At 38.5% G+C, this 144,179-nt stretch overlaps 1 protein-coding gene across 1 annotated transcript; it reads right to left on the bottom strand.

The window, feature by feature from the left end:
- Positions 1-62,429: 62,429 nt before the first annotated feature.
- Positions 62,430-117,404, bottom strand: TRHR (thyrotropin releasing hormone receptor). Its single transcript, XM_082434326.1, has 2 exons — positions 116,485-117,404; positions 62,430-74,122 (listed from the first exon to the last, which is right to left on the bottom strand). The coding sequence occupies exons 1-2, from the start codon at positions 117,271-117,273 to the stop codon at positions 73,715-73,717; spliced, it is 1,197 nt and encodes a 398-aa protein (XP_082290452.1). The 5' UTR covers positions 117,274-117,404; the 3' UTR covers positions 62,430-73,714.
- Positions 117,405-144,179: the final 26,775 nt, after the last annotated feature.

The following is a 144,179-nucleotide window of genomic DNA, read 5'->3' as shown; positions in this document are numbered from 1 at the left end:
TTTTTTCCTTGAAGAGATCTTTCATTCTCCTTGCTTCTCTGACTTTCACTATGTAAACAATTCCCAATCAATTGCCAGCTCTGATCTCTCTCCTGGGCTCAGGCCCTCCATTCCCAACTGACCAGTGAACATTTAGCTGTTCAATGACCACATTAAAGCTCAGATGTCTACAGCTGAATCCCCATCCTTCCAACCTAACATTTCAATGGTACCGTTCTCGAACTTACCTTCACATGAAACTGCAAATTCACCCCTGAATTCTTCATATTTCTTCTCACCTCTATCCATTAGTCAGTTGACCCTGTTGCTTCTTTAAAAAGTCTTTAGCAGCTTCCTGTTCATGCTGCTTTCATTCTAGTTGCAGCTCTTACCTTGCACGTGAACAGCGACAATAATTTCCCATCTGACCTCCTCGTATTACATGTTTTCCTTCTCCAGACTGTTGTATTACTTCCACCATAATTAATATCCAAAAATAATGTGGGCAGTTTGAGATCAACCAGGAGAAGTCATGACCAGAAGGGGTCTGGTGGATCAATGTTGCAGACAGCCAGTGAGAGGTCAAGTTCAAAGAGGCATAGGGTGGGTAGAAAGATCAGTGGGTTTTATAGGTTAAGCAGGGAAGAATTTGAAGCTCAAAAGATTCTTGAGCCAGAAATGATCAGGTGGTCAAGCACAGTTAAGTTCTAGAAAAGGAGGATCTTGAGTCTCAATGTCAAAAATGGTACAAATGACCAGGAAGAATAGCTATTATATCCTAAATAGATGGCCAGCTCCATTAAGTCTGGAACTATTTGCTAAAGGTGATGTCACCGTCCCCTCTTATCTAGAGCATCCCTCCCATACACACACAGCTGTCATCCCACAGCAGAAGGTGTTTGTCTCAGTCCTGTTCACTTCTCACAGCTGCTGCTGGATTACCCTGGACCTACTATAACCAAAGAGTAGTGAGAGAATTGGGCATGAACTTTGACCTTAAACAGATTAATTTTACTGGTCTTACCTAGAGGTCCCCCTGTAGGTGGTAATTCCTAACTCAGTAGCTCTGACTCCAACCTAATTCTCTAGCTCCATCCTGCTATTACGCAGTCTTTCTGTCTAAACGCTCTCCTACTCTACTTTGTCTGTCAAAGTTTATCATGTTGATCTGGAGTCAGACTGCATGGGTTGAAATCTTTGTTTTACCATTACCTCGCTGTGTGATATGAGAAGATTACTTAACCTAAATTGTAATATCCTCATGCGTAAGAAAGTACCGTTGACCCTTGGAGAACACTGTTTGAACTGCATGGGTTCACTTACATGTGGATTTTTTTTTTTCACTAAATACGTACTACAACACTACACAGTCTGAGGTTGGTTGAATTCCTGGACACAGAACTGTGGATACGGAGGACTGACCATAAGGTTTTATGTGGATTTTCCACTAAGGCGAGGGTGGGTGCCCTTAACCCTTGCTTTGTTCAAGGGTTAACTGTAATGATAATAGTACCTGCTTCATAGGGGATTTGTATGCATTAAATGAGACAATAAATGAAAAGCATTTAGTACCTTTCCTGGGACTTATTGATGATGTAAATAATAAATGTTAAGCTGATACTAATGCCCAAACTTCAGCCACCTTTCAAAGTCCAAATTAAAATACTACTAGATAATATACTGCATTAATTAAGAGTGTGGACTCCGGCTTTGCATCCTAGCTCTGCACTTAAACTAGACATGTAACTTTGTATGCTTAAACTAGACATGTAACTTTGTGCAAATTTCTTCACCTCTGCAAATGGTGATACTATTTCCCACTTCATATGCTTGTTACTGGGCTCAGGTAGAGGCCGAAGTCTGACCATGCAACACGATGTGACTATGTTGCCTGAGAACTGCACATTACTACATTATTAACTAGTGTTATGTGAATTGCTGCATCATAAAAACTGAAAGGCATCAGCAAGATACTATCGTAAAATGGGAACTGCTAATAGATATTGGACCTGAGGAAGTCCAGATGCACAAGGAAACTGCATAAGCAGATGGTTCAGACTCATCTGTTTCTATTGCTTTGCTGCCTCTCTCTCAGCGCATATTTTTAGCCTCAGAATTCCCAGGACTAACTCATGAGGGAGGAAAAACATGTGGGCCTGACTTACTGATATACCTGCCTGGGATATTGGCACCAGGCGGGGGTGAATGCTGTTGCACTACAGCTGCACTTAAGGGAGGCTCCAAAAGACGGTGGTGAAAGTGTATATACATCAAGCCAATAGGCATAACTTTAGGTGAGACTGATTGCTCACTTTGTCTGGAAAGAGAGTGCCTGCATCATAGATCCCAGCTGATTTGTGGGCAGGAGCTAATGGGCTGACCAGGTGATCAGGCACTTGGAGACACAATTGGAAAATTGAGGATATGGAAAGATAAGTACATAGACCTCTTAGAAGGGCTTCTTTCTCTTCCTGGAGTGAACATTCCAGGATTCCCCAGGATTTAACATGACTTCTCATCTTTCAAAAGGACTATGTTTAGAACCCTGGCAATTCCCTCAAACGTCTGTTAGCTTTCCTCTGTTAGTAGTTCTGCTCAATGGAAAATAGCAACAACCCCAAGCGACAAAACCACCATGTACTTGGATCCTAAAGGTTACCCTTTCATGTAAAAATCCTTTTGCAGCTGAAGGGCTTGCAGAGGGTGAAAGAAACATGGACTGCGTAGTGGCAGAAGGCAATTTTTGCCTCTTGATCAGCTCTAGGAGTGGGGACTGAAGCAGCTGTCTTATGTTAATTAATAACTTAACAATCTCTCTTTTTCATTCTACAACCTAATATGAAAACTAGGGTTTTAGATTTCAGGTAGTAGTCTAACCAAATTGCTATCGACTTATGATGGAAGTTGATGGAAGTTTACTCACCTGGGTTGAAGATATGAACTTTTCAATTGCATAAATGACAAAAGTAGTAGCCAAAGAGCAAAAGCACTTTGATGGGCATCAGCAATTTGTTTTTCCAAATCTACACCCTTGTGCCCCCTCTTCTATATCCGAAGAGGCTGACCTGTCCAGGTTATATTCTCAGTCAGAGCTGTAAGTAACAGAGTCCAAATCCAGTGTTTTATCCACCGTATCATACAGAGTTGTATCTGCCTGAAGATGCCTTTGTTTTCTTAGCTGAAGGATAAGAGACCTAAATTATTTGTGGTGGAGCAGCTGAGGTACCCGATGTCACTATCCATTAGCTGTGGAGGCATCTAGTGGCAGTGGTTGTCAGGTTCTACGACGGTGGCCAGAGGCAGAACTGTTGTATAGCTGTGTCTGGGGGTGATGGCCTGTATCCTTATCCCTGATGCTTAGTGTTCAAGGCCTCTGGGTTCCAGCCTAATTTCCCAACCTGCTCCTCCAGCTTTCTGTCAATTCTCTGAGCCACTAAGTGTCTTTCAAATTGGATGCAATAAACCAATTTTTTTGTTTTAGCCCACCAGATACAGCTTATAATTTAATTGGTCGAAGGGCAGTGCCAATAAGCAAACGAATAAGCAAAAGGAATATCGAAAAAGCGATAATTGTATATAGAAGATTGAAGCAGGTTTATTGAGAGGTTATTTTATATCAGGTGTCCTGGGAAGACCTCACTAAAGAGATGACACTTAAGATGAGATCTGAAAGATAAGAAGGAACCAGCCATGTGAAGATTATGAGGAAGAACATTCCATAAGGAAGAAGCAGCTACTCAAAGGCCTCAAGGTGGAGAATGAAATCAGCATGTTAAAGGAACCAAAGATAAGAGTAACACGGTCTGAGAAATGAGAAAGAGCAGGGAGGGAAGGATTACAGGGCTTTATAGGCCACGGTGAGGAGGTTTTTAAAAAGTGTGATGGGGAAACATTGGAGGGTTTTAGGTGGGAGAGTGATGTGATTGCATTTCTATTTTAAGAACAATCACTTGGGCTACTGTGTGAAGAAAGGATTAAAAGGGGACAAGAGTGGAAACAGGGAGATAATGTGAATTAGCATCATAGCCTAATGATCTCTACTCAGAAGGTTCAAGAAAATATAATGAAGGAATTATTTATCGAAAAATGGGGAAATGGGGGCGGTTCAAGTGTTCCAAGGTTCAAGGGTGCAAGAAGAATTAAAGATGACTCTGAGATTTCTGGCTCCACCTGGAGTATTGATTTATCACATTTAATCATAATTACATTAGTATGTTTGTCTTACTAGCTGATTAAGGGCAGAGACTGGATCTTATTTATCATTTTCTATCTAGTTTCTAACCCACTGTCAGAGTGGACACAGAGTAGGAAGGAAAGAAATGCTGCCAAACGAGCCTGTGTGCACTTTGAGTAATAATAATAATTAAACAAGTACTCTCATCTAGTTATAGAGGCAAGTAGTAGAGACCATTTAAATACCGCTTTCTCTTTTTCTCATTTATGCTTCTCCTTTTTCTTTACCTTCATGTGTGTCATTTTTTTTTAGATGTAAAATAATTAAATGTAACAGGAGAAAAGAGAATCAGATATTAGATGTAGGAGTAGGAGCTTCTTTTATTCTTTGCAGGAAATTTTTTGTTTTGCTATTTTGCTTTTTTCTTTAGACTGAAAAGAAAATAAAAAGAGATAAAGATGGGGGGTGGGGCTTCCCTGGTGGCCCAGTGGTTGAGAATCTGCCTGCTAATGCAGGGGACACGGGTTCGAGCCCGGGTCTGGGAAGATCCCACATGCCGCGGAGCAACTAAGCCCGTGAGCCACAACTACTGAGCTTGCGCATCTGGAGCCTGTGCTCCGCAACAAGAGAGGCCACGATAGTGAGAGGCCCGCGCACCGCGATGAAGAGTGGCCCCCGTTTGCCACAACTGGAGAAAGCCCTCGCACAGAAACGAAGACCCAACATAGCAATCAATCAATTAATCAATAAATAAAATAAATAAGTCTTTAAAAAAAAAAAAAAAGAGGAGCCTTTAAAAAAAAAAAAAAAAGATGGGGGTTGGAGAGGGAGAAGGGAGCTGTGGGGCTGAAGTATAATCTGAAGTGAAGACAGGCATATAGGGGAGAAAAGAGGAAGGAAAAGGGGAGCTGGGATGAAGAGATGAGGACAAGAATAAAGGCCACCTAAGAAAGGCTGGAGGCACAGCAAGGCCAGATAACGGGTCCCTTCTCCCCCCAGCCCTGTCTCCCACTCCTTCCCACGACTCCATTGCTACTCCTACAGTCCTACACAAAATCCCTAACACACCAAGAACCTCTTGGGTATGTGCAGGTGGTATATCTGGATGAAATGACTAAGTTAGAACAAACAGCTTTTCAATTTTCATTTCATAGCTTCAATTTAAATGTTCCTGTTGTACTTTGTGAGGTCTAAATATAGTCAGCATATCTGTTCTACAGCTTCTCAGTTATTACGTGTAGATTTATCTCCATGAGGGCCATGCTACCAGCTATCTCCCCTGGGCACCCTGTGGAGGGTATAGTCATGTATGTGGGAATAGAGAGAGTCATGCGAGACTGGTAGAAGTGTGAAGGTCATATACAGCTAGAACTCCTATGGACCAGAGATGAATCCTTTGCTCCCTTCCCCCACCATTCTGTTCCACTGTAAAAAAAAAAAAAAAAGAAAGAAAAAGAAAGAAAAAGAAAAAAGGATATTTATAATCCAGGTAACAACGTTAATGGCTGTATTGCTTGACATTCAGTTGTGGAAAAAATATTCTACTCTAGCTATATAGCTAGAATCTACTCCGGCTGAAAATTTATGTAGTAAGAATTTTATTCTAGGGTATCAAATGGCTTAAGAATTGCTGGGAGGGATAAAGCAACAAATTCTATGCTGTGCTTTTATTAGGAAAGAATCCCAAAGCCCCACGCAAAACTCGGCTTTTAGAAGTGTTGCTGCCTTACTGTTATAACAGTATTTTTAACCATCTTACCCTATCAGTACAGAGGAATGATCTTCTACCTTGCTTTCTTTTGCCAGTTCTATCCTGTGTGTAACCTCTTTTGGGGCTGTGTGGCAAGGTAACGCATAGTGGTTTGTAGCTTTGGCTTTGGCTTTGGCTTAGGAAGCAAAACTCTATTTTAGCAATTATCCCTTTATGCTGTAATTACCTATTTGTTTTATATAGCTCAAATTCCTCATAGATAGTGAATAAATCTTACTTATTTCCTAAACGTCAGCACCTGGAACATAGCGCTCAATATTTATAGAACACATGAAGAAAGGAATTTTATTTTTGCCATTATTGAAACTATGGACAAGCCTGACCAATACGAAATTGTACAGGCTTGATTCCCTCCCACTCCCTACCAAATGTGCATAGTTATATTACTGGGTATGCAACAAAATGTTTGATTGTGATGAATGCTATTATAGTTAAGGCATGTGGCTAACATTTGCTGCAATAAACAAGGAATGACTACTTAAAAAAAAAAAAAAAGTGTTGCTGCCTTTTCTGTGATCAGGAAGCTGTTGTTTTCAGCCCAAACCACTATTGCTACAGTCAGGATAGCCTACAGTCAGGAAGGTGTTGCTACTGCTGCCAGAGATAGAACAATACCACCTCTTAAAATCTGTACTTGTACCTGGAAAATGGATGCCCGGTATGTATCATTCATGAAGGTAATGACTGGACACTGAAACCTCTTCTAATATAGCCAATGGAGAAACAAATGTCTCCACAATCTGGGTTGACAGCAAAAACAAAAGCAACAACAGGAGCAGGGGAGGAAAGAAGGATGGCATGCTCCTTACTTTTGACTTCCAATTTTAGGCAAGTTCACCTTATTTCTGAAATTAAACCACCTCCAGGTCTTGGCAGTGATTTCTTCTATCTGACACCAAAAGTACAGTCAATAAAAGCGAAAACAGACAAGTGGGATTACATGAAACCAAAAAGCTTCTACACAGCAAAGGAAACAATCAGTGGAGTAAAAACACAACCTACAGAATGGAAGAAAACATAAGGGGTTAATATCCAAAAAACGTAAGGAACTATTACAACTCAATAACAAAAACAAAACAACAAACCCAAAACACCAAATAACCCAATTTAAAAATGGGCAAAGGACTTGGATAGATATTTATCCAAAGAAGACATACAAATGGTCAACAGGTATATGAAAGAGTGCTCGACATCACTAATCATCAGGGAAATGTATATTAAAACCACAATGAGATATAACCCCACAGCTATTAGGATGGCTATTATTAAAAAAAAAAAAAAATCCCCTCCCCCTCACAAAAAATAACCAGTGTTGGTGAGGTTGTGGAGAAATTGGAAACTTTGTGCTCTGTTGGTGGGAATGTAAAATGGTGCAGCTGCTGTACAAAAAAGTATGGAGTTCCTTTAAAAACTAAAAATAATTAAAAAGTAAAAATATGATCCAGCAATCCCATTTTGGGATGTTTATCCAAGAGACTTGAAAGTATACTATTACCTTAAAATGCAAATAGTAATAGTTTAAGGATAATATGTACCATGCGTGTTTATAGTGAGTAGTCAATGTGATAAAGCACATAAAGGGCCTAGGACACTTAATGTGCCAGGCACTTAATAAAATAGTAATTGCCTTTTATCCAAGAAATATAGAAGTTTTATTCCTTAGAAACTCAAAGCTTTTTGCATGTATCATGTCAGCTATTTTCATGGGTAAGCACATCTTTTAGTGCTTACCCACGGACCTAAGACATATGTCTTGTTCACTGTTGAACTCTAGATGTTTGCTAAACATTCACTGAATTAATGAATGCATTAAAAATTGGATAATCAAGGGGAGTTCCCAAGATGGTGGAGTAGAAAGACCCCGAGCTCACCTCCTCTCATGGGCACACCAAAATTACTATTTACACAACAACTATTGATGAAAAAAACTGGAATCTACAAGAAAAGATCTTCTACAACTAAACATACCAAAAATGAACCACAATGAGATGGGTAGGAGGGTTGGAGTCACAGTATAGTCAAGACTAACACCCCTGGGTGGGTGACCCACAAACGGGAGAATAATTACAATTGCAGAGGTTCTCCCCAAGGAGTGAGGGGTCTGAGCCCCACATTGGGCTCCCCAGCCTAGGAGTCCTGTGCTGGGAAGACAAGACCCCAGAACACATGTCTTCAAAGCCCAGCAGGGCTTACTTTCAGGAGACCAAGAGGACCGTGGGAAATAGAGACTCCACTGTTAAAGGGTGCACACAGAATCTCACACGTTCCAGGTCCCAGGGCAGAAGCAGTAATTTAAAAGGAGCCTGGGCCAGTAGGCACATGAAGAGATGCTCCACATCACTAATTCTTAGAGAAATGCAAATCAAAACTACAATGAGGTATCACCTCACACAAGTCAGAATGGCCATCACTGAGAAGTCTACAAATAACAAATGCTGGAGAGGGTGTGGAGAAAAGGGAACCCTCCTACACTGTTGGTGGGAATGTAAGTTGGTGCAGCCACTGTGGAGGAACAGTATGGAGGTTCCTCAGAAAACTAAAAATAGAGCTACCATATGATCCAGCAATCCCACTCCTGGGCATATACCTGGATAAAATTATAATTCAAAAAGATACATGCACCCCTATGTTCATAGCAGCACTATTCACAATAGCCAAGACATGGAAACAACCTAAATGTCCAATGACAGATGAATGGATAAAGAAGATGTGGTACATATATACAATGAAATTTACTCAGCCCTAAAAAAGAACAAAATAATGCCATTTGCAGCAACATGGATGGAGCTAGAGATTATCATACTAAGTGAAGTAAGTCAGTAAGAGAAAGACAAATATCATATGATATCACTTATATGTGGAATCTAAAATATGGCACAAATGAATCTATCTATAAAACAGAAACAGACTCACAGACATAGAGAACAGACACGTGGTTGCCAAGGGGGAGGGAGGGAGGGAGGGAGAGGGATGGACTGGGAGCTGGAGTTTGGGGTTAGTAGGTGCAAACTATTACATTTAGAATGGATAAACCATAAGGTCCTACTGTATAACACAGGGAACTACATCCAATCTCCTGGGATAAACCATGATGGAAAAGAATGTATAAAAGAAAAATAAAATAAAAGGAGCCTGGGTCAGACCTACCTGCTGATCTTGGAAAGTCTCGCAGAGAGGCAGGAGGCAACTGGAGCTCACCCTGGGGACATACACACTGGTGGCAGCAATTTGGAGAAACTTGTTCTACCATGTGGACACTGATGCTGGGAAGCACCATTCTGGAATCTTCCCTCTAGTCCTGTAGCCTCAGAACCCAGCCCTGTCCCTGCCCACCAGTTTGTAGGCACCAATAATGGGATGCCTCGAGCCACGCAACTAAATGGGAGGGGACACAGCCCCACCTAACAAGACCCCCTGAGCCCAAATTCACCCCTGGACATGGCCCTGCCCAGCAGTGCACAGGCACTAGGCCTGGGATGCCCAGGAGCCTGCAGCCAGAGACCCTTTAGCTCTAAATTTTATTCCACTTCCCCTGTAGAGGTTTATGTTAAGAAAACATATATTATGCTTAAAATTCTTTTACTGATCCCCTATCATACTTGTTTTAAATAAAACTATGTGTATAAATCTAAATTAAAATATTTTATTATATTGAAACATATGTTCTGGATCATGTTATCACTGCATTATGACTATGCAATTTGATCAGAATAATATACACATATTATAATTTTTGACAAAGACAATTTAATTAGGCCCTTATATGATGCATTTTACTTTTTTCCGCCGATTAGTTAATGTAACCCTAGATGAATATTATTTATTGCTTGAGTGGCATAGGGAGGGTTCAGCATCAGTTCACATAGATAAGTAGATGAGATGGTTTTTGTTAAAGTGGTTTTCCTTTACTCTTTGAATACTTTCTGAGTTACATGCCAAACATCTCAAAGTGGTCTAGCAGCAAAAGTCATTTTTAAAGCTCTATTAGCTGAATATTCTATTAGGCCTGCCTTCAATTTCGTTGAGAGCAAAGAATTGAAAATCAACTCACTTGCAAAGATTTGTTACCCAGTTGTTGTAGACATTCATTTTTTCAGATTTTGGGAACTATACCAAAAATGCTTTACCAATACTTTTTAAATGGCTATTTATTATATTTGTTAGTTTTGCACTTGGAGGCATATAGTTTAACCCAATACTCTCAGAAAGAACTGGGACATGAAATAGTAATAATTTCAATATACGTTGTCAATATAATAGCTTGATAAAATGCTTGTATCCACATGACATATGCTTTAAATATATTTTTGTTAAAACCTGGGGGCTTCAAGTTTAGTTCATTCAATTACTTGAAAACTTCCACTCTGTAACCTAATTAGTAAAGTCTGTACTTACTGACAAAAATTTGTTACAATTGATGAACCAATATCAACATATCACTAACCACCAAAGTCCACAGTTGATATTTGGATTCACGCTTGGTATGTACAACTGTAGGTTTGGACAAATGCATAATGAAATGTATCCTCTACTGTAGTATCATATATCACGACCCTTAAAATCCTCTGTGCCTATCTGTCCTTCCCTCCCCACTAACCCCTAGCAACCACTGATCTGTTTACTGTCTCCATATTTCTGCCTTTCCAAATGTCATGTAATTGGATTGATACAGTGTGTAGCCTTTTCAGACTGGCTTCTTTCACTTTAATAATATTCATTTGAGTTTCCTTCATGTATTTCTATTTTTTGATAGCTTTTTTCTTTTCGGGGCTGAATAATATTCCATTATGTTGATGTACTGCAGTTTATCTATTCACCTATTGAAGAATATTTTGGCTGCTTCCAAGTTTTGGCAATTATGAGTAAATCTGTTATAAACATCTGTATGCAGGTTTTGTGTGGAAATGTTTTCAACTCCTTTGGGTAAATACAAAGTATGATAGTGGGATTGTATATGTTTGGGTAAGAGCATATCTAGTTTTGTAAGAAACTGCCAAAAGGTCTTGCAAAATTGCTATATTAGTTTTTCTTCCCATCAGCGATGCACAAGAATTCCTGTTGCTCCACAACCTCACCAACATTTGGCGCTGTCAGTGTTCTGGATTTTGGCCCTTCTAATAGGTGTACAGTGGTATCTCATTGTTTTTTCAATTTGCATTTCCATGTCGATATATGATGTGTCAATTAAAGTCTTTGGCTCGTTTTTTAATTGAGTTGTTTTTTTCTTAGCATTGAATTTTTATGTTTTGGGTAACAGAACTTTGTCAGATATTTCTTTTGTAAATCTTTTCTCCCAGTCTGTGATTTGTCTTTTTATTCTCTTGGCAGTGCCTTTTGCAGAGCAGAAATTTTTAACTGTAATGAAATCCACTTTATCAATCTTTTTTTAATGGATTATGCCTTCGATATTGTATTTAAAAAGTCATTGCCAAACCCAAGTCATCTAGATTTTCTCCTATGTTATCTTTCAGTTTTATAGGTTTGTACTTTACATTTAGGTCTATGATCCATTTTGAGTTAATTTTTGTGACGGGTGTAAGGTATTATGAATCTTGATTAATTTTTTTTGCACATGGATATCCAATTGTTTCAGCACCATTTGTTAAAAGACTATTTTTTTCACTGTTGCCTTGACTTTGCCCTTTTGTCAAAGAACAGTTGACTTTATTTATGTAGGTCTATTTCTAGTGTCTATTTGTCTATTCTTTTACTAATACCACACTGATTATTGTAGCTTTATAGAAAGTCTTCAAGTCAGGTAGTATCAGTCCTCCAACCTTGTTCTCCTCCAAGGTTGTGTTGGTTATTCTGAGTCTTTTGACTCTCTACACAAACTTTAGAATCATTTTGTCAATATCCACAAAATAACTTGCTGGGATTTTGACTGGGATTACATTGAATCTATAGATCATGTTGGGAAGAACTGACATCTTTACAGTACTGAGTCTTCCTATCTATGAATATGGAATGTTTCTCCTTTTATTTAGCTCCACTTTGATTTCTTTCATCAGTTTTGTAGTTTTCCTTATGTGAATCTTGTACATATTTTATTAGATTTATATGTAAGTATTTCACTTTGGGGGTGCTGATGTAAATGGTATTGTGTTTATAATTTCAAATTCCATTTGTTCATTGCTAGTATACAGAAAAGCAATTGACTTTTGTATATCAATCTTCTATCCTAAAGCCTTGCTATACTTGCTTATTAGTTCCAGAAGTTTTTTTGTTGATTCTTTTGGATTTTCTACATAGATAACCTTGTTATCTGTGAACAAGGACAGTTTTGTTTCTTTTTTCTCAATAAATATCCTTTAATTTATTATTATTTTTGTCTTATTGCATTAGGTAGAATTTCTAGTGTGATAGGAAAGGAGTGTTGAGAGGGGACATCCTTGCCTTGTTCCTGATCTTGGCAGGAAAGCTTCTAGTTTTTCACCATTATGTATGATAATAGGTTTTTAATAGATATACTCTCTCAAGATGAAGAAGTAGCCTTCTATTCTTAGTTTACTTAGAGTATTTGTCATGAATGTGTGCTGGATTTTGTCAAATGCTTTTTCTGCGTCTGTTAATATGATCATGTGACTTTTCTTCTTTAGCTTGTTGATGTGATGGATTACATTAATTGATTTTTAAAAACTGAATTATAGATGATTTACAGTGTTGTGACATTAACTGATTTTTGTCAATTCCAGTCTTTCATACCTGGAATAAATTCTACTTGTTCATGATGTATAATTCTTTTTATTCATTGATGGATTTAATTTGCTAATATTTTATTGAGGACATTTGTATTCATTTTCATGAGAGATACTGGTATGTGGTTCCTTTTCTTATAATGTCCTTATTTTGGTATTAGGGTAATACTGACCACATAGAATGGGTTAAGAATCATTCCCTCTGTTTCTGTCTTCTGAAAGGGATAAAGAACTGGTATAATTTTTTTCTTCAATATTTGATAGAATTCACCATTGAACTTGTCTGGTCTTGGTCCTTTTTGTTTTGGAAGTTTATTAATTATTGATTCTATTTCTTTAATAGATATAGGCCTATTCAAATTGTCAATTTGTGTGTGTGTGTTTGAGTTTTAGCAGATTGCATCTTTCAAGGAATTGGTCCATTTCATCAAGGTTCTTAAACTTGTGGGCAATGTTGTTCATAGTATTCCTTTTATCATTTTTATATCTATGGGGTCTGCAGTGATCATCTCTTTCATTTCTCACATTAGTAATCTGTGTCCTCTCTCTCTATCTTTTGCTTGTTTAGCCTGGCTAGAAGTTTACCAATTTTATTGATTCTTTCAAAGATCTGGCTTTTGGTTTTTTGATCTTCTGTTTTCAATTGTATTAATTTCTGCTTTAATATTTATTACTTCTTTTCTTCTCCTTCTAGGAAACTAGAAAAAGAAGAGCAAATTAAATCAAAAGTAAGATCTTTTTTTCTAATATATGCATTCAATGCTATAAATTTCCTCTAAGCACTGCTTTTGAGATATTCCACAAATTTTCATAAGTCATGTTTCAAAATATTTTCAATTTGTCTTGAGATTTCTTCTTTGATACATTTGTTATTTATAAGTGTGTCATTTAGACTCCACGTATTTTAGGATTTTTCAGATATCTTTATATTATTGACATTTCTAATTTAATTCCATTGTGGCCCGAAAGCAAGAAAGTATATGATTTCTACGTTAAAAAATTTGTTAAGATGTGCTTCATGGCTTGAAATGTGGTCTATCTTCATGAATGTTCCATGTTAACTTGAGAAAAATGTCTACTTTGTTGTTGTTGGATGAAATAGTCCATAGATGTCATTATATCTAGTTGATTGATGCTGTTGAGTTCAACTATGTCCTTACTGATTGTCTGCCTTCTGGATCTATCCATTTTGGATAGAGGGGTGTTGAAGTATACAACTATAATAGTGGATTCATCTATTTCTCCTTGCAGTTCTATCAGTTTTTGCCTCATGTAATTTTCACTTTGTTGTTAGAAGCATAAATATTAAGGATTGCTATGTCTTCTTGGAAAATTGGCTCCTTTATTATTATTTATTATGTAATGTCCCTCTTTATCCTTGATAACTTTTCTTGCTTTTAAGTCTGCTCTGTCTGAAATTAATATAGCTACTCTTGCTTTCTTTCGATTAGTGTTAGCGTGGTATATCTTTCTCTATCCATTTACTTTTAATACTTATATGTCTTTATATTTAAAGTGGGCTTTTTGTAGACAACATATCCTTTGGTCTTATTTTTTGATTCACTCTGACAATCTGCCTCTTTTGATTGATGCATTTAGATCAGTCATTCAAATTGATTATTGATGTATTTGGATTAATATCTGCCATATTTGCTATTATTTTCTATTTGTAGCCCTTGTTCTTTGCTCCTTTTTTGTCTTCCACTCTTTTTCTGCCTTTTAAATTTTTAATCAAGCATTTTATATGATTGCCTTTCCTTTCCTTTTTTTTTAGTGGTTGCCTTTGAGTTTGCAATATGCACTTACAACTAATCCAAGTCCATTTTCAAAAAACACTATGCAATTTTACAGTGTGAGTGGCATAGTAAGTACCTTATAACAACAAAATAATCATTATTCCTTTCTTTCATCTTTTGTATGATTGCTATCATTTATTTCACTTATATATAAACCTACATAAACATATGTATATGATATACAGGTTTAAGTTTCTGACCTGTATTATTTTTATTCTCACTAAAGAACTTCTTTTAACATTTCTTGCAAGGCATGTCTCCTGGCAACAAATTCCCTCAATTTTTGTTTTTTTGAGAAAGTCTTTATTTCTCCTTCACTTTTTTTTTTTTTTTAAGAAATTCACGTTCTTTTATTTATTTATTTATTTATTTATGACTGTGTTGAGTCTTCGTTTCTGTGCGAGGGCTTTCTCTAGTTGCGGCAAGTGGGGACCACTCTTCATCGCGGTGCGCGGGCCTCTCACCATCGCGGCCTCTCTTGTTGCGGAGCACAGGCTCCAGACGCGCAGGCTCAGTAATTGTGGCTCACGGGCCCAGTTGCTCTGTGGCATGTGGGATCTTCCCAGACCAGGGCTCGAACCCATGTCCCCTGCATTGGCAGGCAGATTCTCAACCACTGCGCCACCAGGGAAGCCCTCTCCTTCACTTTTGAAGGATAATTTTACAGGGCACAGAATTCTAGATTGGTGGCTTTCTGTTCTCAACATTTTAAATGTTTCATTCCATTCTCTTCTTGCTTGGTTTCTGAGGAGAAGTTGGATCTAATTTTATTTTTGCTTCTCTGCAAATAAGGTATATTTTTTCTTCTTGCTTCTTTCAAGATTTTTTCTTTAATCTTCTGTAGTTTGAATATGATATGCCTAGGTGTAGTTTCAGGGGGCATTTTTCTTCTTGGTATTCTCTGAACTTCCTGAATCTGTGGTTTGTTTTCTGATATTCATTTGGGGAAATTCTCAGTCATTATTCTTTCAAATATTTATTCTGTTTCTTTCTCTTTTTCATCTCCAGGTATTCTCATTATGCATATGTTACACCTTTTGTAGTTGTCCCACAGTTCCTAGATATCCTGTTCTGTTTTTTACAGTTTTTGTTCTCTTTGCTTTTCAGTTTTGGAGATTTCTCTTGTTTTGGAGACTCTCAAGCTCAGAGATTCTTTCCTCAGTTGTGTCCTTTCTACTAATAAGCCCATCAAAGGCATTTTTTATTTCTGTTGTCATTTTTGATCTCTAGCATTTCTTTTTGGTTATTTCTTAGGATTTCCATCTGCCTTCTTACATTGTCCATCTATTTTTGGGTACTGTTTACTTTATCCATTCGAGCTCTTAGCATTTTAATTAATCATAGTTGTTTTATATTCTTAGTCTGATAATTCCAACATCGCTGCCATGTCTGGTTCTGATGCTTACTCTGTGTTTTCAAATTGTGGTATTTGCCTTTTAGTATGCCTTGTAATTTTTTCTTGATAGCCAGACAAAAGGTACTGGGTAAAAGGAACTGCCTTTAGGAATGTGGTTGTAGGGTGTCAGGGAAAGGAAATGTTCTGTAGTCCTACGATTAGGTCTCAGTCTTTTATTGCCTCTGGACTGTAAACTGCCCAAGTCCTTCTCATTCTACCTCCACCTTCTTAGGTAGAACAGGATGACTAGAGCTGGCTGGAGTTGGGTATTTCCTTTTCCCCAGGTCATTTAGGTTCTGATAAAACCCCAGCAGATTAGGCTTTGGTTAAATAGTTTGTCCTGCCTTCTTCTTGTTATGAAGAACGGTGTTTTGACATATTGCAAAATGGTTCATTCTCCTCTCCATGAGGGGATTTTTCTCAAATATTTACTATGAAAACCTGGTCAAACTCCTGCAGGAAAAACTCACAAGTGTGGCAGATCCCCTCTACGACTGTGTCCCCCTGGTGATTTCTAACTCTCAGACCATCTACTCTAAGCCTCCAGCAATTTGCAATTGCAGTTCTGCTTTTCCTACCCTGGCACTGGCTCCCATGGAGGTTTCAGCTCATGTGTTTCTGCTCTGGTAAGTTTGGATTCTCTGTGTTTGCCTGTTGGTCTCAATGATTTTGGGGGCAGCAGTTTGCCCTGTGACCTCACTTCTCTTACAGATCTAAGAAGACTTGTTGATTTTTCAGTTTGTTCAATTTTTTACTTGTTATTATAAAGGAGTGGTGGCTTTCAAGCTCCTTGCATGGAGAACTAGAAACTGGAAGCTATGTGTTACTTTTTTATTATTTAATTTGTATTAATGCAATGTGATGGATAGCTAAAATAAGTAGTTGGGAGGAGTATAATAAATCAAACATGGTGTGTTTTTAATCTAAATGGGTTTTTAAGCATATATTGTATCAGTTTTGGGAAAGTGTTAAATAAATAATTGTATATAAATATTCAGAACTCTTAATTTTTTTGATATGATGGTAGCATTTTTCCAGGGACCTTACTAAAGAAAAATATTTTTATTGTCAAATTTACCTGGCAACTAACATATAATTATATATTATGTAATAGGGGATAGAAAATATTAACCACTTTATAAGATGAACTAATATACAATTAGAGTAAGTATTTTACGGTCTGATTTGATAAACTATACTTTAATGACCTCATTGAATATTGTACATTAATCTAAAAGAAATCATAAAATCTTTATTTGTGGATGTACTCTCCATAATAACTTGAAAAAATTGAATAGTCTTGGAAAATATTCCAGTTACTCTTAAAAGACTCAGCATCACCAAGCTATACTGCTTTGGCAAAAAGGTGCTTTTCTTTTACAAATATTGTGATATCTGAAAAAATCGTTCCTTTTATAAAAGCAATTTTTAGCTTTTAGTGTTTCTTAACAATGCTCTCTTCACTTTGTTCTCAGATTCTGTCTCAGGGAGTAATGTATGCTTTGAAAAGAGTCTGGGGAAGGGAAGAGGTGAAGACTGCTTACTCTATTATACATGTAATTTTGGAAAATTCTTACAAGGGCCAACATACCACTATATTTCTAATGCCATATACTTTAGTTTTATCAGAAATGTGTGTAGGACAAAGGAAAACAGGAAGACAGAGTCTTGAGTAACCAACAGAGGACACTCTCTACAGTATTTCAATTGTCTTTTGCTGGTGCCCTATATGTTTTTATGCCCCAGAACAATGACATAATTAGATTCAGGATGAGTCATAGGGATGTTTTTCTTATGTAAAGTGGGAGAAGAAAGGGCTATTTTGAAAAGGGAAGTAAGGGAATGGAATCTACCTGATGATAGGAAAAAGTACCCCTGAAAGTTGAGGATCTGAAAAACAGATCCTCTCAAAATTATACCCCAATTGAAGACCACATCTTATACTTCTCCCGTCTCAACCCCACCTTTGTTTGTACCACAGAAATTTTGTTATCTTGACTTTGCTTTCTCAGTATGATATTCCAAACCTGCTCTATATTCTGCTCTGTATGTATTAGCTTCATCCTTGAAAAACAAGGAACGAAAGAATTAGTTCTAGTAATATTCTTCCTCAACAGATAATGTCCATGACCTCATATTCAAGGTCTCTAGCAACACTGCCATCCTTTCTAGTTGTGCAACACGCTGGCCCTTTAAGGGCACCACAGTAGCAACAGGAAACTGCAATATGACTAAATCAGAGTGCTAAGGCAATGACTATAGATTGAGTACTTCTTCTCTAAAAATAATCATAAAATACATGCACGGGCTTCCCTGGTGGCGCAGTGATTAAGAATCCACTTGCCAATGCAGGGGACATGGGTTCGAGCCCCGGTCCAGGAAGATCCCACATGCCACAGAGCAACTAAGCCCGTGCGCCACAACTACAGAGCCTGCACTCTAGAGCCTGTGAGCCACAACTACTGAGCTTGAGTGCCACAACTACTGAAGCCTGTGCACGTAGAGCCCGTGTTCTGCAACAAGAGAAGCCAGCGCAATGAGAAGCCCACGCACGGCAACTAAGGGTAACCCCGCTCGCCGCAACTAGAGAAAGCCTGCACGCAGCAACGTAGACCCAAGGCAACCAAAAATAAATAAATTAAAAATAAATAAAAAATAAATAAATAAAATACATGCACATAATAGCAAAATCAGAAAATACAATAAGAAAGAGATATATACTGTCACTCAGAAATAACAATATTTTGAAGTGTATCTTTTTTCTATCTATCCTTATCTATCTAAATAATAAATAAATAAATAATAAATTTATCTTTGAAGTTATATAATGCAAGGTGTTTTGAAATGTAAGTTTTAGCTCTCCAGCTCATTAATAACATATTTCTACATTAATAAATTCACCACTACAACATAATCTTTAATGGCTGCAGAATGTCCCATTGTGTGATTGGATCACAATTTAATCAATCAGTATACTATAGTTGGATGTTTAAGTTGTTTTCAGTTTTTCACAATTCCAAACACTATGTGATTAACATCTTTGTAGCTAAATCTTCTCATACTTCCTTAATTATTTCCTTGGAAATTACTCCTAGAAGAGATAGTTCTGGGTCAATATTTGAGCCTTTTGATACATAACCTCCAAAAAGGGTATATCAATATGCACTCCCAGAAGCAACATACGAGAGTCACCTTACAAAATTATGTGCTTCACTTGAGGAATGCTAACACATCAAGCTTTGGTAAGGAGTGTATATTAGAGGTAAGAGAGTGTGTAAATTGCATACTGATTCATGTACATGTAAATAATCTTTTCCTAGATGGAAGACTACAGAGACCTTTGGTTTTTCTGCCTTGCTTAGAAGTCTCTTCATGGCTCCTGTATTCATAGGCTTTATAAACAGAGCTTTAAATATCTACTGATTTGTGGCAAACCAGGCAAGATAATTATTCTGCCACACCTGAAAGCATGTCTCGCTCTCAGCATCTAAGTAGTTTGAAGCTTTGATTAGCTACACAATCTGCAGAGTCCTGAAGTTTGGCTTATTTTCTTATTTGAAGAAAGTCTGCCAACTAACTTGAAAGTCAGAAGGTAGCAGAGGCAGATTTAGAGACACAACCTATTTACACATTGCAGAGGAAAACCTGGTTTTGTATTCTGAATCCAATAAATTATTATTGCCTGAAAAAATTCCTACCAATGATGATAATAGACAGGATACTGAGAGAGATTATGAAATTCCTTTTCCTAAAAAGGCACTGAATGACGACTTGAATTGTCATTAATACAGAATTTATTTCTTCCACTGTTATAAATATGTGAAAGGGGCACTATGAAACAAACAATATGAATTGGTAAAAAGACTGTCTGATGACAGAAGGAGATCAGGGAGGCATATGTGTCATAGAAGAAAGAAAATTGGACTTGTATCTGAACTTAAGTTATTCATTTTTTCCCCACCCATTTAACAAATATTTGTTGAGTATTTACTACGTACCAGAAGTTGAACTAGGTGCTTAAATACAATAGTGAGCAACAGACACAATCTTATCTTTACAGGGCTTAGGGTTAGGGAGAAAATGGACATCAAAAAGTAAATACATTTTTAGCTCCAGCAAGAAAAGAGCTTGAAAGTTTTCACTCCCATCATTACAACAATAAAAAGCTGAACAAACTGAACATTAATGACTTTTCTTGGATCCATCAGAGAAATGAAGTCACAGGGCTAGGCGTCATGCTGAAATCTGGAGAGACAGGTGAGACTGGAGAGTCACAGCTGAAATCTGCTTACTGAAGCAGAAGTTAACCGGTATGAATGTTTAAATGGTGATTTCGACAAATCATTTAAGTGCATGAAAATCTTAAGGAAATCATTTAGGAAGTCAGCAGGCGAGAGAGCAGTTGGAGTTAGAATCACAGCTCTAACCCTAACTGGCACTGACTAGGCGGTTTGGCCATGAGTAAGTCACTGACCTTTCCTGCCTCTTAACTTCCTCTCTTGTTAAAGATGTGACATTCAGAACAGAATCCAATTCATAGTTATCTCTTAAAAATATTAAATTTCTACAAATTAGCAATGTTTGTTGTTTCAGAAAATAACCTTGTTGTTTATGTCATAAAAATTGAGAAGTAATTTTCCTGCTTACTAAAGCATCATGTTCTGTTTTGATCTTCACATTTTAAAAGACTTTTTTAGTGCTGAGAATCAAAAACAATGAGGTCTTAGAACCAGTGAGGAAAGCTTAAATGAATTGAAGTCATTTAGCTTACATAAAAAGATTAAGTGATGATTTGATGACAATTTTTCAATGAAAGAAAAGTTATAGAAAAGGACATAGCTAATTATTCTCTCCTTTCATAAAGGTTTTAATGAGAAGTGGCTTAAATTGCTAGGAAGGAGTTGGGAAGTATTGTTGACTGTACCTGTGAGGTGTACTAGCATAGATTATAGAATTTCCATGACCGAAACGTACAGAACTGGGTCAGACAATGATTTGCCTTAAGTATTCTGAATTTTCCTTTGTAAAGACAGGTGATTGGTCCAGAAGGCACCTGGAGGTCTCTTCCAATCCTTTCATTCCACAGGAGAAGGGATTAGTACCTATTGATTCTTGCTTGGTGACAACTGCTTTCACAATGTTCCTTAATCCTTACAATAACACTATGAGTTGGGATAATTATTCCTGCTTTAGAGATAACAGACACTTCTTTCCCCATACCCTGGAAGGAGCATCGTTTTGCAGGTGAAGGGAATAACAACTGGGCCCTCAAAACTGGGCATCTGTTTATGTGCAGTAGTTCAATGGTTTATAGTCGCAGAGTGAGGGGTGCAAAAATAAAACTTCATTCCTCATTTCCGCTTGGTGGTGGAAAGCATCCTTTTGCCAGGCTAAAGAAACTCAGTCATTTCCATTTAATGCTCAGCCTCTGCAGTTTTCTCCTCCCCTTTCTTCTCCTCATCTCCACGAGCAGCATCTGAGATTATGGCCCATGTAATGCCACAGAATGGGGTGATGTGGGGATTCCATGGCAGTCTTCTGACCTTGCTCACCCATCCTGATGGGTGCCTGGTGGGGTCAGCATCTGCTACTGCTGTATCTGTTGATGGTGTAAATTTCCTCCACGGCCTTCAGTTATCTGGGTACCCCCATCTGTGTTAGCCTTATGTCAGCCATGAGCTTTCTTGCAGTCTACTATTAATTTTTATGCCTCTCTTGGGACCTAAGAACTGTTAGATCCTTTGCCTTATGGCTTTAGATCTGGAGGAGAATTGGGGGATGTATCAGGTCTGCTTTCTCTCTCTACCTATCCTATACCCATTGCTCCTCTACTGCTTGGTGCTGTTTGGATGCAGGGCTTCTCTCAGAGGTTTGCAGTCTCTTTGGGCTAAGCCCTGGGAAGAAAGGCCATGTCCCCTCTACCCCATGATTCCTCTAAACTGGTCTGCCGTCTGGGATTAGAACAGGGTGGAGAAGTGTGGCAGAGGCTCGGGTGTTTCACAGGCACATCTAACTCTTTTGCTTTACTTTCTGAGTTCTTGCCAAATTCCCTTTTCCCCCATAGCCCATAAAAGGTTCTGATCACCTGTCTGGGTGTTAGGAAAGCTATTCTTGTGCCATCACACATTCTTCCCTGCTCTCTGTTTTGACTTTTCCAGGCTTTGCTTTTTATTTATTTATTTATTTATTTAATTTACAGCTGTGTTGGGTCTTCGTTTCTGTGCGAGGGCTTTCTCTAGTTACGGCAAGCGGGGGCCTCTCACCATCGCGGCCTCTCTTGTTGCGGAGCAAAGGCTCCAGACGTGCAGGCTCAGCAACTGTGGCTCACGGGCCCAGTCGCTCCGCGGCACGTGGGATCTTCCCAGACCAGGGCTCGAACCCGTGTCCCCCGCACCGGCAGGCAGACTCTCAACCACTGCAACACCAGGGAAGCCCCAGGCTTTGCTTTTAATCAATAAAGATATGCTTTTTAAATTCCCCCCAAGTCTACCAGCAACTGCCCACAGGAAAACCAAGCCACAAAAAATTTATTTTCTCTTTCAATTGTCTGGCTTTTGTAATGGAAAGTTACTGCTTTCAAGACTATTTTGGAAAAAAAATTTCCAAATTTGACACTTTTTTTCTTATTGGTTTGCTTTATCTTCTTTCTCCTTGGGCAATAAACCTCAGGTTTATGATCTATGCGTTTTGTTTTGCTTTAAGTAATTTTGACATTGAAACATAACAAATATATAGAAGAGTGCAAAAAAAAAAAAAAAGCATACAGCTTGGTGGCTTACTACAAAGTGATTACTGGTGATACCACCACCTACATCCAGACATAGAGCATTACCTGCACCCCAGGAACACAGCCCCCTGCCAGAGACTATTCCACCTTCAAAGGTCGCCACTAATCCAACTTCTAATACTCTACCTGTTTTCAAATTTTATATAAATGAAATCATGGAGGATGAGTTATTTGTGTCTGACTTGTTTAGCTCAAATTTACATTTGTGAGGATCATTTCTATTGCTGTGAACAGCAGCAGTTTGTTCATTTTCATTGCTGAATATTCCACATTGCATGTATATCCCACAGTATGTTTATCCACTTCATTGTTGATGGATATTTAGATTGTTTCCAGTTTTTTGGCTGTTGAAAACAATACTTCTCAAATCACGCTTGTAAATTTCATGTGGCACATGGTCTGCATTCTGTCGGGTGAATTCTTTGAAGTGATAGTCTACACCTTTTAATCAGAGTGTTTAGTCTAGATACATTATCATTATTTTAATAGCTTCTTATCTTGTCTTCTTGCCTTTCTCTAATGCCTTCCCTATACTATATTCTTTCTAAAAATCAACTAGACCCTGTCATTTATATTTTTAAACCACTTCAGTTGTAAACTATTGCTCTGGGGTAAATTACAGACTCTACATGGCCTGTAGGGCCTCCTATGATTTGACTTCTACTTCCTGCACCTTTTGCTCTGCTCTAGCCAAACTTTGTTCACCTCTCCTAAATGCGCTCTTTCATGAGCTGTTTCCTCTGCTTTAATCGTTTTCTGTCACCCCTTGTCCATCTCCCTCCCTACCCCTCACCATGATTTCATCTGGCCAACTCCCACTTATTTCTTAAGTCACAACTTGTCATTTCTGAGACAACACTGAAGGTTGAATTGTCAAATTCAGAGCATACAACACTCAAGTGAAACATGGGAAAGTCTGAGCCCATCAACAAAACTATCAAAGTCTGTTCTTCCCATATTAGGATGTATATTAGAACATGTGAAGTTCTCAGAGGTGCTTGATGGATATGCACAAAGGGAGCCATTTCAGTTATGGAACAGCTCCTTTACATAGCCCATTAATACACAGTTACATGATAATTTCTAGTGACCTATAAGTACCAAGTTTAGTGACAATAAGCAAACTTGATAGACCATCTCTTAGAAATGATTCCTCCACTTCCCCCTAGAAAATGCCGTTAGGTCTTCACCTTTACAAAGGGATTTGATTGTGGCAACTCTTGCTAGGCATCCCTTAGAGGAAGAAAATAGATTTCAGACTTGCGGTTAATCTTTTCCTTTCCAACTTCCTAATGTAAGCGTTTCCAACACTCTAAGTCTGGACAAGTATCCCTATTAATGTTTTCATAGTTTCTTGTGTTTCTCCCATCTAAGTGATTTCTGATGTATTGCCCATAACGCCCTCAATACTATGAATTCCATTAAAATGAGGATTATGTATATTTTATTTACTGTTGTATGTCTGATGCCTGGCACCATTGCTGAGACATAGTAAGGCCTCAACAACATTTGTGAATTGTTAGATTGTTTAAATATATCTGCTCTTTTAAAATAAGGTCTTTTGTTTACTCAGTTTGACATTGTTGGTTTTTAAGCTTGTTTGAATAAAGTTTATACATAGTTAACTTTGATGAATGACTCTGGCATAGCAGAAAGAAAAAGATTCATGGGTTTCTTGTATAAACCTTGTCGTAATAATTAGATTTTATATTCTCATTGAATATAAGGCATAATACATCTTTGACCTTTCCAGAGATGTATTATTTATTTCCAGATTTATTTCTGCTGACTTTCTCTGTATTACTGTCTTCTTTTTTTCATTTTCTCACTCTTCTCCATTTTTCTCCTATTTTTCCATCCTCATCTGTTTGCAATTCGTATTTCCTTTTTGTCTTTCTTTAAAATCCATTCCTTTTCTTTAGTTTTTGTCACCTCATAGAATTTAAAAAATCAAATTTCCCTGGCATTTGAATTTAAGATTGAAATAGTAAGCTTCTTGTTTGTAGAATTAGTGGTTTAGATCTACCTTTGCTCCACAAAGGCTGACTTCCAGTTTATCCATAGGTTGACTGATAAGGTTATGATAAGACTGATAAGGTTATGATAAGACTGAAAAGATTATGGGTTCTTGCTATTTCTAAGTTATGCCAAAGCATCTCAGTGAAAAGGGATATATTAACTCATTTACCTGGATTCAAACAATACTTCACTCTAATATAATAATAATAATATTGAGTTTAGGTGACAACTGACATTTTCCTGAAACTAAAGCAGCATTTGTGAAGAGACTATTACACTGACTGCTACTGAGTTCTTTTGAATTTGACCCATGTATACTTTCTTGTGCCATGGAATGGTTCAACTCTGCCGATCCTTTTGCTCTAGCACATTTTTCTATTCAAATTACTGCTAAATCTCTATTCAAATAGCACTTAGAATTTCATTTGGTCTTCACTGAATAACAATGCATCCTTTATGCATTTAGTCCTTATCCCATTAGCCAGTCTTATTAGCAACAATTAAAGTAATACTGTTTGGTGTAAGATGTAATTACAATCATAAATGCAAATATGGGCACTGACATATGACAATAGTCAGCAATAAGGTGGTTATCTGGATGTTTTAAAGTAAGTTGATAATAATTTATTTCAGATAATTATTAAAAAGATACACAAAACTCAAAAATTTTATAGAGGGCTCCTGAGCTCTTGAGACTGTTTTTTGATCCCCAGATGTCCACATCTTTGAGAAATCGTAGCTTCTTCCTTGAATTCTTAGACCAATAATTCTCAAAGTTTGTCCCCAAACCAACAACATCTGCATCACCCCAGAATTCATAGAGATGCAATTTTTGGCCTCACACTGAACCTACTAAATCAGCAATATTGAAAGTGGGGCCCAGAAACCTGTGTTTTAGCCTTTCAGGTGATTCTGATGCACACTACAGTTTGAGATCACTGTCTTAGACTATGAGGAGATACTATCTGCCCTGGGCTAGAAAATAAAAGTAGGGCAGTGTGCTGCATGTATTCTAGAAGATGCACGTGACTTGATGTATATGGCATGAATCATTTAAGGAACAGTATTCAATCTCAATTCTATAGTGGGGCAAGGGTCTTATAAGTTTAATGCAGGAAGAGGGCAGTAATAAAACTAAAATAAAGTTACGATTCTAAGATGGGAAGACCAGGAGCTACTGCTTATCTATGAAGATCAAACTGAGTCAGGAGACAGCAGAGGTCAGAGAGTCTGGAGAGTGTGTGTCAGAGGGAAAAAATGTGAAATCCAAGGATTAAGAGTTCAAAATCAGTGTCTATGGACAAACCAAACTTAGATTCTAAACCAGTTGGAGACAATAGCTGATTGACTTTCTGCTGCCATGGAGAGTTTGGACCAGATAAGACCCTGTTGTTGTGAAAGGGCATACCTTTGTTACCCTTAAACCTTTGGTGTCCTGACAATCATGGTTTAGAGAGATACATTGAAGGCTATTAAATGAAATTACATTTGAGAAAGGAAAAGAATCTTAAGATCAACTGCATCCATGTAGCTAGTACCTTATTCAGGATTCAGTGGGAGCTTCACTTCTCCAGGAAGATTTTCATGACCCTGTAAGGATAGGGTCCTAAGATAAGTACCATGTGCTCCATAGTAGCTGAAGCTCTGCTATCATAGAAATCTCATACTGTAATGTAAGGGTCTTTTACCAACCTGTCCTCTCTAATCATAGTAGATTACGAACTGCATGAGGAACTGTGTTGGGAGTTCCCAAGATTCCCCTACCTTTGGAGATTCCCTAGAAATGTACACGAGACTCTTCATATAGACGTACGCATGGCTAAGATTTATTACAACTGTGTAATAAGGAGACACAAAAAGACGCAGGCAGACTCTGAGGAACCCATATATAATACCTTGAATGAATGAATGTACGTGAATTCCTTATGTTGTCTCTAGCCCATCAGGGGTCACACAGAATGTGCTCTTCCCCCAGCAATGAAAATGCAGCAAACTGTGTGTGATGTTTCTGCCCAGGGAAGCCCACTAAAGACATGATGCCCAGGATTTCTACGGGGAGTTGGTTCCATAGGCATGCTCTGCATAGCACATAATAGAATTCCAGACTGCCAGAAAGAAAACACGTGTGCAGCATAAACTCTCTAGCCATAGTCTAGCCCTTATCAGTTCACTGTTGACTGGGAACACTTGAAAGCCAAGTTTTCAGAGGCCAGACAAGGGTCAACTTTGCAAGTAGGCCTTTCTAAGGACAGCAGTGTCAAACCTACTATTATAGCTCTTTCTGCACAAGGACCATATCTGCCGTATTCCCTGCTGTTTTCCCAGCAACTAGCACATTGCCTGAGAACCAGTAAATCTTCAGGAAATACTTGCTAAAGGAATTATAGACCCATACAGATAAACAACATATTTCTAGAAGCTTTGGCCTGAGTATGGTTGTGTGTGCATGCATACACACATGCCTGCGTACACACATACACATACACACCCACACACACACACAAGGCAAACACTAAAATATGCTTCACAATTTATTGACTGTAAACCTTTCTCAAGAGTTACTTAAGTGCCACAGTGCTATAGAAGATTTGGTTTCTGGATAGTTTGCTATCTGTTTGAGGGTGCAGGTCACTGACTCCCCGGAGCTCTCTGCTGAACTGTCAGAGAATCTAGGGCCTGGTCCAAGCCTCAGGGCACCCTTTAGTGAGGCCTAGGGGTGGGGGTGGAGTGGATATGCAGGAGCATAGGATGGAAACCATCCTCTCTTCCAACCTATTTTTAGGGGTAATAGGTCTCTTCCTTCTTTCCTTTCTTCCCTCCTTGCCACCTGCCTGCCTGTTAATCTCTTGCTTTTTCTCTAATGCATATGGACATATCAGCTTTGGAGTAAAGTGAGTATCCACCTTTGTTGACCATTAGTTTAAAGGCATCCCTGCCAATACTCTCCGGTCAAATACCACCAGGAACATGCCTGAAGTTCAAGTTGGATCTATGACTTATTGACATGAGGGAGAAGACAATCCTTGGGGTGTCTCAGTAAAAGGGTGTTAGGTGAAACTTATTATAGGATTTGGGCTTGTGTTAGGTGATTTGGGGAGGGTTTAAAGAAGCAGAATTTTGCTCTTGATTAGATGCTGTGAGGAATCGGATAATTCTATGATTTTGTATCTTAAAAAATATTTTTTAGGAGGAGGAAAAATAGAGGATAAAGCCATAATTGGTAAAGAAGATGCAGTTACTCATATAAACTGGGAGAGGTAGTTTTTTGTGCCTTGGACAGTATTCATGTTTTGTTTGTCTAGACATGATTACAGAATGGTCCTATTTTTGTCTTAATCCATCCTGGTCACAGAGTGGCCTTGTCTGATATTGACATTCTGTGAAATTGTTTATGTTCAACAGTAGAACACCAAGGCCTGGCTGGGAGTATGAGGCCAGCTCCTGGATATCAAGGACTCCTTTTCTTTTTCTCACCCCCATGGCTGAGCTGGAATTGATGTACAGGGCAATTGATACACTTCTGGGGATGAGGTGAAGAAGTTGTGCTCCTATCAAAAGATAAAAAGTGATGGATCTACTTAACAGGCCCATGAACTCAGAGCTTAGGATGGATAAATGTACCAAAAAGAGAGACTTTATAGACAAAGCAATCAACAATTTGATGAGAAAATGCAATAAAACTACACTAATGTTACAGATTTTTTTGGAGAAGGTGGGAGTCAAAGTTTCCTTCTTTGTTTCTATGCACATAACTCTTCTTTTCCAATCCAAGAGTAAGTTAGTTCATCTTCTTGTCACTTAATAGTTTGCAAAGTGCTTTATAGCCTGTCATTAGAGTTTGATTCTCATAGTAACCTTGAGGCAAGTATTAACTTATTATTATTATTATTTTTTTTACAGATTAATAAACTGAAGCTCAGAGAGGTTTAACAGATTTGCCCCAGAACACAGAATTAACTTACAGGAGTGAGTGACAGAGGATTTGACCTCTGATTCTGAATCTCATGTTCTTTCAAAAGTGACACCCAGCTTCCACTGGGGGGACTTCTTTTTTCTTCTCAAATAATTTAAATAAGTAGCATCAACACTCTCTTTGAGTCACAATCATAGTGCCAACTTACATAGCACTTCCTGTGATTCAGACATTTTTCTAAGCATATAAATTACCTCCTTTAATCCTCAACCCTTTGAGTAGATACAGTTGACCCTTGAACAACAGTGGTTTGAACTGCATGGGTCCACTTATAAGTGGATTTTTTTTTCCAATAGTAAATGCCACAGTACTACACAATTCCCAGTTGGTTGAATCCGAGGATATGGAATCTTGCATACAGAAGAAACTTGGATACAGAGGACCACTTATAAGTTATATGTGGATTTTCTACTGGTGGAGGGTCAGCACCCTTAAACCTGCTTTGTTCAATGGTCAACTGCTTTCATGTTCCAAAGGATGAAACTGAAGCAGAGTGTAAAATTAAGGAAGAAAGAGATAACTTGCACAAGGTCATGCAGCTAATAAGGGGCAATGTCAGAACTTAACCCCCGGTAGATGGTTTCCAATGCTCATGACTTTAACTACTGTGACTTACAGCCACCTGTGCTCTCTCAATTCTTACCCAGTGGGTGATTAAGTTGCTCTTGGGGTGCAGAAATTATGGATCTAACTGAAGTCTGCTATTCTCCTTTAGCCATCTCCTGTCTTCTAGGGTTCACGCTCCTCAAGAATACCTTCTGCCTTTATTAGTGCTTCTCACGCATTATTTCTGATGAGAAATATTTTCAACTTGTTTATCTCAATCCTGGCTGGAGGACAGAGAGAGAGGCAGAGAGGGAGAAAGAGAGGGAGAGATGGGGGTGGGGGGGAGGGAGGCAGAGAGAGAGAGGAGAAAAAGAAAAAGGAGGAGGAGGAGGAGGAGGGGAAGGGGAGGGGGAGGGGGAGGAGGACAAAGAGGAGGCTAAGAGGAGGAGGAGGGGGAGGGGAGGGGAGGGAAAGAAAAGAGATCTCCAGGCCTATTTTTGTAATCTCTTGACCTCTTGCCCTTACCCAGCTTTTTGCTGAACTTCACAGTCTTTGGTAGTGTCTGTTTCAGCTCCATGTTCATTCCTCGACCTTCATGGTGAACTTGACCTTTCTGGTTTGGACTCTGTTCACTAAGATCTGGGCCTGTACTCACTACCTGCTTCTGCCCCCCAGCTCCAGACCACAGGGTGCACATCCTAGAAATACATCTTTCAAAGTTTCCCCTCCTAGGAGCTATGAGGAATGATCTAGATCCTGGGCCCAAAGATCACCTGTGCCTCAGCTCTTGTGGGGCCTCCAATGCCTTTTGCCTCCAGCAAACCTACCAGCTCTTCCTCCTCTGCTACTAAACTATTCTGAAGAACAGAGTTTATGCCTCAAAAAAAGAAGTGGTGCCTTTGTGTCAGCAGCATATAATTTTCCTGAAGTTACTTGGAGAAGCAGCTTCAAAGATGCTCTACTGTGATAGGGATGAGTGTGTGTAGAAAAGAGAGAACTAAGCTCTAGTCCTTGACTCTGTTAGCTGTTCTTGTCCTATCTCTGGTAATCCAGGCACTGGAGTGGGGTTGATCAAGTATATAAAGATCAACTCCGTCCTTCCCTGGACAACAGCCAACTGAAGACTGTTCCAGAATAAGTTTACACGTCAGCAGTGGAAGGACCAACCAGTTGTGTTACAATGTATCTTAAGAAAGCAACAGGACTTAAGTCTTTCTGTAATATTTACTTTCTTTATTTTCTGCTAGATGCTATACTAGGAATCTGTGGAAAAAAGGTGGATATTATTTGGCCTCTGCCATCAAGGGATTTACACTTGAGTGACAAAAACAGGCACATAAACAAACAGATTACAATATGATGTGATAAGTACAAAAAGGGTATATTGTATAGTTCTAGAAACAGCATACAGGAAGAAGCTCTCAGTTCTCTGTATAGGAAGGCCTCCATATGAGGTTGTTTCTAAACTGGGTTTTGAAGGACGAATAGGAGCTGTCCAAATAAACAAAGGGAAGACATTGGGTAGGAGGAAAGAATTAAAACCAGGATCCTGGTCATAATTAAAACCACAGAATGAGGACCTACTTCTAACAGTATTATGGACTAAGGTACTATTAGAGGTCTCTCTGCCACAGCAAAACACTTCCAAAATGACACGTTAAGCTCACAGGAAAGTATGGAAAATCTTAAAGGGCCAGATCGTAAGAGTGAATGCTGAAATCACAGAAGCAGATGAACACAGACACGGAAGCTGCTGCTGCCCTGGGGATAAAAAGTCTTATTTATAACCCAGAGTTTTATGTACCAACGACCACTGCGTGGAAAGACTAAGTTTGGGGTATGTGACTCTATGTTAGACAACATCACAGATTGAAAACTGCTGAGAAAAGCAGATGACTAATTGCAGAGATGGTCTTTACATGCAAATCTCTTTGCAATAAAAGTTTCACTGTATGGATAATCAACATAAAATGAAAATGCTGTGTGACTGTTATGAATGTATATTCAAATTTCTGTCTTATGTGATAGTCGATACTTTTGAAATTATATTGCCAAGTATAAGAACTAGAAAATCTGGGGCTTCCCTGGTGGCGCAGTGGTTGGGAGTCTGCCTGCTAATGCAGGGGACACGGGTTCGAGCCCTGGTCTGGGAAGACCCCACATGCCGCGCAGCAACTAGGCCCGTGAGCCACAACTGCTGAGCCTGTGCGTTTGGAGCCTGTGCTCCGCAACAAGAGAGGCCGCGATAGTGAGAGGCCCGCGCACCGCGATGAAGGGTAGCCCCCACTTGCTGCAACTGGAGAAAGCCCTAGCACAAAAATGAAGACCCAACATAGCAATCAATCAATCAATCAATCAATCTTTTTTTAAGGACTTGATCATTTTTCTTTTTTTTAAATTTATTTATTTATGGTTGTGTTGGGTCTTCGTTTCTGTGCGAGGGCTTTCTCTAGTTGCGGCAAGCGGGGGCCACTCTTCATCGCGGTGCGCAGGCCTCTCACTATCGCGGCCTCTCTTGTTGCGGAGCACAGGCTCCAGACACGCAGGCTCAGTAATTATGGCTCACGGGCCCAGTTGCTCCGGGGCATGTGGGATCTTCCCAGACCAGGGCTCGAACCCATGTACCCTGCATTGGCAGGCAGACTCTCAACCACTGCACCACCAGGGAAGCCCAATAAATCTTAAAAAAAAAAAAAAAAAAAAAAAAAAAGAACTAGAAAATCTGAGAGAATATGACTAAAAGAGGATGAAAATTAGAAAGGTGAGCTAAAAGTAGCCTAACAGTCTAGTCCCCAGTCACCATCAGGAGCTTGGATGGTAATGAATTTATATTTCCCAAGGCCGCAGGGTTTTGCTGGGAGTCCAAATCCTTCCAAAAGCTAAGATAAATAGTAGTTCCCAAGACAACTCTCTGAAGCTGTACAAGTGAACCCTTTGAAGAATTTCCGTAAAATACAAACGACAGTGGTTAAAATAAGGAGTTATTTAGAACCCACAGAGGAACATAAGTGAAAATAAATGAAATGTTAAAAAGTTATAGAAAGTTGCTGCAGAAGTCATTAAAAGAGGGAGGAGAATACAGTCTTTGAAGGATTTTCATATTGTCATTGAATGTATGAGTTTCACAATTAACTCTTTTTGAAGAAAGATATTTATTTGTGCTTGCATTGATTCACTTAATAAACACTGAAAGCCAGATACCATGTCAAAAGCTGGAGATACGAAAATGAACAGACCTCACTGCCTGCGCTTCTGTAATTCCATAGTCTACAGTAGACTACAGTGTGGCCTTCGTGTAACAAATAATTGCAGGGCTGTGAGATAAGTGCTGTAATAAGATATAGTGGTGACACACACAGCCCGGGGTGGATAATGAGAGGGAACATATATTATCTTTTCATCTGGGATGAGCATCTACCTAACGGCCGTGATCTTCCTTTCATTTTTAGAGTGGGCTGCACCAAGTCAGGGAAGGCTTGGGGGCTTCTGACTCCCTTTCTGAGCTTTATCAGTGAAATTTTATACAAGTTGTATTCCTATCTGTGTATATTTCATGTCTCTGTATATTCTAGCCAATGCATACACAATGCAACAGCAAAATAAAAATACAAGGAAACAAAAAACAATAAACAAAGACGCATTCAGGTGTATCAAGGGAATAAATTAAGTAATATGACTTTTAGGGCATGAATCTGTTTTCATTCATAGTATCTTCCTTTTTCTTTGGGCCTGGGGGCACACAGAGAATTATAAAGAAATTACTTTCTCAAGGAGCTGCAGTGTAGAGTGATGATTGAGAGTGTGGGATACAGAACCTACATGGTCTGGGCTCAACCCAGGCAGGGCCACTGACTACTCAGGGATGTCAGGCACAATATTTAACTTAGCAAAGCCTTAGTTTGCTCATCTGAAAAATGGGGATGTAATTGCAATTTTTTTTTTTTCCTTCATAATGTTATTGTGTGGAGGCTTGCAAACAGCTTAATACATGTGATGACAATAATGATGAAGAAAAGCCACCCAAGCTACAGGAGTGGGGTCTGGCCAGGGGAAACATTTGGTCTAATGGCTTTCAAAGTTTTTTAGCACATTAGCATCATGTGGGGCAGGGCTGGCTTCATGGATGTGTACCTGTATGGGGCCTTGTCCAAAGAGGGGCTTCCCCCTTGATTTAATGCTCTGCTGTTGCCATCTTAACATTCTTAAATTTAAACAACAGTCCTATATTTTCATTTGAAAATGGGCCCTGCAAATTATGTAGCTGGTCCTGTCTGGGGACCATTTAAAAATCCCAATGCCTGAGCCCCACCCTGCATCAATTAAGTCAGAATCTCAGAGGCTGGGACCAGAGATGCTTCTCATTTTTTAAAAGCTCTATAGATGAGTTTTATATGTAACAAAGTTGAGAAACAGTGCCTTGATTTTCTAGTTGATTGCTGGCAGTCTAGGGCAGTTTTTGCCTCTGTGGCCTATGTCACCTTGGTGGGGGAAACTTGTTTTAGGTATAAATTTCTATTGCAAGAGAATTAACATACGTTCCTCAACTTTGAATCATGTCTATTACTACACTGCACACACTAGAATGCCCACCAATATAGCTGAGTGATGACTGGTCCTGGAGTCAGACCATAGGAAACTTACTCTCTTTAATCTGTAAAATGGGGCTTAAAATAACACCTATCAATACATCAGACACTTGTTATGAGAATCAAATAATTCATATTAAATGCTTAACAGAAAGCCTGACACATAATAGGTATTCAATAAATGTGAGCTATTATTAATGTTATAACGCCTACAGGTTATTTTGTCTTTATTAGTAACAGGAAACTTTGATGACCTAAAAGATTCCTGTCATGAGAACATCCTTAAGGTACTTGTTTCAAAGTCCATGGTTAGTTATTCTTTAGAGTGTACAAGGCAGTTAGTCCAAGGAAGTACAGTGGCTTGAGGCAAGCCACATCACAGCACATAAAGGCAAGCTGTGAATAATTTACTCATTCTGCCAAGCTGTCAAATTATTGAAGTTTTCCAAAGTACCATCTGACCTGATTTCTCAGACCACCAGCCCCCCACCCCCCCCTTTAAGGAGGACATGGCTAATTGGAAGAGAAAAGACATCCACAACCCTCATGCCCTTTGCACATCAAAACATGCCATCTGTCACCCCTATCCTTAGTCACCACCCCAGCCAACAAAATCTCTCCATCATCAATGACTGTACTCATATTTGTTCCTTAATTATTGATCATTATTTTTTGTTTATTCTGATATCCTTCATGTTTGATAGTAAGATGACAGATTGGATGCTGCAATACACTTTTAGAGCCTCAAGCACTGCTAAGGTGCAGACGGGTAGGTTTTTAAGCCTTAGAGGGGGATGAGGACAAAAAGAAATACAAATGATGTTTTAAGGCATAAACGAACCATAAACTCACAGCTTTAATTCTGCAGTTTGAAATTTTGTTTTCCTATTTTCCTCCATTTGAAGGATTACTTGGCATTTTGCTAGTACCGCAGAGGGAAAATATGTATGAATGCCTTTTGGTAGAGAATTACAAAGAACTGTGTAAATACTAATTTAATTAGAATTCAGCATGGAAGCCAAAAGCCAGAAATTATTTATCTGCCTGACACCTGGTTGACATGCTTACTTGGCACGGTGGTTCTTAACCCAGCAGCACTTCAGGATCACTTGGTGAGCTTCAGTGAAATCATACCTAAACTCTGGCTCCACTTTCGACCAGTTAAATTTGAATCTTTGGGGATGGGGTCTGGGCATCATTTTTTTTTTTTTTTGTCCTTTAAATAGACAATTTTTAAAAAGCAGTTTCAGATTCACAGCAAAACTGAGCAGAAAGTACAGAGAGTTCCCAGCTACCCCCTGCCCACCCTGCGACAGCCATCCCCACTATCAACATCCCGTACCACAGTGGTACGTACATTTGTTATAACCGATGGACCTATACTGACACATTGTTATCAAAGTCCACAGTTTACACTACAGTTCACTCTTGGTGTTGTACATTCTATGATTTGGACAAATGTTTAATGACATGCATCCAACATTGCAGAATCATACATCACTGCCCTAAACGTACTCAGTGCTCTGCTTATTAATCCCTCTCCCCCCACTAACCCCTGGCAATCCCTGATCTGCTTACTGTCTCCATAGTTTTGCCTTTTCCAAATGTCATATAGTTGGAATCATACTGTATGTAGCCTTTTCAGATTGGTTTCTTTTACTTAGTAATATGCACTTAAGTTTCCTCTATGTCTTTTCATGGCTTGATAGCTCTTTTCTTTTTAGTGCTAAATAATATTCCATTGGCTAGATGTACAGTTTTTTTATCTATTCACCTATTGAAAGATGTCTTAATTGCTTCCAAGTTTTGGCAATTAAGAAAAAAGCTGCTATGAACATCTGTGTACGGGTTTTTGTGTGGATGTAAATTTTCAACTCATTTGGGTGAATATTAAGGAGCAAATTGCTGGATCGTATGGTAAGAGCATGTTTAGTTTTGAAAGAAACTGTCTGTCTTGCAAAGTGGCTGCACCATTTTGCATTCTCACCAGCAGTGAATGAGAGTTCCTGTTGCTCCACATCCTCACCAGCATTTGGTGTTGTCAGTGCTCCGGATTTTAGCCATTCTAATAGGTGTGTTGCAGTATCTCATTATTGTTTTAATTTGTATTTCCCCGATGACGTACAATGTGAAGCATCTTTTTTTATATGCTTATTTGCCATCTGTATATCTTTTTTGGTGAGGTGTCTATCTGTTCGGGTATTTTGCCTATTTTTAGATTAGGGTTTTGTTTTTGTTTTTTTTAAATCAGGTTCTTATTGCTGAGTTTTAAGAGTTCTTTGTATGTTTTAATAGTCCTTTATCAGATATGTCTTTTGAAAATATTTTCTCCCAGTCTGTGGTTTGTCTTCTCTTTCTCTTGATGGAGTATCAATTAAAAAAAAATCTCCTCTGGTGATTCTAACATGTAACAGGGTTAAGAACATGGAGCCCCAGCTAGAAATGTGAGGGATCCTTATAGAACCCTCAAGGGCTACATGCTTTAAGGGTTGAGAAAGTACAAAAGCAGTTTTAAAAAACACCCTATTTGATTCTGCTTGGACTGTACCAGTAAGCAAACAATGTTGATGCTTGGTTAAAAAAAAGCACACACAAACATACCTTCAACCACGTAGGAACAAGAACTTCCTCATGCTAAAAGCAAATTCGGTGCTGCTGGTTCCCTGGCCCTGAGGGCATCACGGCAGCAGAACAAAGTCAGTGCAAAACACAGTGTGGCCTCTTCTCTTTCTCACTTTTAGGTTTTCTCCACTTAGCTCAGGCATTTGGAGTCCCCTTGCACACTTCAGTTAGACCTGAGCCTCCGTGAAAGGCAGCCACACTAGCTGTTCCCAGCGGAGCGCGGGGAGTGTTCTTCACTACTGTGCAGTGCAGCCCGCCCCCACTCACTGCTGTGTTCAGCTTCCTGAGGGACCAGATGCTGCCCCCCACAAAAATGAATGTCATCCCACTTCTGAAAGAGACTTCTGCCTTGAATCCCTACCTTTAGAGAACTTCCTGCCTAATATAGAAGGAATTGCAAAGGTCTCCTTTACTCTAATGCCTGAAAGCCTACATCAGTGGAGGACCTGCTTGCAATCTCTGGGGCCCCATCCTGACCCCTGTTCAATTCCGAAACGAAAGAGCCCCCTAAACTACAACGGCAGCTCTTCTACACTGATGCAATATGGGAAGCAACTCTATGAAGGGAGAGAGGGAAGGGGAAAGGACAGAGGTAGAAAGCATTTAATTATTTGATAACCACTTAGCGTGAGCTACCCAATATAAATAATCTGGATTATGCCTGTGTGAAGTCTCTTCTTCACCCAGTAGCCAGTGATCCTTAGTTATATGAGTCAGATCATGCCACCCCTCTTCTCAGAAATCTCCAGTGGTCTCCCAACTCACTAAGAAGAAAGTCCAAAGTCCTAATCATGGTCTACAAGGCTCTATGGGACCTGCACCCCATTGGTCCTGCAACCCTGTCTCCCACTGCGCACTGAGCTTCAACTGCATTGGCCTCCTGGCTATTCTTGGTATGCACCAAGCATCTCAGTTTGTAATTGCTATTCCCTGGGTCTGCAAGGTTCTTCTTCCAGAGGTTGGCATGATCCCTCCCTTCCTTATGGGAGAGACAAGCTGACCCTCCTAATTAAGACACCACCCCATCCACCTCTGTCACTGTCTCTCCCCTTACCCTGCTTTGTATTTCTTCATAGTATTTATATCCACTTGACACATCAGAGAGGTTTTGTTTATTATCTGCCTTCTCCCACTAGAATGCAACCTCCATCAGAGCAGGGGCTTTGTCTTGTCCACAACTGCATTCCCAGTGCCTAGATGGGTGATTATTAGACCTACATTGGTGTCAAGTAAAGTTTCAGAACATGTGCGGAGGGATCTTTCAAATGACACCCCTTAGCAGAACTCTTTCTCCAGAATGCTGAGGACAGCTGTCCAACATTTCCACTTGAATGTCTCAGCATGTTAAAAGACTGTAAGCCACAGCAGAGCAAGGACTCTTGTTTTGCCCACCAATTTCTCCCCAGCACCCAAGACAATGTGGGTCTATGGCCTGTGCTCACTATTTGTTGAATGAATGTTCAGAATTGAACACTTTCCCACCAGCCCAGCCATAAACCTGGGAGACAACCTTGACTTCTCCTCATTCTTCATCTTGTACATCAATTCATATATCAATCCTTGGGGATTGTATCCCATTTACATCTATGAAATATATAGATTTCTCTCTAATCCTATGGCCATCACTCGAGTCTAGACTTCGTAAATCTCTGATTTCCTCTAATTCATTCTTTAGTTGACAGGTTTAAAAAAATTTCTATTAAAGCAGATCTGATCATGCCTTTTTTATTATGCTTAAAACTTGTTAATGACTTCACATTGTGCTCAAGATACAGTCCAAACTCTTCAATATGACTGGCACAGATTGCATGATTAGATCCCTGCTTTTCTCTTTCATATCAAATTCTATACCCCAGACACACTGGCCCAAGGCTCTGTCTTAGCTCTGGACCTTTGCACAGGGTGTTCCTGCTGCCTGAAGAGCCTTGTTCTCTTCTCTCCATCCATACAGCTAACTCCTACTACTGTCTTCACCCCCCTTCGAGATTGGATCATGTGCCTTTGCTGAAGCACCTCCTCAAAACACATGCATTCATTTGTACCCTTGTGAAGGTAAGGGCAGTGCCTAACTTGTTCTCCATTGTGTCACCAGTACTAATCCATCCCTGATACATAGCAGAGATTTAGCAAACTTTTTTTAAAAATAGATCCTTATTGGAGTATAATTGCTTCACAATACTGTGTTAGTTTCTGTTGTACAACAAAGTGAATCAGCCATGTGCATACATATGTCCCCATATCCCCTCCCTCTTGAGTCTCCCTCTCCCCCTCCCTATCCCACCCCTCTAGGTGGTCACAAAGCACTGAGCTGATCTCCCTGTGCTATGCTGCTGTATGTTTCTTGATCAACTGAATCCTGTGTAGGCATAGTGATTAGTGTGTGTGGTGGCGAGGAGAGCATGCTGTGTTGTTTAAGTTTAAACATCTAGTATTTAGAACAAGCCCTGTATTTCCACAATTGTTAGTTTCTTTATATGGACTGAGTAGGGTTCACATATGTATCCCTGGGGCCTAATACTGTGCCTGGCATGTTGTAAATGCTCAGAAAATGTTTGCAAAATGAAGGTTGCATATATTATTGCAGCAGAATTAAAAAAAAAAAAAACCACTGCACCTCAACTCTGGTAAAAAGGCAAAATAGTGGAAAGAATGAGAGCTTAGACAAAGAAAAAAATTCAGATAATTTTGGTTGCTTTAATGTGGACTACTCCTGATTGTAGTAGAAATGGTCTTAATGCCTTAACCACCAAATAATTTCCAGTTTTACCATATTTTCTAAGATATTTGAGCTGTTTAAGGGACATGCAGTATGAGCGTGAATGTGATCTTCACAGGATAACAATTAAATACACACACACACACATCTTGACTCTTAGGAAGGTAATATGGTATAGTGGCTGAGAACCTGAATTTAAGGGGTCAGACAGACTTGGAATAACATACTGATGTGTCATTCCCTACATGTGGGAACTCAGGTAAATTACTTAATCTCCCAAGTCTCAGTTTATTAGATTGTAAAATGGGAATAATGATACCTAAATTTTAAAATGATGTATTGACAAGAGGGAGGAGATATGGGGATATATGTATATATATAGCTGATTCACTTTGTTATGGAGCAGAAACTAACACACCACTGTAAAGCAATTATACTCCAATAAAGATGTTAAAAATAAATAAAATGATGTATTGAGATAAATACTGTATATAGTACTTGATATACCAAGCATAAAGTATTTTAGAAACTGTGCCTGATTATTACTAATTATTATTGAAAGATAATCCAGTTACCCTTCATGTAATTGAATTCCTATTGAGCAGTAGTTCATCCTTTGCTTCAGCAAAGCCCTGAAGCTCTCTAGCCATCCTTTCATCAACACTAACTCGCCATAATACCACCCACAACAGGTCTAATATTTTAAGGATGCAAATGGAATATTGTAGGCCCATTCTTCACTAGTCAACAGAATTTCTGATACAAAAATATCAAAGATGATGCATTCTGGAAGGAGAACTAGGGAACATCTATGGTGATATCTCTAATGGAAATAGTCTTTAAATTTTCAATATTGGGGACATTATGGTGGGAGTTGTAGGTATTTTAATGTAAGCCATGGATTAAGACTTGTTTGGGGGCAGGAGGATCAGGTAGATATTTTATGAACATTCCCTCAGAAGATGAACAGTTAAGAGTGACGCATTGTGCATGAATGACAGGATGCAACACACCATGCTGAACTTTCAGCCTACTGAGAAAACTGGGGGGAAAACACAAAAATTTTCCATATAAAGATGTGCGTTGAATTTTCTGAATCTTAACAGGAGAGAGCAAAGAAGCTGACTTGCCAGAAGGCTTTCTCCAAGTTCCGGGTAATGAGTCATTTAGACAAAAACATCTGTTGCATCTAGAAATGGACTACTGGGAGCAAAAACATTCACTGGAAAACAGAGAATTTGAACCAATGTCACAAGCAGTTTCACAAATAGTTTCCAAGACTAAAAAAAGAGAATTAGATTCAGCTCTCATGGCTACCAAACCAATATTCTGTTGCATCATGCCAATTTTATTGTTTTTGTTCTATTATGAGCACTGATCTTTAAAATTCTCCCGAGACAAACAATCAGAGTGCAATTCTGAATGTCATTCTCATTTGATTACCTGTCATCCAAAACTCTGTTCTCTAAACTTGGCGTGCACATGTATTTGTTCTTCTAAACTACAGTTACATTGAAAATTAGAAGACCAACCCGTCCAAGATCGATTCTCAGTGGCATTATTATGTGATGAAAAGACAGCAGGCTTTGCAGTAAGGTCTAATTTGAATCCTGGCTTGGCCATTGATGAACTGTGGGAATTTGGAGTTATTTATCTTCAACTGAATGGAGTTGCCTCATATGTAACATAGGGAACATAATACCTACCTCACAGATTTGTTGTAAAGGATACATGAGTATCCTCTGTGCTCATTACAGAGTCGTTCTAAATGTTTTCCCTGTAGCTTCCCAAACTCCAGGGCAACTCTCATACAGTCTCCTTATAAATATCCTGGAATGCAGTACAGGGACAAAAAGTGTTTTTGATGGAAAGGCATCTTGCATTGGTCCTTGGACCCCATGGGTAGCCACTGTCAAATTCTGTTTTCCGATGAAAGGTGTTTCAGAAGGGATCTCATGTACTCGATAATCAGCTTAGGAAAAACCTAAAGTTTATTAACTGTTTCATGGTTCATAGAAAACCAAATAATTAAACACTAATACGCCAGTTGTTTATTGACTGACTTCTACGATCTTGGCCCTTTTTACACATCATTTCAACCTTAAAACAACTGGACTTAGTTTGTATTTTGATCACCCTAATTAACAGAGAGAAGCCCTGAGATGCAGAGTTGTGCTCACTGAAAGTAAGTGGCAAATTCAGTGTCCGATTCTAAAACTGGGCACTTTCACTTCATCTCTCTGCCTCCCCAAATAATAGCATCTTTGGAATGTGTAAGTGGTTCAAGATACAGGATTACTTAACACACTCTATCAGTATATTCACATTGTAATTTTAGGAATTTGATTTCCTTTGCTCCCTTCTACGTTCTTTTTCCAACAACTATAAATTGTTTTTTATTACTTTAAAACTTTGATTCCAATCTGATGTCTAAATAAGCCAAATTTATACATCTAAATTGTATTTCTCCCTGAATTCCTACCTTCCTCCCTCACTCCTTCCCCACCTTTTCCTCTCCTTCCTTTGGTCATGTCATTCTATTAAATATTACATATGCATTTACAAATATATACATATATATAGAAATATATCAAAGAACTCCAGATGTCTAGTCAGAAAATGATCCTAAAACAAACATGGCCTCCTTCCTGTTTTACCTATTACTAGTTCTGGCCATTCCACAGTCATTTGTAAAATATGGACATGCATCTCTGAACCTGGACCAATATTTCTTCCATAGCTTCTCCATGGTTGGAGCATGTCTGGTCTAGGCCAAGAGTCAAAACTCCTTCTAATTTTAGACGTATACTCTCTAAATGAAAGAAATGCTATCCAATAAATTGTTTGGCAGTTCTTTTTCTCCTTCTCTTTCTGAGGAAGCAGATTACTACCTAATTTTCTTCTATGTGGAAACATTTCACTAGCCATTGAACTAGAGCCTTTGAGGTTTACTCATAAAATACCACATGAAGAGTTGGAAAACATTCTGGTTTGATCACTAGAAAAAGCCCAAAGGTGGAGACAGTTGCAGAAAGGAAAAGAATGAAGGGTCAACATATATACAAAGTAACTGCACTGAAGTGAAATGAAATGAATTTTAATGAAAAATGGATTCCCATGGATATATATGTTCTGGTTCTGAGTTGAGTTTTTTAGAGCAAAGGAAACTAACAATCCCTTTTAATGATAAATAATTAAGGAAACTTTTATGTAAAAACTTTAAGAAATTAAGACATTAGTTAAAGGAATTTTCTCTTGCCCTTTTCCATGAGAATTTCTGCCTAAAGTGATTTACTTGGCTTACTGTTTGCAAGGCTTCTGATCCTTTATTTGCATTTGGTTAGAAATCCCCTAAAATTATACACTAAAGAATAAGTATGCTATAAAAGTATATACCTAAAAGTGAATATTAAAGGATAGGTACTATTCTAAAGGATAGGTACTATTCTAAAGGATAGGAGAAGGATGATGCTTTAATTCGTAGCATCAACTTATCCTAAAAATGATGGAGGTCATATATGTTACTAGGGTAAAATCCTCAAACACCATATGACACGTATACAATAATGCCCCATATTTCAAAAACAGTCCTCAATCTCCTATCTTCTGCTACTGTATCAGATACCATGTACATGTTATAACCCATGCCTCAAGTTTTGGATTAGGAAATACTACCAAAGCACACGTGGACAAAACAACAACTAAAACAAACAAACAAAAAACCCACAACAAAATCCGTCCATTTCTTGTTTACAAGGGACTCAGTCAAAGGAAAAAAAATCAGGACACAGAAAGTCTGGAAATAACAAGATGACAAAAAATGTACTAGGAAAATATTAACAAAGTAAAAGAGAATGTGGCAATATTAGTAGAGAAAAAATTATATTTCTATGAATTACTATAATGGATCTTTCTGGGATGAGAGTGTTAGATGAGACACAGAGATATTGCATATTTTAGAGGTAAAAGAGATTTTATATTAAACAAGTAGATATGACCTATATACATCTAAATGTATAGCTATAAAATATGTAAGGCAAAATATTAGAAATACAAGAAATGGATATACCTACAATATCCAATTTTTGTAGGATATACCTACAAAAATTTAACAAATTTTTCTTAGAAATTAATTGATAAAGAATAAAAAAGTATATAGCAGATATAAATAATTACCAAACTATATCTAATAAACATGCAGAGAACTTTGTATCCATGAACTGAAAATATACAGTCATTTTTTGTATATATGGATATGGAAAGTCTCACTAAGAAAAGAGACTATATACTAGTCCACTAACTAAATAGAAAAATTATTTAAAAAGTGGGTGTAATAAGGAGTATTTGATCATAATGCAATCAAATTAAATAAAGAAATTTATAATAAAACTCTAATCACTTAGAAATTTAATCTTTTCTAAATAAATTTTGAGTTGAAAAGGAAATCAAAAAGAAATTAAAATTTATATTGTAAGAGAAGACAAATGAGAACATAATTTGAACATAAGTTTCATATCAAAACCATATAGCACATAGGCGCATACATATATATACATACAGACTGTTAGACCACCAACACAGAAGATGCATCTCTGTATTTAAAGAAGATTGGAAAAGCCAAAAAATAACAAAAATGTTAGTTGTCTAGATTCAAAGTCAACATACAAAATTGGTATCATTTTCTATACATCCAGAATAGGCAACTGAAGAAGTCAATAGAAAAGAATCCCATTTACAGTAACAACAAAAATCTGGAAGTTCTTAGAAAAAAATTAATAATATGTGTTCAAATCCTATCTGAAGTAAACTATACTACTTTAGGGAAAGGCAGAAAGGGAGACCTGTATGAATGAAAAAGCACACCATGTTGCAGCATGGGGAGATTCAGCATTGGAAAAGCTTACTAATTCATGATTTGATTCATTCTCAATTAAAATCACAGTAGAAAATTTCATGGAATTTGATATCTGGATCCTAAATTTTTCTGTAGGAGAACATGCACAGAAAATTTGGTAAAATAAAAACAAGAGGGAAATAGTACTACCAAATTTCAAAATAAGCCATAAAGCTAAGTAAGGTAATTAAGATAAAGTGGTGTTAGGGCAAGAAAGAGGTTAATTCAGATGGGGAATCCAGAACCCATCCCATATATAAAGGAATGTTTTAAATATTAGAGTGTCAATCCAAATGAATTCTCCCCCAAACTGCTGTGGGAGAGATGTTGCCTGATTTTCTGAAGGTAACACTAGAGAAAAACACAGAGAAATATTTTTACTGTCTTGATGTGGGCAAGACCTTCCCAAGCAAAGCAGAAAACACAGAAATTATAATGGAAAAGACTAACAAGTTTTCCAACAAAAGAATTAAAATCTTTTGTACGATAAAAGATACCACAAAAAACAAACGACCAAAAGGGAGAAAATATTTGTTACAAATATAGCAAAGAATAAATATTCAAAATACACAGAGAACTCCTATAAAGCAATAAGAAAACTCAATAAATAAAAAATAAGGACAAAGACCATGAAAAAGCAACTTACAGAAAAAAATAATAGAAATAGAGACAGACAGAAAGAGAATGTTCAGCTTTATTAGTAATAAGAAAATTGGAATTTAAACTAGTGTGATTTTTTTTGGAATTCCCTGGCAGTCCAGTGGTTAGGACTCTGAGCTTCCAACGTCAGGGGTGCAATTTTGATCCCTAGTCTGGGAACTAAGATCCTGCAAGCCGTGTGGTGCGGCCAGAAAATTAAACAAAAAAAAAAAAAGTGTGATTTTTTTGGACCATCAGCTTAGGAAAATCTTAAAAGATTGATACGTTTAATGTGGGTGAAAGTGTAGAGGAATGATTACTCTCCTGTACTATTGATTGGAGTGTAACTAGGTAAAGTCTTTTTGGAGGTCAATTTAGGAATATATTTCAAATTTATAATACATATGCTCTTTGACTCAGTAATTACTTTTAAAGGCATATATCCTATAATACTTCTGGAAGCTGTGTGTAAAAACATCTTTATGATGGTGCTCTTTGAAGCACTGTTTGTGATAGTGAAATGTTAGGAACAACCCCGCTGTCACTGATAGATGGATGTAATTAAATCATGGCACAGCCATACAAAGGAATCCCATGCAGCTCATCAGTGTTCTCCAACTTGAATCACAGATTTTCTCTAAAGGGATTTTTAAAAATTAATTGCCAAAGTAACATGAGGAATATTTATAAGTACAAGACTTAAAAGATATAAAATTATCTTAAGTGAAAAAAATCAGGTTACAGAATTATACGTTTAATACAACTTTTTAAGAAAACAAACTCAAGCTATATATTTGTTCTCTTTCTCTCTCTGAATGCATAGAAAAGAATAAAAATACATGTCAAATTGTTAAGACTGGTTACTTTTAAGATCTGAATTGAGATGAAGAAACATTAAGCAGTATTTTATTTTTACTCTACATGATTCTGCTGTGTTTTGTTTGTTTCAATCAGATTGTGTTCCTAATTTTTAAAAAGTAAACTCTTAGAAAATGAAAAAACCACCTATTATTCTAGATTTATTTTAATCTTAAAATATTTACCCTGGGATGGGAGTTATGAGATTTAAGAAGCAGACCAAGTCATACTTAATCCAAATATATCAATGTAAAATGAATTTTTCATTACTGATCTCTGAAACCAAGTACTCAAATCATTATATTCATGAGAAAAGTCAAACATCCCTTCTTAGCTTTTTGAAGTGCTATTTGTCACTCTAGCTTGCTCTAAAGTATTCAGGTACTTATCTGCCTTATTCCATGTCCTACTGTGGACAGGAAAAGTTCAGCATTCATTCTGTCACATAAGAAAAGTGCCCCCTTTGAGGGGACCTTCAAGATGGTGGAGGAGTAAGATGAGGAGATCACCTTCCTCCCCACAAATATATCAAAAATGCATCTACATGTGGAACAACTCCTACAGAACACCTACTGAACACTGGCAGAAGACCTCACTTTCCAAAAGGCAAGAAAATCCCTATGTACCTGGGTAGGCCAAAAGAATAAAGAAAAAACAAAGACAAAAGGATACAGACAGGACTTGCACCTCTGGGTGGGAGCTAGGAAGGAGGAAGTTTCCACACACTAGGAAGCCCCTTCACTGGTGGAGATGGAGGGGGCTAGCTTTGGAGCCACGGAAGAGAGTGCAGCAACAGGGGTGCAGAGGGCAAAGTGGAGAGATTCCCGCACAGAGGATCGGTGCCGACTAGCACTCACCAGCCTGAGAGGCTTGTCTGCTCACCCGCTGGGGCAGGTGGGCCTGGGAGCTGAGGCTTGGGCTTCAGAGGTCAGAACCAAGGGAGAGGACTGGGGTTGGCTACGTGAACACAGCCTGAAGGGGGCTAGTGCGCCACAGCTAGCCAGGAGGTAGTCCAGGAAAAAGTCTGGACCTGACTAAGAGGCAAGAGACCATTGTTTTGGGGTGCAGGAGGAGAGGGGATTCCTTCCCTGTCTGCCCACAGAAGGTAGAGCACTGCCTAAGGGAGCTCCAGAGATGGGCACGAGCTGTGGCTATCAGCTCAGACAACAGAAATGAGCATGAAATGCTAATGCTGCTGCTGCAGCCACCAAGAATCCTGTGTGCAAGCACAGGTCACTATACACACGTGTCCCCCCCCCCCCCGCCCCACTGGGACCCTGTGCAGCCTGCCACTGCCAGAGTCCCGTGATGCAGAAACAACTTCCCGGGAGAACACACGTCACGCCTCAGGCTGTTGCAATGTCACGCTGGCCTCTGCCGCCACAGGCTCACCCCGCATTCCAGTTATAACTACCACATCCTCCCTCCTCGCTCCCCCCTCACCCCAGCATGAGTGAGCCACAGCACTCCAATCAGCTGCTGCTTTAACCCTGTCCTGTCTAGGTGGGAGCAGACGCCTGAGGGCAACCTACGTGCAGAGGCGGGGCCAAAACCAAAGCTGAACCCCAGGAGCTGTGTGAACAAAGAAGAGAAAGGGAAATTTCTCCGTGCAGCCTCAGTAGTAGTGGATTAAATATCCACAATCAACTTGAGGTACCCTTCATCTGTGGAATACCTGAATAGACAACAAATCAACCCAAAATTGAGGCAGTGGACTTTGGGAACAACTGCAGACTTAGGGTTTGCTGCCTGTGACTGACTTGTTTCTGATTTTTAAGTTTATCGTACTACAGTTTTTAGTGCTTGTTATCATTGGTGGATTTGTTTACTGGTTTGGTTGCTCTCTTTACTATTACTCTTTTTATTGTTTTATTTTAATGATTAAAAAATTTTTTTAATTTTAATTATTTTATATTTTATTATTCTTTTCTTGCTTTTTTTCACCCTTTTCTTCTGAGCCGTGTGGCTGACAGGGCCTTGGTGCGCTGGCTGGGTGTCAGGCCTGAGCCTCTGAGGTCGAAGAGCCAAGTTCAGGACATTGGACCACCAGAGACCTCCCAGCCCCACATAATATCAATTGGCGAGAGCTCTCCTAGAGATCTCTGTCTCAACACTAAGACCCAGGTCCACCCAAAGGCCAGCAAACTCCAGTGCTGGATGCCCCATGCCAAACAACTAGCAAGACAGGAACACAGCCCCACCCATTAGCAGAGAGGCTGCCTAAAATTATACTAAGTTCACAGACACCCCAAAACACACTGCTGGATGCAGCCTTGCCCACCAGAAAGACAAGATACAGCCCGACCCACCAGAACATAGGCACCAGTCCCCTCTACCAGGAAGCGTACACAAGTCACTGAACCAACTTTACCTACTGGGGGCAGACACCAAAAACAACGGGAATTATGAACCAGCAGCCTGCAAAAAGGAGACCACAAACACAGTAAGTTAAGCAAAATCAGAAGACAGAGAAATATGCAGCAGATGAAGGAGCAAGGTAAAAACCCATCAGACCAAACAAATGAGGAGGAAATAGACAGTCTACCTGAAAAAGAATTCAGAGTAATGACAGTAAAGATGATCCAAAATCTTGGAAATAGAATGGAGAAAATACAAGAAATGTTTAACAAGGACCTAGAAGAACTAAGGAGCAAACAAACAATGATGAACAACACAATAAATGAAATTTAAAATTGTCTAGAAGGAATCAATAGCAGAATAACTGAGGCAGAAGAACGGATAACTGACCTGGAAGATAAAATGGTGGAAATAACTACTGCAGAGCAGAATAAAGAAAAAAGAATGAAAAGAATTGAGAACAGTCTCAGAGACCTATGGGACAACATTAAACACACCAACATTCGAATTATAGGGGTCCCAGAAGAGGAAGAGAAAAAGAAAGGGTCTGAAGGGAATTTCCATAAGGTTAACAGTTGATCTTTCAGCAGGAACTCTGCAAGCCAGAAGGGAGTGGCAGGACATATTTAAACTGATGAAAGGAAAAAACCTACAACCAAGATTGCTCTACCCAGCAAAGATTTCATTCATATTCAAGGCAGAAATTAAACATTTACAGACAAGCAAAAGTTAAGAAAATTCAGCACCACCAAACCAGCTTTACAACAAATGCTAAAGGAACTTCTCTAGGTGGGAAACAAGGGAAGGAAAACACCTACAATAACAAACCCAAAACAATTAAGAAAATGGTAACAGGAACATACATATCGATAACTACCTTAAATGCAAATGGATTAAATGCCCAACCAAAAGACATAGACCTGTTGAATGGATACAAAAACAAGACCCATATATATGCCGTCTACAAGAGACCAACTTCAGACTTAGGGACGCACACAGACTAAAAGTGAAGGGATGGAAAACGTTATTCCATGCAAATGGAAATCAAAAGAAAGGTGGAGTAGCAATTTTTATAACAGACAAAATTGACTCTAAAATAAAGACTATTACAAGAGACAAAGAAGGACACTACATAAGGATCAAGGGATCAATCCAAGAAGATATAACAATTGTAAATATTTTTGCACCCAACATAGGAGTACCTCAATACATAAGGCAAATACTAACAGCCATAAAAGGGGAAATCGACAGTAACACAATAACAGTAGAGGACTTTAACACCCCACTTTCACCAACGGACTGATCATCCAAAATGAAACTAAATAAGGAAACACAAGCTTTAAATGACATATTAGACAAGATGGACTTAATTGATATTTATAGGACATTCCATCCAAAAACAACAGAATACACTTTCTTCTCAAGTGCTCATGGAACATTCTCCAAGATAGATCATACCTTGGGTCACAAATCAAGCCCTGGTAAATTTAAGAAAATTGATATCATATCAAGTATCTTTTCTGACCACAATGCTATAAGACTAGATATCAATTACAGGAAAAAATCTACAAAAAATACGAACACATGGAGGCTAAACAATACACTACTAAATAAACAAGAGATCATGGAAGAAATCAAAGAGGAAATCAAAAAATACCTAGAAACAAATGACAATGAAAACATGACAACCCAAAACCCATGGGAGGCAGCAAAAGCAATTCTAAGAGGGAAGTTTATAGCAATACAATCCTACCTCAAGAAACAAGAAACACCTCAAATAAACAACCTAACCTTACACCTAAAGCAATTAGAGAAAGAAGACCACAAAAACCCCAACGTTAGCAGAAGGAAAGAAATCATAAAGATCAGATCAGGAATAAATGAAAAAGGAATGAAGGAAACAATACCAAAATCAATAAAACTAAAAGCTGGTTCTTTGAGAAGATAAACAAAACTGATAAAGCATTAGCCAGACTCATCAAGAAACAAAGGGAGAAGACTCAAATCAATAGAATTAGAAATGAAAAAGGAGAAGTAACAACTGACACTGCAGAAATGCAAAGGATCATGAGAGATGACTACAAGCAACTCTATGCCAATAAAATGGACAACCTGGAAGAAATGGACAAATTCTCAGAAAAGCACAACCTTCTGAGACTGAATCAGGAAGAAATAGAAAATATAAACAGACCAATCACAAGCACTGAAATTGACATTGTGATTAAAAATCTTCCAACAAACGAAAGCCCAGGACCAGATGGCTTCACAGGCGAATTCTATCAAACATTTAGAGAAGAGCTAACACCTATCCTTCTCAAACTCTTCCAAAATATAGCAGAGGGAGGAACACTCCCAAACAAATTCTACAAGGTAACCATCACCCTGATACCAAAACCAGATAAATATGTCAGTAAAAGAAAACTACGGACCAATATCACTGATGAACATAGGTGCAAAAATCCTCAACAAAATACTAGCAAATAGAATCCAACAGCACATTAAAAGGATCATACAGCATGATCAAGTAGGGTTTATCCGAACAACGCAAGGATTCTTCAATATATGCAAAGCAATCAATGTGATACACCATATTAACAAACTGAAGGATAAAAACCTTATAATAATCTCAAAAGATTCAGAAAAAGCTTTTGACAAAATTCAACACCCATTTATGATAAAAACTCTCCAGAAAGTAGGCATAGACGGAACTTACCTCAACATAATAAAGGCCATATATGACAAACCCACAGCCAACATCATTCTCAATGGTGAAAACCTGAAACCATTTCCTCTAAAATCAGGAACAAGACAAGGATGCCCACTCTCACCACTATTATTCAACATAGTTTTGGAAGTTTTAGCCACAGCAGTCAGACAAGAAAAAGAAATAAAAGGAATCCAAATCGGAAAAGAAGAAATAAAGCTGTCACTGTCTGCAGATGACATGATACTATACATAGAGAATCCTAAAGATGCTACCAGAAAACTACTAGAGCTAATCAGTGAATTTGGTAAAGTAGCAGGATACAAAATTACTGCACAGAAATCTCTTGCAGTCCTATACACTAATGATGAAAAATATGAAAGAGAAATTAAGGAAACACTCCCATTTACCATTGCAACAAAAAGAATAAAATACCTAGGAATAAACCTACCTAAGGAGAAAAAGACCTGTATGCAGAAAACTATAAGACACTGATGAAAGAAATTAAAGATGATACAAACAGATAGAGAGATATACCATGTTCTTAGATTGGAAGAATCAATAGTGTGAAAATGACTATACTACCCAAAGCAATCTACAGATTCAACGCAATCCCTGTCAAACTACCAATGGCATTTTTCACAGAACTAGAACAAAAAATTTCACAAGTTGTATGGAAACAAAAAAGACCCCAAATAGCCAAAGCAATCTTGAGAAAGAAAAATGGAGCTGGAGGAATCAGGTTCTCTGACTTCAGACTATACTTCAAAGCTACAGTAATCAAGACAGTATGGTACTGGCACAAAAACAGAAATATAGATCAATGGAACAGGATAGAAAGCCCAGAGATAAACCCATGTACATATAGTCACCTTATCTTTGCTAAAGGAGGCAAGGATATACAATTGAGAAAAGACAGCCTCTTCAATAAATGTTGCTGGCAAAACTGGACAGCTACATGTAAAAGAATGAAATTAGAACAGTTCCTTACACCATACACAAAAGTAAACTCAAAATGGATTAAAGACCTAAATGTAAGCCAGACAATATAAAACTCTTAGAGGAAAACACAGGCAGAACACTCTATGACATAAATCTCAGCAAGATCCTTTCTGACCCACCTCCTAGAGAAATGGAAATAAAAACAAAAATAAACAAATGGGACCTAATGAAACTTAAAAGGTTTTGCACAGCAAAGGAAACCATAAACAAGCTGAAAAGACAACCGTCAGAGTGGGAGAAAATATTTGCAAACAAAGCAACTGACAAAGGATTAATCTCCATAATATATAAGCAGCTCATGCAACTCAATATCAAAGAAATCAAACAACCCAATCCAAAAATGGGCAGAAGACCTAAATAGACATTTCTCCAAAGAAGATATACAGATTGCCAACAAACACATGAAAGGATGCTCAACATCACTAATCATTAGAGAAATGAAAATCAAAACTAAAATGAGGTATCACCTCACACAAGTCAGAATGGTTATCATCAAAAATCTACAAAGAATAAATGCTGGAGAGGGTGTGGAGAAAAGGGAACCCTCTTGCACTGTTGGTGGGAATGTAAATTGATACAGCCACTATGGAGACCAGTATGGAGGTTCCTTAAAAAACTAAAAATAGGACTACCATACGACCCAGCAATCCCACTATTGGGCATATACCCTGAGAAAACCATAATTCAAAAAGAGTCATGTACCAAAATGTTCACTGCTGCTCTATTTACAATAGCCAGGACATGGAAGCAACCTAAGTGTCCACTGACAGATGAATGGATAAAGAAGATGTGGCACATATATACAATGGAATATTACTCAGCCATAAGAAGAAATGAAATTGAGTTATTTGTAATGAGGTGGATGGAACTGGAGTCTGTCACACAGAGTGAAGTAAGTCAAAAAGAGAAAAACAAATACCGTACGCTAACACATATATATATTGAATCTAAAAAAGAAAAAAAAGTTTCTGAAGAACCTAGGGGCAGGACAGGAATAATGACGCAAACATAGAGAATGGACTTGAGGACATGGGGAGGCAGAAGGGAAAGCTGGGATGAAGTGAGAGAGTATCATTGACATATATATACACTACCAAATGTAAAATAGATAGCTAGTGGGAAGCAGCCGCATCACACAGGGAGATCAGCTTGGTGCTTTGTGACCACCTAGAGGGGTGGGATAGGGAGGGTGGGAGGGAGTGCAAGAGGGAGGGTATATGGGGATATATGTATACATATATGTGTTTTACTTTGTTATACAGCAGAAACTAACACAACATTGTAAAGCAATTATACTCCTATAAAGATGTTAAAAAAAAAAAAAAAGAAAAGTGCTCCCTGAGAGAGTTTAATAGTATGAGCCAAGGTATGTCAAAACCCACTACAGTTAAAACCCCAGGAACAAATCGAAAGAGAAGATAAGAAGGGTTATATACTCCATGCAAGCCTACCTTTTGTTCTAATATAAAAATTCCACTCGAGTGTATATCCGAAAAAAATGAAAACACTAATTTGAAAAACTACATGCGCCCCAGTGTTCACAGCAGCATTATTTACGTTTGCCAGAACAAGGAAGCAACCTAAGTTTCCATTAACGGATGAATGGATAAAGAAGATGTGAGATATATACACATATTCATACAACGGAATACTAGTCAGTCATAGAAAAGAATGAAAATTTGCCATTTGCAACAACATGGATGGAGATGGAGGGTATTCTGCTAAGAAAAATCAGTCAGACAGAGAAAGAAATACTGTATGGTATCACTTACATGTAGACTCTAAAGATAAAACAAACTAGTGAATATAACAAAACAGAAACAGATTCACAGATACAGAGAATAAACTAGTGGTTACCAGTGGGAAGCGAGGAAGAGGGAGGGGCAAGATAGGGGTAGGGGATTGAGAGGTACAAACTACCATGTATAAAATAAATAAGCTACAAGAATATATTGTACAGCACAGGGAATATAGCCAATATTTTATAATAACTATAAATGGAATATAACCTTTAAAAATTGTGAATCACTATGTTGGACACCCAAATATAATGTATATCAATTATACCTCAATAAACCCACCCCACACACAAAATATATATATAAATTCCTAACTTGGAGGGCAAGAATTAATATCTTCATTTTATGGCTGAAAATGAAATTAGAGGACTTCAGTGAATGAATAATCTGTGTTGCTTATCTTGCTAAGTAGCATATTAATTTATGGTTTCTTACTGGTGCCCAAACACCAGGAATCATGGGAAGCAGTGCAATGTATTAAAGAAGGATGCTTTTACGTATCTGAAAAACATTCAGGTCAAATTAAGTGAGTAACAGTTCACATAGTAAGAATTAGGTTGTATCAAGAAGTTAGTCAACTTTTCAGGCAGACAGGGTTAATATTGCTAGTGATGGGGTGGGCAGCTATCAACATGCTATGATGGGTGAGGGACAAAAGATCTGCCTGCCCAAAGAGGCTTCTTCTTCCAGCCTTTCTGAAAATCCTCTTGGAGTCACTTGTATTGTCACTGTCTCCAAGTGGATCTGGCAAATGAATTATTGCCTCATTGGACAGCATGATACCTTAACCTCCTTTATAAAAATGACAATTTATTTTGACATGAGTGTCTGTCTGGTGGATCTAGGGCAAGGGCTCTCCGTGCTCCCAAGGTGATCAGGGATCATCTTGTGAATCAGTTAAGGTAGAGTAACACTCGTAATCTACTGATGATTGATGGTTAAGTGGCAGAATAAGGGTTCAGTGTCTTAGAATCTGAGTCCTGTCCTTTATTGATTCCTATACCACTTATCCATTCTTTCCTGAAATATTAGCAATTTTTCTGTCCATTAACATTCTTTGACATTTTCATGCTTGTTTATATTTTATGCTTTGCCCATAAAATTCCCTTTTCCTGAAAAATGTATTTTTCAGTTTTTCTTCTCTATCTCAAGATTTTACCTATTTTAAGGACCTTTCTTAAATGCTTCCTCCTTTGTAATGGCTGTCCTGGTATCTTCAGGAAGAATTTACCATTTATTATATGTGATTCCAAATACTTTGCAGATCTCTAGGTTAAAAAGTTTATTTCAGTGTAGCTGTGCATGTGTCAACTCACAGTTGAGGATGGGGGTGGCCTTGACCTTGCACAGTGCACATTGTAGGTGCTCAATAAAAAATTACTTAATAAATGAGCTTTCATTATATAATTCACTGACTCCAATTGGCATGGGTCGATGACTCGGAGAATGTGTAATCTAAGCTAACTCTCAGGAGCTAACACTTGCAGACAGCTGATATCTGAGGGATTTACAAACTCAAATCATTGCCTTCGATCACAAAGTCTGATTTAAAAAAAATGGCCTTTGGAGTTCAACAGGCTATGCTCTAATTAGATCACACTCATTCTTCCATTCAGTGAAATGGATTTTAGCTTGAACAATCATTTAATCAATTCTCTGCAGAGTACAGCTTAGACTTAAGATATATGCAGGTTATTCGGTCATTCAGGTTTAATTCTGTTGTTGATGCTGGAGGCTGCTGACATAGTGCAGTCCCGGATGGAAACCCAGGCTGTGCACCCACAGGGGGTTCAGGACCAGGTGCATCCAGCCATGTCTGAAGGGCTGACGGGGTGAGTCACCAGCAACTGATTTTTCTGGAGGTTATCTGAAAGCCTCATTGTGAGGAGCTCACCCACAAAGAAGGAAAAGTTAAGGAATGAGATCTTGGTGTGAATACAACGTGGCATTTTGAATTTACGAGTGTGGCTTCCGGCTCAACCCTCTTAGCAGCAATTAAGTTATCTGCGAACTCAGACCAGAACCATTTTTCTTTTTCATGCTACTTGTATACTGATGACAGAAATCACTGTAGACCTTTAGAAAGTTGCTCTTCCAAGTTGCTCAAAATAAAGAGAAACCCCTGCAATTTCCTAAATGTGTAAGCTACTCCCAGGTGGTTCTTGGTCCATAGTTTCTCTTTCCTACACCCTCTTCCTCAGAAAAACAATCTCCCCACATGACTACTAAGCCCAGGACTGCTGGCTGACTGCCCTTCATCACACCTTCTTCCTTCCTGCCAAAATCCTGATTTTGCTCAGCTATCTATCCCTGCACCACACAGCGTACATGAGTACGAGGAAACTGACACCATCTCCAGTACCAAGTGTGGATAATAATTAGCCTAAAGGAATCATCACATGGAATTCTCTTGGCAACTATTACTGATGCAGGAGTGGGCTTCTGACTTTAGTTGGCTCAATTAGATTAAAGTGAAAGACTTATATTCCTTCCTTGGGGGCAGTGATTTCTCTCTCTCTCTCTCTCCCCCCCTTCCCCCTCCTTCTTCCCCTCCCTCCCTCTCCCCCTCCTTCTAGATGTGAACAAGAGACCACATGGCTATAGTTGCTGCTGGCAGCCATCTTAGGACCAAAACAAGAAGGACCATTAGGATAAAGCAAACACTCAGAGCAGAAATATAGAAAAATCTGGGTCTCTGATATTGTAGCCTGAGCCCATGAATCAAATCACCGGGCAGTTTACTGCCATACTTCGTGCTATGTGAAATAATACAGTTCCTTATTGTTTAAGCCTAGATGAGTCATGGCTTCTGTTACTGCAGTTGAAACCATACCAACAGATATATTATGAAAACAGCTAATTATGAAACTGCGAACACAAAATTTTGTGTTGTACTCAAACAAAACTTAAAGTTAACCTGACTCATTTAGTGATTTACATAATTGTTATCACACTGCATAATAATTAGATATAAATTATAAACAATGCACACAAATGACTAATTTCCCAGGGAGATGGTGGGAGAGGGTGACATGTGGATGGAACTGTCCTACCCCACTTACTTCTAAGAAGAGGAGCTACACATACATTTGTGATCAATAATCAGCTCCCAATTGGAAAGGGACTATTGCTTACTGAGTACTTACTGGAAGACAAGCAGTCTCCTAGGTGCTTTTTATATAGTTGGAGTCATGCAGTCATTGAGAGCAGTAGATGTGGAGGAGTTGCTTAGAACTTGTTCCATTGGGGCACGTGCTGGATGCAGCCAATTTAGAATTGAAAGAGCAGATGGGGTATACATCTTCTCTACTCTGCTTCATCCAAATTCCACACTTGGATTCCCAAGATTACTGTTCTCTTAGTGAAATCAATCTTCCCAGAGCACAACCAGTATGCCCCAAGGGGCTGGTTCCACAGGAACTTCCGATATCAGCCACATACAGTGTCAGAATCAGCCCTTCCACATAAAACTCTTAGGCCCTGGTGTTAAGGAGGGATCAAAAGCTGAAATAGCTACCCTTTTTTGTCAAGGTAAATTTCTTTCAGGTGCCGCATTGCTACTTCTTGTCAATGAAACCTGATTGGAGCAATCCCAGAAAGCCCCATCGGGTCTCACCAAGTTCTGTTCTCAGGAACAGTGTTGGATCTGTGGTCCCTTATTCCCCAGAAGTCCTCTGGGCTCCTAGGTAACTCTTTTGAGATCCTGACTTGAACAAGTATAAAAAGCACTAATCTAAGAGTGCCTGCTCTCCTACACTTGAACAACCAAGGGGGCTGCAGAAGTGATTCAACACTTGATAAAGGATGGTTAAAATTTATATAAAACAACATATATTCAAATTATACACATGTATATGTATGTAAAATCAGATCATTACACAAATGTTCTATATCTTTTTACAGGTCTCATGGAAATCCATCTATAAGAATACCATAATTTACTAAATCAATCTTCTAACGTTGAACTTTTAGATTGTTTCTATTTTTTCTCTACTATAAATATTTCCTCACAATGAACACCAAATGCATAAGTTTAAATGTTCGTGGTAACATTTTAAAAGAACTTTTCAAACTGACCTTGGGGGAGTCCAGAATCATTGCAAATGAACATGGGGGCTATTGCGGAATGTGTCACTACGTCTACCAGAGAGATTACGAGCCAGCACCACATAGCTGCTCCTTTTCAGGGCAGACGCTACCCGTGTAACGGACCCTAATTCCTCTTCTTTGACTGTTTCTTGGCTTTGTCTTGTTGGGCCCTATTAGCCTCCCACACCTACTTCCTCAGCTTTCAGCGTTTCCTCTTTGCTCTCCCCCAGGGGACCCTGACCAAGGCCTTGCTCCGAGTCTGCCCGCCAGGCACTGGGGCGCTTCAGGGGGCCCAGTCCTGTGCTCTCTGCTTTCTTCCTCAGCCTTTTTTGGAACTGACAGCTTAGACCAGCCCAGCTCTCTGTGACCACACGAGGGTTTTAAATTGTTCTGAGTAAGGCAGGAGTTACGGGAAGGATAAAGCGCGGTGCTGAGGCCGGGGAGTTGAAAACTTAGGGAAAACCCGCCGTTGGGCTGCACCCACCGGCCCTGCAAGGCCTGTACTCGCCCAGCTTTTAGACCCAAGAAGGAGCCTGGAATCAGCAACAGAGACATCAGTGGTTTAACGGGTGGGGGAAACTTACGTGTCTGAAGCGAGGTCCCGGAGCGACACCCCACCGCGTGCAGCTGACTGTGGACAGGACATGGCGGCAGCCTTCTCAGGAGACTGCCAGTTATATAGGGGGAATTGACATCAGGTGGGCTCATTAGTTACCAGGGAAACCAGCGAGGGGTACGCCCCTTCCGGCCCCTTTGATGAGAACCATCACCAGCTGGGGCCTGGGGCAAGTAATAGGCAAGTCAGTCATGTGCGTGGGGCTTAGGTGAAGTAGCCACTGGTCGGGCAAGGGATTACAGAGAGCAAGAGAACAGCCATGTTGAGTAGCCTGACCATACACCCACTCTCAGAGCACAGATCCCACCCTTTCCCTAGGTGCCTTTTAGCTATGATATTTGATATTCTACTTTACTTCCTTTCTGCCCCAGGCTAATGTTTCAGCGACTGCACCTGAGCTGCGAGTTTCATTTATTTCCATCTTCTGTTGGTAACATCTGGACCCCTACACTTTGAGAGGCCCTGGCTTCTGATTCTATCAGTCCTTCTGGCCCTCCTTGGAGCGCCTGGAGACCCAGGTGCTTCCCCTGCCTCTGCTCTCGGTAATGAAGAGGCCGTGCTGCTCAGCCATTTAGTCATTCTTTCATATTCACAGAAAAGCATAAAGACATTTGCTTAATTACAGGGCTTGATGCTGCCATGTGTCTCCCAATTTTCCGTGTGTGGTTTCATCAGTGTAACAGTCACTCTGCATGAATTTAAGACCTTTAATTGCTGGGGAAATTTCTCCAGGAGAAGTGAGATGCAAAGAGGGAAATTGACTTCCAGGATTCCATTTAAAGGATGCTTATTTGACTCTGGTCTTATTGCGGCGGAGCTGCTGCTTTGTGATTTGCATGTACAAACCAAAATTAAGCTTCTGGTTTGCATTCTTCATTTGCTAATGAAAGTTTGTATTTACCTGCAGGTGAAGATTTAGACCTCACTCTCTCCTGAGATCACTGTGAAAGAAGGGAATGAATCATTGGATGGTCTCTAAAACACGGAGAGAAAAATGCTGCAGGCTTTCACCATAAAATTGAATTACATGAATCTATCAGTTAATGTTTACAGATTGTGAGGAAGTAGAGTGTAGCCTCTGTGACTTTCCTCCAAATGCACTGAACAAATCCAGCCGGTCTAGGTTTGTTGGGTAGAATGCTTTGCCATCTCAGTGCAGAGTCTATAGGATTTCAAAACAACAGCTGGGGGGACTTCCCTGGTGGTCCAGTGACTAAGACTCCGTGCTCCCAATGCAGGGGGTCTGGGTTTGACCCCTGGTCAGGGAACTAGATCCCACATGCTACAACTAAGAGTTTGCACAACGCAACTAAGAGTTTGCGTGCCACAACTAAAGATCTGGCAAGCCGCAACCAAAGATCCCCCTTGTGGCAATGAAAATCCCGCATGCCACAATTAAGACCCAGTGCAGCCAAATAAATAAATAAATAAATATTAAAAACAAACAAACAAAACAACAGCTAGAAAGTAGAATAAATATCATCAAATACATTTGCTTTGAGCATCTTAAGAGCTAGATCTCCCTGTTTGATTTCAAAATTCCACTTTTATCAGATGTCAGTTGGTCAAACTAAGCAGTATTTTTTTCTTTCCAGTCATTTAGGGTCTAATGAAAGAAATATATGTTTCCCTCTGGCTCTGCCCCTCACTCAAACTGTCTGAATGCTTGAGGCTACTGCTGACTGAGATATGATCTGAAGCCAGGACTGATCATGTCTGAAGCTGGCATTACTATTCCTTGTTTGGGTAGGATTGAACTAAGATTTGAAGTAAGCTAAGGATCCCTTGAATTTTGGGGTTTTTTTTTCCATTTGTTCTTACAAGTTACAGAAAGAAGAAATAAACTAGCACATCTACTTTGTTCCTCAAATTTAATCTGTTTTCAATACAGCTGTAATTTTTACGAACCCTAAACAGGGATTTAGTCACCACTCTGGTGGGCCAGTGTCCTTCATTATTTACATTCATGAGCTGATTTGTATTAAAGGAGAAAAAGATGCCAGAGTTGGAAAGTTTTGTGATGAGTGTCTGAGAGGAGAGGTGGGGGAGAAGAAAAGGATATTATTATGGTGCTTTTTCCCAGCCTTGCAAGCTTATTTTTAGAGGAATCATTGCTACACACAGAATATAAGCAGTGGTATGCAGAACCAAGCTTATCTCAAAACATGGTATAAAATAGGGGAAAGAAGGGGATTTTACATGGAGCAGGGAAAGAAATGCAGTTGGTTTTTTTTTTGTTTTGTTCTTTTGGGGGGGGGGTTTGGGCAACTCTAACACTTTACACCTTTCAAAGTCAGAAGGGATGTTTCCTCGGGCAAATCTATATTGTCATGATGAGAACTGGCAGCCACGTCAGCTAGGAGATACTATCTTGTTGTTTTGCATCAGTAAAGAGGCTGAAGTTGAAGACAAATAAGACAGGTCCTGAGCAAAGTGATATACCCCCAGGTCTGCAAGAAATAACTGAAAGGGAGACTGAGGCCTTGTTGTTAGGCAGGTGGGTTGACCAGCCAGTGAAATTACGTAAAATACTAATGTTACTGTGACTTCATTTATATCCATAGACTGGTGAATCCCAGGAAGATCCAGAATATATTTGCTTCTATTTTAGACACAAATATCTATTTGGGACACCGGATTTCAATTTGCTTGGAAACGGAGACACTGCACTCTTGCCTTAGGGCACTTTGAGTTAATGTCACATTATTGGCAGACAAGATCATCCTTTTTTGCTTCATTTCCATTGTTTCAGCATATTTGCATTCGATGTCTTTTTCTAAAATCTGATGAGAAAACTTTTCTGTTTGTTTTGTGCTGTATCAAAATAGGAGATTGTAGAAAGCGGTATCCTCCAAGTGGGTGATAAGAACAAATGTGAAAACTGCCTCCTGGCAGAGGATAGTGTATGGAATGAGTTAGCTGCCTTTTTAAACAGAGGGCTGAGAATGGAGGGGGTGGGGTGTAGGAAGGGAAACACATAGGAGTTTTGGTGAGTCTTCTAGATTGTGAACTTGCAATGAGAACAGTAAGAGGATGAAGGGTACCAAGAGTAACTCTTAAACATTTTAAAGAAAGAATTTGTCACCCATTAGTAACTTAAATATTCAAATAGCTGCCTATCTGGTCGGCTCAGCTATCTATCTATCTATCTATCTATCTATCTATCTATCTATCTATCTATCTATGTATCTATCATCGATCATCTGTCATCTATCAGTCATCTACCTATCCATCCATCCATCTATCTTCCTTAAATATATGATGTCAATCCTCAGTACAATAAGGATATTTTCTTCAATTTATAGTGCCAGGAACAGAAAAATTATAACTTTATGTTTATGTGGCTTTGATTTTAAAAATTGTATATTTAATTTATGACATATTGCTTTTTTGGGGGGTAAAACAGTGGTAAATTGAATACACACTTAGGATCTTTTCTGGGAAATAGTCCCTGATCAGAGTAAAAAGAGTCTCTATCAATGAACTCTTGCACCATGCTGATGTTTTAGCATCCTGACCTTAATAATGCTCTGTGAGGGACCAGGAGGAGAATGAATGGGAAGAAAATGAGAATGGTTACGAGAAAGAGATGGTGGAGAAGGAGGTAGCATACTAGCTCATTTAGCACAACTAGTCACATGGCACCATTTGACTGCAGAGGGGTTGGGATAGGTAGTCTTCCTTGTGTCCATGATGGCGAAGAGAACCAGTAATTTTATGCTTTATACGGTGCTCACAAAGATAACTTTATTGGACATGGAAGCTCCAATTCCTTTGAAATTCTAAAAAAAAATTCTCACAATGTCTAGTGTTATCTATCTTTATTTAGTGACTCATGTGTGTGGCACTGTGCCAGATACATTGCACACATTTCTTATTTAAATTTACCTAAATGTTGTTTTGGTCACTTTATAGATGCTCAGGGAAATTACACAGCCACCCTGAGATTACATAGTTAATAGTTGTACTAGTGAGATTTCAACCAACATCTACTTTAAAGTCTCAAAAGTAAGCTCCCACATTGTGATTTGATATTCACCAAAGCTGGACTGATCAGTTTTTGTAGCAGCTGGTGAATGTTGAGATCATCTTCCCTTTGAGTTGACTCCTTTCTTCCACTGGCTGGAATTCTAAAAGTCTGGAGAGTCTAATTCCTGACACACTCTTCTTTTGGAGAACCATATTAGAGGCCTGGATTTTTCTCCATTACCATAATGATCAAAACATTATTTTTTTCTTTTAAAAACTCTATATAAGCCTCAGCATATAAAATGTCCTAAAACAAAATAATCCTTTCAGTTATTCTATTATAAACTGTATGGGTCACTACTTGTGATCCCAAATTAAAATCTGTCTTGTTACTTGGGGTAGATTTTTTTATGATAATACACACACACACACACACACACACACACACACACACACAAACACATACACAAGATCTTAATAATTTTTGTTGGTTTCTGGGACATTTTTCATTCCTACTTTGGTGGTTAATCAGAATTTTAAAACCTGTAACTAAGAGGTTCTTTCTCTTCCCAATAAACACTTGTATTTAAAATATTTAAAACATTGATGATCAAATTCTTCAAACACGCGCCTGCTTTGCTCTGGGAAATACACAATCAATAGTTGGGGCAGCATGTGTTTCTGCTCATCCCATTCCTGAAAAGACACTGAAATTCCCCTTCATGTGAATAGTAATCACAATGTTCAAGTGAGAACATAGGAGCTTAATGTTGGTCAGGTCTGCCTGGTCTTTGAGTCTCTTCAGTCTCCTTTCTAGGGCTGGGGTCACTTGACCTCACTTTGAAAGCTCAGTCTCATTCCAGGCTCTCAAATAAGTTGTGACTTCAGCTGGGTCTATGTAAGCACTTACAGCTCATGACTGTACTGCTCCACACAGCGTCAAGTCACCCATACTTCAGCGTGGCTCTGATTATTTACATTGATATTTGTCCAGTTAGATCTCTGAATATCATTAATTTCTTTCAAGTGCTCTCCTTGTCTAAGTCAATAAACAATTATGATGAACTTCCCAGCATCAAGTATATGTAGTGTAAGATGTATGCGACCAGTCATAGTGTTGGCACGCTGTAGATGTTACTACCCATTTGTTGCCTTAAATTGGATTATGTGGATGCCATTTTTCCTAATAGACTGGACTCCCTCTCTGTCTCCACAGATGGATGGGCCCTCACCTCAACTTCCTTCTCCCAGTGCCTGCTAAATGCAGGAAGCAGTTTTAATGCTGGGTTCCAATCTCTTTGGGTCTCCTAAGTGCCACTCTATTGATTATATCATACCAGTAATAAGACATGGTAATATTAATTTTCATAAAATCCCAAACATATGTAACTGATATAAGAAATTAAAGGACAGCAATTCATACTCACCGTATCCATTGCTGTTTCTGATCAGCGAGCAGAAGTACAGTGTGAGGTATAACCTAGGAGAACAATATGTAATGTGGGTAAACTTAGCAAATGCTCAATTTGAAAGAAGCTGTAGTTCACCATTTGGCTATAAAAGTGTGTTTCCACATCCTTCATATCTTAGCATTAAAAAGAACGTGTTCAATGTTCCAAGCAAAGGCCATGATTCTTTCAACTGTCTCCGATCCTTCTGGCAGCCAATTACATTCTTCCCAAAGAAAATGACTTATTGTGAATGAAGTAGCAGTGCTCCTATTAAATATTGAATATTAAATTCTGAAAGAACTTCTTTCAATAAATCCAACACAATATGATACTTGGAAAAGTTATTTTCATCAATCCTTGTTTTATTTCCTTTTCGTTGTTGTTATTGTATTTCTTCCCTTCGACTGTTGGGATACTGTCTAAAGATGTTTCTGTACACCTCTGTCCAGTCGTAGCTAATAGTACTAAGAAGCTAAACAAACAAACATTTTAATTGTTGCTATTGTCACCTCTTTTTCAGGGTTTTTTTTCAGTTTAAGAGTGAGTCTTTCTTAGACCTTGGAAATTGCCACAACCATGTCACCTGCCATAATAGCTGAAGACATAAGATGTGATTTTCAAGGTCTGGAGTGTGGGGTAAAAGTTGAAACACTGTTTTAATCAACAATGATGGAGTTTCTCTGAGGGTACCTTGGCAATGGCAGAGTCATTAGAAACTCCTTGAAGTCAACGAGTGTCCATTTTATAATACCTGTGAATGACTGAAGTCATGTAGTAGATCACGATATATTTTAGTCGATGAATGGTTATATGGATGAAATGAAGAAAGCTGTCTATGGTCAGTTTGGTTTTTTAATTGTTTTATGCTTCTCTATACTCTATAATCTGGCAGTGTGTTTGTGTGTGTGTATTTGGGGTTAGGATGGGGCTTTTCTGGTTTATACTACTATATAACAAAATACGAAGCTAACTGATTCAAGTGAGAGACATTCAAAAAGCTCCTTGCAAAAAAAATCCCTGCACTTGAATTATGGTTTGACAGTTATGAGCTTTGCTAGTGGTTTTGTTAAGAAGGTTTGCCTAATTTTGCCGTTTGACTAATTTAAAAAACTATCTTAATATCAAGATAATTCTGGATCTCATAGGGAAACATTCTAGGTCATACTTAGATGTTTCTATCTCCATTTTACAAATGCAATGATTATATGCTGAGTTAAATACTTATGAATTACATAAGAGAGATTGAGAAGAAAAAAGATGAATTGAAATGACAGGATCCTTTATGGTAGTATAGAGTAGTATAGAGAAACAACTTTTTTTTTTCTGTGATTCATACATGTTGTGCTATATTAGAAGTGTAAAAACTGATAACTATATGCAACGTCAGTTCTTTGAGATTTTAGAAGGCAATCTGATTGGAAACACAATGAGATCTATTCTTTGTGTTACTTTCTGATGATGATGTTTCTGATCTGCCACTGAGTAGACATTCACATAAAAATCGTAAAAAATTGTAAAATCCCAAATCAGAGCCTCCAACAAAGATTTGGGTGTGAATGTTATATTTTGGAGGTGACTCCAGAAAGCAGAAGTGAGAAATTTAGGAGAGAGGAACAAGGTAGGAAGAAAAGTTAATGAAGGGTATGTCTTTGAGCTGGTTACCAATATGGAAACTGGGGGCTGGTCAGGCTGAAGACCTTCTGAAGAACCTTTTGAAGATGCTCAGAAAGATGCGCCTCTTCCACCAGAAGGTGAGAGGCTGGCGCTTTTGTCCATTGGTTTTCATCCCTCACTGTTTTAATGTTGTCCCCAAGGACATTAACTCCCTTGAAATCTATGCTCAAGCTGAGTGGCTTCCCACAGCTTTGAAGGAAGTTGTGAGGCAGAAAAGCAGAGTCACCTTGGTTTGCTGGAGCTGGGAGGGAAGAAATGTGCGTGGAACTGTCCACCACAGCTGTGCTGAAATCATGGAAGCCAAAGAGGAGACGTGATGCAAGTCCCCACAGGTGGCTGCTACCACTGGTTGATTTGCATAGATTCATCTAATATTATCTCACCTTTTATAACAAATCTATCAGCAGAGGTCGCAGTTTTGTGGAGTGGATGGAGTGATCACATTTGGTGGGTTTTTATCTTATTTTATTTATTTTTATTTTTTAATTTTTTGACAGCACCACACAACTTGTAGGATCCTAGTTCCCCGACCAGGGATCGAACCAGGGTCCATGGCATTGGAAGCTCAGAGTCCTAACCACTGGACCTCCAGGGAGTTCCCTGGTGGATATTTATGTCAGAGGAAACAATATTAAATCATGAAGCTGAACATATTTTAAGGTTAGTATGAATAAGCAGATGGTGTTTGAGACTGAGGAGATCTAAGACTTTTAGTGTCTACATGCAATCTATACTCTTAGTAGTTATTATCTGTGGTATAAAATGCTTTCTGTCCATTAAATTTAATTATTTGCTAAACATATTCATTCACATCCATTAACAGATACTTTTGGTGGGTCCATTACATGCCAGGTAGTGTGCTAGTCGCTGCACTTTACTGACCATGGTGCATGAAAATGTGTCTTCATTGATTTTTATAGCATTTTTAGGAGATTTGGGAAAGAGGAATATGCTATTTGGTAAAATCCCACTAAACGAATGACCTGGGGTGGGGGCTGAGGAAAATTGACATTGCTGAAGGTGCTACACATCATAATATAAGAACAAATGTTTTGGAAGGTAAATAGGGTTAGTGGTGGCAAGGTTGTTTTATTCTTGAATAAAGAGGATTCAAAGAATCCACTGTTGTTCACTCAATGCTGCAGTGCTTCAAATGTTATTTTTTATTTTCTTTTTCTCATGTTCTCCAAGTGTGAAAGAATAAGGTCATTCAAGCAAAGTTTGAGATTTACTTAAGCAAGCATTTTCTTTTACATGGTAAGATGAACTTTATCAAATAGAGTCTGTGTACTAGAGCAGTGGCCCCAGGAATAAGCCAAATCCACTTCTACAAGAGCTGAACTTTATGGTCCACGTATTTTTTGCTTTGCTTATTCCAGGTAAGTTGGAGATTACTTGGAACTACAAAGGTAATGGAGCAAGCTGCTTTTCAATGATACACACAAGTACCTGGGTTTACTTTGCTATTGTTCAAAAAGGGACAGACACCTGAAACAATTACTTCAGTGCTGTCCACACTTCAGCCACTTGTTTAAACCTCATGATTTTTCGTCCTATCTAATATCAACATCGTGAACTCATTAACATCATTGACATCGTGAATTTGATGAGCTAGTCATATTTGCTCCAATACACATTAAAATGACTATTGAAATGGAAAACGTCTATCTCTGTGTTACTTATAATCATCTCAAAAAACCACAGTGGTACATGTTGGGTGCCACTGGATTAAAATGATGTTCTTCTGAGCAAGTGGTTAAGAGTCAAGTTGCACCAAAATGAAATAATTTGGAAGACAAAGAAAACTAAAGAGCCAGTTCTTTCAGTCTGATGCTTTATTGCTCACAATACACATATTGGTACAGACACAGTTTCCCACAGCAGAGCACACGATACTGTACTTTCTTAAAGAAGAGTCTTTGTCCCACAAGGACACAGCGATTAATTCCCAAGTGATGAAATGAGTCAGCATACAACTTTCTAAAACTGATAGAAGGAAGCCAACACATTCAGGAGCACATCAAAAGCAACATGCAAGTCCACGATGTCACAAGTAATCTGAAGCTAATCACTACTTGCTTTTCAATACAAATTTAATCTTGAAGCTTAAGTTCATGAAGGGCCTAGGTCCCTGAGCTAGCTCTGATTTCTATGGTTAACATAATTGGATAAATCCAGAGTTGTTAAGGACCCCTGGATAATATACACAGGTATAAATACTTTAAAATATATGGTGATGATATGATATAGAAACAAAGATATACATGTATATGTATATGTATATGTATATATATATATACACACATATTTTCCACTTCAAAAATTAAGACTATAAGAGTACTTTTGGAACTATAATGCTTATAAGACAAATAGTGTATTATATTTTCTATACATAATAAATGAAATATTTAGAAAGTAAATATAGCTGACCTATATGCTTTTAAACTCTATATTCTAGTGTATGGGTGAATATTTCCTCACCAAATATAAGCACAGGTAGGTTCTTGACTTCCTTTACTTTTCCTTTACTTGGAGTTTTATTGGTGGTGGCAAATATGAAAGGACTAGCTGCCTTCCTTAACCTCTCATGAAATGGACATACTTTGGACCAGTATCCATAATGTCCAGAGCCTTGCTCTAATGTTTATCTGTATCTCCCTGACCTCACTCATCTTATTTCTCCCACATGTATTGTCTTTTCTTTATCTAAATCAAACGAATCCTTGAAAGAAGTCCTGTGTTCTCTACAACGTTATCCTTAATGACTCCAGGCACCAAAGATGTCCCTTTTCCTCTGAAGAGTTCAATTGTTTGTAGTCTGAAATCACACAATTTGGCTTCCAGTTATGCATTCTGTATTTCTTATGTTTCTGTGTTAATATGTTATCACAAGATTGTAATCTCCTTGAGGGCAGAGGCAATGCATTAGTCTTGAATTATTAAATTAGGATGTGGAAGTGCTATTGAAATTGTCAAGCACTACACGTATGTAAGGAATTGTTCTGACCCTCATCTAGCACACTTAATGTAGTGCTTTTCACTGAGCTGGGAGAACGGTTTAGAAAAATAAAAACCACATAGAACTAGTTATCTTATTGTGTAGAAAGATTTAGAGGCAAATTGGACATCAGCAGAAAATTAAAAAATATATTAGCTTGCAATTCATTGATTTATTCATACATTTACCAGATACTTAGGGACATCATCCAAGTTTAGATAATTTGTGGAATACAAAGATGAAATAGACTTACTCTCAAGGAGTTTTTCATGTAGTTTGTTTATTAAGAATTATGATATGTAAGAGCCTTGAAGGTCTACACTGGGGACTATGCCTCAGTGGTTTTCAGGGTATGGTCAGAACGCTACAGGCATCAAAATTACCTAACAAGAATCTTGCGGCAACGTCAAATAAAGTGCATTTTAAGATAAGCTTCCAGATAATTCTTATGTATATTAAAGTGGGAGTGATTTATTATTCTTGGCTAAGGTGTAAACATTTAGCCTCCTTACTGGGGCATTTTGTGCCATTTCAGGAATACAGAAAATGTTCTTAATTGTCTTCTAAATTCAGACCTGTGGTTAAGTTCAATCTTATTCTACTGTCATGTTGTGTTTATTTTTCTGTTCTGGAAAGTCTCCATCTTCATCAATATCAGTTCATAACATTCTTGAGAAAGTTCATTCTCTCTTTCTTACAAGTCAGAGAAAGGCCATATGCACAAAAATTAAGTCCATTATTCTGTGAGGAATGAAATAATCACTTATGGGTGTTGCTTAGGGGCTCAAATAAGTTGCAGGAACTCTAGCCAACTCCATTGTTTTTATGCCATCCTTTTAACTTGTATAACTTTCAAAATGCTTTTATTTCCATTATTTCAGTTGAGAGCCTGTAGTACGGACTTGACCCAGATGCTCCTCCACGAGGATATACAGGTGATCATTGTGTGGATTTGCTGTTTATTGGCCATAAAACTGTCTTTTGTTCTCTTGCAGGATCCAGATTTGACAGTTCAGACAATGTGCTGTCCCAGCTGAGCTATTTCATCCAGCTTAATTTTTCCAGACATAATCTCTAAAATATAAACCAATCACCTCATGTTGGATTTGCCATAAATGTACTTGGTGTAGAAGAACGCAAACAAGCCTGACAACACTATCTACAAACATTCTTCGCAATTCTTTTCACAGAGATTACTCGAATATTAAAATCAGAACCATATAGATTTAGTTTATATCAGCATAGTCCATTTGGTTCTAACCGTCTCAGTAACAAAACTATTCCCCAATGGGCACTCTCGTAAATGAGCTTTTCTGCTGAGTGACTTGAGATTACAGACTAAACATAAAAACAAAAATATTACAGGGCTGTATCTGACCTTTCTCCCCCTGTGTGATCAATGAAGTTAAAAATTAATCAATATTTCTAATTATAGTTCATAAAATAGTATCATAATACATGAACGATCTTAATTGCTTCTTTAAAACATTTCTGATGTTTCTAATTCATATTCTAAATATTGCCAAAATGTTATATCTTGAGATGATATTATATTGATTTAGTTTTTCCTCATTGGATTGTGAAATCCTTAAGAATGGGGAGAGCCTTTTATTTAGTACAGTGTGATTTTCTTAAATTTCTGCAGTAGTTTTTCACATATGGAGTATTCTTTTATTGGTTTCTCAGTGAAGCTCTGAAATGCCAGACTTCTACATATCTGTGAGGGAAAAAACATTGAGCAGCTCAACTCTACACATGACTCCCCACCGTGAAAATTGAGACATAAATAGAAACTTTAGAAGCATCAGTTCTTCCACAATTTGAACATGATTTTATGAAACACAGAAGTGTTCAGAGCAAGTATATATATACATATATATATATACACACACATACATATTACATATATTTGAAAGAGTACACTTAAGATAGTTCATGTCCAGGTTTAGTCTTGAATAAAGTCACATAAAACTGGCTGCTCTGAGGAAAACCATGTTTGTGGAGGGAGAAGAATTTGATAGGGGAGGTGGGGAAGGAGAGAAAAATATATTTATTACTACAGAGTGCTGTAAGACTTCTTCCTGTGTATTACTCTAAAAACTTATATTTGCTCAGCCAAATCCTGGTTTTGATGGTTATTTACTGTGGACAACTACAGATAAACAGAAAACAAATTGCTAGCGATGTTCATACTCTGCTTTTTCCAAGGAGAACAAGTGACTCCAAATATTTGAAATAAATGTTCTTTTAGCCTGGATGGACTTGTTGTCTGTGGCTGCTCCATCGTTCACATCCAGTTCCCTTACTCCATGAACAAACAGTCCAACCCCTTTGTGAACTGCACTTGGGAGACATAAATAATGTTGCATATATTATTTATAGAATTCATAGAGCCATGGGTAAGCTATTTAAAATCTCCTTTTCCTCCAAAAAGTTAATCTTTTCTCTCTTCTATCATGTTTATAGATTTAACATAGTTTGGAATGATGTAACTCTTATTCTTTAAGAGTAGTCCATAACCGTGTGGACTCAGCTTTACTATGACATACTGTCATTATTACTCCAACACATTCTTCTGAAAATGAAACAATTCAAGTATCTATTTAAGACTTAGTTACACTAACCTAAGTTTTATGGCTATAGTTTTCTTTTGACTTAACTAGTTGTTTAGCACAAATCAGCCATGTGTTTGGGTATATTGTCAAGGTGTATTGTTCCGTGCATTTGGCCTGTTTAAGAGTGATTACAGTTTTCACTTTTCTCATTTCTCTTTAGCGTTTAGAATATTTGTGTTGGAGTGAAGCTCTAGAACTAAACTCCTAATACTGATGGAGAAGTCTTAAGAGGAAATTTATGTCTGCTTGTTTTATTCATGATCTGTGCCCTTTACCTAATTACCTCAGGTCCAAGATCTAACCAAAGACACTCAGCAATTAATGAAATTAGAAGTAATAAAATAGCTCAAGGAATTTCATTAAGGGAGGCCTTAATAACATCACTACGTCAGCAATTTTCAATCTCTTTATTTTTCATTTGATGGTTTGTTAACTTTTGATTATTTATGGCAATATTTTATGATTTAGTACAGTGTGATAAAGAATACCTTAAAAAGTTATATTTCTGCTGTGTAAACCCAAATATCTATTGGATATTGCATGGAAACATTTAATTTCATAATGGCATTTGCTTTAGAGTTGAAACGCTATGAACTGTGTTCTTCTGAATTTCCCATGTGGTCTAAAACTAACAGATTATTAGCAAATAACTTTTTAAACATTAAAACAAAAACTGAGCCCATATATTAAATTTCCAAAGGTGGGAAGAGTATATTGTGTTCTGTGTATAACATATAAAACTAATCATAATTTTTTTCAACATCTGATATTACCACTCTGCAAAGAATATATATTTTTTTATTATTTAAGCCATCAGGTCACAAGAATTTCAATCAGCATGCTGGCTTAAAAAAAGAAAAAAGAAAGACATTTCTTCGTTTTCTTTCCCTAATATCGACACACTTTAGGGAATTAATCCCTGATCCCTGGTCTTATCATAAGAAAATCACAGCTGTAGTGAGACTGTGATGAAGATAATGTTGATTAAATACCTACCAGCATGCCTGAGACATAGTAGATGCTCAATGATATTAGTTCTTTTCCATAATGAAAAAAATCTAATACATTCCAATCCCCATGGATAAGCAATTTACGCATCCATGTGTATGTGCTTATATGCACCTGCATACGTGCATGTGTGATTTGGGGTTGGGTAACTCTAGTGCTCTATCTCTATGATCCCAAAATTAATATTTAATCCAGGATGAAAAGTCAGTTAAAATAGTTTTCTTAGTGTCGTGCATATAGACCTTTAGTGTATTTCCTATAAGTGTTTGCTTGCATTGGTTTACTGAAACAGTGACAGGATAAGAATGTTTTCATGGAGTAGATGAGGCCAATTTTCACCAAAGCATATTCGGGACTGAGGTTCTGGATGGCAGAGTCTCCATGAAGCAGCATTTAAAAACTGACGTTTCCAAAATAGAGTGATATATCCTTCATAAAGAAGGTGTTTGTGTGGGTAATTATCATTAGCAATTAGGTTTCAGGAAAAAATCCACAAGATAAGGATATACCCTGGAAAGGGAAAATGCCAGTCTACGGGGCACTTAGGAGTACACAGTACTTTTTGACCCAGTCATGAAAAATCAGCTATTACTGAACCAACACCAAGGGCGATTTTTACACTTGGCCAAATCTTAGTAGGTGAGTCAACTGAAAGGGATTAAAGTAGGACCTGACAGATTCACATTCACACCTCTCTAATAATCACTGGAATAGAAGAGCAGGCCTAAGTCATAACTATAAAGAGATATTAATAATGAGATGAAATTAGTTTTGGCTCTATTGGAAATAAAGCCAACAAATTTTGCATTGCTTTGATTTAGAATCTGTAAACAAAATGTCACAAGCATTTAAAAAAAAAAAAAGAGAGAGAGAGAACCTACAAATGACAAGCAGGCAGGAAGGAAAGACACTTGCACACAAGTTAAAATCCATAGAATACAATGCTCAGTGGGGAGTCTTCAGCTGGAAGTGTAATAGTCAGCCTTTGGCTGACTTAGAATAGCAACTAAGCTTTTGAGAATGTTTCAGACTTTTAGCTAGATTCAGCTAGAAGGATTTGCTTGACATGGCTCAGTAGTTTATAGGATTTTCTTCTCAAATGCTCAAATAGGATTTTCTTCCTTAAAAGTCTCAGAGGAAGAAGTAAAACCTTATTTTGAATACTTGGTCTTGTCTTGGCTAATTTTCAATATTAATTATATGTTAGTATGTATCTTCACAGTTATTTAATCTTGATATTTCTCCTGTCTCACCCATCATTTAGAAGCCTTGCAGAGTACAGAGCTGGATTTATCTAAATATCAAATCTACATGTCTTCTCAATTAGTAATTTCGGCTATTTTGGGGTTTGGCTATTTACATTAAAGTTGAATGGTGACCATCTACACTTTGTAAGATATAAAAATCAACTCAGAATTTTATAAGCATTATGACTTTTTTTTCATATGGTGAATATATTTGTTTGAAATCTCATTTTTACTCATCAAATTTTTTTCTATTTTTCCCTGTAGTTTTAAATATTCATGAAAATAGCACTGCACTTTATTAAAATGAAATGCTAAATGAAAACATTAAAAATTTTCATGTTGCCAAACTACCACATGTATAAATAATTTGGGGGCAGGGTGAGAAAATACGTTTGATAAACTTATTTTGAATAAGGTAAACTGATGTCTAGGTTTTATCTAAACTTCACAGCCCCAGAAAATACAGTCTCAAATTAAATGGAAAATTTCCACCATTTGGATTTTTCACAGATCTGCTCAGTTTTTCTATGATATACATTTTCTTGATACGAGAAGGAAGCTGTGAATCATTCTAATGGGTTAAAGTGTCTTGGGGCAGTATGTGTTAGAGCACTGGCGAGGACTTTATCTGCTCTGTCGTCACATACGAGTATTGGCTCTTTCCTCTCTTGGGTTGATAACTGCACAGATTCTCATTTTCTTTATCATCCATTTTCTTCTACTCCATGAATCAACTTTGGCTAACGGTTATTTCAGAAGCCAAGCAGGTGTCATCAAAAGACACTTTCGTGGCAGACAAGTAAGTGTCAGTGACAGTGATGCCATCAAGCTCTGTGCTGAAATGATCTGACTCCTTGATGACGCTGTAATTGAGGGCCACGCTGTAGTTAGCCGGTTTCTCCACTGGCTTCTGCTTACAGTTGCAGAGCTTTCTGAAGGCTGCACGGAATTTCTGGGACATGAGATTGTAAATCACTGGGTTGATGGCACTGTTGAGATAAATGCAAATTCTGCAAAAGAGCAAGAACCAATTTTCTTGGAAAGGGCTGGAGAGAAATGAGTTGACAACCACAAGAGTTCTGTAGGGCATCCATAAAAGGGCGAACAGAATGACAACCACTGCCAGCATCTTGGTGACCTACGGAGAAACAGAAATGCAAAGCAAACACAAATGAAAACAAAACAGAACCAAAACGTGAAAATAAAACGACTCCCCCTCTGCCCTCCTCCAGCATTTAGTTCCCAAGATGTAGTCCGAGACAAGGACTTAAGTGCAGGCAGTTTACAGTATTTGGGAGATGAACCCAGGAAGCAGGATTAAAGGCATAGAAGAAAGTGTGACAGAGGAGGAAAAGCCAAAATAGGGTGTGTTTTTGAGACAACTCCCACTGTGGGCAACTGTGGATCAAGTAATGCATTTCGGGATCATCTATCCAGAGACAGGGAAGCTGAGGCATTTATCTACTGGCTGCCATCTCCCCTTTGTTGAGAGGTGCCTTAGGGGCTTTAAATGCACGGTACTTCCAAGTTTCACCTACCTGGAAACTCCTAGGGGCTTTAGACAGAACCTTGAGGCGGAGAAGAGGAGAGACAGTCAGGGGACATTGGATACCGGTAGTGCAGTGTTCTCAGCAAGCAGGAACCATCCACAATAGCCATGAAATCATGGCTGAAACCACAGTCTGTGTAAGAGGATGTGACCCAGGGCACCAAAAGTGTCTGCGGTGAACACTAGGAGACCTAGGGTCTAATCCCATCTTTACTCACCTTTCTTTCAACAGCAATACTTTACATATTTTAAAATAAGTTTTTAGTTATCTATAGTCTCTTACAGAGTTTGACAAATTTCAGCTTCCTCAGCCCAGACTTTCTAGATGTTCTGAACTTGAAAACTACTGCAAATAGAAGGAACTGATACTTCCTCTTTCATCCTTCTTAACCTCTCAGCTGTTTCCCTAAAGCCCTCTCCACCAGCCTCTATCTTGTTCTGGCATTGAGAGAGATCCTGTTTTTAGACAGGGCTTTTAAAAGTTCTTTAGTGTAGAAATAAGGATTTCACAGCTAGATACCTACTCTGTCATGAGTATCTACTATAAATTCAGCTCCTTGTACTTAATCCTAATAATAGATCCATCTTGCTCTCCTGTGTTAGAATACCTTCCGTTCCCCTCCTAGCACTCCTTCTGATACTGGGGCTCTGTCCTACCCTTAACTATATCTTGTCCACCCCAGGAACTCCCCATGAATCCCACATCGTGGGGGTAATGCTACCCTCTTGCTGTTATTCTATAGTAACTGCCTCCTTCCTTGGCTCATATCATTTGCTGTAAGACTTCTCACTTAGGGACACACATAGCCTTTATCGTTTTTTGAACCACTACTATCTTTTTTTGAACAACTCCTACAACTTCTTTGCAATGGCACCTATGAGCTATCTACCCACCTACTCTCAAGTTACTGTGTTTCCTCTGCTTCCAGGGCCCTTTGATCACTTTCTTGAAGTCCTCCCTACCCTCTAAGAATGTGCCCCGAGCCCTCCTGCTCTACCTCACTCACTGTTCCCTGAGCGATCACTGTTCACGGTCCTGCTGACTCACTGCATTAGGATAATTATATTTTCTATTTGGCTTACTGGGGCAGGGAAGTTGTTCAGTGGGAAGATATGATTTTCACATTGGTTCATGTAACACCAAGTAAAACATTTCAGAGATTCTTGACCTCTTTCAGAGATAAAGAGGATCTATTCAGACAAGAGGTTAATGGAAGCCTGCTTTTTCAAAGCTGACTTTTAAGATTATGAGTAAACACTTTAATTGATCCTAAGAAACTAAAGGCTTAATTCAGTGATAAATACTCTGAGCTTTGGAAGGAGCCATAGTAATTATCATCTTTATCGTCATCATCATCACTCACATCCCTGCCTTTTTCCACTTCCTGGTGGTTCTCCGATATCAGGTCACTGCTTCACACTTACCAACATCCTCCCACTCCTTGCCAAGGACTAAGCATCTTATATTTGAGCCCCTGGCTTGATTTACAATTGGATTGCTAGCATCACATTTGAGTCTTTATAATGGCCCGTCATAAAGATATGTAAACATAATCTTATTTAATGCTTTTAATAACTCCGTGTGTAAGCTAGTATTGGTTCTCTTTTGCATATGAAGAAATTGAGGTTTAGAGAGTATATGTGATTTGTCTAAGGACACATGTCTAGTAAGTGACAGCCATGATTCAAGCTAAGTCTGCTTAAGCCAAAGCCCATGATCTTTCCTTTATACTTTTGCTCTCCCTGTGAAAGTCTTTTGCATTTTCATTAATGATATTTCTACCATGTTACTCGCACATGGTTGCCAAAAACATTTAATCTCTTCTAAGTATAATTTCAACACACTTATTGCTGCTTAATTTCTGAACTTAAAGGTTGAATTTTATCTGTTTGTTTTTCCCTACTATTTTCAGATGAAACACTGAATTCACATATAATATCTACCTACCTCTTTTTACTTAATGTAAGGGGGCAACTCTCATTGTCTCAAAGAAAAGCAATCTGTTTCTAGGTTAGTATCTCTGCCATGCGCCTCCACAGGCCCCCATGCATACTTTGGCATCATCGCTCCCCAAACTTTTTATTGCAATGAGTTATATTTGTCCACCTGTCCAATAGATGGTGAGCTTCTTCAGGACATGAGTAAAGTTTATTCATTTCTCTTTCCTCAGGTATTTAATACAGTATGTGACATAAGATAGCCCTCAATTAATGTTGAATAAATTCAGGCATGGAAAGAATTATTTCAAAACATGTAATCATGGTCCTTTTCTGGTTTTTTGTTTTTTCATTCAGTGAACATTTATTAAGCACTTGCCATATCCTAGGGACTTTTCTAGATGCTGGGGATTCAAACAGTAAGGCTCTCTCCTCTTTTCATGTTGCTTTTATCAATGCATTGTGAAGTCGCTGACTTTATACATTAAAAATAAGCAGACTATGATATGTGCCTTGTGATATATATGAGTCCAGGGTTCTGAGGAAGGATTAACTTACTCCACCTGCAGAGAAGGGGAGGCTTCATGAACCTGGTTCCCTTGGAGCTGCCCCCTATTCACTCCATACTCCATCCTGGAGGAGACACCATTCCTCGAGTATTCCTTTTCTGGGTTTTAATACTCCAACATATTGTTAGAGGACTTTTGCAAACACTTAATTTTTTAATATTAAAAAAATAGAGATTGGTTGATTAGTAAAATGAGTCCTTAATATACTTCAGGTTTTTGTTTGAAATATACATTTTTTAAATGTTAAGGAGGTGTTAAAATAAAACAAATGCAGTGATGTTTCTAAGACTGACCCGGAGGAAAATGTCTCCAGTGGGATAATAGAGAATACATTTAATCTCACTCATAATTATTTTTAGTTAATTCCAAATATCTTTGATTGAGCTTAATCACTTTCTAAAATGTTCACAAGTTTTTGGTGTAGCCATAGCTTGGATTTTAATAGTTCTTAATACAGGAGCAAATACCTAGAAAGGAAATGTCCTAGAGATTGTCTTTCATACCCAATTAATTTCACTGTTGGTTGCTGAAGTTTTATTTCTGTTGTGGTTCCAAATAAGTGACAAAAATGCAAATTTGAAAATATCTTTGGGCCATTGTTTTTAGGCATTGACATTTGTACTGGGAAAGTGCATGGGATACACAATGAGTTGAAAGATTGCTTATTTACAGAAGTCTCTGCCCCAGGACCTAAAGGTCTTTGAGAAACAGCATGAAACAATCTTCAGGGGAAAATGATCTTACCATATATTTTTGATTGGGAAGGAATTAATTTACCCATTTACTCTAGGAGATTCATTGGCATTCCTACTGTGTACCAGTCAATGTCCTGGCTCTTGAGGATTTGACAGTGACCCAGAGACACATTGCCAGTGGCTTCATGTATCTTATAATCTGATACAATGTGACAAATGCTAAGACAGAGGAAAGTTTTGGTTCTATGAGAGCCCCTGATCTGGACTTGGGGTTGAGAATTGGTGAGTGAGCATTTGGTCTCAGTGATAGTTAAGCCAAAATCTGAAGATAAGGAGAGGCAGGACAAGTGTTACTGCAGAGACTGGGTGTGTGTGACAATCTGGAGGCATGAGATAGTGGGGCATAGCATGAAGACCAGAAGTAATTTAGTGTTCAAGTTCTAACTGCAGACCATGGAAAGAAGTGGAGCAATCTCTTTTCTCTAGGAAGCTTGTGGAAACCATAACAAAATCCATCATTTTCTGTGGGGTGCTTGGCATTCCTTCTGCTAGGACAGAAGGGGAGATGCAGCTGCCAAAGGGGATGTAGAGTGTTGAGTCCTAAAAGGGTCAGCTCCATGGAGCTAAAAAATCAATGAAGAAGTAGGCAGCCATTTTTGCAGAGTATATTGAGGGCAAGGAAATGAGGTCATAAAAATCAGTTGATTAAAACATAGTGTTCAGCTGGAGAAACTGCCTACAGAGATGGTTGAGAAGAGCAGGGTGGGAACAGGAGGGTCTAAGGTGGGCAGGCCTCTGTCCTTGGCCACCATGGTGAAGGGTTATCTTTTTCGTGAGGATCAGCTGGAAACTTTAGAATCAAGCCCTACTATATATATTTTACTCTTTATGATATTGAATTATGTGGAATAAGTGCCATATAGTTCTCACAAGAGAGTTTCAATTCAGTCCTCAAAACATCATTTTGTAATCTATAAAATCTCTAGATAAAGATCCTATTCAAGGATTTCTTTTCTTCTTCTAAAAATTTCTTTAAAAAAGACATGAACTGGATAGATGTCTATCTGACTGTTAAGGTTGAGATTACATTTCTCTGAGTGGACACAAGCTCAACTTTGCATATGTGTGCTGTCTGTGAAAAACCAGAGGCTAACTAGTTTCTCTATTCTAGGCTGCTGAGGAACCTCGTTTTACTAACTACTATCTCTAGTACTAGTACTATGACTTTTACTACAAGTTCTAAAACTATTAGCTAACGTTTGTATATTACCTTTAAAAAGATAGTGTTAGATTTATAGAAAAGTTGCAAAGTTAATACAGAGAGTTTCCAAATACCCTACGCCAAAGTCTCCCGATCACTAAGACCTTACACTAGTATGGTGCATTTCTTTGTCACAATTAATGACTATTCTTACACAGAATTAGTTAACTCCATACTTTATTCAGATTTCATTAGTTTTTCCCTAGTGCCCTTTTTCTGTTCCAGGATCCCATCCAGGATACCACATTATATTTAGTCATTACATCTTCTCAGGTTCCTCTGGGCTGTGACAGTTTCTCTAACTTTCCTTACGTTTGATGGTCTTGATAGTTTTGAGGAGAACTGGTTAGGCATTTTATAGAATACCTTTCAACTTGAGTTTGGGTGATGTTTTCCTCATGGTTACAATGAAGTTATGGACTTTTTGGAGGAAGGCCACAGAGGTGAACTGCCATTTTCAACACAACATATCAGGGGCGCAGGCTATCAGCTTGACTTATGACTAATGATTAACCTCGTACATTGTTTTATTGAGATATAATTTACATATAATTAAGTTCACCCACTTAAAGTGTTCAATTCAGGTGTTTTTAGTATATCCACAGAGCTGTGCAACCATTACCACAGTCTAATTTTAGGACATTTTCATCATCCTGAATAGAAACCCTATACCCATGAGCAGTCACTGTCTACCTTCCCCAGCCCTAGGCAACCACTAATGTACTTTATGTTTCCATAGATTTGCCTATCTGAATATCTCATATAATTGGAATCATGCAGTCTTTTGTGTATGACTAGTGTCTTTCACTTAGCGTAATGTCTTTAAGGTTCATTCATGTTGTGGCTTATATCAGTACTTCATTTCTTTTAATTGCTGAATAACATTCTATCCTATGTATATACCACATTTTATTTATCCACTCATTTCGGTGGTTTCCACTTTTTGCCTATAATGAATAATACTGTTATGAACATTGGTGTACAAGTTTTTGTGTGCATGTATGTTTTTATTTTTCTTGGGTGTATAATAGGAGTGGAATTGCTGGGTTGCCTATTGCTTTTTAAGTTATAAAGTATTCAAGAATATTAAACATTTAATATTTGATATAATTCTGAAATAATTCTGATAATTATTACAATAATGCCTACTAAAAAGTACTAACTGATTTTACAGATCAGGACTCAAGAAAAATGAAGAGTAAAAGACAAAACTAAAATAGTTGGGACAACCCTCTTAGGCTACTCTTGTAACTTGGAGAACAACTACAAGACAGAATAGCATGAGTAAGAGGAAATGAGTAGTTCTGGAGAAAAGCATTATTTATTTATACAAATAAAAACCTTCATTTATCAGGCAAGCCTGTTTAGAGTGGGTTCAAGAGAAGATGGGAAAAGTGGATAGTGATTATAAACATATCTTTTGAGTTTTTCTGGGAAAAGGAGTAGAAAAGCAGAAGGGCTGCCAGAGGGGGATGAAGAGTCTATTTTTTTAAAGATGAGAGACATCACAGCATGTTTGTTTGCTTAGGGAGCAATCCGCATAGAGAGGGGAAATCTTATGATCCAGGAGAAAGAGAAAGAAGACAATTGGAAGAACTATGTTCTTCAGTATGGAACAGAGTCCAGTGCCCAAGTGGTGTGGTTGGCCTCTTCTCAAGTGTAGACACAAAATTACTTTTTCAATATCTGCTTTTCTTTTCTTTTCTTTTTTTGTTCTTAGCCACACTTGATCTAAGCAATCAAGATAATCTGGGAGAAAATGCCGCTTTCTTGTCAATACACTGAATCCTGAATGGAGTCCTGATAGCAGTTAATTGTTTAATTCCTTGGAATTAACAAAGTACTTTCATTGTCCTTAAACCATTTTCTGTTCATGTCCCAGTGAGATCTGTAGGACAGGTGTTATTATTCCCATCTCATCGATGAATGGAAACAGCTCAGAGAAGCAGAGAAATAAGGTCATACAGCTCACATATAAATAGCAAAGCTAGTTATTAAACTAAGGTCTGTCCACTCTAAGTCTAGTTTTCTTTCTAGATAATTACAAAAATCAACATATATGGTAAGCTTAAGCCTTCAAATTGCTGTAACATATATGCAATGGAATATTACTCAGCCATAAGAAGGAATGAAATAATGCCATTTGCAGCAACATGGATGGACCTAGATATTGTCATACTGAGTGAAGTAAGTCAGACACAGAAAGACAAATATATGATATCACTTATATGTGGAATCTAAAAAAATGGTACAAATGAAATTATTTATAAAACAGAAATAGAGTCACAGATGTAAAAAAAACCAAGCATGGTTACTGGGGGGATGTGGGGGGGAGGGATAAACTGGGAGATTGGGATTGACATATACACATTACTATATATAAAATAGATAATTAATAAGGACCTACTGTATAGCACAGTGAACTCAGTACTCGGTAATGACCTATATGGGAAAAGAATCTAAAAAAGAGTGGATATATGTATATGTCTAACTGATTCATTTTGCTGTACAGCAGAAACTAACACAACATTGTGAATCAACTATACTCCAATAAAAAATGTTTTTGAAGTATTTGGAAAGGATAACATTATCAGCAGGAATCATTGGTAGCCCTGGAATCACATATGATTTTTTGCCCCAAGTTGGAGTGTTACATTTAGAAAGTACTGATTAGGGAGAAGAAAATTGTCGTATCAAGGCAGATAGGAATCCTTCATACCAATTTCCTAGGGAAAAAACAAACAAAATTTAAAATGTGATAATAATAAAATGGAATAAAAAAATAAAATGGAAACTTCTTTTTTGGGTTACAGCTCAATTAATAGTATGCCATTTATGAGGATCTGCTTACATAGAATCTGAGGACATTTTGATTAATTATCAGAGATTGGTTTATTAGTCTGCCTAGGAGGTCATGGGGAATGGTTGATACCTCAGTACTCTGGGAAATTTAGTTGGAATTCTTGTACTGATTCAGAAAAAAAAATTGATTTTTGATTCTATGTATGATTCAGAAAAAATCCTGTGCCTGGTCATGGGTCCTGCTATTATCTGGACATTCTCCCCTGGGAGATAAATGCTGTGGCATAGTCCTTCTGTATGTTAGTGAGGGACAAAGTGCAGTGGGCATAGAAGGAGCTGGAATTGGTGTCCAGCATCTTGGTTTCACAATCCACCTCTGAGTTCTGAGGAGATTGGGCAGGCCACATGACTTATGTCTGAACCTCATATTCTGAGCCAGTAAATACAAAATCTGGATTCCTCTCAAAAGTCTCTCCAGTTTGAACATTCTAAGAAAATCGAACTTGTATGTTATTAATGGTAACACAATATTCAGACATGTTTGTGATCATTTTCACATAATGGGATTTTGTTATTTGGGGATTATAAGGCCAGGCAAAGGGAAAGAACACCTGGAGCATATGTATCCCTCAAGATGCTGATGAACTATAGGAAGAGATTCAGTTCCCAATCACAGTGATTGTTGGTAATCATCTTAATTGCTGCATTCAGAGAGGTGATGCAGTTTCTTGAAGTGTTGAAGAAATTACTAGAATTTATATTAATTTCCTGTAGCTATCTAAGAACACAGTGCATCTCTAGACAGAGGACCCTGGTTTCCAGACCTACTATTATTTCTTTTTTAAAGTTCATTATAGGGCTTCCCTGGTGGCACAGTGGTCAAGAATCTGCCTGCCAATGCAGGGGACACGGTTCGAGCCCTGGTCTGGGAAGATCCCACATGCCACGGAGCAACTAAGCCCGAGAGCCACAACTACTGAGCCTGCGTTTAGAGCCCACGAGCCACAATTACTGAGCCCACATGCCACAACTACTGAAGCCCACGTGCCTAGAGCCCGTGCTCTGCAACAAGAGAAGCCACCACAATGAGAAGGCTACGCATGGCAACGAAGAGTAGCCCCCGCTCGCCGCAACTAGAGAAAGCCCGCGTGCAGCAATGAAGACCCAAAGCAGCCAAAAATAAAATAAATTAAATTAAATTTAAAAATATAAAGTTCATTATAACTGAAATATTGTTGAAGACATGGAGCTATAGAAAGATATAGAGGTATCACTTTGAGAAGAAAGCAAATAATTAAATCCTTTTTTAGGAGTACTGTCAATTTAAAAACTGAATTTATAGAAGATTTAAAAAGAATAGCCAGACAAAAATTACTTAATAAAATGTACCAAGGCCCATTCAAACCTTTGGCTGTCATTTAGGTGCAGAATATCTAAATTTCAGTGCAATCTGAAAAAGCTTTCTTAGAACTAAAAAGGCAAAGCCATATTACAGGAAGTGACAACCACATCGGTAAATGCACTCAAAGAATATTTACCACTTTTATGAGTGATCATCAAGAGCATCGTAGGCTAACTTCAGTTTGTAAACAGGCTCTTTGTCAATATTGGATTCCACATTCTATAATGCTAAAACTCTGTTTTTGGCTTCATGAACAAAGTAAATCAACAACTAACTTTTATAGGATCGCGTAACAGGTTGGGAGAAGGCCTTTGTGTGCATGCCTGTGATATAATAAGTGTTCAATTAACATTTGAATTATTATTAAGTAAATATTTTTTACAAATGTTAAAATATAATTGTGGAGGTCTGTGTGGGTGTAGGGCTCTTTAAATCAGCAAAGTGCTCTAGTTCTTGCACTTCTGACTGGAATATTCCCATTTTCAGAAGTGTACATCCTTCTGGACACAGTTTGTTGGTTAATGGATATAAAAGTTAGCCTTTAATCTTCTAATGCCATTTTTTGAAGGGTGACAATACGTTCTGTGTCTGGAGACTATCCACGTTCTCCTGCATTGCTGCATATTAGCAAAGTGTTCTGTTACTGGGAATATTTTGCTCTCAGATGGCCTGTGATCAATGTGATCGATGACCTCTTGCATTTTGTTACATCAGTTGAGCCAACTGAAGGAAAAACTTGACTAGACAATTATATAAATCTGAATTTAGCCAAGCTTCTACACTGATTGGGGGGCTCTGGAATTTTCCACTTTCAGCTTGTTCTACTTTGTTCTGACTTAGTATCTGCACAGACAGTTTAAAAAAGACAGTTGTAATCAATGTGGGGTCCTTCATATCTTGGTGTGAGATCATTGACGGGATTTAAAAATTGAATGATGGGGCCAGAAAAGGGCTTGGAATCAACTCAAAGTCAGTTAAAGTATAATAAAAGTGAATGAAGGCTGAGTAGTGATTCATGGTGGAGAGATTGCGGACTGTCATATCCTGTGTTGTGGATTTCTTCACAAGAAGCCACACAGAGATGCTAATGCATGGGTTCTTGACTCCACCTGTCAGGTACTATATCTAAATGTTCTTTTCAGAATAGCCATTCTGGCAAGAATTCTGAAGTGTTTTCTGGGCTCTACTCTGATTAAAAAGGTCCATAAAAATGTTAGCAGAGGTTCACAGTAGAGAAACTGTGGTTGTATTTGGTGATGCTGAGGAAGGAGAAGTAGTGATTAAGTGAAAAAAATGGTGACACAAGATTTTTCAAGTATAAATTTGTAAGTGTGGTATGTCCAATAAAATTGAAAAAAAATTTCTTCACAATTCTAGAGGTGTTGAGGAAGGTGGACTAGTCCAGCAGAGCTGTTTCTTGAGTGAGATGATTGTGGGCACAGGAAACTGGACTCTATGTGTCAGGGGGACTTCATGTGCCAGTAGAGCCACAAGTGGCCACTGCTGTTGGTAAGATACAAGAGCACAGATGAGAGCTGAAGTAACAGGGTGGCATATTTCTGTGCAGAACACGATGTGACTCTTCTGTTGTGACACGTCCAGGTCTCCAGAATAATCACTGAGCGTCACCAAATACCAAGTGAGAGTCACTTCTTGTGGGAAATGGGCAGAGCTCTGCACCCAACTCTGATGTGGGATGAACCCTCAAAGCTTGTACTTTCTTTCAAGAGCAAAGACAGGCAGAGGCACAGACACATGAAGAGCGAGAAAAAGTGATGGAATGTTGAGCCGTCCCAGTTAGTAGAGCTAAGGTTCAGGGTAAAATGACACCAACACCTCTCAGGGTAAGAGAGACCCGGAGTGGCTGTAAGCCTCACTTTCTGAGAATCTCTGAGACTCTGGGGACTGTGCAGTATTTCTTAACATGTTTCAATCTAGAATGAAGAAAACTGGATGAAAATGAAAGGTATTCCAATCTAGCAATGGGAATTGGCAGATGAAGGAGAGAAAGAGAATTAAGATTTATGAAATACTTACTATGTACCAGACAATGTGCTTGGCATTTTCTTCATGATAGCCCTACTTTATCTGCATTTTACAAAGGGTAAGACTGATGCTGAGAAATGTCATACGCTAAGGAATAAAGCCACAGTTTAAAAACATGTATAAACATGTATATTTGACTCCAAAGTCTCCTTATCCTCCTTACTATAATACCTTGAATTTGGGGAAGAAATACTTTTTTCCTGAAGTTTGCAAAACCAAAAAGAAAAAAAAAAAAACCCAAAAGACATGTGCTGCTTAAAGGTTGGAATTGATGAAGGCTGTATGTGCAGGGGAGCAGGGAGGATGAAAAACTAATTCTTAAGGGAACCTTCCTACACTGTTGGTAGGATTGTAAATTGGTGCAGCCATTATGGAAAACGGTACGGAGGTTCCTCAAAAAAATAAAAATAGAGTTACCATATGATCCAGCAATCCCACTTATGGGCATATACCCGGAAAAGATGAAAACTCTAATTCCAAAAGATACATGCACCCCACTGATCATAGCAGCGCTATTTACAATAGCCAAGACATGGAAGCAATGTCCAATGACAGATGAATGGATAAAGAAGATGTGCTATATATACACAATGGAATACTTATCAGCCATAAAAAAGGATGAAATAATGCCATTTGCAGGAACATGGATGGACCTAGAGATTATCATATTAAGTGAAGTAAGCCAGACAGAGAAAGACAAATACCATATGATATCACTTTCATGTGGAATCTAAAATATGATATAAATGAACTTATTGACAAAACAGAAATAGACTCACAGACATAAAAAACAAATTTTATGGTTACCAAAGGGGGAAGGGGTGGGGAGGGATAAATTAGGAGTTTGGGATTAGCAGATATAAACTGCTATGTATAACATAGATAAACAACAAGGTTCTACTGTATAGCACAGGGAACTATATTCAATATCTTGTAATAAACCATAATGGAATAGAATATGAAAAAGAATATATACATATTTATCAGAATCACTTTGCTGTACACCAGAACTAACACAACATTGTAAATTACTTCAATTAAAAATACTTCAATTTTTACTTCAATTAAAAAAAAGGGCCCAGATGATGTTAAAAAAAAAAAAAGCAAGCCTCATTCACAGTGTTTATGTCTCAGCACCTAACAAAGATATTCCTATTCATACTGCGATACTAAGTCCTGATAGAACATATTTTTGGAATGTTTCTAATTTCAAGTTCTTTTGCTAAGAGTAGAAAGCAGCTGTGTGCTAGGTAATGTGCAGCTAGACTTGAGGATTAGATGCAAAACTTGCTGCAACACTAACAACTATTGTAGGGTGGAGGTTTCGGTATTGATTACAGAGACTGATAATTGTGCATGATGAAAGGCTGGCTTCCTTCCTGTTGCTTGGATGTTTTCTTGTTCACAGGAGGAGGATATTTGGAAACATGCTGGGAAGGGAAAAACTCAGCTGGCACACCTGGGATTCAAATTATAATAACATCTCAATTTAGAAAATGAAATGTCAGTCTGAATTCTTTCATGAGCCATGCTGGAACAATGCTGCAGGTCATCTGCCGTGGGTTCAATGTCCTATTTAGTCTTTTCTGAGTGTTCTCTCTTCCAGGTAAATTATTGGAGAATGGCTAAGCATGTGGAAAAGCTTGTCTTAATAAGTCTTGCTTTGGTTTCCTTACCTTTGTACCTAGGGTATGTTTAGCTCCTTTGATCATTTTTCTCATTGGAATGGGACCTTAGAAATTCTGAATGAGGCATCTTGGCTGGCTCTGAGCTGGGAATCCAGTTACTGGCTATCGCACATCTATGAAGATATTGATCCTTTCTGAGGGAGCTATTTCCCAGTCTCATCTCTCCCCGGTGCTTCTCTGGCCTCATACGGGAGACACTGTAGACTGTAATACAGACAAGTGATCCCTCAGCTGCTCACCCAGCATGGGATGGGAAATCAATGAGAATATTTTAAGATGTAGAATATGAATGATGGAGGGGAAGGGAGGTAATCTCTAAATAGCAGTAAAGCTCTCAGGGCTGCCAAACTTTTAGTGGGCATTTAGTTGTCTTGCTTCTAAAGGTCTTGGACAAAGTCCCTTATCACGGGGCTGAGAGCACTTGGGAGGCAGCCAACTCCTTCTCTACCTGTGTCTGTCCCTGCAGAGACAGCCCGTACCATGCTTGGGTCCATCTGGAGTTACAGAGCTAATTTTCTAGCTGACCCAAAAGAACCCACAGAGACAGCCAAAAATGGGGGAGATACGTTTCTTTCCTTCAGCAAGCCATAAATTCAGCATTTTCACTGAATTTAACTTTCTGGTGTGTTAAACATGGGTCTTAGAAGATTTGGTTTGAAATTTTAGCTTCACTAGTCATTACCATTCAAAGCTTTCTGGAGCCTTGGTGTCTGCATTTAATATAGGAAAATATATGTTTGAAGATTAATTGCAAGGAGGACACGAAAACAATACCCTCTAAAAATAGAGAGTGGTGGGTATAAACCCTTCTTTAAGTTCCTTTCATCTCTTCCTGTTTATTTCTTCTGTACTAATAATTACATTCTGAAGAGATCCTGTTGCTTCATTTGGTTCTTTGTTTATAGTCTCTTTTTTGTCCTTAGACTGATGATGGCTCCTTGAGGATCCCTGTTCTACCTTACATGCAAGGAACAACGTGAAGGTCTGGTACCGAGTAGGTGCAATAAATGTTCAGGAAAGAAATGAACGTATAAATGAAGAAACAATTCACTAATGCTACTCTAAGTTTTGCTCCCTTCATGGAATTCCATGTGGTTGTTTGATACTCCCAGCCCTAATTGCAAATGTCATTCTTATTTTGGGTTTTTTTTCTTTCCTGGTACATAAGATCTTGATGGTGGGAATAATGTGTAGTGCACATTTTTATCTCTAGCCCCTGAGGCAAGGTTTGGCATCAAAATATGCTTGAAGTTAAAAATTAAAATCAGTGTGTAAAGATTCAGTGTCCAGAAGGGTCATGATAGATCAGACTGAAATTATGTTGAAGAAAAATTTCTGGGGAATAGTCTGTAGAAATAAAGAATTGTTGGATATATTGTTATGAAGAACTTATGAAATGTAAAGAGCTAAAGAGATGCTAACTCAATATGATTTATGCTGAGTTCATTTCCCATTACTGGATGTTGACTGATACTCTGTTAATGTATACCAAAGTAAGGTGAAGGTTGCCTCCAAAAGATATAAATCTCACTTTACAGCCATTCTTGTTCTGTTCTTATCTGCTGCTGTCAAATTTAGTCATCTGTGGCTTCTCTGTCACTCATGAAACTGTAGAAAACTATTTTTCTAGATATCACTCTGCATCTTAAATTTGTATTTTTAGAGCCTATTGAAATCAAGGATCCTCCCACGTAACAGGCAAAGCATTTTCTTTAGGAGACACAGAGTCAAGTGAAGGCAGGGGATATACTAGCTGCTAACTTAGCCTGCTTGTGATAAGTTTGAACTTTTCTGTTTTGAGTAATTTTGTGGAATTCAAACATATTTATTTAATATGTACTTATCATTTGTTTTTGAACACCTGTCATTTACCAGTACCTGTACTAAGTATATAATATTTTTACAAACTCTTAAATAGGAATAGTTCAGGGGTCAGCAGTCTTTTACTATAAAGGGTGAGATAGTAAATATTTTAGCTTTTTTGGGCCATATAGTCTTTGTCTCAACTACTTAACCTGGCTATTGTAATGCAAAAGCAGCCATAAACAGCACATAAGTGACCAGGCATGGTTCTGTTCCATTAAAACTTTATTTAGAAAAACAAGCAGTTGAACTGGATTTGGCCCATGACTGTAGTTTGCCAACCAACTGAAGTGTTGAACACTTTAAATAAAACAACAAATGGCATATAATGTATTTCAAACTATTGTTGTATTTTATGACTAATTTTTTTCAAGTTCTTCATTTCATCATCAACAGAGCTTATGAGAAATATAAACCAAATAATGCTGGCTTTTAGCTCGTGAACCAAAGTTTTGATTTAAAATTTGATTTCTCTTATGACAGAGTCATGGTTAGCATTACCTCTCTAAAAAACATCACCTAAAAAATGTAATGTTAACACTGTACTTTCAATAATCCTGGGATAAACAAATGGGACCTAATGAAACTTAAAAGCTTTTGCACAGCAAAGGAAACCATAAACAAGACCAAAAGACAACCCTCAGAATGGGAGAAAATATTTGCAAATGAAGCAACTGACAAAGGATTAATCTCCAAGATCTCCAAGCAGCTCATGCAGCTCAATAACAAAAAAACGAACAACCCAATCCAAAAATGGGCCGAAGACCTAAATAGACATTTCTCCAAAGAAGATATACAGATGGCCTACAGACACATGAAAGAATGCTCAACATCATTAATCATTAGAGAAATGCAAATCAAAACTACAATGAGATATCATCTCACACCGGTCAGAATGGCCATCATCAAAAAATCTACAAACAATAAATGCTGGAGAGGGTGTGGAGGAAAGGGAACACTCTTGCACTGTTGGTGGGAATGTAAATTGATACAGCCACTATGGAGAACAGTATGGAGGTTCCTTAAAAAACTACAAATAGAACTACCATACGACCCAGCAATCCCAATACTGGGCATATACCCTGAGAAAACCATAGGTCAAAAAGAGTCATGTACCAAAATGTTCATTGCAGCTCTATTTACAATAGCCAGGACATGGAAGCAACCTAAATGTCCATCGACAGATGAATGGATAAAGAAGATGTGGCACATATATACAATGGAATATTACTCAGCCATAAAAAGAAATGAAATGGAGGTATTTGTAATGAGGTGGATGGAGTTAGAGTCTGTCATACAGAGTGAAGTAAGTCAGAAAGAGAAAAACAAATACAGTATGCTAACACATATATACGGAATCTAAGGGAAAAAAAAAAAAAAAAAAAAGGCCATGAAGAACCTAGTGGCAAGACGGGAATAAAGACACAGACCTACTAGAGAATGGACTTGAGGATATGGGGAGGGGGTGGGGTGAGATGTGACAGGGTAAGAGAGTGTCATGGACATATATACACTACCAAATGTAAAATAGATAACTAGTGGGAAGCAGCCGCATAGCACAGGGAGATCAGCTCGGTGCTTTGTGACCACCTAGAGGGGTGGGACGGGGAGGGTGGGAGGGAGGGAGATGCAAGAGGGAAGAGAAATGGGAACATATTGTATATGTATAACTGATTCACTTTGTTATAAAGCAGAAGCTAACACACCATTGTAAGGCAATTATACTTCAATAAAGATGCTAAAAAAAAAAAAATAATAATAATAAAAGTCTCTAAATAGAAAAAAACCAAAAAACAAAAAAACAAAAATGGGCAGAAGACCTAAATAGACATTTCTCCAAAGAAGATATACAGATTGCCAACAGACACATGAAAGAATGCTCAACATCATTAATCATTAGAGAAATGCAAATCAAAACTACAATGAGATATCATCTCACACCGATCAGAATGGCCATCATCAAAAAATCTAGAAACAATAAATGCTGGAGAGGGTGTGGAGGAAAGGGAACACTCTTGCACTGTTGGTGGGAATGTAAATTGATACAGCCACTATGGAGAACGGTATGGAGGTTCCTTAAAAAGCTACAAATAGAACTACCATACGACCCAGCAATCCCACTACTGGGCATATACCCTGAGAAAACCATAGTTCAAAAAGAGTCATGTACCAAAATGTTCATTGCAGCTCTATTTACAATAGCCAGGACATGGAAGCAACCTAAATGTCCATCGACAGATGAATGGATAAAGAAGATGTGGCACATATATACAATGGAATATTACTCAGCCATAAAAAGAAATGAAATGGAGGTATTTGTAATGAGGTGGATGGAGTTAGAGTCTGTCATACAGAGGGAAGTAAGTCAGAAAGAGAAAAACAAATACAGTATGCTAACACATATATACGGAATCTAAGGAAAAAAAAAAAAAAGGCCATGAAGAACCTAGTGGCAAGACGGGAATAAAGACACAGACCTACTAGAGAATGGACTTGAGGATATGGGGAGGGGGTGGGGTGAGATGTGACAGGGTAAGAGAGTGTCATGGACATATATACACTACCAAATGTAAAATAGATAGCTAGTGGGAAGCAGCCACATAGCACAGGGAGATCAGCTCGGTGCTTTGTGACCACCTAGAGGGGTGGGATGGGGAGGGTGGGAGGGAGGGAGATGCAAGAGGGAAGAGATATGGGAACATATTGTATGTGTATAACTGATTCACTTTGTTATAAAGCAGAAGCTAACACACCATTGTAAGGCAATTATACTTCAATAAAGATGTTTTTAAAAAAAAAAAAAAAAATCCTGGGAGCTACTTTTCTAGAAGATATGATGCACTCTCATGGGTGATTAAGTCAGGAGTGTTGCAGAAGCCAGCATAGGAGCCAGTTGGAGAAGGTGCATTTACATGTGGATCTGTAGTTGGTTCTCCTGTCCCTAAGCAAGCCAGCCCTTCGGTTTTTATATCAAACCCTCCTAATTTACTAATGTCAAAGACTCTTCTTTTACAACAGTCACTCTGTGCTGGTATCCTGGTCCCACCACTTACCTATTGTTAGACTTTGGGCCCTACTGAAACTATTTCTGAGTCTCAGTTTTCTCTTCAGGGAAATGGTGAAAGAAATTTTACCTACCTCCCAGGGTTTTTGTGTGGAAACATGAGATGATGTATATCAAGTGCTTATGCTAGGGCTTGGGGCATAGCAAATGCTAGAACAGCGAAAGGTATTTTTGAAACTAATAATAGAAAACACTCATTACTATGCATCAAGTCCTGTTCTGAGTGCTTCATTTACACATTAGCTCATTTAATCTCAACAATAGTATTGTGAGGAAGGTACTATCATCTCCATTTTACAAACAAGGGAACCCATACACCACTTACAAGGGGGTAAAACTGGGATTTGATCTAGGCAGCTTGTCCCAATCTGCTCTTTAACCACTCCGGCTGCCATCGAAAAAATGGAATTCTCTTATCCTGTCCCTAAAAAGGCAACTGTCTCTTCTTCCCCAGTTGAGAAGGGAAGAAAGAGGTTGTCAAACTTTCTCTTACAAAAATGAAGAGGCCTAATGCTGTATTTGGGTAAAGGAACATTTATCACAAACCTCTCTCAATCACTGACCTACCTAGAGGTCCCTATTCCCACCCCTGGGAAATACTTCAGTTCTGAATTAGAACGTAGAATGCATTTTCTTTTAGAATAAGTGCTATACAAGTATATGAAATATAATTAAATAGTATCACTAATGTTATACTTCCTGTGCATAAAAGCCAAATGACTAACGTAAGCCAGCCTATTTTAACATTTCATCAATGGGAAAAACCCTGTTGTTTCAGGCATTGATTTATAAATGACATTTACTAATGCCTGCATATAGAATCAAAATAACACTGCACTCTGCAAATGGGCTATTTATTTGATATCTCTGACTGTTCTATTTAAAATCATACCCCTCCTATTTCGAGTTTTCATATCCTCCTTATCTGCTTAATTTTTCTCTACAATCTGATACATTATGTGTGTTTGTTTATATATTATGTGTATTTCTTCCCTGATTCCCACCTCCCACCCCCCCCCCCCCCTTTAGAATGTAAGGTCTACGGGACAGGGATTTTTGTCTTATTTTTTCATCACTGTTTCTCAAGGTCTAAACAATGCCTGGATCATTCAGCAGGTGTTCAACACATTTTGTGGAATGAATGAATCAATTTAACTGTCACATACATAAGAAGAAGTTCCCCTTTTCTTAGGCAGCTAGGCCCACTCTATACCTAATCTCTGAGATACTAGTACCCTGGGCAGGTATGTGAGGAAGTAGAGTGTAGCGTCGCTATCAGAGGGTTTAGATCAGATGTTAGGATTAAACTCTTTGCCCTCCTATTTTTTGACTGGGGGCCCTGATTTTAATGTTGCTAAACCTCAGATCCCTCACCTTTAAAACTGAGATGAGAAAATTATGTCTGTGTCAGAGGCACAAATGAGATGAGATGTGAAAATCCCTGAGAAACATGCCTGGCTCAGTGTAGGAAAAGCTCAATAATATTACCTATCAAAAAGGTTAATAAACAACTGACACCTAGGCAAGTGGGACAGACTACTTGCTTGGTGGGAGGAAGACAAGGCAAGTAGTGGTCTGGGGCATGATTTTAACTGAAGAATCTAAGGTAGCATATTTAAACAGTGACCTGGGGTGGGGAGGCTTTGAGGAGGGTTGTAAGAATCTCTTGGAAGTTTCAGCCTTTTCCGGTAAGCGGCCTGAGGTGACCGCTAAAAGTGGTTCACTATTCACTTGACCAAGAAAACCCCACAAAATCATGCGAGTCAAGAGGTTCAAATCTTCGTGTTCACTTTAAGAACACTCGTGAAACTGCCCAGGCCATTAAGGGTATGCATATCCGAAAACGGTTTTGTGAATTTTATCCTTGCTAATCACCATGCTTCAAGTTGTCTTCATGATAAATTACTGGTGTTTTTGAAAGAATAGTTCATATTCCTCCATGTTACTAAATAACTTGACTCTACCCTTAATATTGGGATTGTATTGAGTCAGTTTGGTTGAGGCAGGAAGATGGCCTTATTGAATAAATAGAATTCTAGTCATAATATCTTTACTCTGTAACTCTTCAAACGATAGCAGCAGCATCTGAAAGTGGGTCTACATTTACATCAGTGTGCAAAAATTATTGTGCCTTCCTTAAATGCTACCAAGAGTTTCACAATGGTCATTAAAAATTATTTGAGAAAATTCATACCATCACAGCCTAGAAATTTCTGTCTTTTGGCTGAGTTTAATAGGACCATGAGTTTTCTTTTGGTGCCTCAGTTTTCATGATTTAAAAAAAAAAGTTGCAGAGTGCATGGATAATTTTCTATTTTAAAGCATGTTTAGAAGGGGACAACAAGCCTGATATGACTTAACAACCTCTTTTGATTAATTATTCTGAGGACATGGGTGGAGTTGGGGAGGAGCCAGCAACAGAAGTTGTTATTCATTAGCTTAAGAGCCACAGCGAATAACAGCAGTTTTCCACCTGTGTGAATTTTGGGTCTGCATTGGATTTTTGAGTGGCTGGCACAGACTTCTTGAGATGGGAGAGCTCCCCTGAGGAATAAAAAGATATTCTGCGTGACGCTGAGGTGTGAAGAGTAGCACTGATAGAAAAAAGCGTTATTATGTGGAGCCTCTCTGGTTTTTGCCTTTAGCATCTCAAGAGTCTTGGTGAGGCACAGGAAGCTGGTACGCTTGCATTTGAACAAGAAGGGTCAAGCACCCTCGATCGCGCGGATCTCTGTTTATTAAGGGTGTCTGCACCTCATGATACCCTCTTTCTCTGAGATAAAGTCAAGAGCAAAGTTAAAGTAAAGGACTGTGTGCAAAACGGAGTGTGTTGCTTTTGTCCCAAGGCTAATTGCTTTTACATGTGTTTCCAAAATCCTCTAAAGTGGACAAATATCATATGATATCACTTATATGTGGAATCTTAAAAAAAAAGGGTACAAATGAACTTATTTACAAAACAGAAGTAGAGTCACAGATGTAGAAAACCAACTTATGGTTACCAGGCAATAAGGGGTGGCGGGGTGAGGGATAAATTGGGATTGACATATACATACTACTATATATAAAATAGATAACTAGTAAGAACCTGCTGTATAGCACAAGGAACTCTACTCAGTACTCTGTAATGACCTATATGGGAAAAGAATCTAAAAAAAAGAAGAGTGAATATATGTATATGTATAATTGATTCATTTTGCTGTACACCTGAAACTAACACAACATTGTAAATCAACTATACTTCAATAAAAATTAAAAAAAAAAAAAAGTGGAAAGAGCCAAGATGTTTGAGGGGAAGGAAAAACAGACTGAACACTAGGCATGTCAGCTGGGGATGCTGATAAAGGAGAGATCTGGCTCTAGGTTGTGAGGAAGGACTTACTGCCCATGAGCTGGTCCTATTCACGATGTTTTTGAGTAAGGGGTTTATCCAGGCACCTGGCTCCTCTCCATTTGGAGGCAGGGCTCCCCATGGCAATTTTGGCAAATGCAGAAATCCCTGCCCTGTGGCAATGCATCACATCTGATGTGATCTGGCCCTTTGTCCTAAGATCCTTGCCTCAATGAAGGGGAATGAAGTGCTAAATGTGAAATTGTACCCGTTGTGGGTGTGTCACTTGCTGCAACAGAAAAGGAAACAACCTTGAGGACAATGAAATGGCTCATCTAAATAGGGCACCACGCGTAACGACCTCTGACTGTCCAAACAAAGTGATGGATTTTCCTAATTTGCTGGAGATGTTTATTGGGAACAAGTCCCAGAGGAGGTCCACTGCAAGTACGCAAACGTCACTAAGAAATTAGATCGCCTGTAATTTACTACTGCTCCAGTTCATTTTTTCTAAACAGGAATGCGGCTGAACACTGTTACCATTCTACCTCTCATCTACTTTTCCCATTTCCCACAATGAACTGCCACGTCCCCTCCCTCTGCCATTGCCCCTTCTTTCTCAATCAATATTGTCCATCTTATCATTGAGAAAATAGAGACCAGCTTGTGAGAACTCACCACTTCCTGCCCCAGAACTTAAAACTGATCTGCAAAATAGTCATCCTCACCTCTTTTCCTTGTATCTTATTCATTTCCTCTTTCATTCACTCACTTTTCCATTTATTTATTTAACAAACATTTATTGGGTACCTCTATGTGCCAGGCACTGTGCTAGGCGCTAGGTGATGTAAATGGGTCAGTGACTTAGACACAAACCCTGCTTACAAGGAAAACAAGGATGCACCCTTTTCTCTCCAAGGCTGACTGCTTTGCCTACACTCCTTATGGTATCCCTTCTTGCATCCTCAGGAATGGTGCTCTCTCCATACTCAGTCTCACTTGTGTATCTACAAATAATTCCTCCCACTCTACCAGCTCTTTCCCATCAGGATTTATACAGGCTCAGGTTTCTTCATCTTAAGAAATAAAATACAAGTAAAACAAACATAAATACCCTGCCCTGTTTCTCACTGTCATTATTGCTCTCTCTCTCATAATCAAGTTCGTTAAGACAGCTGTTTACTCTTACTCTCTTTCCAGTCTTTTTCCCCTTAGAAATTCATTCACCAACTCCATGAGATCTGATTTATTCCCCCCTTCACTTTATGGAAACGCTACTCACAAAGGTTACCAATGCATGTTTTAGGTGCTTTTTCAGTTCTTATCTTTTCCTCTTTACTGATCACTATTGAAAGTCCCTTCCTCTGGCTTTTGGGACTCTACTTCTCCTGTTCTTCCTCCTTCCTCTTTGGCAATTTCTTCTGTTTATTTCATAGGCTGTTCATCCCAGTCTCCCTACAATTCTAGCTACTCCAGGGTTCCCGTTCCATTCCACAAAATTTCTTCCTGTAATTATACTTAATCCGGAGTCTTCCACAAACCTGATTTGTTCTCAGATCTATATCTCCAGGCCAGATGTTTCTTCTGGGCTCTAGTTCTATATTTCTAACCGCACCCATGTATCCTATTGACACTTCAAATACTACGAAGGCAGAACTGAATTTAACATGCTCACCCCCACCCCCCGAAATATGTTCCTCCACCAATTGTCTTCATTTAGGCAAATTACACTATCCAATTAATAATAACGTTTATTATTTTCATGTTCCAGGTACTCATATGGGCATGAGATTCCAGAATGCAGACTCTCAACTGTCATACCACTTTTTTTCTCAATGGTGCAAGTGTTTGAGTCCTTTCTCTCCCCCTTTCTACACATCTACATATATCAAATCTATTGAATCTATTCCAGATGTATCTATTTCTTTCTATCCTCACTGCTATTTACCCCATCATGTTAGGCCTTTGCAGAATTACTCAGATTATCTCACCCATATCGTTGCAGCACTCTCCTAACTAATGCCCTTGACTTTGTTCTAATCCTTTGCCTACTGAAAACAGTGATCATCCTCAAGCATAAATGTAATTATAATACACCTTGCCTTGCAGTCTTCCAGTGACTTTTCATAGCCTTTAGAATATTGTCCAAATTCTCAATATCCTAAATTAAGACTTTATTTCCTGGTTCAGTCTCCTCTTTTGTTGCCCAGCCTTAATGAGCTACTTGCAGTTCTTTGGACTGATTGTGTTCTTTCTGGACTCCTGGTCTTCACCGGTAGAGTTTCCTTTGCATAAACCATCTTCCTTCCCTTCTTCACCTACAAAGCTTCTATTAATTTGCAAGGCTCAGTTTAGGAGTCTTCTTTTCCAGAAGGCCTTTTTGATGCCCACCTTTCCCCAAGCCATCTAGGTCAGGTAACACTAATCTGTGCTTTTTCCCGTGATAACACTTATTCCTTTATGGCTTTAATGATCAGTTTACTTTCATGTTTTTTCCTGTTAGACTGTGACCTTTTTGTGAGCAGGAACTCTGACTTGTTCATTTTTATACCCTAGTGCCTAATACAGTGCCTGACATATAGTAGGTTTTCAATTGAATCGTAAATGAGTAGGTACAAATTTGTCCTTATTTCCACTATTTTCCCATTCCATATAAGAATGCACTGTAATAATTGAACAAGGCCATCTTTAATTCCAGGATCATACCTCCACTGTGCACTACAGTTGGTTTATACAAAAGTAGTGACTCGATTGCTCTTAACTTATTCAGAGACTTGTCTAATTGATTTGTAAAGAAATTCCTGGTGGTCCATTCTAGCGCTTTGCAATATCTAGTCAAATATTTCTCCTGTAAATTCACCCTGAATCTGAGCTTCTTTCTATCTTTCCCAGTAGAACAGAAACTATCTCAGTGCACACTTCTCTCTCACTCTTCCCACCCAGATTTTTCTATATGCATAATATTTCAAACGTCTGCCAAGTAGAATCACTCACAGAGCTGAACTCTTGTCAGAGGAAACATGGCAGGGTGTCAATCCTGCACATGGGGTCACTTGACTTTAAAAATGATCGTTGAAAAGTCATGGGGTGCTCTGCATTAACTCTGTCTCTTTCCTCTCTCATTCTCATGATCATGCCACCTCTCTCACTGAGTCACTTCCTTATTTTCAAAGCTAAGAGCTGCTGCCTGCGGAAAGTATGCTGAGTTCTCCCATAGTCATAAATCCACATAAGACTCAAACAACAAAGGCACGGGATGGAGAGGCAGAGGATGCTTTACTTATTTGCAGCTACTATAAAATTATGTTCAGGCAATCTATCCAAGAGAGATAGCTTTTGGCTAAAAGTGTTGTTTATAAAATGTTGCAATATTTTCTTTTCCAAAATAATATTATCTATTTTTATTTCAACTAAATATGGATGTCAGGTGTTTTACATTATTCATCCTATTCATGTGCACATGTATTTAGCCTTGTTTAATTTTCAGAGCTAATTTAATTTTTAGTTTATTCAAGTGCTTTTCAGTTGCCTCCCATGCAGCTCTAAAGAGCTGTGTTTGACTCTAGTGGCAAGGACACAATGTCCCAGTTTTAGATAAATCCACTTATTCATTTAACTGAACCTTCTTGCTCTCCTTGGCTCATTCTTCTTTCTTTACTTTCCCTCCTAACTGGAATCATCCACTACAGCTATGCCTTTGACACTCTGGCTGTTCCAAGAGGGGGAAATTGTGTGGTGTTTTTTTTCTTAATCTGTAGCAAAGAATCCAGTCATCTTCTAGCCTCCTAAATGCATACATTCCTCCAGAACTAGGTTTTTGTCAGTCTGTCCTTCCATTTTAAAAAACTCAACTCTAGCCAGAGTCCGGATCAGGATGGTGGAGTAGGAGGGTCTTGAGCTCACCTCCTCCCAGGGACACACCCAGACTACAACTATATATAGAACAACCATCTCTGAGAACAACCTGAAGACTAGCAGGGCAGCTTTTCTACAACTAAGGATATAAAGAAAGGCCACATCGAGATGGGTAGGAGGGGCAGAGATGTGGTACAGTCAGAACCCACAACCCAATTCAGTGATCCACACGTAGGAGGGATATCACGACCATGGAATTCCCCTCTGAGGAGCTAGGGGTCTGAGCCTTACATTGGGCTCCTCAGCCCAGGGGTCCTGCACTGGGAAGATGAGCCCCCATAACATCTGGCTTTGAAATCCAGAGGGGCTTATGGCCAGGAGAGCTGGAGGGCTGTGGAAAACTGAGATTTCACTCTTAAAGGGCTTGCACATAAACTCGTTCCCTCTGAATCCCAGCACAGAGGCAGCAGCTTGAAAAGAACCTGGGTCATATACAAAGGAGAATCATTGACTAACACAAAGGCAGGTACCAGAGGCACAGGTATCTGGCAGCACTTTCTCTGGGGACGAAAGCACTGGTGGGTGCCAATTTTCTTTTACTTTCCTTTCACCTAGCTGGCCCAGTGCTGGCAAGTGCCATTTCTGTCACACTCCATCAACCTAGCTAAAACCGTGCACCCCACCCCGGTGTTCTCTGGGACCCACCTCACTCAACCCACCTGCCCTGGCTGGCCCCTCTGAAGTGGCTCTTGTCCTCCCCAACCTGTTAGGCTATTCTAGCTGGCACAGTGCCCCTTCAAAGTGGCTTCAGCTACAGGAAGCCAGCCCCACATATCGATGTATCAGCAGCAATCGAGGTTGGACCTCCCAGCCAGCTGCACTGGGGGCCAGCCCTCATAACAGCATGCCTGCAGCAGTTGCAGACAGGTTTTGTAGACAGCTGGCCAGGGACCAGCCCTATCCACCAGGGAGTCTGCAGCAGTTGTGGCTAAGCCACACAGCTAGCTGGCCTGGGAACCAACTCTGTCCACCAAGAGGTCCGCAGCTATCATGGCTCGATCACAGTAGGAGGACATGCACATCCCACACAGGGGATACCTCTGGAGCACCTGCCTCTTTTGAATAAGTGAGATTGTACCATTGAGCCCCACAGAACACCTTCTACATAAGGCCATCCTTTCAAGACTGGGAGACATAGCTGATATATATAATATACAGAAACAAACGCAGAAAGTAAGGCAAAATGAGGAGACAAAGAAATACCTTCCAAATGAAAGAATAAGACAAAACCTCAGAAAAAGAACTAAATGAAACAGAGATGAGGAATTTACCAGACAAAGAGTTCAAAGTAATAGTGTTGTAAAGATGATTACAGCACTCAGGAGTAGAATGGATGAACTCAGTGAGAACTTCAACAAAGAGGTAGAAACTATAAAAAAAAGAACCAATCAGTATTTTTTAGTAACTGAACTAAAAAATACACGAGAGGGAATAAAAAGCTATTTAGAGGATGCAGAAGAATGGATCAGCGTTCTGAAAGACAGGGTAATGGAAATCACCCAATTACAACAGCAAAAAGAAAAAAGAATAATTTAAAAAGTGAGGATAGTTTAGAGACCTTTGGAACAACATCAAGTGTCCTAACATTCACATTATAGGGGTCCCAGAAGGAGAAAAGAGAGAGAAAAAAACAGAAACCTACTGGAAGAAATTATGGCTGAAAATTCCCTAACCTGGTAAAGGAAACAGGCAATCAAGTCCAGGAGGCAGAGACGCCCAAATGAGATGAATTGAAAGAGAACCACACCAAGACACATTATAATTAAATTATCAAAAGTTAAAGAAAGAATCTTAAAATCAGCAAGAGAAAAAAATTAGTTATGTACAAGGGAATCCCCATAAATCTATCAGCTAAATTTTCAGAAGAAATTTTATAGGCCAGAAGGGATTGGCATGATGTATTCAAAGTAATGAAAGAAAGAAAAACTTATAACCAAGAATCCACCCTGCAAGGTTACAATTCAGAACTGAAAGAGAGATAAATAGTTTCCCAGAGAAGCAAAAGTTAAAGGAGTTCATCACTACTAAACCAGTCTTACAAGAAATGTTAAAGAACTTCTTTAAACAGAAAAGAAAACGCCATAACAAGAAACAAAAAAATTATAAAAGACAAAATTTCACTAGCTAAAGCAAGCATACAATAAATGTAGTGGATCAACTATCTATAAAGCTAGCATGAAGACTGAAAGACAAAAGTAGTAAAAATCATCTATACCTAAAATAATAGTTAAGCAACAAACCGAATAAAAATATGTAAAATACAATGTAAAAAACATACAATGTGGGGTAGGGGGAGTAGCAAACTGAATTCAACAGTACATTAAAAGGATCATATACCATGATTAAGAGGGATTTATTATTATAGGGATGCAAGGATGATGGTTCAATATCCAAAAATCAATCAAAATGATATACTATATAAGCAAATTGAAGAATAAAAATCATATAATCATCTTGATAAATGCAGAAAAAGCATTTAACAAAATTCAACATTCATTCATGCTAAAAGCTCTCAACAAAGTGGATATAGAGAGAATATAACTCAACATAATAAAGGCCATATATGACAAACCCACAGTTAACATTATGGTAAAAATCTGAAAACTTTCCTCTAAGATCGAGAACAAGACAGGGATGTCCTCTATCAATAACCACTTTTATTCAACACAGTATTAGAATTCCTAGGCACAGCTGTCAGACAAGAAAAGAGATAAAAGGCATCAAATTAGAAAGAAAGAATTAAAACTGCTGCTGTTTTCAGATTATATGGTACTATATATAGAAAATTCTAAGGACTTTACCCCAAAACCATTAGAACTAATAAATGAATTCCGTAAAGTTGCAGGATATAAAATCAATACAGAAATCTGTTGCATTTCTATACACTAATAACAAACTATCAGAAAGAGAAATTAAGAAAACACCCCACTTACAATTGCATCAAAAAGAATAAATTACTTATGAATAAATTCAACCAAGAAGATGAAAGACCTCTACTCTGAAAACTATAAGACACTGATGAAAGAAAATGAAGATGACACAAACTAATGGAAAGATATATAGTGCTCATGGATTGGAATAATTAATATTGATAAAATGTACAAAGCAAGCTACAGATTAAATGCAATTCCTATCAAAACATCAGTGGCATTTTTCACAGAACTAAAGCAAATAATCCTAAAATTTGTATGGAACCACAGCAGAATGCAAATAGCCAAAGCAATCTTAAGAAACAAAAAGAAAGCTAGAGGTATCACACTCCCTGATTTCAAACTATACTACAAATCTATAGTAATCAAGACTGTATAGTACTGGCACAAAAACAGACACGTAGACCAGTGGAACAAAATAGAGAGCCCAGAAATGCACCCACACTTATGTGGTCAATTAATCTACGACAAAAGAGGCAAGAATAAACAGTGGAGAAAAGAAGGCCCCTTCAATAAATGGTATTGGGAAAACCAGACAGCTACATTCAAAAGAATGAAACTGGACCATTTTCTTACACCACATATAAAAATAAACTCAAAGTAGATTAAAAATTTAAATGTAAGACCTGAAACCATAAAACTTCTAGAAGAAAACATAGGCAGTACACTCTGACATCAGTCTTAGCAATACTTTTTTAGATCTGTTTCCTTAGGCAAGGGCAACAACGACAAAACTAGACAAATGGGACTACGTCAAACTAAAAAGCTTTTGCGTAGTGAGGGAAACCATCAACAAGAAGAAAAGGCTGAGTACTGAATGGGAGAAGATATTTGCAAATGACATATCTGATAAGGGGTTAATATCCAAAATATACAAAGAACTCATACAACTCAACATCAAGAAAACAGAACAACCTGATTAAAAAATGGACAGAGAAGCTGAATAGACATTTTTCAAGGAAGACACAAAGATGGCCAACAGGCACATGAAAAGAAGCTCAACAGCACTGATATGAGGGAAATGCAAATCAAAACCACATTGAGATATCACCTCATACCTGTCACAATGGCTATTATCAAAAAGACAACAAATAACAAGTGTTGGCAGGGATGTGGAGAAAAAGGAACACTGGTGCACTGTTGGTGGGATTATAAATTAGTGCGGCCAGCTTAGAAGACAGTATGGTGGGTCCTCAAAAAATTAAAAATAGAATTACTGTACGATCCAGCAATTCCACTTCTGGTTCTGGGTATTTATCTGAAGAAAACAAAAACACTAATTCCAAAAGATATATGCACCCCTATGTTCACTGAAGCATTATTTATAATAGCCAAGATATGGAAACATAAATATCCATCCACAGATTAATGGATAAAGAGGATGTGAGATATATATATATATATATAAAATGTATCTATTATATATAATAGAATATTACTCAGCCTTAAAAAAGAAAGATGTCTTGCCTTTGCAACACATGGATGGACCTAGAGGGTATTATGCTAAGTGAAATAAGTGGGACAGAGAAAGACAAATACTATATGACTTCATTTATACAGGCATACCTCAGAGCTATCGTGGGCTTGGTTCTAGACCATGGCAATAAAGGGAATATCACAATAAAGCGAGTTACATGTATTTTTTGGTTTCCCAGGGCATATAAAATTTGTTTACACTATACTGTAGTCTATTAAGTGTGCAATAGCATTTTGTCTAAAAGAAACCAATATACATATCTTAATTAATTCTTTACTGCTAAAAAATGCTAACCATCATCCAACAACCCAGGGTTGCCACAAAATTTCAATTTGAAAAAATTGCAATACCTGTGAAGTGCAAAAAGTGAAGTATGCTTATGTGTGAAATCTAAAAAGCAAAACAAACAAACAAAATAAAACAGAAACAGACTCATAGATACAGAGAACAAACTGGTGGTTAGCAAAGGGTAGGGTGGTGGGGTGTTGGGTGAAATAAGTAAAGAGGATTAAGAGGTATAAATTTCCAGTTATAAAATAAATAAGTTACAGGGATGTAATGTACAGCATAGGAAATATAGTCTGTAATATTGTAATAACTTTGTATGGTGACTGATGGTTACTAGACTTATAGTGGTAATCAATTAATAATGTATATAAACGTTGAATAACTACGTTGTACACCTGAAATGAATACAATATTGTATGTCAACTGTAGTTCAATAAAAAGGATAAATAAATAAATAAATAAATTCAACCCTAGTCATACCTTCTTTCCATTATTCTATTGGTTCATAAATGCACATATCTGATTCTGATTACTCACAGTCTATATTTTTCCAAATCCTAAATACTTACAATGTAAAATTTCCATATCCTCATTTAAGCTAAAGATTTCTGACAGTGTTTTTAACATCTTTTCCCTTAACATTTCTTTCAACAATTTTACCATTTTTGGTCTCCTGAAAAAATCTTTGGAGTCATATTTGATCCTTCTACCTTTACATCCAGTCTTTACTAGTTTAGTCATTTATCAGTATGTCCCTAGGCACCATGACAGGCACTGTGGACACAAAAATGAATGGGATAATATTTCTGCCATTGTGGGATACACAATCTGGTGGGAGAGACATTTGAACAAATTACTACAGCAATGCGGTGCGCGCAGGCCCTCATTTGACCCTCTCATAGATCACGACTCAGAGCAGGCTTTCTTTTTCTCCACTGGCAGGGATTGGTGTTTGTCCCTTCCACTTGTAGCATTTTGTTCTTGCATCTGTATGGAATGCCTGTGGCAGGGGGAGTATGCACACTGGCTTGGAGGCAGGAAAGAGTGTGGCCAGATAAGGAAACTGCTTGTAGAATGGTATTTTGGGGACAGAAAGGGGATGAGGTTGAGAAAGTAGGTGGGGAGCAGAACATAAATGTCCCAGTGTGCTATGACCTTGGATTTAAACCTACAGGAAAAAAAGGATATTGGAAGACTTCAGGCAGCATGATGATGTTATCAAGTTTGCATTTTAGATGATTCTAGCAGCACCCTGGGGGATGAATTGGAAGAGGGCAACTAAGAGGCAGGGAAATTGGTTAGGATGCTTATGCACCAGTTTGGCGAGGCAGAGAGACCAGCCTCCTGGTCTACAGTGCAGGGAGGACATGATGAGACTGGAATTAAGGAAGTAGCATTAGAGAGGAGAGGTTGGATGTTGGGGGTGGATTTCAGAGGGAAAAAATCCAGGTGTGACAACTTGAGGAGAGTAGAAAGTTTTGAAATAGGCATGAAAAGAGGGAACCGGTGATGGTCCTGTAAACGGATCAGCAGGGGTTAGCGAGGGCCCATTGTAAGGGAAACTCCAGGGCTGGGATAGCTGTGCCGTATAGAAGGTGATTTCCCTGGTGCTGCTCACCAGCCTGATGACGGGCTTGGGGAGGCAGGTGGTGGTCCTGTGCTTGGTTTTCTGGTCTCACTGTTCCAGCCCCAGTCTGCATGTCCTCTAAATTTATTTCCCATAAACTTTTGGCCCACATCTGACTACTCTCATTACTATTCCTCAGACAGAAAATGCTTTTTAAAATTCTGCGCTTTTTTCTCCTGTTGATAATACTGTCATATCCTTCCCATCTCCCTCCTTTATCTGGAATGACCTCTTTCCTCTCAGTCTCTTTAACCCGGCCGAAACATCCAACTCCAGGAAACTTACTTTAGCCCTCATCAGTCTCACCTTTATTTGATTTTCTCTTGCCCTACAGTTGAAATGGAGCAGGTGTGCTGGGTCAAAATCCTGGCTTTGCTACAACCAGCAGGTCACTTTGCATTCATTTGCCTCCAAATTCTCTTCTACAGTTAGTTCCTACTTCTCAGGATTGTTGTGAAGATATATTGAGTTAGTTCATATAAACTTAATGTGCTTAATGTATTTCTCTCTGGGCACGTAGCAGAGCTCAAGAAATATTAATTTGATTTTATGAATATGCTGTTAGATCAGTCTGGAAGATCAACCTCTATTATAACCTCTAAACTTTGTCGTTTGGAGGAATTACCAGTCTGTATTTTTTTGCTATTTCATGAATAAGGCGGGGTAAATAATATTTTAACTATAGCATATAATTTAAATATAGTAAATAAGCATTTTTAAATGCTTACTATGTACTAAGCATTTCCTCACAGCAACCCTATGAGTGGGTATCATTAGTATCCCATGTTACATTTGAACAAACAAGTATTAAGAAGTAAAATAACGTATCCAAAGTTACAGAGATAGGAAGTAGAATTGAACTTACATTTTTCTGACTCTAGAGCTCATGCTAGACTCTGCCTTCAGGTAGATGTCCAATGTACGGGACCCCTGGCTCTAACTGCAGCCTGAGCTGGGAACTTGAGCTTTTCAGAGAGGTGGGAGGTATCAAGAGTGGGGAGGGCTTTACAGGTGGGAAAAATTACATGAGCAAGGTTGCAAAATCAAATGAGCTTATTATACATGGGAGAATCTGGCGAGACATACCCACGTCTATGAGGAAGGAGTAAATACAGTTAAGACTGTTCTTCCTCTTGTATTCTGCTCCATGCTTGCTACCACCACTGCCCGTCTAAGTCACTCCGGTTGAGAATCTGGGACTCACTTTAGGAACTCCTCTCTTTTTCATTTGCCAAATTAGTAGTTAAATCCCACTCATTTAACTCTTGTGTATCCTTCCTAGACTTGTCTACTGTTACGTCCTAATTCAAGTCTTCTTTGCTTTTTGCTCGGATTGCAAAAGCCTCATTTCTGTTTCCCTGTTTATGGGCTGGCTTCATTGTAAAATTTTATGAGTGAAGTTCCCGAAAGTCAAATCCAGTTTGCCACTGCCCTTATTAGAGTCCTTCAGTGGTTCCCTGGTGCCTTAGAACCAGATTTAGTTGCTTTCAGTGGCACACAGGGACTTCCAAGGTCTTACCCTGGGCTCTGCTTGGCTACGTAAATTCTGCTGGTTTCATGTTGGCCTGGCAAACGCCTACTCGTTTTTCTAAAGTGAAGTGACTCTTCTCTGTTGAGGGCCTGCTCTCCAGCCTTATGTATGGTGTTCACTCATTCCTTGTTGCCTCTTCTGCACACTGTACAGCCTAACTTTGTATTTTCCAACTGTTTTTTTTAACTTTAAAAAAAATTATAGTTGATGTACAATGTTATATAAGTTACAGGTGTACGATATAGTGATTCACAATTTATAAAGGTTATACTCTATTTATAGTTATTATGAAATATTGTCTATATTCCCTGTGCTGTACAATATATCTTTGTAGATTATTTTATACATAATAATTTGTACCTCTTAATCCCCTAACCCTAACTTTCCCCACTTCCTTTTCCTCCCCCCCACTGGTAGCCACTAGATTGTTCTCTATATCTGTGAGTCTATTTCTTTTTTGTTATATTCACTAATTTGTTTTACTTTTTAGATTCCATATATGACTGATATCATACAGTATTTATCTTTCTCTGTCTGACTTATATCACTTAGCATAATACCCTCCAAGTCCATCCATGTTGCTGCAAATTGCAAGATTTCATTCTTTTTTTATGGCTGAGTAATATTCCATTGTATATATGTACCATATCTTCTTTATCCATTCAACTGTTGATGGATGCTTAGGTTGCTTCCATATCTTGGCAATTGTAAACAATGCTGCTATGAACATTGAGGTGCATGTATCTTTTCAAATTAGTGTTTTTGTTTTTTCACACCTGTCAGAACGTCTATCATCAAAAAGACCACAAATAACAAATGTTGGTCAGGATGTAGAGAAAAGGAGACCCTTGTGCACTGCTGGTGGGAATGTAAGTTGCTGCAGCTACAGTGGAAAACAGTATGGAGGTTTCTCAAAAAACTAAAAATAGAGCTACCATATGACCCAGCAATTCCACTCCTGGATATATATCTGAAAAAAACAAAAATACTACCCCAACTGTTTTTGAATGGTGATCTTTTGTATTTTACAGAAAGTTCCATAAGACAGTGATTATTATTAGTTTTCTGGAGTAATGCCTGACATGAAATTGGTGCTCAATAATTGTTTATTAAATTAAAGAAACAATGGATGAACAAAGCCAGAAAAATGATGAAAAGGTCAGATTTTAGAGGGCTTTGAAAGCCAGTCAGAGGAGATTGGGGATATTTCTTTTTGAAAGAAGATGATGTGTGCAAATTGTTTTAGGAAAATTAGCCACATAGGAGCGCTCGGATAGATTTATTCTCATCTTAATACTTCTGCTCACACTGTTTCCTTCCCTAAGTTGCCATCCCTCTGCATCTCTGTGCATTCGGTCCAATGTAGCTCTCTCATTGGGGAGGATATTTGAAAGGCTCTTTGGAAAGCCAACAGGATTCTGTATAAAAAGTAAATTATGATTTGAGTCTGCCATGTTTCTAAGTCAGTCTGTTCTGTCTGGAAGGGGAAAATCTTGCTCAAAAGTCTTATCTAGTAACAAACTCACTATCATACTAGCTGGTTGCTAGTTTTTCTGTTTTGGAATTCAAAAGACATTCAATAAAAGACAATAAATTTTAATTAAAATCAGTGAAGGATATGGAATAAATAATAATTTTTTAGGGAGCAAAATAGAGTGTTGGAATTGACTTAGCTCCAAAGTATACATGTATGTACTCTTTTACACTTTCATTTATTATGTATGATACACACACACAGAGAAGTGTACTGATCAGTATTTAACAATTGGCTCTCCACAAAAAAAGGGAGGGGCCCTGAAATGTCATATTTGCTGATTTCTGCAGTGTTAGTACTCCAACCATGACCAATTTTAAGCAACTAGTGTGATGTCACTGAACATAGATTTGGGAAGAAATGCTAGCCACCTGCTGTATTGCAAAGCCTGTATTCTTTGGCTGCAACACACGACTATCTATAAACTCTTTTGGGAGCCTGTGACATGCCAAATTCAGTGCTGAGGGCACTGGGGATACGGGCCCTACTCTTACGGATGTTAGTGGCAATGGGAAGACCAACAGGTAACAATTATGATACATAAGAATTACTAAACCAGAAGTATATGCAATGTACTGTGGAAACATAGGTAGAATACCTAACACACATGGTTATAGCTAGGCATTCAGTTACATAGATCTGCCTGAGACATTCAGGGAAGGCTTGATGGGATGCATGGGGGGCACCATTTGATCTGAGACTTGGATGATAATTGAGAGTTTGCCAGATGAAAGATATTCTGGCTGAGAGAACATAGCATGTTCAGAGAACTACAAATAATTCAGTATCACCAGAGCATAAAGTCTGAGTTAGGAAAGCCATAAGTGATGAAGCTAAAATCATATAAAGGAGCCAGGATCTTACTTGTTATGCTAAGATGTTTAAACTCTGGGCCTCTGGGAACCTTAAAGCATTTTAATAACATATTTGTTTGTTAGAGAAACCCCCTAGTGAGAAATGTGCAGAATGATTTGGGGGGACAGTGGAATGGGAGTCAGAGAGGCTTGGTGAGGTGTGTCCTGAAATAGAGCAGGTGAGAAATGGTGAACTAGGACAATGGTAGTGTGACGGAGTAGGTCAAATAATGAGTTGTCAGCTAGAATCACTAGCACTTGACTATTACTTGGATTTGGGGTGAGTATATAGGACAGAAAATAACTTAGAAGGACTCCTAGATTTGTGGCTTGGGAATCTAAAATAGGAAAGAACAAAAGAGGTAGCAGTTTACGAAGAAAAAACAATGGATTTAGTTTTAGACATATTGGATTTGATGTAATTACATGATGTCCAAAACTCAATTAGGCGTAGGGGTCAGGCGATGTCTTTGCTAGAGCTGTGTACTAGACTCTCATAGTTGGGAGTTGTAATCATGGGTGTGGGTGTAAGTAGGTAGAGTGACAAAGGTCAGGGCTGGGGAGGAGAGATGGGAGTTAGATATAGAGGACCACAATCTGGTTCAGGCTTCCCTCAGTAGACAGTTCACTTTCATTGCCCCACTTCCGTGATACTAGACTATTCTCTCCTTGAACGTGCCCAGTCCTCCCCTATGTACTCCTCTCTTTCTGTTGAACTTTCTTCCTTTTCTCTCTGTCTCCTTATTGCCGCTTTTAGACATTCCGCCCATCTTTACAGGCCCAGATCAATGCCATGTTCTCCATAGAGCTTTCCTGCATTCTCCGCCATTTTGCTTTTCCCCTCATTGAGGCTTCATCCTCTGTTGTAGAACATAATGGTCTGCTCAGGATTATTTGTGTACATGGCCAATAGTGAGCTCCTTGAAGATGAAGAGTGTGTCTTTATATCCCAGTGGCCCCCCCCACCTAGGAGAGCGCTAGGTGCTTTTAGGGCTGTGAGTGAATGTTTCATTAAGTTGAGGAGGATAGTGAAAATAAAGTGACCTACTGCAAAAATCTGCTTGATGTTTATCTAGCTCTAGCTTTATACCTTTCACCCTTCCCCCAACTCATAAAAAAAGTAAAGGAGACTAAGAACATGGTTACAGCCCAGACTTAATCTGTCTGGAACTTGGAATATCTGCAGTTTGAAGAATTCACAAGAGGCTATGTAAATATACTTTGTCATTTTCAAGGTTAGCTGAATTTAAGGTGTTTTTTGGTATGTGGTAAAATCAAGAATTCTGTACGAGTGCAGGTTTTTCCTTTTTGTAGGCATACAGGAAAATTTATATTTCTTTACTGGTGAAATTATGTCTCAAAGCTGCAAGCATAAAATTGGGAATACACAATGTGCGTTCATCTAACCAAAGGACACAAAACATGTAACTGCAGGGCACTTTCACTGAGGCAATTTATGGCATATGTAGTTTTTCCTTATATAGGATGTGAATTGGAAAATGGAAAACTTTTCTTTAATAATAAAATAAGATTGCACACTTAGATAACTGTGTGCTAAGTTACAAAAATTGCACTTTTTTCCCATCTAAGAGATCTTTATACTATTAAGGATGTAGTTGAACCCAGAAAACTGGAACAAATAAAACAATTAAAAATGAAAGGTGGATCTGTGAAAACAGTACAAAAACAGTCCCAGTAAACTTGAGGAACCTTTGATTTAGGCCTAATGCTGGAGAGTTTAGTATCATGAATACACCCTTTTTTGTTGTTTTTTGCTGCACCCGCGGCATGTGGGATCTTAGTTTCCCGACCAGCGATCGAACCCGTGCCCCCTCAGTGGAAGCACAGATTCTTAACCACTGGACTGCCAGGGAAGTCCCAATATGCCTTTTAAGGTTAATTGTTGATTAAGCTACCCACACGACTTAAGGGACTTTATGTTTCCAAATGTCAGCCCTACTGCCACCATTATGCCTGCTTTCCTTTGTTTCTTAAGTGTCTTCCCTTGTTCAAAATTTCTTCTTTAAAAAGTAGGTAACACTTGAGGCAGGAGTTGGAGGGAGGCAGGGGGAGAAGAGAAAAGACACATTTAAGCCCTTTCTTTAACTGAATTCTTCATTTTCCATGAGCACAACCTACTCGGATTACTCAAGAGTCAGAGTCAGAGTCAGGAGGCTGCCTAGGGGAATGGAAGTCACTGAGAAGTAAAAGACTGATGGAAGGGTAGCTGATGGTACAGGAGGGAGGAGAGACAAAAAAAAACCCCAAAAAACCCCACGAATTTAGTCTGATGCATCTCATCTGATTTGAGTAACTCCATGTGGAATTGTTAGTATCATTTTATTAATGAGAAAACTGCGGCTGAGAAAAACTGACTCACAATCTTATCCATTTTCTTTTACTCTGTGCTATTCTTGAGGATATTAATTTCACATTTTGTGTAAAAACAGCATATAAAATTATATATCTGTATATTGACTATAATGATATAAAAAAGATCAAGTGAAAACATGAAAAAAAATATGACTAAATGCTAATAAATTGTGGTTTTTGAGAGATGGGGTAAAGGATGCCTTTTTTCTTATTCCTAGTTTTCTGTGTTTTCCATAATACACGACTGCTTTTCTGTCAGCAGCAATAACAGCAACAAATAAAAGGCATATATTGCTTTAAAAGGAAAGCTGCTTTTGTCTCTTGGGCTACCAACATTCCTCTAGGAAGGTAGAAGGCTTTTAAGAAATTTATGTAAACAAAGACTGTTTGGCATTTCAAAGGCTTTTTCAGCCAAACAAAATCCATAATGAAAATTTTGCCATAAACTTTTGGAGTTTCTACTTGGACTATGTTGCAGTTTCCCACCAGTTATACTGTAACAAACAAACAAAAAAGTACGTTAGTGTGACTCAACTGAAAATGAAACTGGTAGCCTGATCTATAAAATATTCTGCATACCCCTGTATCCTGTGGAAATAAAATATTTGAATTGAATGTGTTTATCCATAGTGTAGTCCTTTACCAAGATATTTCTGCGTCTCCAAAATACTGAAAGATCCAATCAATTCCTTTGAAATACGCAGTCAATGATAAAGATATTTTATCTACACAATGCTGAACACCTGAACTGACTGAACGGAGAGAGATCTTTTGGTAGTGTGTAGATAGAGCTGAAATGGGAAAAATGTGATCATTTAAACCATGTCTCCATTATCATTACAGCCAATTGTAAAGCAAAAGATTTAGTCAATCAGATAATTCTTTTGTCTACACAATTCCAAGCCATTATTCTGAATAATTTGTTTCATTGAATTTACCAAATATTTAGTTGGTTTCCTAAAACATAATTGAATCCGAATAATAGGAAGAAAAAAGATTCTGGTCTGAATTTTCTGCATAGGGGATATAAGTTAAAAGCAAACAAATGAACGAACAAAACCCCCACACTTGTCCCTTACATATAAATACTCTCTTATTTCTTCTTAAAACGTAGTTCTTTTAGGCTATGCACATTTGACTTTCATTACTTGGTTAGAAAGACATGGTCCAGACAGAATATTTATTAAAATATAAATTAAAATTTCCTGAAAGAAAAAACATGCAGAGAAAATATTAGAATAAAAGTCCTTGGGTTATAGGAGGCGGAGTTAGAACCTTTGGAAGATTTAAGAAAAGAACCGTTTCAGAAGAGGAAGAGCCAGATCAAAGGGTCACTGATTTTGGACAAAACTGACTCCCCTTCATGGCTCTCATTCCATTCACTGGGAGCACTACCGTTCTTCCAGACTCGGAACGCTGAAGCCACATTGAATTGTTCCCTCTTCATCCTTCGTATCTGATATGTTCACATCTCACCCTCTCTTTCTTTGAAAGCTCTCTCTGGTTCACACCTTACTTTACATTCTCCTGAGAGAGAGTCGTGCTACTTCATGCCTGAATTACTACCAACAACTTCCAAAGTGGTCCCTCTGCCACAAGTCTCTCAGCCTCCAACCCTGCCTGGTCCACAGCTGCGGGATTTATTGTCCCCAAACGTCACTTTCCTCATTGCTGCCGCCTGCTCACCACTCGCTTTCTTCACTGTCCCTGCACTAAGTTCAAGGCCCTTGCTCTGCCTGATGGTTGGGACCCTCCGCAGCCCTTCCCCTCATTCTCCTTCTCTCTCTCTTTCTCTCTCTCACACACACACATCAATCCAATCTTACTTTTTGCTGTTCCCCAAAGACTTCATTTTAGTCAACCAAATCACTACACACTATAAAAGTCCCCCTCCTGACCCCGTCTCCACATCCATACCATTCTCATCCCAGCCATGTCCTTTCTGTGTAAATTGCTGTCCCTCTTGACTTTTACTTTCCAAATTATCCTCATCCTTCCAGAGCCTTCTCAAATGCCACCTCTTCCATGAAGGCTTCTCTGATCCCTCTAGCCCCATAATTTCCTTTCTTTTCTCTGAACTCTCCTCCTATCTATAATCAAGACTGAATTACACGACATATTACTTCAATACACTTCTATTGATTTATATGGCATCCCTTGTTTCTCAAGGAGGGTATTATTGACATTTGTAACAGGGCACTTCATTGTGCAGGGCTGTCTAGCACATTTCAGGTCATTTGGCATCCCAGGCTCCTGATGCTAAGTGACAGGGATGTTATTGTGACAACCCCAAATGCTCTGAATACAATTCCAAATGCCCTAATTATTAAAGTTCCTTGGAGGGGCTTCCCGGGTGGCGCAGTGGTTGAGAGTCTGCCTGCCAATGCAGGGGACACGGGTTCGAGCCCTGGTCTGGGAAGATCCCACATGCCGCGGAGCAACTAGGCCCATGAGCCACAACTACTGAGACTGCGCGTCTGGAGCCTGTGCTCCGCAACCAGAGAGGCCGCGATAGTGAGAGGCCCGCGCACCGCGATGAAGAGTGGCCCCCGCTCGCCGCAACTAGAGAAAGTCCTCACACAGAAACGAAGACCCAACACACCCAAAAAAAAATAAATTAAAAAAAAAAAAAAAGTTCCTTGGAGAAGTTGCTATATCATATACACACCTGCTCAACAAATGATATTTGTTTAAATGGTGAATGCATATTTTAAAGAATAAATATTTCCCTTACAGTTGCCAACATATTAAAAAAACTCAGAATGAGGCTAATTAAACATTCAGATGAACCAACACTCTATGTTAGGTGTCTTTCATAAGGTATTTCATTAAACCCTCACACCAACCCTGGTTGTTATTTATCCTTATCCTTAAAGATGAGGAAACTGAGGCTCAGAGAGTTCTGCTTACCCAAGGCCATACATCCAAGCTTGATTAGAGCCCTGGCATTTTAAAGCCCAGGGTATTTGGAGTCAAATCTTTGGTTTTTTCTCTTACCACTCAGCCTCTGTAAGGGCAGCCTATTTGTAACATCTTTGAAATAAGAGTGTGAACATGTAACACAATTAGCAATTTAAAGCACATTATTAATGCTGATAGATGCTAATGACTATAATTGAAAGGGAAGGTATTAGACCAGACAAACAATTTTTTAGAATTTGAAACAAGGATCTAAATTAGAGTCTAATGAATGAATCTACTCCCTGACCTTCTTTGCTACAGACATTACCCCATGTTTAGTCTCTAACTGAGATGTACGTATTCTTTACTCTCTTATTGTATTCTTTACTCTCTTAATGTTTGTCTTGGCAGATGGCCAACAGATCTCTCTAAGTTTCCCTTAATCAAGTTTTGGGTGATAAATGCCCAATACAAGGCCCAGTAAATATGCCTTGTATTAGGTAGTACTGCTAGACCCAAAGCAACAGAAATCTAAGAGCTGGCAATAGTTGCTCAACTCTTCCCCAGTTGCTCAAGTCTTTTTATCACCTGGGCATCTTTAATAATAAATGTTATATAAATCAAGTATCATGGTATCATTTAAAATGTTGTATATATTTCTTTCTAGTGACAGTTCATTATTCATTTCATGCATGTCTAAAACACCTACATTTATTAGTAACTTATTTCACTATGTGCCCAATGTCCAATTATACAATTCTTCATATTTCAGCTGATCCAGAGTTTAGGAAGTGATAGTGTGGATGATTCACGTGCTTACTTTAAAAAGTACACTCAGTTTCTATCTATGCACATAGGAAGAACTATATTCCTGCAGGATTTAAAAAAAAAGAAAGAAAATTCAACCCATTTCATAGAGCCAGTATTGTTGATTTCAAGTTTTTCTTTTCAGCTCTGAGGATGTTTACCATCTATTTTTTTTTCTGTTTAACAAAGAAGGAAAAGGACCTGAATGCCAAGTTCATAGATAACTTAGAACAATTGTGTAACTATAGGTAAATGTGCATAGGATATAAAAGTATTTTATTCCTGTATTGTCTTATAAACCATATCTACTGAAACAAAGTTAAACCATTTGTTTAACTCATATAAAACCATTATTCAACTGTAACCACCTGAGCATTCAGGTGATCTGAAACATAAAAGGATTTTTAGTTTTGCTTAGCAGGAAAAACAGACATTTAAAAAAAATTCAATAATTGTTTGTAACAAATTGAGCTTGGTGTTAGCCTTTTATTAGAACATTTCCTGAGCAAAGTGCATTTTGAACTTCTACATGCTGGGACACTTTGTAGGGAGGTGGAGGAGAAAGTAATAGAATCTTTCTCCACTAAGACTAAAAAAAAAAAATAAGTCCAGTAACCCCTCTCAGTTTCATTATTCTTTTGATTCATCTTTTCTCAAACTATCTTGTCAAATATTTGTCAGACAACAGAATTCTTAAAAATATCCAGTTGCTCCCTATAGAAGCCAGAAATGGTCTAAATATTTTGATAACATTTCTCAGAGAGGCGCAAACATTTTAAAGGTGGAATTCTAGGGTTTTTGTTATATTTCCTTATATCCCAATAGCACGTGAACTTGTATCTGCTGATGTGCTATCCAAATTTTCCCATCTATTTTTAGATCTTCAGTTGTTTTAGAGATGGATTTAATATGTAAAGCAGAAGCTTACACTGTGAAACATTTGCATGATTGTATTTTAGTTTTACCATCAGCTAAGTAGGGCAAAGTTGATCCCATCTCACAGGGAACTCTCTCCCACATTTCCTCTGTGGACTTGGAGGTTCAGATTTGCTTACCTGCTTCCTTGAAGATACTGTGCTGTTGAAATATCTACTAGAGGTCTTTGAATTCAAATTCTTGTTCTGATGGGTTGAGTCATTTTTCCATGTCTTAGAGTTTTCTTTAGGATCTGAAGGAATGGGATTTAAGAAGAGGATCCTAGCTATGAATCCATAGAGGACAGTGGCCAGGATCATTGGAACAACATAAAAGACACCGAAGTCCATTAGGTAAATAGGTGAGTAGTAATTCCTGGAGATCTTGTAGCCACAGGACACCACAATAGCATCTTTATAGGTGCTAATATTGAGATCCAGCAAGAAGAACCACAGCATACAGTAAATGGATGTGAAAGCCCAGACAAAGATGATGATCTTTTTGGCTCTGGAAAATGTGCAGAGAAACTGGGCTTTGATGGGGTGACAGATTGCTATGTACCTCTCAATGGTAAATGCTGTGATTGAACAAGAGGATGCATTAATGCCCAAGTACTGGAGGTAAGTAATGCAGAGGCATCCAACGTAGCCATAAACCCAGGAACCATAGATACTGTCCGTTATGTTGGGGAGGCCTGCGGCCACCAGGACCATGAGATCAGCTACTGCTAGACTCACCAGGTAGCAGTTTGTGGGCGTCCTCATGTGCTTGGTTCTCATGACCACCAGGACTACCATGATGTTGCCCACGATGCCCAGACCGCAGATAATGAGCACAAGGAAGATGGTGACCACTTGGTATTCTAGGGCCACCACGGCTCGAGGCTGAAGCTGTGTTTGGTTCAGTTCACTTACTGTCTGGTTTTCCATCTTTAGTGGCTGGAGCTTTCTCTGAAACACTTCTCAGCACATCTTCTTCCCAGTGCCCTGCCTTTATCACAGTGGTTCTCTCCCCCTGTGAAGAGTTAAGTTCATGTTCATTCACAGCATCATCAATTCTGATCAAGTCACCGTCACTTACAGGTAATTCTCCTCTCCTTTCACCTCCCATTTTTCTGCAGTAATAGGGCTCCTATGTACTCCCCAAAACTCCTTTTGTTGCAACTCTACTGTAGGATGGAATAAGTGTTTTGACTACCTTACAATAAGAGGGACCGGTTTTTTTCTTAATGGAAAAAAATGCTCAAGAAAAGAGACACAGAAAATGCTCCTTGTTTTGAAAGAGTGCTCAATGGGGAAAAAAAAAAAAAAAGAAACAATATCTGCTACCTGAAAAATAAATACAAAGACATCTCTCAGATGCTTGGGAAAAGTACAATGGAGAAGAAAAAGATAGCAGGGGGAAAAAGCCAAGAGGCTCAATGATCAAGCTTGACAGAAAATGAGCATCTGCCTCCTTTGCTCTCAAAGGGTGAGATCCCTTTCCTACAAAATAGCAAGCCTTTGAACCTACCTCTCCCCATGCCCTCTGCCCTGCAGACCCAACAGAGAACAATTTCTTCTCTTACCTTTTCCTCTGTAGCGCTGCCTGCTTTTCCAGGTAGATGAAGCAGTATTAAGCGCGAGTTTCCAATGCTGCAGAAAACCTCGTCTACTTTGTTTGACAGGGAGACTACTTAGCAGTGCTCTGTCTTCAGAACTGCGGTTCTTCTAAACCCTTGCAGCCTTTCCAACTGATGACAGCCCATACAGCCGCAGCAGAAGCAGCAGCAGGAGCCGCAGCAGCGAGCCTGTCAAATCGTAGATCGTCCCCTAATGAGAACATGCTCGCTCGCTCTGTCTCCCCCCGCCCCCCTCCCACACACGCGCAAACACACACGCTCACTCGCAAATGCCAGTCAGTCCTCACTGATTCATAATCTTCTCCCCTCGAAGGATTTACTTTTAAATGTGCTAATGATACAGTTCTAATCTGGAAGGCTGAAATCACCAGCAAGGGGTCCAGAGGCAGCTGGTCTTATAGTTGTTTATAGTCTAAGTTCTACAGAAACTCCAGTACCTGAGGCAGCCCTGAAATATATTTACACTCCCTGTTTGATAGGACTTGAGGATGGCAAATCCTTCTCAGTCCAGACACAGCCCTTGAAGCTTGAGATATGTGTCTGAGCTGAAATCAACTTCTTCCCCTACTATGGAAACCCTTAGACTATTTCTCCGGTGAACCAGTGAAATTGACTCCCTCCTCTCATATTATATGAATGGAAAATGAGTTGAAATGGATTTTAAACCATTTCAGCTGCAATCTTCTGAGGCTTATAAAGATTATTTTTTAAAAACATGTTTGAGCTAAGAACATCAATTTAAACCTACATATGATCTGTGAACTTTGTTTTTCAACTCTGGCTCTGCGTCACTTACTAGGATCTCTCTAACTGCTCTGGACACCTCTCCCCTCTTCACCCAACTCTGGACTGCCAACCAACATGTACCACCCAGCAATGTTTTGTGTCAATTTATTTCTAGGTGGAACTCTAAACCAGGGCCACTCTGGTAACATACCTCTGAAACAAAACTTTATAAACAATCTTTTTTAGGAAAGTGTACTTCGGCTTGATTTTTATTTCTCTGAAGTACCCCATGGGCAAATCTTTATACTTTTTTAATGGAATCTCAGAAAATATGTCTTTCTTCTCCAGGCACCAGCTGAATACACCAAATGTTAATGTTTGTCCACTTTTATTTCAGACTGACAACAAATAACAGCCCTTAACTTAATGCCCTATATAGTGAACAGGTTGATTCTCTACTCTAAGAAGTTTAGATGTTCTTTTTTCTAGAAGATGTCAATGGAAGAATAGATTCGGTGTAGACAGGATCATGAAGGAATCCGAGTCATGTTCAAGGCTAGGTAACAATGGGATGAAGGCGAAGCTTGGATCATATTGACTGAATTCTACCCTCTGAACCATCGAGGGCTCCTTGAGTATCTACTTCTCCTTCTAAATCAACCAGAGTTACAAATTAGTGACCCATGACTCAGATTCACGTTTCAGAAATGTATTGTTTGGCCTGCACAATGTAGGCTCAAAGGTAGACTATCGTCTGTCTACCTTTCAATATTGAGAGATTGTATAGTAAATCTGGATTTCTGCCTCTCATAAACATGGAAAGATCTGGCAACCAAGAGTCCATATTCCTGCTAGAAATAATCATCAGAAGCTGAGTAGCGGTTGTGAGTAGCAGTCTGTGGGGGGACAGGATGTGTCCTCTCCTCTTTTCCTCCCTCTTTTCTGTCACACAGGCCAGCTTCACTCAGTAATCCTGCACACCTGGCCTCTGTAGCCTTTCGAGTCTTGACTCTTGTATCACGTGCAGTTCCTGAGAGAGACAGTGGAGGGTACCAGCCAAATGCAAATTCTTTTACCCGGAATAGGACTTCTGCCCACCTTCTAGTTTGTTCCCGCAACTGGTTTAGCAGATTGGACAAAGGGTGCCAGCTTTACTTCTCTCCCTGCCCTAGAGGACAGAGATTACTCTGAACACCTTGTTTCTGGTTGAGTCCTCTGCATTTTGGAATGAAAAGTGCTTTCTAGGGTGAAAACATTGCCTCCCTACCCCATCCCAACCCCACCACCTCCAATCTGAAAGGCCTCTTCAAAAGTCACACTTCATAAAGCACATTTTCCCCTCTCATTGTCCCCAGGACTTTAGTCAGCTTTCAGGCCTTCTGAAGAGACCTTATTTTAAGTCTTGGGTAGTAAACATGAGGGGAGAGAACATCTACAATGCTACCTGCCCTGGCAATTCCACCTCCCTCCAAATCTTAGCACATTCTTCAGCATTTCTATGTAAGGACACCATTCTGAGTCTTCAGTTTGTGTCCCTATTCATTCTTTTAGCACTTAATTGTTAAGCTCTTACTAGGTACCAGGCATCTAGTATATAACATTTTGTTTTTACCTTCAAATAGGTCATGGTCTATTGGGAGAAGCAGACTTAGGAACAGTTACAAATATGCATAGATATGTTGAGAGGCCTGAGGTTGTGAAGGGGAAAGCATTTGTGGGTGGTAGGGGCAACAGACTGAGGGACCAGCAAGGGCTTCCGAGGCAAGGTAACATCTGAGAACAGTCTTAAAGAAAAGTATAGCTTCTTTTTGAAGGGTGGGATGAGTGAAGATATTCTGACTGGAGGAGATAGGCTATATAAGGCCCAGCTGTGTAAAATGGCAAGGATTTTGGGGGGTGGGGGCGTAATTTTATGATTCTGCTTTGGCCGTGAGGAGTATGAACTGGTGATGGAACAACCACTGATGACCACCAGGCAGCTTTCGGAGTAAGGACCGCTCCTTTCTGCTCTGACTCAGACCATCCTTGGCTGCTCCTTCCCTCCCCTTTAACTAGTTCTTTCATCTCTGGAGAGTACTACCTTCTGCTTTCACCATCCCAGACTTGCCTGTCCCTTATGGTCCTGTCTGTTTTCAAGCTAATTCATGCTCTTTGCAAAATTATATTTTCAAAGTAACTGTGATTTAATAAGGTAGGTGTTTTATTTGTAAATCTCAATCAGATAATATCTAATAAATGCTCCCCAAGTGTAAAGCACTGCACAGAAATAGTGTACAACTAGATTACACTTTACATTTTGGGGTGAGATTTTTTTCTCACAATAATATCTTAAATTCTAGCCAACTGTGACTTTTATATCTTTTGAGTAATTCTGACTAGAGAGAAATGCATCCTTTGAAAATAGCTCAGTGGCGTCTGTTTTGAAAACAGGTTGGTAAGTCATGGTTACAGCATGTAGATGGTGCATAGACTTCTCATTGCCCACTTTCAGTTTTGCTCCGTTTCCTCTGACCTTTAGCCAGGCCTTCTCAGTCGTGTGCCACTTGGCTAGCATCAATAGGAATGAGCATCACACTTACAGGCTCCTTTGTAAGAATGCACTTGGACTTCAAGGTGGGACTTTTTTTTTTTTGGCCTGGCCTCAGACTTGACCCTCAAGCTTGAGGAAAGATTTAGCACTTCTGCTTCCCACTCTTGGCATTCCCAACCAGACAGCCAGCTTGCTCTTGGTATCTGGCTTTCCCTTTCTTGGCTACCCCAGGAAATCATCTGCTTGGCCAAGTCTCTGTCCCTGGGACACAGTGGCTGACATGATTTTACACAAGAGGAATTCTACAAGAATTCTACATAAGAGGAATTCAGGAAAGCCCTACCCTGGTCTCTGAAGGTGATCTTAGCTGTCTAGGTAGTAGCTGGCTATCAGCTGGTTGTCATGAACCCTTTAGTAGAAAGATGATTATTTATGCTATCGGCATTTCTCAAACGTTAGCGTGCATCTGGATCTCCAGGAGAGCTTGTTAAAACCTTGATAAAACCGCCCCCAAATTGCTGTTTCAATAGCCCTAGGGTGGGACCTGAGTATGTGCCTTTCTCATAAGCTCCAGGTGATGCTGACGCCGCTTGTCTATGGACCACACTTCGAATAACCTTGTACTGTGTGATCTAGCTCAGCGGTTCTGGTGTGGGAGGTGGGAGCAATGAGGAATCAGAATCACCTGGAGAAAGTTTTAAAAATTTACATATCAGCTTAGCCCTCCTAAGTATTTCGGGTTTTGGTGTATGTCCTCAGATTGGACTAGGGCCTGAGAAAGAGAGTGGGGCTCTGGACAAAAGCAATTGACTTGTTCTCCTCTGTATCTATCACTCTTTTTCATCTCTACTATCATACCTGGAGCTTGGCTTGGCAGGTAGGGGATTGCTGCAAAAGAGAATATCTATGCTCACTGTGGTCAAGTGGCACTGGGGTCAGAGATACTGTAGAGCATCCAGCTAGGTCAGTGGTTTGCAGGACCCAGACCATGGTGAGGAGAGGGCAAAATTTAAGGGGGTTCCAAAAACCTCAGTAATTAATACCATCAATATTTTAATGCAATATTTTTAAAATTAAAGTTTATGCAAAAAAGTCTATGATGAATACAATATCAACATTTTAAATAAAGACACCAATATTATGAATTTTCCCTTTCCATCCCTTGTTGAATTTCAGAATTGTCTGGGGAGTTTTAAAAAATATAGATAGTTAGGTCCCTTTCACAGATATTCTTATTTAATTAGTCAGGAAGTGAAGCCTAACCTTTGATATGTACAGTGATGATTAAGAACCACTGAGCTACACCAACAGATGTTGGTCTCTGGAGGTGAGGGAGTGGTGGTATGTGGGCATCCAGGCTGCGGGAGGGCCAGGGATGTGAAGTAAACTAGGTGCGGGTAACCCACCCAGATTTGGAAAGGTGACAACAGAAAATGTTGGCAACAGAACACTAGCACAGAGTCTGGTTCCTGAGAAAAATTATGTAACTATACAGGTTTCTAGATTTAGAAGAGCAGAGTGAGGTACAGCCTATCGAGTTGAGATTCAGACACAGAAACCACATAAGACTGGGTCACTGGAACTGGGATAGAAGGTTTGGGTTCTGGAAGTAGTAAACAAAGTCAACTCAGGATTTGATGCTAAGTCACCTAGATACTGAACTAAGTATCCTTCAAAATTTCCCTGTTCAGGTGTAAGCTTGATCACAGAGCTTTGAGTAAAAGAAAGCATTTGGCAAACATTATAGAAAAGAAGTCAAAATTCATTTTTGCTGAAATTTAAATATTAGCTAGAGAAAACTGTTGGCTGTTGATCAACAAAGAAAAATACTTTATGAAATGGGATTATGAAGTTGTGTTTGTGCTTATTGGAAAAGGTACAGAACCTGAAAGGTAAAATAAGTTGTACAGTAATATTGTATATTTTGGGCACAAAGTGCCCTTCCTTTCTATTTCTCAACCATATATACTCTTATTTTTCCATTCCCTAGTGTCCACATTTCTGGAGAAAATAAGATCTTAGATTTAAAAATGAAGTACAGTAGAAGTCAACCTAAAAATATTTTAAAGTGAAAAAGTAGAAACACATATACATAGCTTCTTACCCTCTGCAGTCTGTAGCATTTGTTATCTGGTTGGATGAAGCATGTTCAGGAAGTGTTAACACCAGTTACAAAAGTTTCCCCAAAGTGTCATGACCTACACAAAAGATTGAAGAGTAAGAATTTTAATAAAAACTTCTGAGCTTGTAAATCAACTATACTTCAATAAAAAAAAAATAATAATAAATAAATAAAAAGAAAAAAACTTCTGAGCTTCTGATTATTTTGATTTATTGCATGTTTTATGGAACACTAAAGTTATTTTAAAAAATTCATATAATATTAAAAAGTTACTGTAATTAAGTTATTATAAAATCCCATTTTGTAAGCTGAACATGGCTGACTCTGGCTGCTAGGAATTTCAAGTCCGAATTTATACCCTTACATAAATGGTTGTGTAAAACTTTATCAATAAAATGTTTTTTTTGCTTACTAAGTCTATCAACTTTGTATTTGACCTTCAGTTCCTCCTCTGCTCTTATTTATTATGTCAGACACACAGATGCAGACACATAACACTGTTTCCCAGATATGTATATATCATTTAAAAAATCAATTTTATCGAGGTACAATTTACATAAAATAAATTCACTTTAAATGTAGAGTTTTGTGAGTTATAGCAAATACATATAACTTTGTAGCCATGACCACAATTAAGATACAGAAAACTTCCATCATCCTAAAATGTTTCCTGTGTTCCTTCCCATTCAATTCTGTATCCCCCGAAAAATTCTATGTTCAGGTAAATGTTGCTCAGCTTTCTATCTCTAGACTATATTTATCTTTTGAAGAGCTTCATATAAGTGGAATTATACAGTACACACTCTTATGCACACATAAATCAGCATAATGTTTTTTATATTTATCCATTTTGTTGCATGAATCAGTAGTTTGTTCCCTTTTATTGCTGCACAACATTCCATCGTATGGCTATATGGATATATCATATTTTATCCAATCGCCTGTTGGTGGATATTTCAATTGTTTTCAGGTTTTGGTTAATATGAGTGAAACTTCTATAAATATGCATCCAAATACAATGTCTGTAAAAACATTCTGCCATTTTTCTTCGATAAGAATTACCAAATTCCAAGCGTGAAAACTGTTGGGACATAAATTTAGTATATGCTTACATTTTTAAGAAATCACCAAAATGTTTTCCAAAATGATTGCACCATTTTCATACAAATTTACATAATGTTTTGTTTTCATAGAAACCTACATAATAGCTACATATAAAAAATTCAAAGCAGAAAGTACACATTTAGGGTGAACTCCGCTTTATGCATTTGTGTGTCCCCCAGCATGCAGCAGAGAGAATACACAGAGTATACAGAAAAGGCAGTTCGTGTACAACACGAATTTGTTGTATAAATGAGTGAATTAATTTTCCCAAATGATTGCCTTAAACTTACTTCATAGAACAGATATACTGAGTAAATGACATAATATATATCAAGCACTCAGTCCAGTACTTGGCACATAATAAAAGTTTAGTATATTTATTATTCTATAAACACAATGTGTTCATGGAAAATAAAACTGGTATTATTAAATTTGCTAAAACACCACATACCACCTTTAAAACTTCTAAGTTATAAAATATGTCTTGCTGAATCCAATGGGGTTTTTTAGTGGTTTGGCTAAGATATATCTCTGTGGAGATCCTAGTGCCGTATCTCTCTTATTCTTCTAAAACCCAGTAAATGTGAATTATAACATTAAATGTTTTCATGCCTCCATACTTGTTTATTAATTAATTAACAAAATGCAAGCATTTGTTCATTCACCATAATTATGTTCATAATGAATGAGGGAATTTGTATAATTGAAATTCTTAACTGATGCCTTTGAAATTACGATTGTGATAGGAAACGTTGAAAAAAATGGCTTGTTTTAGTTGTCAGGAATTGTTGGCTTACATAGTATGCTAAGACAGAAAGGAGAGCACAGAATACTGAAACTGTACATATTTTAAAAAAAGAAAAAGGGAAAGGAAGACAGTAAGTAGTTAAGAATGAAATCTGGTCACTTAATTATTAGATTGTAGTGGCCGCTGACTATTCGGTGTTACTGATGAAATCATCCAAGCACTGATGTGCAGAAGGGATGCATCTCCCTGAGGAAATGTTTTCTGACCCCCGCACAGCACAGGTGGCCCAAACCCTTGGAGAAGGTGGGTGGGGCTTGTTGGGAGTAATGGTGATAGGAAACAGGGGTTTGTTTGAAGGAGATAAGTAAGATCTGCCAAAATCAAAAGTATAGCATCTTCGAGAATCAAAGGCCACCTCAATACTGAAAATGATTTTTTTAAAAATAAAAAGAGGCATTAATGTGGAACAAATTTTCCATTTGTGACATCGTCATAGTAATTTCCTCTAAGGTGAGACACTTCTGAAGTATTTTGTTACAATGTTTCTTAAACTTTCAGTCTTCTGGGAAATACTTTTTGAAGAAGAATGGCAAGAAAGAAGTGTGGTGAATGAATTAAGAGACAACATTACAGAGTGATTTCTCACCTTCAGTGTGGAGGTTCATTTGTCCGTCCACCTGCTCATACATTCACACTTGTTAAATGCTGCCTTATTGAGTGCCAGTTATCTGACAGGCTCTCTGACAGACTCTATAGATGTGAATGTGAATATGAAAGGCACAGAGGAGCTCCCAGCCTGGCAGGGGTGACTTATACAAACTGCCAATTATAATGCAGTGTGTTAGCTGTTATAATTGAGGTATGTACATATTTTTAAAGCTGTAAGGTGTTAGGAGTGACTAATTCTATGTGAAATGGTATGAAGTAAATTCCCAAGACCAAGGAGAAGGACTCCTTGGTCCAGGAGAGAAAAAAAGCAATAAAGAGTGGGACAAATAGCCCCTGACCAACCAGCTGGGGTGTAGGGAAGCTAGCATGCATAGAAAATTCTCAGTGGACAGCAGTAGGTGCCACGTTCTCTCTGAGGATGTCCCATGGTGAACGCTACTCTATCACACGCGCAGTGCCTGACTCCTCCATCCTTGGACAAACACAGAGCCCAATGCAAAGGCGTACACAAAGCCTATGGTTCTTGACAGACTGACTGGTCTTTCATCCCGGTTCACTTACTGTCTGTGTGACTTTGGTGAGTCATTTAACTTTTCTGTACGTTAATATCTTCATTTGTAAAGTAAGGATAATCATAGTAGCTACCTCATAGGGTTGTGTGTGGGTTTTTTTAAGAATTAAATGAAGTAATACGAGTTAAAATTATTAGAACTATGCCCACACAAGAGTGTACTGAGTAAATGTTAATGGCTACTATATTTAGAGGAGAAGAAAAAGACTGTTTTCTAAATCTGCTGATTTAAAAAAATAAATAAATTTATTATTTTATTTTGGCTGCGTTGGGTCTTTGTTGCTGTGTGCAGGCTTTCTCCAGTCGAGGTGAGCGGGGGCTACTCTTTGTTGCGGTGCGCGGGTTTCTCACTGCAGAGGCTTCTCTTGTTGCAGAGCACAGGCTCTAGGCACGCGGACTTCAGTAGTTGTGGCACATGGGCTCAGTAGTTGTGGCTTGCGTGCTCTAGAGAGCAGGCTCAGTAGTTGTGGCTCATGGGCTTAGTTGCTCCGCAGCATGTGGGATCTTCCCAGGCCAGGGCTCAAAGCCGGGACCCCAGCATTGGCAGGGGGATTCTTAACCACTGCACCACCAGGGAAGCCCAAATCTGCTGATTTTTGAGGCATGGTCCTCTGAAGTTGTACCAAGCTAAATTCTTGTTGGTTTCAAGAAGTGGCAGGGCTGTCTACAGAAGCTGGATGCTCATCTGTATTACAAAGAAATGACAAAGCAAAGACAGGATTCGAATCTATTTAATGATGAAAGGAGTGGATAGCATAGCTCCTTTTTTGCTGAACAAATTCTTTTTTTTTTTTTCAAGAGGCAGTGATATTTTATTTTATTTATTTTTTGCATCTCACTCTATTTATTTTTAACATCTTTATTGGAGTGTAATTGCTTTACAGTGGTGTGTTAGTTTCTGCTTTATAGTTTCAGCTATACATATACATATATCCCCATATCTCCTCCCTCTTGCGTCTGCCTCCCACCCTCCCAATCCCACCCCTCTAGGTGGTCACAAAGCACGAGCTGATCTCCCTGTGCTATGTGGCTGCTTCCCACTAGCTATCTATTTTCCATTTGGTAGTATATATAAGTCCATGCCACCCTCTCACTTCGTCCCAGCTTACCCTTCCCCCTTCCCGTGTCCTCAAGTTCATTCTCTACGTCTGCATCTTTATTCTTGTTCTGCCCCTAGGTTCTTCAGAACCATTTTTTTTTTTAGATTCCATATATATGACAGACTCTAGGTCCATCCACCTCACTACAAATAACTCAATTTATTTCTTTTTATGGCTGAGTAATATTCCATTGTATATATGTGCCACGTCTTCTTTATCCATTCATCTGTCGATGGACACTTAGGTTGCTTCCATGTCCTGGTTATTGTAAATAGAGCTGCAATGAACATTGTGGTACATGACTCTTTCTGAATTACAGTTTTCTCAGGGTATATGCCCAGTAGTGGGATTGCTGGGTTGTATGGTAGTTCTATTTTTAGCTTTATAAGGAAGCTCCATACTGTTCTCCATAGTGGCTGTATCAATTTACATTCCCACCAACAGTGCAAGAGGGTTCCCTTTCCTCCATGCTATCTTCAGGATTTATTGTTTGTAGATATTTTGATGATGGCCATTCTGACTTGTGTGAGGTGATACCTCATTGTGGTTTTGATTTGCATTCCTCTAATGATTAGTGATGTTGAGCATCCTTTCATGTGTTTGTTGGCAATCTGTATATTTTCTTTGGAGAAATGTCTATTTAGGTCTTCTGCCCATTTTGGGATTGGGTTGTTTGTTTTTTTGATATTGAGCTGCATGAGCTGCTTGTAAATTTTGGAGATTAATCCTTTGTCAGTTGCTTCATTTGCAAATATTTTCTCCCATTCTGAGGGTGTCTTTTCATCTAGTTTATGTTTTCCTTTGCTGTGCAAAAGCTTTTAAGTTTCATTAGGTCCCATTTGTTTATTTTTGTTTTTATTTCCATTTCTCTAGGAGGTGGGTCAAAAAGGATCTTGCTGTGATTTATGTCATAGAGTGTTCTGCCTATGTTTTCCTCTAAGAGTTTTATAGTGTCTCGCCTTACATTTAGGTCTTTAATCCACTTTGAGTTTATTTTTGTGTATGGTGTTAGGGAGTGTTCTAATTTCATTTTTTTACACGTAGCTGTCCAGTTTTCCCAGCACCACTTATTGAAGAGGCTGTCTTTTCTCCATTGTATATTCTTGCCTCCTTTATTAAAAATAAGGTGACCGTATGTGTGTGGGTTTATCTCTGGGCTTTCTATCCTGCTGAACAAATTCTTGAAGTAAGTCAGGGAGACTAGGATGCCCATTCTTATGACTCCATCTGACTGAGGCTTTATAGTCCCTCTGCCTGTTCTAAAGGGATTCTCCCAAATGACTGATGTTTACCAAGCTCTATCAAACGAGTATTTAAAAAGAGAATGAAATTGCTAAGCATTGTTATCCTCAAACTGCAAGTTGAGACGCAATATTGGGTCGTTAAATCAATTTAAAATTTCAGGACTAATTTTTTTTTAGATTGCAGATAATATGGGTATTATTTCATAAACTTCTAGTTTCACTTAATTTATAAAAGCAATAATATGATGGCTGACGCTGTTATAGTGCCTGACACAGTTCTAAGAACTTTAATGTATAGTAACTCAGTTAATTCTCATAACAATCCTAGGAGATAAAGCTCATCTCCAACTCCATTTTGCAGGTAAGAAAACCAAGGGGTTAAACAACTTCACAAGGACAGAGAGTTGATATATTCCAGAGCCAGGGTGCAGACCTGGAAGTCTGGCTCTAGATGGTATGAGGTACATGGTGATAATATATAATACACATCTTACCGTGGGTATGGGTCAAATGGGTTTGAAAGCCGCTCCGATGCAGAGAAGATAGGCAGCCCCCACCATACCAGCATCCCCGGGCAAATGCACTAGCTCTGTAGAATTTCCAACCTCTTGGCAATCACAGCCAGTGTTAATATTCAGGTTACTTCTGAATCTTAGCCAAATGATTTAATCAATTTAAGAATGAAAGAGGAAGGTAAGTGTATGCAAGAGTAAGATGTCAAAGTCGTCAAGGTCATGCTTTTAGGGAGAGAAAATGGTGAACTGCTAAGATGTGTAGATTACAAAAAATTCAGTTAATATCACGCACAAAACGTTATTTCAGAAAATAAATGTTAACTGTGCACCTTCTTATTCTAAGGATTGTGGGGAGCAAAGATAAGTAGAACAGGGTCCAATGTTCTCAAATAGTTTATAGTCCAATGGGCGAGACAAGCAAACATAAAATCTGAGTTACACTATGACCTTGTAAGTTCAACAATTGAAATGAGAAGAAATGCAGTGAGCTGCTCGGTTGTACATAAGAGTGGCCACCAACTTGGCCTGAAGGATGAAAAAAGCTCATGGAGAAGCCAATCCTGGACCTGAATCTTGAGAGTAGAAGGAGGAGGGAGGATTTCAGGCCGAGGGAAGAATGTGTGTAATAAACTGAAAGGGTGGGAAGGTGGAGCATGTTTCTAGAACTCTGCGTTGTCCCAACTTACTCACTACCATGTTCCCTAGTAATGAGAATGTCTTTGGGAATAAACATTCTATTTTTTTCTACAACATCCTAATATTTGAAGATGCACTGAACCTTGCCAAAATAGCTGCATTCTCCTAGGCTCTATTGCGAGTGTGTAACTGAATACTAATGCAGCTGGAAAAAGAAAATTTCTACAACATTATGCCTGTCCCTAATAAATTCTAGCTGAATTTGCTTACCTAAGGGCTCAGTGTACTTCAAAGATCGAAACTCGATTGATTGATTGATTGTCTTCCGTGGGAGCTGCTGCAGGCAGCAACTTTCCTTGCTTGTCTCAGTTAGATTAGGGCAAGTGTTCGCCACCTCTCCAGGGCAGAACAAGTCATGGGAATACCTTCTCCTCATTCTAGACACATGCTTTTAACAATGTTTCAACAAGCAACATTAGCTTTTTGCAAACCAGGTTCAGTTTAATGCGAAGTGATCCAATGTCATATGAAAAAATAATTGGCTTCATGCTTGGAAGAGCAGGGAGGCAAGGTGTATGTGTAATGGAAAGGAAAGCCTTGAGTGTCCCATAATGAGCCTGGACAATTTACTTCAATTCTCTGAGCCTCAGTTTCCTCATTTATAAAATGAAAATGTTGGAATAACTGACATGTTCTAGTTTTAAATGTTTGATTTTGAGGTTATTTTAGACTCTTGTTGAGAATCAAAAGAAATGATGTTTAAGGTTCAGGTAGCCCAGAGTCATACTATATTGTCTCTCCTATACCAACATCTTGAGGGAACCAAAATGGAAAAAGTGGGTTTCCTCTCTAAGCTGGACAAAGCTGTCCTCTGGACCTAGGCTGGGAAGTGGGACCCTCTGATTGTGCCCCTGATATTTTATCACGTCTGTAAAACTGCTGGCAGCCTACAAGGCTGCTCTATTTGGGTCTCCTGTGTTGGTTTACCTCAGTGTGGAAAATGCCCAAGTTCTTGTGCATCATACACGTAATGCCACTAGCTTGCAGAGACTGCAGAGGCTAAAAGCTGCATAAGGAAACAGGGCAGAACAACCCACGTGATGTCAAAGAATCAAGCTCTTGGGGACCTTTAAACACACTGTACATATGCAGATAAATCCCCTTGAGAGTACAGGGTAAATATAAAAATATTTACTTTCTTGCTTTCTGTTCTTGTGGAATGCACATTAACACAAGAGAAAGCCAGAGCTCTACTGGTCTAATGATGTATATTTTATGGTTCTTTTGTTGAAAGTTCACCTCTTTTATTGGTTATCTACTTGACTGTGGTTAAGGAAATGCCAAATCCTGCTCCTGTCCTGTTGCTATAGTGATTCCTGAGCGATAAAAGCCAGGCATGAAATATTCAGCTGCAAGTTTTATCAAACTAATGTTTAAATTAAAAATGGATTTTAATTTATTTATTAAAATATTTGAAATTCGGTGATCACGGAAGCTTTACTTTCCAATTACCTCTGCCTTTTCCTCCTTGATTGCTGATTCATGCAAACAGGTGTTTTCAGTGAGTGACTCACTTGTATTTTCTTATTCTCAGGTGAGAATTGCTGGACCACAGTGAAGGCAGTTGAGTGGCTGGATCAGCTGAAGGGACCAGCATTTTTTTTTCCAACAGTTTAACCATCCATTATTTGATGGGAGCCATATAATTAATTTCAAATAAGAGATTTTAAAATACTTCTTTCCCTTCCCACTTGAACACTGGCTCAAATGTTTTTAAAGTCTCAATAACTATATTTTGGAAACTTGGTTTTGTTTCTACAATAGTTCCGTTTTGTAGAATGCCCTCATCCAGTTTTTGTTTCTACAATAGTTCCATTTTGTAGAATGCCCTCATCCAGTGTGCCATGCTTACATTTCTGTCCATGCATTTTAAGACAGAATAAACTAACCTATTGGTGGTAGGTCAGAAATGTGGTACTGTGTCAGGTTCACACACAAGAGCAAAGATTGGAGAATAAAATATCAATAGATGGTGGTAGGTGGAAAGGAAGTTTTGCTTGGACAGCAGGTTGTCACTTGGGTATAGCAAACTTGGAGAATCCTCCCCAGCCGTTGCTTAGTATCGCATAGACCAGGCACCGGAAAACTTTTTCTGTAATAGGCCAGAGAATAGATATATTTGGCTTTGCAGGCCATACCAACCTCTGTTGTAACTGCTCACTTCTGCCATTGTAGCATGAGAGCAGTCATAGGCAGTACATAAATGAATGAGTGGCTGTGTTCCAATCAAACTTTTGTTTATGAACAATCAAATTTGAATTTCATGTGACTCATGTGTGAATTTCATGCGTCACAAAATATTATACTTCTTTTTATTTTTTTCCCCAACCATTTAAAAATGTAAAAACTATTCTTAGCTTATGGCCACTAAAATAACAGGCAGTGGGCTGATTTGGCCAGCAGGCTGCTGTTTGCTCTCCTCTAGTATAGAATGTTAACAGGGTGGAATCTGGGCTCAGATTGTCTGTCTTTGAATTCTGCACTCTTCCATTCTACCTGTTTTACCTTGAGCAGTTAATTTCTCCTTGTCTTGGTTTCTTCATGTATGCAGTGAAGTTGGTAGTAATACCTACTCGTGGAGTTTTTAAGTTTTAAATAAGGGGATAGATAAGAGTGATTAGAATTGTTCTTAACATAGTAGGAGCTTACTAATAGGAGTAATTATCAACCACAGAGGACCTCAGGGCACTAGGGGAGATGTTCTGTCATGGTGGGACTGGAACAAAGTCAGTCGTTAAGACTTGACATCTGTGGAAAAAGCCAGTGTGACTTACAGTGAGAATACGACCACCCCTCCTTTCTTCTGCAGTCACCAAAGCAATATAGGCTGCCTTTTGCCCACCTACCCGGCCACCGTCTATGGCCTATTTATGATGAATGCTTCCCTGTGGAAACGGTTGCTGGTGCTTTGCATGCCGGCAGCTTCTGTCACACCAAATTTAATCATTTTTATTTGCCTTCCACAGCACTTTCTAAGTGTTGGCATGGTCATTTCAGGACTGGTCTCATCATTTTCAGATCTTATGATGGCCATTTTTTATACCTCATAAATCCAGAGAGGCAAATTTTTGCAGAACATCACACAGCTGTTGGGCAGCAGAGAACTGCCCTTCCAGAGTTGTCCATGAAAATACAAAGTTGTCTTTATGATGTTTACTGTTTTCTCTCCTCGTTTTACTGTTCCCATTTATTTTTGGTTCCTGGTCCTTTAGGGGAGCTTAGAGCTAAGGAATATTTGTTTTGAGGGGGAGGAATTTTTAAAATATCTAGAAGTTATCCTTCTGATGATTTTCTTTTTTGATGATTGTTTTCAAATCTTGCAAATCAGTTTTCTCCAGAGGCCAAATCATAATCTTAATTAATTTTATTTTAAAGGCACAAGCCATAAGAAGGAATGATGTACCAAAATATTCTAATTTAGGAAAATCCAGGTGGCAATTTGGAGAATTTCGTAATGGAGACCACTGACAACACTTTTTACTGTTTCTTAAAAATGGTGTCAGACATTTTCTGAGATTGGTGATTTTCATAAGTTTGTGATTCCTATGAAAAATTTTTTAGGTGGATGATTCTCTACTGAGTTGTGTTGTAATTAGCTCTGTTTTTAAAAAACTTAATTACATTATTCATTCATTCAAATCATAAAAACTTGGGCTCTGGAGTCAGTTCTAATCTTGGCCCCATCATTTACTAACTTTGTAACTTTAAGTAAGTTATTTAAGCTCCCTTTGCTCAATTTTCTTCTCTGTAAAAAACAGGGGGGTAATAATCACACGCATCTCATAGAATTGTAAAGAATAAAAGTCATAATTCATAAAAATTTCTTAGAATGGTGCCTAGCACAGAATAAGAATTCAAGAAATGTTAACTCTTTTTATTCTTTAATTATTCATTAGGGAGTTCATTTGTCTCTATTATGCTCAGACCTTGACCCTGTAGACCTGAAACAAATAGACTGCCAGATATTTTTCCAGCAAAGATGGGCTTATTCAGGATCAGCAGAGAATTACAATTCAGGGCAGGACACATGCAAGTCCCCACACAGCAAGGGAAGGAGAACATTTTTAGAGAGGGGGAAACGAAGTTGGGAGGGCTACAGTAAGCATAGAGCCTATGGCTTTTCATTGGCCGAGTTGTTGCCAGAAAAGAAGAGTCTTTCCTCTCTCTGTTGGGCTCTGCTATCCTCACAGGGTGTGGGAGCTCTCCCTTCTGGTCTCCCAACTCTATTTTACAGAGGTTTCTGTTTATTAAGTTTTTACAGCCCCTTTCACTTACTAGCTGTGTGACCTTGGGCAATTTCCTGTAACTCATAATGAGCATCTAAAATTTTTTTCAGGAAACTTTCTCAACACATCAGACTAACAATTTGAAATAGGAGAAAGAAAGCAAATAATAGGAAAAAAGGAAAAGCAATAGTTGAAATCCATTGCAAAAAATGTACTCCAAAAACAGTCTTTCATCTCGGATTTGAAAGAATTCTGCTTGTGCATTAATAAAGGTTTCCCTTCTGTCTGATTGAAGCTCATGATATAAATTACTTTCAGGTACTGCTTCTACAATGCTCACAATCAGAAAGAGGGGTTATACATGATGCATAGGCAGGGATATCCTGCCTGAAAGCAAATGTATCCTTTTGAAGAAGAATGAAGGAAACAGCCATGGCCAAGACCAGCCACCAGAACATTCTACCTGTGATCATGAGTCACAGAGTGCCTAAACAGACAAGCAAGAACCTACTTGAACTTTTCAAATCCTGGTAATAAAGAAACATACTTTTCATCAAAACTAATTTTTTCCATAGCCATCCACAAGTCTGAATTCACATACTCCTGCAAAACTCCAAATGCAAATGAACATTTCTAGAGCACGTCGACAGTTTCATGGCCAGCATGCTTGATTAGTCTGCTGTCCTGGGCTCTGAGTGAGTCATGGAGCCCAAGGGATCCATCTGCACTGGGGCTTTGTAGGTAGAGCAGATGGCAGTCCTGTTTCTACGTGGCGGTTTGGGGATAACCACTCCCTTCTTAATGGGGAATAAAAATAGATTTAATAAGTTCAGTAAAGGCTGCAATTAAACAATTTGAAGATCTTAAAACTATCCAATAACTGATCCTACTTTTCCAATTTGTTCCCTCAAACTAAATTTGAACTGTCAGACTGACACAACTTTATGTATATTGGATTATTGAAGAGAGGAAGTAAAATCATTCCAAAGCATAGAGCTTAGACTTCACAGTCCTGAAGGCAAGCTAATGAGGAACTAGAGACTGTCTTTAATTTCTCAGTAACTTTTGTCTTCAAAACAGTAATGCTAATTTAGAAATACCTCGCTCTGCTCTTTCTTTACATTATTATTTTTAAAATTTATTTATTTAAATTTATTTATTTATTTGGCTGCGTTGGGTCTTTGTTGCTGCATGCGGGCTTTCTCTAGTTGCAGTGAGCGGGGGCTACTCTTCGTTGCAGTGCGCGGGCTTCTCATTGCGGTGCCTTCTCTTGTTGAGGAACACAGGCTCTAGGCGCACAGGCTTCAGTAGTTGTGGTGCATGGGCTCAGTAGTTGTGGCTCGCGGGCTCCAGAGCTCAGGCTCAGTAGTTGTGGCACACGAACTTAGTTGCTCTGCAGCATGTGGGATCTTCCCAGACCAGGGCTCAAACCCGTGTCCCCTGCATTGGCAGGTGGATTCTTAACCACTGCACCACCAGGGAAGCCCCTTTACATTATTGAGAATCCATTATTTTTAAAAGATTTAAGACATTAATTATGGTTTCCCTAATCCTACCTGTTCATGGTATATGATGTGATGTTAGATTGTTTCCTGAAATTTTCTACTATAATATTTCTAATATTTTATTTAAATGTTTTGCTTTACTATTCATAAGTAATAATCAGTCTATAGTTCTCTTTTTTGTGCTGCTTTCTGAAAAATTGAGTTTAAATATCAATGTAATACTTGCTACCTAAGAAAGAAATTGGAAGTTTTTCTTCATTTTAAAAGATTTGAAACAATTTATGGAGCATTGGGGCTATTTAGTCTTTACAGATTTGGCAAAACTGTCCTGTGGAACTGCCTGGGACTGGTGCTTTTTTGTGGGGAAATTCCTTGGTAATAGTCTCTGTTTCTTCTATGGAAATTCATCTGCTTAGGTTTTCTATCATTAATTGGCTCAGTTTGGTAAATCGTATTTCCCTTGGAAACAGTCAGTTGTGCCTAAACATGCAAATGTTTTTGCATTAAAGTTTGCAAAGTAAAAAAAAAAAAGACATTAATTATAAAGGTGTTACATTTTTATTTAAAAAAAACTGTAAGTACTTGGTTGTTCAGATTTAACTTAATTGCTTAAGAATATTTTATGAGGTAAAAATAGAAGTTTAAAGTTCATACTTATTTGTTTGCCAATACCATATTCCTCTTCTGGTTACTCCCAGGGATCTTATTCTCACAGCTAAAGTTACTTAAACTCTAACTGAAGCCTCAGCCCTGCCTTAGGCCCTACGATGCAGAGCTATGTTTAGTTCCCCCAGTTTGCTGGTGAGAACACTGAGGCAAGGAGATGGTAAGAGACTCGCCCAGGATTGTCCAGCTCACGTGGAGCAGCGCTGGGATTTGAACTTGGGTGCTGTGTGCCTGGAGCCTGTGCTCTCAGCCACGTGCTCTGGGTCCCCGCAATGCCTACCATGGAGAACAGACTCATTCTTCGGGTCCTCCTTTACCCAAGCAGGATGGAAAAAAAGAAGCACACACGAGAGTGGCAAAAACCCCACAAAAACAAGGAACAAAAAAATGCCACAGACTCTGTTGAATTCTAAAACATGAGCTCCCATGTTTGGAACTGTAGCAGCCACCATAACTGCCTTCTTCCCCACGACACTTTGAAGGAGGTGTCACATTCCCTGGGTTGCCTAAATGTCACCACATTTGTGAGACGTTAGTCTCACTACACTGTAGTCACATGTCATATATAGGAATCAGAAGGGCTAAATGACGAGCAAATTTTGACAAATCAACTTTCTCTCTCTCTCTCTCTTTTTAAAATGCTTGAGGGGGAAGGCAGTAAAAGCAAAGACAGAAGATTATATTGCTTTCATGAAGGTTATGCTTTGTCTGGCGTACCATTCTTAATTATGAAGACAAAAAGTGTTTGGACGAAGTGTTTTTGATCGGGTGGATGAATAACTATCCTTAGTAGGTGGGCAATTCAGGTTTACATGCAGTGATATTACATAGACACTAATGCTGTGGCCAAAGTCAAGTCTGCATAGCTTCCTCCTCTTCTGCTGGTCCTCAGAATTCTTACTAAATTTTTCTTCTCAGGCCCCTTCTTTCTCTCAACTGGAAAAATGCCCACTGGCATTTAATGAACGCCTGTACTCTCCACAACCTGGTTCATATCATGATGGTTTCATGTGGATCTCAGTGTGCCAGCCCATCCACAGCCCTGTTTGAATCAGTCTCCAGTTCCTAAGGCCGCTGGGTGCCCACAGTCCCCCTGAGCTCTAGCACTCTGCACAGCTTTCAAGTAGTTAACATTTCATGCATATGACTTGGTATTATCTCCACTGCTTCAGCTTAAGAGTTTGAGGACTTTCTTTGTAACACCCATATTGTACGTGTAGTACTTCAAACGTATTTGTGGACAATGTTAAATGAAGTCACCTCCCACAAAATAACTGCTTTAAAGCCCACCATTATATTTGATAATATTCTCAACCCTAGGGAAGAAAGCAATGTTTTGGCTAGTATGATTTGTGTAAGGAGTATGTCTTCTTAGAAATTGTGGCAGATATTGCTGTTTGCTTCCCAATATTCATTTTCCCTTGAGCAACGTACTCAGCTCTGGGCTATAATTCTCAGCTTCTCTTGAAGCTCTGAGATACAAGTGGAAATTGCTTTTCAGAAGTTCTAGGAAAGCTTCAAGAAAGCTATGAGGGATCTGGGAAGTAAGCTCTTTGAATTTTATTTTTTCCTGGAAAGTAAGTGTGAAGGTTGGAGATCTAGCAGGCTTCATGGATCTTAAAATAACTTTGAAGATGCTAAGACTTACTGAAAGAAAAAGCCTGGGTTTCTGATGATCATGGACAGACCAGCTCTAGACTTCCTCCTTTTTTTTGTGAGAAAGAAATAAATTTTTACTTTATTTAAGGCATGACTTTATTTATTTGTTTGTTTGGATTCAAATTTGCAGACAAATGCATTTCTAACCAACAGAGAAGTTAAATGAATATCCAATTACATTTTAAGTGGCATGGAACAGCAAGAAGTTAATGGGAATTCAGTAATACTATCAGTACCTTTATAAAAGAAGGAAACATTGTTCCTCAAGTTTCTAGTCTAAATTAGGGTCGGATTGTTAATAACTGACAAAATAGGAATGCAACAAGTTGTCATGACCAACTTATTGGAAGATATGAGAGGCAGTTTTGTAATGTGTCAACTTGGCCAGGATGAGCTACATTTCTCAGATTCCCTTTTCTGTATATTTCCAGACAGGGTCGGCCACAAGAAAGAACCTTGTAGGATATGTGAGGGCAGAAGTGAAGCCATAGCCATTTTGTAACTTATACAACGTGTCACATACCTGCTAGTTCACCTCATCACCGTGAAGCAGCGGCCAGGCCTGCAACTACTCCCCCTTCCTTTGGATCCTCTTTCAGTGCCTCTGAATCCTGGACCAGGTATGTGTGTTTAATTCCATGATGAAAGGCCTAGATTTCTGCAGATACCCACACCATCAAGGTCAGAAGCAACAGGAAATGACACAGGTTTCAGTTCTTCTTCGTGGATTCCAGTATGTGTTTATGGATTCCAGCTCTTTCTGGCTGTCTCCCACTTTATCTCCGTCTTCCCTTCCTGACTGGCTAATGAGTGAACTTCAAGCTCTAACATCAGATGCAAAGACAATAACCTTACAAAGATCACTTAACCAGCTCCCACAATTGTAGAAGGTCAAATCCCTGTGACAAATTCCTTCATATTATGGGTTCCTCTAGTGGTTCTGTTTAACTGATTGAAGCTTGACTGATGCAATGATATCAACATCATTAGTATCAGCACATTTCCAAAACAGTTTGAAATTTAAGAGGAATAAATAAATGAAAGGTGGACCAATTAGGGATGAAATGCCAAAAATAAAATGTAACTAGGCAGAAGCAGAAAAGGAGTCTTGTCATTCTTGATCTCATTAATTAATTCAACAAATATTTATTGGGTGACACATAAATGCCAGACACTTTGCTATGTTCTAAATGAAAATAATAGGCAACAGATTTGGTCCTTGCCAACCTGGTACCTGTTCTAGGAACTAGTGATACAGCAATGAACCTAACAAATATCCTTGTCCTCATGGAGCTTACATTCGAGTTGGTTGAGGCAACCAATAAACATGTAAACAAATTAATTAAATATGCATATGTCAGATCATAATAAGTGAGACAGAAAAACCAAGTAGAGGTAATAAGCCCTTCATTGCACGGTGGGAAGTGGCAAGGATTTAGAGATAATGTGGGTAAAGTATCTGACCCACAGTAGACCTTACATAAACTATAGTTATTGTTGTTGGCCTTATTAGAATTGTGGCATGAAGATAAAATATATATATATGGAATCTAAAAAATATAACAAACTAGTGAATATTACAAAAAGGAAGCAGACCCGCAGATATAAAGAACAAACTAGTGGTGACTGGCAGGGAGAGGGAAGGAGGGCGGGGCAAGATAGGGCTACAGGAGTAAGAGGTACAAACTATTAGGTAGAAAATAAGCTACAAGGATGTATTGTACAACATGGGAATATAGCCAATATTTTATAATAACTATAAATGGAGTATAACCTTTAAAAATTGCTAATCACTGTATTATATACCTATAACTTATATAATATTGTACAGTAACTATATTTCAATTAAAAAAATTAAAAAAGAAGGGGGAAGGTGTGATAAAAATCCATGGAATAGGAATCATTAGAACTCAGTAACTGATTACTCTTGATATCTAAGGGCAGACAGAGTAATGGGATTTGAATCCTGGCCTCCAGAATATGAGGAGTTTAAACAAAATAAAGAAATAGTCCTCCTATTGGTAAGATAGTAAAAGAAAAAACTTCATGAATTAGGAGAACTAAACATGATAAAGCAGTCTGGAATGTGGCAAGGAAGAGTGTATATGGGCATAGGGAGGAACGTGAGACCCTCCATAACATAAACCCAGGGTATGTTGCCGAACCCGGATCTCTGAAGAGCTCTAACGAGAAATTTAAACAAGATGAAAACTGACTGACTGAGTCACTTTTGTTTGGAGGGACCCAATTCCAAGCCTGTGTAACTTCATGATCTTCTGCTTCTTGGATGATGCTTCTGCTGGTACCTGGACTGGACCATGCAGGGAATCAGGAAGGCAGCCTGGCTGGTGGTGGGGCTCAGCTGAATGATGGACTGCTGGGGCTAATGGAACAACTGTGTGAGACTGGACATGGGCACCAAGCGTTGCACCTGCCTTGCAAGCTTCCCTGCAGCCACTGCACACTCCTTAGAAGTCATCCCCATTTGCCCTTAATAAATAAATATACAAGGTAGAAGAAAGTGAAAAGATCTAATTACCATCTTTAAGACTCTTATTTTTCCAATGAAGAAAACTGAGTAGTAGGTGCCATGTTGTTAAGAGAATTAAAGAAAATGTTTAGCAATTAATAAAACCAAATGAGATATGATGGGCTTCATTTCAGCAGGAGATATTATAATAATAATTACACTTTCAATAATTGTACAGAGCAGAAAGTCACTGATCATCCCCCTTGTGTGCTGAAAGTTGACTCTCACTGAAGGATTAGTGAGGGACTGAGGAGAGGGTGGGAAAGCAGTGACAGAAGAGACTGGGTAGAGGTGGGGGGTTCTGTCCCAAACTGTCACCATGACCACAGATGATGACAAAGGATATTGTCCGCTTAACTGTCTGAGTGAGACATGCTCAATTACACTCACATTTTTACTGAATTATGTGGAAACCAATTCTTCAGCTTTCTAATGGAGAAAATATTGATGTTCTGGCAACATTTCCTTGAAGAAGACAAGCTATGAAAAGGTTAGGATGAAAACAAAGAATCTTTTGGTTTGGAGCGCTGAGGAATCAAATTAGTAACTCAAATATTCAAAACAGAAGGCCCTGAGATAGAGACAGAAGCTACTTTCATTGACCCTGGTATGTACTTGAAATGTCAAAAGTCCTGATGTTCAAACTGGGGAGAGAAATTATTGAAGACTAAACATGTTTAAAACCTGGAAATGATTTGGGATTAAGGTTTTCAACAGGAGAGTCTACTAAGCTTAGATTAGGCCCCTTTCCTGAGTTAAAGGGAGAGACTAAGCATAGTATTCTCTAGGATAGCCTTGCTTGACACCATGATCCTGGATTGCCTCCCCTAAAGCATTTATAATACTCACATACAGCTCCTTGAGGGCAGTAACCACCTTTATTCAATAGCTTGTTCTTAGTGCCTAGTGCTGTGATTGGCTGAAAGTCATAAGAATGGTAAAATACTTTTGAGAATACTTGCATTGTGGCAGGTATTGTTCTACACTCTTCTCCTGTATCCAACCATGTGGTCCTCATAACAATCCTAGGTAGGAGGTGTTATTATTACTCCCATTTTACAGATGCAGGGTATAGGCAGAGTGAGGCTACACAACTGGCTCAAAGTCATACAACTCATAAAGGGATGGTCAGAAATCTGTTTTCAGAAGCTTGTTGCATACCAGCATATCATCCAGTTTATGGAAAAATGGTCATCCTAGAAAAACATCTTTATAAGTATCTGTGAAATGCTCACTGGCGAGAGCAGTACTTAAAATGATCTCTCCTAACTTATCCTTTTTGAACTGAGAAGATATTTGTACTACAAACGTTAAAAGGAGGGTTTTGGGACTCTCATGACAGAGTATTAGAATACCAGAAGAGATGTGAATTCTTACTATTGACTAAACATAAAATAGAGTTGCTTACAGATATCGTTGGATATGAAATATCTGTACAAAAGAACAAAAACTTCATGTGTAACACTTCCTTTTAACTTCTAAATTTTCATAACCATCATGAATTCATAGGAGCACCATTTAGTACTAAATTTTGATATCAGAAAATATAACATATGTAAAACTTTCTTCATCAAGATTCTGTCTTCATGACCATTACTACATTTGACCTTCACAACAGCCCTAGTGTAATGAAGACCAATGTTCCAATTTCATTTTATAAATGACAACCTTGAATGTTTGACTGACTTGCTGAAATCACAGAGCGTGGAAGGCAAAACAGGATGTTATCTGAAACCTGCAACTCTGAGTCTAAAATCCAATGCCATTTTCACCACACTTCATTTTCTAATGGTTTGGAATATTTTAAAGACAACTGCAATACATTTGTTCAATATGAATGATGTAGAAATACCAACTGTCCCAGTTTGTCTGGGATCAAGGAGTTCTCTGGACATGGGACTTTCAGTGCTTAAATCTAGAAAGTCTCCAAAAAACTGGGACTACTGGGTTACCTTCTGTAAATCTAATTGTTTATACAATTCAAAAGAAACCAAAACAACAGTTGTTGATTTTAATGGCCATGTGTATTTATAGGGGAAAAAAAGCCATGGAAAGATTAGCATGCCATTCAGTGGGTTGTGACTAAAAGTGAATTAATAAATAAATGAGAATATTATTCACATTAAAAGCTGGAGGAAATAAATGTGGCAAAGTGTGAATGCTCATCTTTCGACTCATTAGAAACACATAATCATAAATTGTAGAAGCACGGAAAAACTTTGAGTAGAGGGAGGTTAGTGACCAGTAAGGTTTGAAATATTGTTCAGAGACAGATGGGATACTTTCCCCTGACTATTTAGTGAGAGTCTGATGAAGTCTGGAACAAAAACACTGTTTTTCACAATTAAATTGAAAGTATAAATGGAATTTTTATAATTATATTAGTGTGAAGTTGGAGAATTAAACTTACAACTTCTTCAAAATATTAACAATAGCTAACACTGATTGAAAACCTACTCTTGTTCCAGGCTTTGCTATAAATGTTTTACGTTTAATCCTCAGCACAACTCTGTGAAGGAGATACTGTTCTTACCCCATTTTATATATGGGGGACTGAGATACTGTTCTTATCCCCATTTTATATATGGGGGACTGAGGCATATGCAACATACCCAAGACCGTGGCAAAACAGGAAGACAAAAACCGAGCCAAAAGGTTCCAGAGTCCATGTGTTTAACCTCTATGCTGCATCTAGTTAAGGGTGTGGCAGAAAGTGGGGTACTTCTGTTTATTTATAGCTCTCCCTTTGAAATCATTTCCAAATATGTAGGAAGTAAAGTAGTTGGGAAGAGCCACACGGAGGAGGTGTTATTGGAGGGTTAGAGATGGAGTTTGGGAAGTAATATATTGGTGCCAATAGACTGGTGCCTTATTAATGGGAATCTTAGAGGCATTATTCTTCCCTTCTTTTGTTCTCATTAAGCAGAATCTTCCCTTGGGTGGCATTCTCTGAGCTTCCCTAACTCTTGTGTTTTTAGAACACTTAAATGAGATTAGAAGAAAAGGAAACGTCAAATCCACGTGGCAGTTCTACCCCCCACCCCAGTTTTCCTGAGGAAATCTGTAGTTCATTCTGTACTTCATTCTTTTTTAAATGGAATTTTGTTGAGGTAGATTTTCAATAATTGGAATAAGGGAGGGGATTAATGGTTAATTTATTATAGCAATAGCTACATTCCTGTAGAAAGGTATGATATTCAAGATGATGTTTGATATTCGAGATGAAGGGGAGAAAATGTTCTCTGCCTTTGTGATTATATTAAGAGCCATAGGTGTAAATTTTTTTCTATAGAGTGATATTTAAATGCAAACATTCATAAACAGAAAAAATATATTAATTCTGGGTCTCTTCTGTTCAGAATACTTTACATAGACTTTTCTACAGAAATGGGTTATTTCAGACTATTTCCCCGTGACAATGAAGTATCCCCTTTATACTGAAGGAAAGAAAACTACTGATGTATGAGCACTCGGAGTAAAGTGACTACATATTCCAAGCCACTAACTTCATGTTTTAAAAAACTTATATAGGACTGGCACTTTGTGGATATGTAAGACAAAGCAGAGGCTTTGGAGTTAGATAGACTTGAATTCAAATTCTGG

This window comes from Balaenoptera physalus (genome assembly GCF_965194825.1).
Source record: "Balaenoptera physalus genome assembly, chromosome: 17".
In the NCBI taxonomy this organism is placed as follows: Eukaryota; Metazoa; Chordata; class Mammalia; order Artiodactyla; family Balaenopteridae; genus Balaenoptera; species Balaenoptera physalus.
The sequence above is the reverse complement of the archived record's forward strand: the minus strand, read 5'-3'. Positions and strand labels throughout refer to the sequence as shown.

Coding starts and splice junctions, on each gene's coding strand:
- TRHR (XM_082434326.1), bottom strand. CDS start 117,273: ATGGAAAACCAGACAGTAAGTGAACTGAACCAAACACAGCTTCAGCCT. Junction 74,123..116,484: donor CAGTATCTTCAAGGAAGCAG/GTAAGCAAATCT, acceptor GTTTCTCCGTAG/GTCACCAAGATGCTGGCAGT.